This window comes from Lytechinus pictus, chromosome 7 (assembly GCF_037042905.1).
Source record: "Lytechinus pictus isolate F3 Inbred chromosome 7, Lp3.0, whole genome shotgun sequence".
In the NCBI taxonomy this organism is placed as follows: Eukaryota; Metazoa; Echinodermata; class Echinoidea; order Temnopleuroida; family Toxopneustidae; genus Lytechinus; species Lytechinus pictus.
The window spans coordinates 8,513,271-8,657,449 of NC_087251.1; the positions used below are offsets into that span (position 1 = coordinate 8,513,271).

The 144,179-nt window shown below is 35.0% G+C and overlaps 6 protein-coding genes and 1 long non-coding RNA gene across 11 annotated transcripts in view; 5 read left to right on the forward strand and 2 right to left on the reverse strand.

Moving 5' to 3' along the window:
* LOC129265029 (serine/threonine-protein phosphatase 2A regulatory subunit B'' subunit gamma-like) overlaps positions 1-5,985 on the forward strand; it is a 15,336-nt gene extending 9,351 nt beyond the window's left edge. The window contains exons 10-11 of the mRNA XM_054903010.2: positions 24-151; positions 1,912-5,985. Coding sequence (XP_054758985.1) covers positions 24-151; positions 1,912-2,029 — 246 coding nt within the window. The 3' untranslated portion in view covers positions 2,030-5,985. The remainder of the gene's footprint in view (positions 1-23; positions 152-1,911) is intronic.
* A 686-nt stretch (positions 5,986-6,671) lies between these two features.
* LOC129265028 (glutathione peroxidase 1-like) lies at positions 6,672-14,287 on the forward strand. Of its 3 annotated transcripts, XM_064101857.1 has the most exons (5): positions 6,807-7,019; positions 7,509-7,610; positions 7,953-8,181; positions 10,597-10,667; positions 12,194-14,287. In XM_064101857.1, exons 3-5 carry the CDS (start codon positions 7,954-7,956, stop codon positions 12,471-12,473), a joined length of 579 nt encoding a protein of 192 aa, XP_063957927.1. In that variant the 5' UTR covers positions 6,807-7,019; positions 7,509-7,610; position 7,953; the 3' UTR covers positions 12,474-14,287. The 3 variants fall into 3 exon arrangements, with proteins under 3 accessions (XP_054758984.2, XP_063957927.1, XP_054758983.2); XM_054903009.2 differs by lacking the exon at positions 7,509-7,610 and having other exon boundaries at positions 6,672-7,019; XM_054903008.2 differs by lacking the exons at positions 6,807-7,019; positions 7,509-7,610 and having other exon boundaries at positions 7,779-8,181.
* A 1,386-nt stretch (positions 14,288-15,673) lies between these two features.
* LOC129265027 (aarF domain-containing protein kinase 1-like) lies at positions 15,674-37,477 on the reverse strand. Its single transcript, XM_064101856.1, has 10 exons — positions 37,353-37,477; positions 28,303-28,489; positions 27,747-27,830; positions 27,118-27,321; positions 26,166-26,324; positions 25,624-25,782; positions 24,426-24,542; positions 23,331-23,477; positions 21,885-22,082; positions 15,674-20,453 (listed from the first exon to the last, which is right to left on the reverse strand). The coding sequence occupies exons 2-10, from the start codon at positions 28,462-28,464 to the stop codon at positions 20,085-20,087; spliced, it is 1,599 nt and encodes a 532-aa protein (XP_063957926.1). The 5' UTR covers positions 28,465-28,489; positions 37,353-37,477; the 3' UTR covers positions 15,674-20,084.
* Positions 37,478-49,280: 11,803 nt separating this feature from the next.
* On the reverse strand, positions 49,281-58,212 carry LOC129265026 (uncharacterized). 2 transcript variants are annotated; one of them, XM_054903006.2, is made up of 2 exons: positions 58,030-58,212; positions 49,281-54,341 (listed from the first exon to the last, which is right to left on the reverse strand). In XM_054903006.2, the coding sequence occupies exon 2, from the start codon at positions 54,335-54,337 to the stop codon at positions 52,829-52,831; it is 1,509 nt and encodes a 502-aa protein (XP_054758981.2). In that variant the 5' UTR covers positions 54,338-54,341; positions 58,030-58,212; the 3' UTR covers positions 49,281-52,828. The 2 variants fall into 2 exon arrangements, with proteins under 2 accessions (XP_054758981.2, XP_054758980.2); XM_054903005.2 differs by lacking the exon at positions 58,030-58,212 and adding an exon at positions 54,479-54,644.
* A 970-nt stretch (positions 58,213-59,182) lies between these two features.
* Positions 59,183-71,597, forward strand: LOC135154695 (uncharacterized). Its single transcript, XR_010294063.1, has 3 exons — positions 59,183-59,354; positions 68,576-68,801; positions 70,298-71,597. It is a non-coding gene; the product is annotated as an uncharacterized LOC135154695 (long non-coding RNA).
* Positions 71,598-72,131: 534 nt separating this feature from the next.
* LOC135154694 (uncharacterized) lies at positions 72,132-90,775 on the forward strand. Of its 2 annotated transcripts, none has more exons than XR_010294062.1 (2): positions 72,132-80,172; positions 80,979-90,775. XR_010294062.1 is itself a non-coding variant. In XM_064101859.1 (2 exons), exon 2 carries the CDS (start codon positions 73,687-73,689, stop codon positions 79,513-79,515), a length of 5,829 nt encoding a protein of 1,942 aa, XP_063957929.1. In that variant the 5' UTR covers positions 72,132-72,496; positions 73,303-73,686; the 3' UTR covers positions 79,516-81,985. The 2 variants fall into 2 exon arrangements, 1 of the variants encoding a protein (XP_063957929.1); XM_064101859.1 differs by having other exon boundaries at positions 72,132-72,496; positions 73,303-81,985.
* A 160-nt stretch (positions 90,776-90,935) lies between these two features.
* LOC129265025 (uncharacterized) lies at positions 90,936-118,044 on the forward strand. Its single transcript, XM_054903003.2, has 10 exons — positions 90,936-91,033; positions 94,605-94,732; positions 101,851-101,959; positions 102,674-102,856; positions 106,156-106,352; positions 106,933-107,059; positions 109,288-109,572; positions 111,832-111,954; positions 112,438-112,598; positions 113,693-118,044. The coding sequence occupies exons 1-10, from the start codon at positions 90,944-90,946 to the stop codon at positions 113,829-113,831; spliced, it is 1,542 nt and encodes a 513-aa protein (XP_054758978.2). The 5' UTR covers positions 90,936-90,943; the 3' UTR covers positions 113,832-118,044.
* Positions 118,045-144,179: the final 26,135 nt, after the last annotated feature.

Sequence of the window (144,179 nt, forward strand, 5' to 3'; positions counted from 1 at the left end):
CTTTATTTTGTCTCCTTTATTAGGCAATCCAAGAACAGATGAGATCACATGGTCAGGAGCCTGTATCGTTTGCTGATGTTAAAGATGAGATATTTGACATGGTAAAACCAGCTGATCCACTTCATATTACATTACAAGATCTCATCAACAGGTATGTCTCAAATTTATCAATTTAACATTGAGAACTGTTATGAATATTATACCAAAAACACAAAAAATTCCATCTTGGTAATGTTGCATAACAATTAATAGTATAGTAGCTTTACATCCAATGATAACTTTCATGTTCATGATCAATTATCTGTCAAAATCAAAGATTCATTGGAAATTACCATTGGATAGTAAAGTTTCTATAATAGTAATTTTTTTATGCAGTGGGATGCTGATTAGATAATTATATTATCTTCAAAATGCTTACATTTTCAAAATAATCACTTCATCCTAATATAGTGAGAGTAATGTTATAAAATACCACACAAGGTAGACTAGAAAACTATTATCCATACCTAAGTATGAAATATGTTTCTGTATTATGGTAAGGAATCTTACATGAAATGTCCATACAGTAGATTCAAATAGATCAAAGTATGTTACAGAGGTTATACCTAACAATGACCCATTTTTTGTCTCACCTGCATAGCAGAGTGAGACTATAGGCGCCGCTTTTCCGACGGCGACGGCGACGGCGGCGGCGGCGTCAACACCAAATCTTAACCTGAGGTTAAGTTTTTGAAATGACAGCATAACTTAGAAAGTATATGGACCTAGTTCATGAAACTTGGCCATAAGGTTAATCAAGTATTACTGAACATCCTGCCTGAGTTTCATGTCACATGACCAAGGTCAAAGGTCATTTAGGGTCAATGAACTTAGACCATGTTGGGGGAATCAACATCAAAATCTTAACCTAAGGTTAAGTTTTTGAAATGTCATCATAACTTAGAAAATATATGGACCTAGTTCATGAAACTTATACATAAGGTTAATCAAGTATCACTGAACATCCTGCATGAGTTTCACATCACATGACCAAGGTCAAAGGTCATTTAGGGTCAATGAACTTTGGCCGAATTGGGGGTATCTGTTGAATTACCATCATAACTTTGAAAGTTTATGGATCTGATTCATGAAACTTGGACATAATAGTAATCAAGTATTACTGAACATCCTGTGCAAGTTTCAGGTCACATGATCAAGGTCAAAGGTCATTTAGGGTCAATGAACTTTGGCCAAATTAGGGTATTTGTTGAATTACAGCCATAAATTTGAAAGTGTGTTGGTCTAGTTCATAAAACTTGGACATAATAGTAATCAAGTATCACTGAACATCCTGTGCGAGTTTCAGGTCACATGATCAAGGTCAAAGGTCATGTAAGGTCAAAGAACTTTGGCCACGTTGGAGGTATTTGTTGAATTGCCATCATATCTCTATAAGTGTATTGGTCTAGTTCATAAAACGTGGAAATAAGAGTAACCAAGTATCACTGAACATCTTGTGTGAGTTATAGTAGTTTTCAAAATCAGCACTGCTGCTATATTGAATCGCGTGATGCAGGTGAGACGGCCAGAGGCATTCCACTTGTTTAATATCAACCATTCTACTTTTCAATTTCAAAATTAGTTTATATATGCATATAAGAAGAAAAATGATTTGAATTATTTTGTGTTTTAGAAATATGATGCGGCCATCATGCAGGGCCCAAGTTTGTTGTTGTTTTTTGTTATGATGAAATATATTCCTCCTACCTTAAACATATGAATGGCTAAATGAATAGACTCATCTGATTGTACAGTAGAGCGGAAAGGGGCATTAAAAAGGTTGTTTATTGTAAGCTCTCTCTTGTCTAAATAAATAATGTGCTTATTGGACACCAGTAACATCTGTAATTTGTATTTTTATTTTGTTAACAGCAATCATGGTGAGACAGTAATCAGTATCCTGATAGATCTAAATGGATTCTGGACTTATGAAAACAGAGAGGTTCTCATGGCTGAAAATAACTCACAAGATGATGATCACGATATCTGAACAGGACATACAATGTTTTTCTTAAAGATGAATACTGATGGAATTGAATGGATTCTGAACTTATGAAAACAAAGAGGTTCTCATGGCTGAAAATAATTCACAAGATGATGATCATGATATCTAGATGGACATTTGTTTTAAAGATGGACACTGATGGAATTGAATGGATTCTTGTACAACGAGAACAGGATTAGAACTGCCCGCCATGTGATGAATTCTCTTTTACCGGCTCAATCCACGTCCATACCAAAATTCATCAGGGTTTAAGACAGAATGTGTGGTTAGTTATAGAAATATTGAGTTTACCATCATCATTGGTAGGGGAAGATTAGATTTTCAATCCAAAATGTACCTCTATACTGATTTACGTCAGTTATTACTCAGCTGTTGATATTTTTACAATGCTTCATGGTCAAAGATGTCAATGGACAAATTGAAATATTTGTCAGTTCTTGCCATTCAGGGCACTGTTAACTTTGTATCGTCTTTACTTTTAAGAATGTGATCACAATACAGTCTGTATGTATCTTGAACGAAGAAGGTAACTGTTCTTTCAGTCCCTGGATGTACCTTGTTACAACTTTTTGACTTAAACAAATGGAATTGAAGCTTTGATATATAGTACAAGTCTGTGTATGTATTAGTTTAATATCTGAGCCCTTCATAACAAAAAGTTGTGTTCTTATCCTGAGGGTGCACCTTTATATGCCAGATCTAAATCATGAATAAATATTTTTTAAAGTGAAATGAGTCATGAAAATGTCTGTTCTTGTCAACATTGGATTATACAGCACCCAGAGATTTCAAATACAGGGGCCTTACATGTGCATTGGCCAGCAGGGACAATGTTAAGTGTATCACAGGTGACATAATAGTGGACTGGATACTTCCTTGATTTTCTGATTTGAATATGTTAATCATTTATGTTATACAAGGTCAATGCTCTTTTAAGCCTTGCTCAGATATGATACGGCAAAGCTTAGCAACATTTTTCATCGTGTTCAAACATGGGAGACACAACACACCTCATCCATGCAAATGTATTAAACATTTTGTCCAACGTTGTGCTGAAAAATTCTTAATAGTAATTCTTTCATAGTGATTGCATGACTTGTGTTAAATGATGTTAAGAGTTTATCTTCACAATTCTGGACAAATTATTTTGGCATTTTGTTTTTTCACAAAGAATTTGATTGATTAATAATTTTCTGTCACCTTGCAAAAAAACAAACTTATATTGCATGTGCTTCATTTCATTTAATTGACTTCATTCATGACAGATGTTGCTGAGGTTTGCTGCTGAACTTTATGCTGAATTGAATGAGCCCTTATACTTACAGTAATTTTACATGGTATTGCCATGGTGCTGTCATGAATTGAGCATTGCTTTGATATAAACAATATAATGGGATCTTTAAGAACTATTTTGAAATGTGCAATGTGTGCATTGTACAATTCTATAAACATGTGAATAACAATGACCCATAATGTGTAAAATGACAATACATTCTTATTCCTATATATTGTTTTTAAGTGGAATTAGGTTTTTGTTGAGAAGAGGAAATGAATGAACATCAAAGTTTGAATTAATAGTTCCAATCGATGGCCAATTATATTTTATAACATATTTTTGTCTTACTATAATGAACATTAGAGTATCTATACCTATTAGAATTTTCTACCCTATACAATTATGTAAAGATACATTGAAAATACTGAATTTATGTACTTGTAAACTTCATTACATATTTCACAACTAAAAATGAGGTGCCAGAATGATTAGTTATTCTTATTTCAATGTCAAATCAAAATAAAATTGATATGTTATTCAGATATCAATGTTCTCTTTTTTGAGGTTAGTCAAACTTGCTATTATTTATCTATCATTTTTTTTTTTTTTATTATTGCTTAAATATTGATAGGATTAAACAAGATATTGGTTTTTTTTACTGAATGCTGACTGTAATACACCTAATGCAACATTTCCATCAAAGTCAATTCCTTAAAGGTCAAGTCCACCCCAGAAAGATGTTGATAAAAATCAAACTAGCAAAACGCTGAAAATTTCATTAAAATCGGATGTAAAATAAGAAAGTTATGACACTTTAAAGTTTTGCTTATTTTTCACAAAACAGCGATATGTATAATGTTATGTAGTATGTATGTAACTTCCTGTTATCCTTTCAGTCATTCACCTTCACTTGTTTACCAACTCCCCCAATGTCATCTAAGAATCCCCAAACCCCCAAGACCATTTAACTCATAAACCTTGACCATAAAAAGACCAACCCTCAGTGACGTCAGCTAACTTCATGGAAGAAGTATGACTCACACTCCAGCCCCAGTCACTTGCACAGAGCATCACCACACCCCTTATACCAGAGAAAGTTTGATAGACAGTTACCTGTAGACCAATCAGATCAAGTTTAGATCACTCCCACCTTAAATTGTTACACCCCAAAACTCATGATATAAATAAGACTTCGTGATATTTAGAGATAGAGAATACCAACGATAGAAAACTAGACCCACACTAATCCTGACTGACTGACTTCAAGACTTAGATGTCCATCTAGTATTAATTTAACTGCACTTCGAATCTCAACCTGATACTTCTAAATTATTTTATATTCATCGTCTCCTGATATACTCTGAATCTTCATGTACTTCGAACTGTAGCTGAATGTTGATGATTAAATACCTAGTGATTTGAACTGTATAACTTTCTCCAAAGTTTCCTTATTACGCTTCCCTTCAATAATCACCGATCCCATCCCAACATAACATGGTGGAGAACCCGGCTCTATAATTAAGAAAGACTAAAACCATGGAGATCTTCGAGAAAAAGGCTGAGAATAGCTCTTCTCATTACGCTTCCCTAACTTATAATTACCGATCCCAACACGACAATAACTCAAATGAGAAAGTTGATGATGTCCCTCACTCACTATTCATTTTGTTTTTTATTGTTTGAATTATACAATATTTCATTTTTTATTGATTTGACAATGAGGACCAACTTGACTGAATCATCTAGGATTAAACAATGCTCATTCCACATGTTCAGGGAGGAATTCATCGTTGTTTCACTTGACAAAGAGGAGAAAAATAGAATATTCCCTATTTCATATAATAAAATACAAAAGAAATAGTGAGTGGATGATGTCATCAGTTTCCTCATTTGCATACCCACCAGGATGTGCATATAACTATTTTGTGAAATTAAGCAAAACTTTAAAATGTCATAACTTTCTTATTTCACATCCGATTTTGATGAAATTTGCAGTGTTATGTTTGTTGGATTTTTCTCTTTATTCAAATCAACTTTATGTTGGGGTGGACTTGACCTTTAATTTTTTATACTGTGCATAACAGCAATTTTGAACCCGTATTTTCAGTTCTTCTATAGTCAACTGCATTCCGAATTGAACTCTAGATATTTTTTATTATTTAATTTCATTCAATCTCAACACCAATTTCAAACTTGGCTCGTGTTTGCATATTTGACTGAGGATGAGGATGATCTGATTAGATTGTGGGGTTTCAAGTTCAAGGGCCAAAGGACATTAGTTCTTTCATGCAATAGCCAATTAACCAAGAGAAGGGACATCTTCAAACTTGCTTGTGCATATATGGGAGTGAAGATACTCTGACTAGATTTGGAGGGTCATGAGTTCAGAGGTCATTGTTTTAACAGTTTAGAAGTACACTGTGTGATATATTTCTGATCAAGCAGTGACAGTGGCATACATTTTGGTCTGTGCAGTTGAGAATCTATCTAGTTTTCTTTGGTTTTTGCTTCAATATGAATTTTTAAAACGTCTATCAGGACTGTATAAAATGTGTATATATTATGTACATTATTAAATTATTTATTTTTCATTAAAGTGAATGAATACCTGAATGCAATTTTAGTGTTTTGGATAGAAAAGTTTAATAAAGTTTTTCTAGAATTATCTGGATTTGTTTTGTATTTTGTGGTGTGTTTTTTAAATTAATTTTGTTTTATGTTTTGCTCATTATTTTTAATGAGTCAAACTTATATTGTTGACAGTTCTGAGAGAGAGAGAGAAAATTGAACTGTGTGACTAAAAATACTGCTAGACGTTGAGAGAGGAGAGGTCATGATAGAGACTATAAATAGGTGCAGCCTAGTAACATTCCATTAAGGATGAAAGGACAATGGATTTATTAAAGTGGATATTAATAGAGACAGTATAGCACAGTAGATTTAGTGTAATAATGAAGGAACTTATTAATAATTAGACTTAGACATACAATTAATGGTATGAGTGGTATATTGTAACCAAGGTGAAACAGAAATAACTGATACAACTGGAACAAGGAAAAGAAGTATAAGAAAGTAAGAGGGAGAAGGTACATGTATGGTAACCCCAGATTTTTTTTTAGAATATCAAATAGAAAATCATAGAAAACAAAAGTGACATATCTTCATATGTACTAACAATTTACCATATGCTAGAATATATTTCTTCCCCCCCCCCAAACCACTAATCTTTTTCAAAGGGAAGTGCCAGAAAGCAATCGTCAATTTCTTCCATAACGATGTTTGTACAAGCAGCCCTTGTCAGATCACATCTAACCTCCCGTTTCATAATATCAGTGAAGCCATGTAATGCCTATAGCTGAGATAGAGTAATTCCAACCACTCCTTTTCTATCTCTTTGTCTATCTGTCTGTCCGTTTCTCGTACTTATGTTGCACTGCAATATCAAACTCGCAGAATTGCAAGAACTCATTCCAATACTGCAGCGTCCAACAAAATTTTAGCAAGATTTGAATAGGGATTTCATCAACAATCTTCGGAAGGAAGCTTAGTTATTTCCGTCTTTTCTCTCTTATCACATACAAAACGTAATCAAACGCATGTCAGACAATCAAAGCTATCAAGTATTCTTACATTGCACATCTGTTCACGCCTACATTGACATAAGAAATCACACAAAGCTAATAACCTCACAAGGAAAAGGTAAGTCACATTCGTCCATTTTACATCATTTACATATTTTTTCAAGCCCATACCGGCCTATACACAATTGTCTGATCTTGTTTTAAATAGAAATATACAAAACAACGGGGAAATTTGATCGGAGCTTGAAACTAAGTGTGGGCACCAATTAGTACTTACATTTCAGGAAATAAGAGTTTGATTTATATATATTTTCCATGAAATTTTGAGAATATTACGTTCGCATGCACATGTTATTCTAACCCCTCTCCCTCGATATTTGTTACTCTTTTTGTAAATATCATCGAATGAACATTTATACAGAAAGAGAGTGTCTGTATAGTCACGTTGAAAAGTAAGATTTCTTAATCATATGCTATACGTCCAATATGGATTTAAACATCCTAACAGACAGATTTACCAAAAATCGGATTTGAAATAAAATATAACATTTATTTCAGAGTTATATAACACATGGCGCTGATATTCACCATTGCTTCCTTCGTTTAGTCCATCCATGATCTCTTGAAGAATATAAACGGGGCAAATTCCAACTTGATCGAAACAAAGCCAATCATAGGATCATAGTCCTGTTAGGAAGCCTGTTCTTTGGTGAGTAACTCAATGGTGTCCTTTTCCGTACCTTTTAATGTTAATCAATGACAAAGTTTCATTTAGCTGGTAATTCAACCAGTCCCTTCCCCTTTATAAATGAACATTCGCCCCGGCCCCTTCCCAAACTTAGTCAAACGAGGACTGAGAAAGGTGGGCGGTGCCCTTGCTTGATTGCGCAACAACACCGCACGTGTTCGCAAACATATACATAGCGGCCATCATAGTTCTCAGTTTACAATCGTTCGCGAGTTTGCTATAAAGTGCTGGTTCGCCTGGTCGTTGTTCTTAACTAACTACCGTCATGAAATCCTTAATAACTTCTTTCAATTTAATCCGTAGGATGTCTTCATTGGGCAATCAAACCATGTATGGCTTCACTGTAACATCTCTTGATGGGAAACAGAAACAATTGTCTGATTACCAGGGAAAGGCATGCATGATCATCAATGTTGCATCTCTTTGAGGCACGACCACGCGCGACTACCATCAGCTCAATGAGCTGGCGGGAAAGTACGGGTCGCGCGGCTTTGAGGTTCTGGCGTTCCCCTGTAACCAGTTCGGGCATCAGGTAAATTTATTTTCTCAGTGTTAATTTTTGACTCTGGACTTCTCTAACTTCAGCTCACATGTTAAGAAACTAATTTTTTAATCATTTATTCCCCATTTATCAGCTCAATACAGATGGAAAGGTTTGGGCCATGGCCCCCAAAAGTTCTAAAACCAAGAACAAAAAAGAAAAGGAAACGATAGTGTAACTGTAAGATCTATTATTTTCAGAATGTGTCAAATCTATAGATTCTCATGAAAGGGGTGATAATTTGTCTTCTCGCTCGCTTTGCTTGCTCAGGACTGATATTAAGCAACATTTTGCCACATGCACTAATCTGACTATTATTTTTACAGTGGCTTACACTACAGACAAAGAAAAAAAGAGCGAATGGTACAAAATATATTATTTTCTGAATAATGTCAAAATCTAACATAAAATTGAATTTTTGTAATAAAAATGTCAAAGTTTTTGCTCGATACGCCAATCTGGCCCCCTCAAAATTTTTGCCTCATGATGCCACTGCCTGCATGTTCATACCATAATGTATGACCTGGAAATTGTTTGGCTCTTGCCCCCCTCCCCTTCCCTGGCCACTGACCCCTGTACACATACATGCGATATTACAAGCTAACCTATTTCCTTTGAAATATTTAAGCTAGCCAGTGTAATCGATCAATGGAAAAGATTCATAACTGACTGCAAATATTACAGACCATCTACAAAGGAATACATATGGGCAATTCCATAAAATATGTACATCCGACCCTTATCTGTATGTGGTACCTTTATAAAATAATCTGTCTCTGAATACTTGTTCTTTTGACAAGGGACCATGACTTGGTCAGTTTATGAAGTGAAGTAAGACTTGAGAAAATTGGGGGTCTGACGTACAAAAAGGTTGATCATTTTATGGAAATATATATATATATGTATATATACATATATATATATATATATATATATATATATATATAATATTTTGGGGGGAGGGTGTTTTAAAGTTTTGACTTTATGGGAGAAATACAGATCATAGAAGAGAAATACGGCAATATTTCCTCAAAACTAAAAATTACATATGACTGTTTATTTGTTGACATCTTGTATTATCAATTTATTCATGATGATATATACAAAATGCAGGTGCCAACAACTACTCATTTTTCGATTGAATTGAATTCATTGGAAGGGTCATGGTGTAGTGGTTCAATTAGTCACTTAACTCCTATGGTATGCAATCAAAAGATAATAAACCTCAGAAATTTTCTATGGTTTCAAATTAATTGAATGTCAGTTTAAATAGGACTGCATTTACCCACACCAATAAAAGAAAAAGGAAGATAGCAATTGAAAACTGTGTAAGGAAGAATGTTAGATGAAGAGAGGGACACAGAGAGAGAGAGGGGGGGGGTGAAGGAGGGGGAGGACCTTTAGGGATAGGGAGAGTGAGGGGCAGGATAAGGTAGGAAGAAAGAAGATGTTAATTGTACTATACAAAGTTGAAAGTTCAGGGAAGGGCTTGAGCTTACTATTTCATTGTTTTATGTTGTATTCATTCCCCTTTCGTCATCATTAACACCATTATTGTCATTATGGTTATCAGAAGCGTACGCAGGATTTTTGAAAGGGGGGTTTTCGAGTTGAATGAAAATTTGACAAGCAAAAAAAAAGCCCCCCCCCAAAAAAAAAAAAAAAATTTCATGAAATATCTGAGGGGGGGGTTGAACCCCTGTAAACCCCCCCCTGCGTACACTTATCAAGTGGCAACGCCATGTGCTGTTTGTGTTTACAATATGAATAATATATTGTAAAGCATTAAAATGTGAAAGCTAGAGAAAATGTTCAACAGTTATCAATGATCAGCATAATATTAAGCTCCTCAACTCCTAAATCAAGGGTTGAGGGTTCGAATCCCACCCTGTGCTTATGTCCTTTGGCAAGGCACTTATCCACATTTGTGACTCTCCACCCAGTTGTTAAATGGGTATCCCGGTAGGATGTGAACGTCAATGTGATTAGATTGGCACAAGTGCACCGATAAACGGTTGCCTGGCAAAGAGAGTCCCCAGGGAGTGGAGATGTTTGACTTTATGTGTGGAACAGTGATGGATCCTATGACTGGGGTAATAATAATTACAATTTAAAGTGCTTAGAAAGCAATGTATGAAGCGCTATATAAATGAAACTATTGTTATTATTATCATTATTTGGCAATTGCCAATATTCAGAAAAAAATTGCAAAATGATTCAAAATTTACAACATGTACATATATTGTAATAGTTTTAGGAAAAAATGTTAAAATGTAATTTTGATTAATTCTTTTCAGGAAATATTGCTTCTATCTCTTTTGCACGTTCCTATAAAGAAAGCCAAAATGGTATATATTTATTCTCAATAATTCTACCACTTAAATCATTTATATTGTTCTGTTCCAGGAGAATTGTAAGAATGAAGAGATTCTGAACTTGCTGAAATACGTCAGACCAGGACAGGGTTATGAACCACAGTGAGTATTGTTTTGGCAAATTCTGCTAACAAGGTTAATGGATAAATAATATGGCAGTCTTCCCTTTGACTTATTAAGTCAGTCTATCAATCTCTTCTCTACGGAGCCTTTTAAGTGCCATCGACTTGATGACTTGGCGAGATACTTAAAGGAGAATGAAACCCTTGAAACCAGCTGAATCCATATAAAAGAGAAAAATCAAAGAAACATATTGTTGAAAGTTTGAGGAAGATTGAATGAATAATAAGAAAGTTATGAGCATTTGAATATTGAGATCACTAATGCCATGTAGATCCTCCCATTGGCAATGCGACCAAGATCTGTGATGTCACACACGTACAACTCCCTCATTACTTTAGTACTTATTTCACTTATATTCTCACTTTTATAGAGTCTATCACAAGGTGAGGTGTTCTCTTTATGAGAGGACAAGTACAGAGGTTTCACAACATTATATCATTGATGAATCGTTTGTCATATGATTAGAATGAGCAAAAAGAGATGTTTTGGGGTATATTTTCAGTGTCCAAAACTGGACAACTCTCCCCTTTTGGACACTGAAAATGTACCCCAAAACATCTCTTTTTGCTCATTCTAATCATATGACAAACGATTCATCATTGATATAATGTTGTGAAACCTCTGTACTTGTCCTCTCATATAAAGAGAACACCTCACCTTGTGATAGACTCTATATAAAAGTGAGAATATAAGTGAAAAAAGTACTAAAGTAATGAGGGAGTTGTACGTGTGTGACATCACAGATCTTGGTTGCATTGCCAATGGGAGGATCTACATGGCATTAGTGATCTCAATTTTCAAATGCTCATAACTTTCTTATTATTCATTCAATCTTCGTCAAACTTTCAACAATATGTTTCTTTGATTTTTCTCTTTGATATGGATTCAGCTGGTTTCAAGGGTTTCATTCTCCTTTAATCTTGCCATGTCGACATAATAACCTTATTATGTCGACATGGCGAGATACATTATCTCGCCAAGTTGACTTATAAAAAGTTATATGTCAACTTGGCGAGATATTTGGACTCTCGCCGGGCCTTGGACACTTCATATCTTGCCATGTCGACATATAATGTTTTATGAGTCGACTTGGGTAAGATAAAATATCTAGCTATGTTGACATATAACTTTTTATAAGTCAACTTGGCGAGATAACGTATCTCGCCATGTTGACATAATAAGGTTATTATGTCGACATGGCAAGATAAAGTATCTCGCCAAGTCGTCAAGTCGATACTTACTAACACTGCGTGCATAAACTTGTATAGGCCTACTGCTTTGTTTTGGTCTGCTATTGTTTTTTTTAAACTAAATATGAAGTAAGAATATTTTACAGCAGGTATATTACACCATGCATCTTTTGTAATATGATATTGTATTAGAATAGACAACAGTTGTGTTTATAATCCTAAATGATATATTTCAAATTTGTATTCTATATTCTTTTGTTTCCTTTGTGCATGCACAGCATAATCACATTTTTTTTTTTTTTTTTGCATTAACAGATTTCCAATATTCTCCAAAGTAACGGTCAATGGTAAGGACAGCCATCCTCTCTTCACCTTCCTCAAAACCAGCCTCCCTTTCCCTAGTGACCTGGCAGCAGGGGCGGGATCAGTCCTCATGAATGACCCTAAGGGAATCATCTGGAGTCCTGTTAGACGTTATGATATCAGCTGGAACTTTGAGAAGTTCTTGATTAACAAAGATGGAGTACCAGTTGCAAGGTACAGTCCCAAACTGCCCCCTGCAGACATGGCTGGAGATATTGAGAAGCTCTTGTAGGCTGTGGCATATGCTGCAAAAAAATTATGTTCAATGTTATTTCAAAACAAATCTTTCCATGATTTGAATTATTTCAAAACAAAATCTTTCCATGATTTGAAATAATTTAATGGCTTTCTATCAAATGGAAAAAACAAATTTTAGTCATTGACTTTGAAAATAACACTCGCACATTGAATTATCTTTGAAAAAAGCTCGATATTGACAAAGAAACTAAATCTTTAAGTTGTATCACTGTGTATGACATGGGAATTATATTTCCATTTCAGATTTTCTGTTGATTTATTAATTTGAGTTTATTTACACAATTTAATACTTTGTTGATTTTTTTCTTAATAAAAATCAGGAACTCTGTTGTTGGGCATTAAATGAGTATTAATGTTTAAAATATATTGCCTTACATTGTTTACCTCTTGTTGTACATAGGCAGAAGGTAGACCTTCATTAGCATTGTTTTTTCAGTTTCAATATTCTTTATTAAACTTTCTTCTTGGACATTCATGAACATTTACCTGTTAGAAAATAAAGTCAAGACAATCATGCATTTTGTATGTAATTCAGCATGAAATAGCCCCCCCCCCACCCCCGTTGGGGAAATAATTGGTTAACCCACTCATATGATTATGTGCTATATTCAATGTATAATTGATGCCAGCTTAGCCAATCCTATAATGTGATCCCATATCTGATTATATGTAAAGCATTAATTCATCAATCAGTATTTTGTGTGTGATTTTAACCTTGACAATGTTATCAACTAGGATAACCTGTAACACTTCCATTGATTATTATTTATTCTTCACAATAGTATTTATTTGTATTTGCACTTGACAGCTTTTATTTTCTGTGTTGTCTTTTTTTCAAAGACCATTTTTCCTTTATGATAGTATTGTTTTTAAATCAAGCCTTGAAGAAATGATATTTGATGTGTTGGAAAACCGATGTACTTTAAGAAAAAAAAGGAAACACTGAAAATAATGGTTTGTTTTTATGTGCTTTGACATTCATTAGTCTTCAGGGTCAGTATGTAGATGTGACATGAGAAGTATTAGTATTGTATGTGCCTTTATTTCATGCTTTCTTTACCTCTTGCAGATGTCTCCCATTGATTTTTATTCTCATCTATGATGGCGTTGTCTTAAACTCTTAATAGAGAGAGTAATGCCGGATGCTTTACAGAATCTAATCAAACGCAATGCAAGAGATAAAGTAAACATTTGAAGATCATTTTACATAGAGAGAAAATATTAAAATAACCACCAAGAAAAGTTTTGATTGCTCAGATTTTCTTTGTCCAATGTCTCAACCACTCCAAATATGGGATCCCTATGTTAATACCTTGATTAATCAGTTTTTCGGGCCACATAATTTCACATATTTTTGTATTGTTTAGGCTTCCACCAACTGAGAGTTTAGAAGGCCAGCATTCACTAACTACTTTTTAAAGCCAAATGGTCAATCATTTTTTTTTTCTTTTTGCTGCTTGTTGTCTTGCAATTGTTGGAGAAAAAAGTGACAATGATTAGGTGTTTAGAGGGTGATACGACATATGCTTTTGTCTGTGGCATTTGCTCCTTAATATCTCAGAGGGAATAGGGTTTTGAGTTAGGATTGTAAGAGAATTTCAGTTCAGAACAATGTAAAGATTAAGATCAGGGTTTATTTAGTTTTGGAAGTTAGGTTTTGTCGGAGCAATTGTCGCCAGAGCTCATGTCATGGAACCATTTAGAGATTATATAGAATATATATATCTGTAAATGGTTCCATGACGTGCTCTGGTGTTGTATATTGTGTTGAAGGCATGTTCAGCTAAAGGAGAATAGGATGGGTTGCTCAGTAGGGGGCCTCTTGTCACTTCAATAGCTCAATGGAGGTAAAATCTTTGTGGGTTGAGGAGCTTAATATTATGCTGATCATTGATAACTGTTGAACATTTTCTCTAGCTTTCACATATTGATGCTTTACAATATATTATTCATATTGTAAACACAAACAGCACATGGCGTTGCCACTTGATAAGTGTACGCAGGGGGGGGGGGAGGTTTACAGGGGTTAACCCTATAGCACCTACAGATTCCTATGCATAATGGCAATTACTCACTGGAGGAAACAATAAAAATGGTAATAAGTAGGCATTGTTCCAAACAAATTGAAATAGTTTTTTATAAATTTACTTTTGTTCATTACAAGTTATATCATAGGACCTGTTGAATAGAATGGTACATGGCAAAGTTCAATCAGATGTACGAATATTGACCTTTGACAATCGTTTGCAGAGCGAGAAGAAAAAAAACAAAAGTTTGGGTTTAAGCCGCCCCAGTCCCACGCCTTCAAAAAAATGTAAAGTATCACTGACAGAATACAAAAGTTTTCGCCAAATCTTGGATCAAATATGTCAAAAATTAATTCCAACTCACATCTAGATGTCACTCTGTGTGATATCCAACGTTTTGATGAACATATAGCAACGCCCGAGCTTCTTCGGCGAAGTAAGTGGTTTTCCGAGACATGGACGCAGCCATCTTTGCTGAGATCGACTGCGCAACAGTCTGGAACTTGATCGTTTTTTCTCTATTATACTCAATAGGAGCATACACTTTTCTATGCAGATCTATATAGCAGCCAACCTATACGGTATGCACACGCAATATTACCACGGTAAATCATAGACAAGAGATACTATAGCGCAAAGAAAACGTACAGGCGGTTCAGTGTGTAATAGGAAGGGCGGTTCAGGTGCTATAGGGTTAAACCCCCCCTCAGATATTTTTTGATAACTTTTTTTGGGGGGGCTTTTTTTTTTGCTTGTCAAATTTTCATTCAACTCGAAAACCCCCCTTTCAAAAATCCTGCGTACGCTACTGATAACCATAATGACAATAATGGTGTTAATGATGACGAAAGGGGAATGAATACAACATAAAACAATGAAATAGTAAGCTCAAGCCCTTCCCTGAACTGTCAACTTTGTAGAGTACAATCAACATCTTCTTTCTTCCTACCTTATCCTGCCCCTCACTCTCCCTATCCCTCAAGGTCCTCCCCCTCCTTCACCCCCCCCCCCTCTATCTCTGTCCCTCTCTTCATCTAACATTCTTCCTTACACAGTTTTCAATTGCTATCTTCCTTTTTCTTTTATTGGTGTGGGTAAATGCAGTCCTATTTAAACTGACAATCAATAAATTTGAAACCATAGAAAATTTCTGAGGTTTATTATCTTTTATTGCATACCATGTTTTAACATCTATTATGTCATTTCCATTTAGAGACTATTCCAAATAGGATGCAATAAATAAATTGATTTTAAAAATGACAACAAAGCCTGCTTGATCTTAATTATACCTGCATGAATCCTTGTGCATATGCATTGCACATACAGTTGTCCTCAAAATTATTCATACCCCTTGAGGAAAAAAAATTCTTTGGTAGATTTTTTACTTGTAAAAGCTATTATGGTGTAACTTTCTTTGTATCTTATGTCTGCTTGTTGCTATGCATGATTTGACATATGAGCTGGCAAGTCTTTATTAGCATAATAATAGAAAGGGTCGAAAGTTATTTTTTGCACTTGTTCAGAATTATTCATACCCTTGCCAATACCTCAACAAAAATGTCCTTTTATGACAATGCACATTATTTTCAGTCTGGGAATGTGCTATTCTTTGTTCTATAGTTATTTCAAGATGTTCCAATGAATTAAACACCCTCTTTGTTAAACAAGTCATTAAATGATGGAAAATAACATCTTTCTAAAAGGGTATAAATAGAGGAAAGCATTCTGGTTATTCTCAGTCTCTGATAATCATGGCCAAGAAGAAGGAGCTCAGTGAGGACCTACGCCAACGTCTTGTGAATGCCCACATTGAGGGAAAAGGTTACAAGGCCATTTCAAAGCAGTATGACATCCCTGTGGCAACAGTCCAGAGCGTAATCAAGAAGCACAAGAGGTACAACACTGTGAAGAACCTTAGTGGGCGTGGCAGGAAGTGCAAGGTGTCCCCTAAACTTGCCAGGAAAATCTGCAGAGAGGTCAACAACAACCCCCGGACCACAACCAAGGCCCTACTTGAAACGCTTGACCGGTCAGGGACGAAGGTGTCCCGGTCCACCATCGAGCGAGTCTTGCACAAAGGAGGTCTCCATGGACGCAGGCCTCGGAAGACACCGTTGCTCAGGAAGAAACACCTGAAGGCTCGACTGGCCTTTGCTAGAGGTCATCTGAAGCAAAATCCAAGCTTTTGGTCAACCATCCTGTGGTCTGATGAGACGAAGTTGGAGTTATTTGGCCATATGGATGTTGAATACGTCTGGAGGAAGAAAGGGGAAGCATACAATCCAAAGAACACTGTGCCAACCGTCAAGCATGGTGGTGGGCACATAATGCTATGGGGATGTTTCTCTTCCAGTGGCACAGGGAACCTTGTTAGAGTCAAAGGAATCATGAAAAAGGAGGATTACATCCAGATCCTTGATGAGAACTTGAAGGAATCTGCCGAAAAACTCCAGCTTGGCCCCAACTGGAAGTACCAACAAGACAATGACCCAAAGCATACCGCCAAGCTGGTGAAGAAATGGTTCAAGGACCATGATGTCAACGTCCTAGAATGGCCAAGTTAGAGTCCTGACCTGAATCCGATCGAGAACTTGTGGCGAGACTTGAAAGTCAGAGTGATGGCTAGGAACCCGACCAACCTGACCCAGCTTGAGGCCTACGCCAAGGAAGAATGGGCCAACATCCCGCAGGAGACGTGCAGGAAGCTTGTGGACACTTATAGGAATCGTCTAGAAGCAGTCGTAAAGAACAAAGGCTATGCTATTGACTATTAATGAAAGACATTGGACTCAGAAAACCTAGGGTATGAATAATTTTGAACATGACATTGTTTGAATATCTATGAATAAAATACCCCTGAAAAGAGAAATTTCTTGAATTGTGCATTGTTGTTATTCTTTCACTAGTAGGTCACACATAAATCATAGAGAAACTTGATAAAATGCATTCATTTCATCACAAACATGAAATATCACAAATATCAACAAGGGTATGAATAATTTTGAGGACGACTGTACATGTAGTTGCATGTATAATAGAGCATGAGAAACTGGGTGGGTCTTTACAAAGCTTATGCTAAAAACGTAAATAAATATTTGGTCAAATGAATACCACTGATACTTTTTAACACCACTCAGCAGAATTTAGTTCACAGATAACTATATGAAGAGTGTATTACATTATGTTTTGAAGACCTGTTAGCACACAAGTTTGGGGTCTGTGCTCAATAACACATGTATCTGTCAAATCATTTTCAGTTACTGCGCTGGTAATCACAATGTCACTTGGAAAAATAGTTCAAAATATTAATTTTCTGAAATATTCAAATTAATCTAATAAATTTTCCAAAAGATTTTGATAAAATACATTTGTATTTCTTTTTTGGGTCTAGTCATAGGAGGTGTAATGTATCATTAGTCACACATAATTTCACACAAAACTGTTGACATGTTCATAGGTGCTATATCAGATTTCCTCTTTGGCTAATTGAACTCTTGACATTCACATATTATTTTTTTTAATCTGTAAATTTTTTTACCACAGTCATTATCAAAGGAAATTCACGTGTACTATGTTGTAACGGGTATTACGGCATCTCATATAGCACATGATCAGGGCAGCATTTTATGAAGCTTGTCAGTACTGACAGTTGGTATCTTCTGACAGTTACCATAGTAACAGGCATAGACCAGTGCTTCAAGAAGTGCACTAAACTTGAGAGCTGACGATTTTCATGAAACTCCCTTAGGTCATCAGTCATGCTTGCTTACAGTCGTGAAAAAAATTACAAACTGCCTTATAAAATATGGCATGTCATCACTACCCCTCCTATCCTCCTGGCCAATCTATATCCACTGCTTGAATCATGCTATAATTATACATTCATTCAACATGAACAACCTTCAGTTGTCTTCATAATAAATGCAATCTGCAGACCTGCAAACAGCTAAATTCCAATTTCAGGGTGGATCTCTCTCAATCATACACATTCTAGCGGCCTCATCCATTACCCTAAAATCTGTATCCTGCAAAAAATTATGCATACCAACACCATCCTCCATTATTTTAACACATTAGTGATGAAAATACAAAATTGATCTGTATTTCCTCTTTGTTTAGAAAATATGAATAGCAAAAGCACCTATAGCAGTACAGTGTCCTTTTAAAAAATGCTTCCATAGTATTTCTAAAATGTTGGAATCAAGGTTTCAAGAAATGCCCCAGACTCCCCCCGTTCCTTATTATTTCCGGCATCAGGACCACACAGCAGCACATGCTTTTGCTTAAACACTTTACCCCCTATGTGTAATGAGATGCTAAGTCAAATAGTAGATATAAAGTGTGCCCCCCCCCAAAAAAAATGAAACCGAGATTTATAGATGATTTATCATGCCTTAATCACAAATACAATAGACAAATGACCTATCATTGTAAAGCTTGTGGTTTCCTCTTTCATCTGAAATAACGTAGATTATTCCTCTTTCATGCACGAGTGAGCAAAAACAATTTGAAGAAAGTAAACCTATAAGTCATTTGACAGGAATTCCAATTAAAAAAAAATCACATGCCTAAAAATCTCATTATCTGCTCCTTATTTCAATACAAATATCACAGAAAATTATTAAGAAATAACAAAGTTCTGTTTCTTCAAAACAATGCTTCCAGTATTTATACAGTATTGTGGTTAACAAAAGACTTTATTCCTGGCTGATCATCAAAATGGAGTGTCAAGTAAGTCTGAAAGCTAGCCTGTAAAACCTCATCATTTTATGAAATTATTGGAATGAAGAATAATCTAAGTCATTTCAGATGATGAAGGAGACTCTTAAGCTTTACGGTGATAGGTCATTTATCTATTACATTTGTGATAAGTTGTGATAAATCTTAGTTGTTTTTTTTCTGGGCTGCACTGTATAATATATTACTGGCAAAATATAATATGTAATATTTTACCAAACAGTCTATATTGAGGATAAATATGGCAAGAAAACTTGTAACATTCACCAAATTCACTTTCAAACATTTATATTTTGAAAATTCCTGTTTTCAAGTTGGTATTTTTCTTTTGTTTCTTCATGTTGGAATGCAATATATGGCAGTTATTTTTTTAAAATAGGATTTCCTGTTAAGTTCATTATATCTGTATTATTGTAATTTCTTCCAACAATAAAAAATTTGAATCCACATCTATGTCTGCATTATTTAATATAAGAATTACTCAAGTCTATCATATTGGTTCAAATAAAATTAGGAGAAAGGCAAATGGACAGTTAAAAAAATGTATATATTTTGTTATCCTTTGGTATGTCATAAACATATCTCCAATAAGACATTTCTTTTATTTTCCTAATTTCACTGAAAACAAATTGATTTTAGGTGAATTGCACCTTTTGGCAAATGCCCTTTACATCTCAGCAGATAACCATTGCTCATACAAAAATTATAAATATGTCATATAAATATCTATAACATGCAATATCATTATCCATAATATGCCATATAAATATACATTGATTTTTGCATAAATTTATCTAGAAAACTAAGACCCGCAGCCTTCATCAACTGATAGCAATAGTAGTTAGACCTATAAATGTCCTTCTAAACCATCTCACAACAGATGAACACATCAGCCAAAGGTACATCTCATAAGCTGATATCTGAAGAAGTTTAACATCTCGTCGCACATGAACCATAAGACGACCCCATCTAGTGGTTTTCTGTAATGCTTTATGGTGAGCTACAGAGCGTACACAACATCTGGACATGTTGATGAACGAACTGGCACTCTCGCTGCTCCCCAATGCATATTCAATACTACGTAGTAAGTCATTGGTCTTGAGGAGGAGCAGCATCTGTCTTGGTACCATGTTTAGGAGTTTAGTGATTTCTGAGATGTACTGGGCTGCATGCTCGCGAACCTCACGATCCTAGAATCAAATATAAGTAGAAAATAATATGAATCTATGAGCACCTTGGGCAATTCTCTTTTTAGAAATCTGTTAAAGATTTTTCATTACCTTATTAAAGGGATAAGAAATTAAAGGCGTATTGAAGAATTATAAATAATCACAATATTGACTGCATTTTTTTTTACAGGAAACAGACAAAATAGTATTTTCTATATACTGGTACATGTAACGAGTGATATCCTGGGGCGGTATTCTGAACATTGTCTTTTCTCCATATTTTATCTTATCTCAGAGATATGACAAAATCGGTATTCTGGTGGATGTCATATCTTTTGTCACAAAAATTGTCATAAATTTCGTCTCTTCTTTTTAGCGCGCACCAAAAACACGCGGCTTTAAATGCGCGTAATCCTTTTATTCAAGCAAAAGATATGACAAAAGTTATGACAGGGGGGTAGCAGTCATAAATTTTGTCATATCTTTTAGCACCAAATATCCCGATACCCTGCCGACTGAATGTCAAGCATATAATGATATTATTTAGATTAGATTGTGGTATTAGTTTCACTCATCAACCATGACAATTTTCAAAATTATATTTTCATGCTACAATTAGTTAGGCCCTACATATTAAATTCCTCCTTTTTCCTTTGTTTTTCTTCTTTTTCTACTTCTCCTCTTAAATCCTTCACAGCTCCCTGTCTCTCTTTTTAATTAAGCGCATTAATATACGCGTAGTTGCGCGATGCCAGCAACTGCATTGGGGATACGCCCTACCTGCCACGGGGCCTTCCTATTGGCTAGAAGGGCTCCCACTGGGAACTAACGATGATTTTGATTGGTTTGCTTCCGAAAAGTTGGGCGGGAACTTTGAGGGATATGACAAGGAAAAGACAATGTTCAGAATACTGATTTGTGACAATCATAGCGGTGTCACATCTCGGAGAGAAATGACAAAATTTATGACAAAAGTTATGACAGTGTTCCAAAATACCACCCCTGGTGTAACTGTAACAAAGAATTTCTTCCAAAAGTCCTTGTTCTATCCACTTCACACTGTTTACAACATAGTGTTGTAATCCAATCTACATGGAGGAAGTTACTAATTGATGCAGAGAGTCAAGGTTCCAGCCCTGGTCATGTCTCTTAAATGGTGGCGTTTAAGGTCGGTCCATGACATAAATAATCATATCCCATTGATACACGTCATTGAAAATTCAATAACACAGACTGTCCTTAAAAGATTGCATTTACAGAATCATTTTATAGATTCGGAAGAGTGTCAGATTTTACAGGTGGGAAAAATAGACAGAAAATGGGCAAAAGTAACAAATATACAGTAATTTGGTAACAGCTTGTATGTTTGTTCCAGGACAGTAAACACATAATCTTGTCCGCAGGTTTCATAACGATGAATAACCAGTAAAAGAAAGTGAAATGTTGCTTTACCTCTTGAGCAGACCTTTGTTTCTTGTCAATACCAACAGCCAATGAATCCCATGATCTAGCAGTCAGCATACAAGCAAAGATACCATACATTTGACCAGCCCCTAATGCCATACTATAATGTTTGATACCCTCGAGATCAGCTGCTAAGATAGACTGCCATAGACGGGAGTAATCCAGACGAAAATCATCTGTCAGTGTCTGGAGGATAAGAAAATACAGACTTACTCAAAACATATGATTTATGCTATTACAAGTGTAAATCAATATGCATTTCATTGTCAGATTTGTTGAATCAATTGGTAATGCAGAAGTCAATATTAAAAAAAAAAAGATATTTAATTGTGTTTAAAGGGATGCTCTGGGCTGAAAATAATATGAATTATACAGATAAAGAAAAATCAGAAAAACAAAACACTGAAAATTTTATCAAAATCGGACAACGAATAACAAAGTTATGGCATTTTAAAGATTTGCATTACTATGGTGAAACAGTTCTAGGCATGTCTTCATGAATATTCAATGAGCAAATTGATGATGTCATATCCCCACTTGTTCTTTTGCATTTTATTACATGAAATTAGGTTTATTCAAATTTTTTCAACCAAGAACTAAAAAAATTGGATTGACAACTGATTTAGTGTATTAGATATTCATTGCTGCAACTTATTTCATTAGAGAGGAGACACATTATTCACACATGTATGAAAAAATGAAACAATGATGATTTCATGTAATAACAAGAAAAAGAAAAGTGTGTATGTGACATCATCAGCCCACCTAATGAATATTCATGATGATGTGCATATAAGTATTTTAATAAAATAATGCTGAACTTTAAAATTTGATAACTTTGTTATCCTATTTTGATGAAATTTTCAGCATTTTGCTCTGTGAATTTTACTCTATTTATTTAGATATAAATATTTTCAGCTCGGAGTACCCATTTAAGGCATGTTTTTCAGTATGTTCTCAAACTGCCATTTTCATGATTTTAATTATCTGTTTAGAAATTGAAGAGCATTATATTTCAAAGCTTAAATGGTTAATAAAAAAACTGTCTGATCTCATGTGAGTGAACCTGCAGTGACGCCTGAATCCAAAAATCATTATCGCACCAACTTTCATTTGGAAGGGTATCTATTCACATCCTAATCTTACATTTACTTTTCGGAATGACGTCTTCATATCATTGTTTCTTTCTTGACCAAAGAATAGTGAATACATTCAAAGTTCAACTTACGAGGCTATTTTGCAATTTACAATCGTTATTTTTGACATTTTGGGAACTTAATTGCCCTTTGCCCTTCAGTAATTTCAGCTGATTAAAAGTATATTCTCTGAGAAGTCTATGCACTTTGTGTACATACATTAATAGATGTAAGATATTAGCTCTGTTTATCTTTGCATCTTTCATATTGAAAAAGTTGAATTAAGTTATGTACATACCTGATAAAGACCATGATCTAGTAGAACTATCTCTACTTCTTTCTTGTCATTGTGTCGTATGAGAACGTTACCTGGATGAGGATCACAGTGAACATATCCATTCACAAATATCATCTCACTATACATCTTACCAAGATTCTTGGTGATCTAAAAAATGAGGACACATGCAGAAATCAATCAATATTTACTCTGACAAGCAATACGTCAGGGTAATCTAAAGACACTTGCTTTCATATCAACCTATCCTAAATAGTTTTTTTTTAAACTGTAGATACATTATTCTTAGGCAACACAATCTCATTCATAACCCCTGCATTTTACTGATTTAATAAAAATACCATAAAAACAAGAAAAAACAAAAAAATTATTAATTTAGCAAACTTTTCTTAATTTTAAAGATTTGAATAATTAAGTTCAGTTTACATCCACTATTTTCTATTTGTTATTAATCTATTTTCTTTATGTAATATATTTTAGACTTGTTATACTTACTATCATCTCAGAAGAATATTTCAAATATTTTTTCCCACTAAAAACTACAAAATGAATAAAGTGTGTGACAACTGTATCAATGTTTAATGCATATCAATCTTCTATGAATCTGATCAACACTGAAAAATAACAGACTTTCTCATTGTACATGTACATTGAGTTTAATGAAAGATTCAGTTTTCAGATTTTTGCCATTGAATCACAACTGGTAGTTAGGTTGGATGGCCAAAGTGGTTAGTATGCCTAGCCGCCATTAAATATTTAATAAAATTTCTTGTTTCTTACTGTAGGAGTATTGTATCAGGTCTATTTTTCGATAGGATAGCATTTTTTGTCATCACTTCATAACAAATAGAAAAAATAATTTTAAAATAATAAATCATCAGCCAAGAAGCAAGAATCAAAGCTATACCTTTACATTAGTGTAGAACGAGAATTCCTCCAACCCTCTAACACTACACCATACACAATTGACAGCAGAACTCTAGTCTTCATATCTTTCCTCTGTCCCCCCCCCCCCCCCCCAAATCCTAATAAGATTCTGGTCAATTTAAGGATTTACCAGGCAAAGCTAACATTTGACTTGGGCAATAATCTTCATACCTGATTGACATCAATGCCCATCTGATCCATATATTCCTTGTTATCTACCTTGCCTCCATTGCAGTATTCCATGGTTAACACTCGTGATGTAGACTGTTGCCAATAAATATCAGGAACCTACACCAAGGCGAAGACAAAGGTCAAGTAAAACAGATTTGCCATTAAATTGCAAATATGAAACAACAATTTTGATTGGTTACTGGCTTGATTTTAGGACAAATCATGTATGCAACAATGACCTTGAATGGAAATTCTCATGTTCTAACTAATATAAAACATTTTCTTTTATAACAAGGCCAATATATCAATGGTACTGCTCAGAATACAGAGAATAAATTAGTTCACTGACATTTTCAATAATTTTGAAGGACTGTTTTTTTTTTTTTTTTACTTCATTATCACGAGAGCAGGAACATATTAAATGAATTAGTACCATATAACTTGTCTCACTGGTAACTCAATGCTATGTCCAATAGTTTGCACAGCTTTTCAGTATTTCATGAAACATCCTAACTGTTAAGCTATTGAGATCCTTGTGAATGATTGGATGAAAGTAACTTTTTCAGTTACAAGCACTTCTTAAAATAATGCTCTGCTGGGCTTGGAGTCTCATTTACAGCATGCTAGTTTCATGACCTCACAAAAATTATGGATGACCCTAACCAACATCTCTGCTGATGCAGAAATGTATTATCTTTTTTTTAAGGCATCCAATTTTTTTCTTCAATATTTACATTTGTAACATCATCAAAATCATGATTATGTAAATGCAACATTTATATACTTTGCTTATCAAATGCTGATATTATTTTACTATGTATATGGTTATCTAGGAAATATGAAAATGGATAGATACTGACACTGGCGATGATATTGAAACTATTCCTATCCACATGAAAATGGGTATTAACAGATGGGGTGCATTTCTGCCCTCCACTGACAAAAGAAAGCAACTCTGATTTTCTTCAAAATTGACATCTTTCTTGATTTGGGATATTTTCTGTATGATCTACATGATGCTAAAGACATTTGAGTCACATTTCAGCTCCCAATTTCTGAGATATTGGCATTTTGGAAGCAACTAACTCTATATTTCAGTAAAAAGTTATGAATTTTCCTTATCTACTAACTCATTCCACAAAGTGGCTTCCTTTTGTCAATAGATGGCAGATTTGATATTAGGAGTGCATTTGATTACCTTTAGGAATTTAAAATGATTTAGCATTTGAGCCACCTTTTCTGCATTCTTTCCTTCTTGGACAAAGTCTAACTCCATTGGAAGCTTCTCTCTCATTTCTTGTGCAAGCCAGAGTAATTCAAATTCAGGGAAGATTCGAGCAACAGCATTCAGCAGAAACTGTTCAATGATTTAAAATACGCAACCAAAGGTTATTGAATTTCAAAAAAAAAAAAATATGTTTGTTGAAACCATAAAGGCAAAAATATTCAACATCACTATTTTATCATGAAAAAATGTAAATTTAAGCCAAGTATTTATTCATTTGAATTATAAAATTCATCTGTATATATATTATCCATGACAGTAGTTTAAAAATTATCTTGTAATTTGCTTATTTATCACTTAAAATTTTTCAAATAATAAATCAATATAAAATCAGAGGTCAGAGCAGGGACAAATTATCTTAAAAAATGACGGGGGAAAAGAAAAATAGTCCATGGCCTTATTCTCTAACCAACCAAGGGAAAATTTACAATATAGAATGTGGTTACTTTACAAACCTCCACTGTTCTCATGTCCACCTCAGAGTAGGATTTAACATTGGGATGCTGGACTTTGACTGCTACCTTAGTCCCATTCTTAAGCAGAGCTGTGTGGACCTGGGCCAAAGAAGCAGTACCTACTGGCTCTTCAGAAAAATCACTGAACAAATCATCCACCTGATACAAAATAAATCATGGAACCAGAATTATTCTTCAGACCACGCCTCCCAGTTATGACTTATGAAGATAAGTAGTCTTATTGGTCCAATGCATCTAATTATTATGATTGGATATTAACTATCAATGGGAAATACAAGACGAAACAGAATTAGAACTTAATATTTGGGACAATGTAATCAATAGATTATATAATGTGGAGCATGGTGGCTAAACTAGATAATCATTTAGGGGGAAACATCATGCAATTTGTCCTGAAAAGGAATGTTGTTTATTGTTTAAAGAAACAATTATTTTGAAGAACTTTTAAGCCACATGAATAACAACAGTTCTTTTACCAGTTTTTTTCCAGGACTGCTTACATTGTGTTTACACAAACTGCATTATCATTGAAAATAAAAATGCTATAAAAGATAGCTTAAGGCCATGGTATCTTCATAGAATCTTGATGTAGAGTCTTTTGATCACTTTTGGGATTGAAAGCTCATCACTGATGAATTAATGGAGTACGAAACTCAGAAATAAGCTATTAATTGTGCATCAGGTAATCTCTCCTTTAGTCAAGCCAAACAAAATGAAGATTTGGCTAGTGACTCAAAGTTGCTCAAATTGTCCTAATTCCTATTCTCACTTCAATTGATTTGTTACATAGAAAAGCCAAAGAAAGGGTGGATTAATCTCTTGTCTAGCACCTACTGAATTATGGTGAAAAGTAGGTTAATTGAACAATGAATGCTTTGCTCTTCAAGGTGTATTTTCCAATTAATGAAGCGTATTGCTAAAGGAGCATTACCGGTATCCCTAGGTCCTCTGCAACAACCTTCTTGATATCCTTGAGAGATGACTGTGGAGCATCATTGTGTAAAACCTTCATTGTACTGACATATTCCTCAGGCAAGAGATAATCAAGAGCACCGACGTGTTGACCCAACTTGATGAAAATCCCTCCATTCTTACAACACAGTCTGTGTAGTCTCTTAGCTGACCGCTTGTGAATCTGTCACATCAAAACAAATTAAAAATTTGATGACAAAGAACATTCAAGCCTTGTTCAGATACATTGCAACAAAGCTAATTACAAATAATCATATTGTTCAGTCATGTTTAATGATGTTGTAGTACACTGGCAAATTGGAATATAAAAAAAAGTTGTAATTGCTTACCAGCTATAATTTCAAGCAAATGATCAAGTTCCAGCAAACATTGGTAATCCAAACAAAAAATAATGTTCAAGAGTTGTAGGGAAGGGGAACAAATCATCATAGAGGCTTTAATGTACAAAAGAATAGCACTTCTCTAAAGCTGATTACTTTATTTGCTCTTGGTGTATCATATTATTTGATTTTCAAGATCATTTGATTGTTAAGCAGCTTGAATTTTCATATATAAATAATTGGGAGAAAAAGACTGGTAACGACTTACAGTTGACATCATCTCTTTGTACTCTGTAGAACCAGACTCCTTTCCTCTCATGTTCCATTTATAGTCCACTACAATTGCACCTGCCTGTATCAAGATACATATGCACCTTGCATTTTAAACTGATAGAAATTAACTTTATTTATACAGATCTGGTCCATGAGAGTGTACATGTACAGAACAGATCACATGGATATATTTACTTTGCAGACAATAAACTTTCTTTAGTTTCTTCATATAACTTATGAAAATTTGAATTATTTTCACCTAAATTTTCACAAGAAATATTTCTTCCTCCACTCCCTTCCTCTCCTTCTTCCCCTCTTATTCATTATCATTATAATAAAGAAGTTGGGGATACATTTATGTTAATATCTCGTATCAATGAGAGCAGGTTCATTCCCAATGACAAAATTGTGGATATATTTTCTGAAAAATATCTACACATTATTTTATTCTATCGAGGAAAAATTATCATGTGAACATTAAGATAAAAGGAGAAAACCTGATTCTACTAAAAGTTAAAAACACAATTAGACTTTAGAACAAGTAAACTCACTGAAAAGAAAGCACGACCAAATCTAACAACCCCAACAGATGACCAGTCAATGTAGCCTTGGTCTGTTGCTATGGCAACACCTGCCCCTCCAGCTCCACCAAGAATTGATAATGTCATCCATGGTCTACGAAACCCATTTCTGAGATATCGAAGGGCCATCATACCCTATGACCACTTTTACAAGTTTCTGAAAAAAAAAGTCAATCATAACATTAACAAGAATATAAATCACAACTTAAGAAACTCTACACTCATAACATAAGATTTAGATTATAGAGTTTTGACCATTCCCCTCAGTACTTGATTTTGAGCTGGGATAGTACTTTTAGTAGACACAAATCCAACCCGAAGCAATTTTAATGCCAACTGTGGTAACAAATTAAAATTGAATTCATATAGAATCCAATTGAGCGACTATTCAAGTGTCAGTTTGTATAAATAAAGAAAATATGTAGCAAAGACTTTTCGTAGGAAAATATATAATTGCTGAGAAAATGGCAAAAACAAGCATGAAATATGAGCACAATGTTGGGTACTTTTCTAATACCTTGGTCACATTTGCTCTATGGCGGCCGTACGGCGAGTCGAAAACAGCCGTTTTAACATTTTATGTACGAGCTACATATAGGTGGTTTGTATAAAAATGAATAAAACGGCTGTTTTCGACTCGCCGTACGGCCACCGTAGAGCAAATGTGACCGAGGTATAAACAATAATAAAATGCTGGCTTACCTGTATTGTTGGTAATCTTCGGTGTAATCATTTTTAACTTAGATTTCAAGATTTCACAAAGTTCATTTATGGAACTGTAACAGATCTACAATTATGTAGAGTGATGATGAACTATGTAGCTCTTAGACCATTTATATGTAGACAATTGAAACCTTTTGTTTTATAGACTTTATCATGGTCAGCACTTACATTTACTGCAACTATTTTCATTTAGAGGGAGACTATATTTCACTTTACTCGATAAATAAAGATAATTTTCTTAAAATTTGACTGATATAGCTGGAAAACATGACTTCTGTTAATTAACGAAGCACCGTTTGCTGACTATTTGAAAATCCCATGGGGTGTTCGGTGTGCGATGCCTACATTTAGCAACAGTAACAAACCCAGGCTATCCAACCTCTCTGTTGTATTCTTCCTCTGCTAAGCTCGCACTCAGAGATCATAGGCATCATTGAGCACTTTTAGAAACGTACGTCGATATGGACGACTGATACGAGATTACAATTTTTTGGCCTGCTATATGCCTCAGGTCCTTACACACATCCACTATCAGAATTGAGAACCTCGCCACATCCATTTTGCGGTTCTCCTAAATCATAGTCGACGTGCACATGAGTGACGTCATTTCAACCGCTCAAGCTCAGCATGAAGATCAACCTTTCCCTTTTAAAACACAGTTTTCAGTTACTTTTCACAAAATTAATGTAAGTTATACGATGTATTATGTTTATCATATTTGAAATTGCTTTCTGATCTCCAAAATAACTCGCGTAAAAAGGAATCAAAGCAAGTGAAAGGGCAAGTGTGCACAAGTTGCACCTTAGCATCACTTGAACGGGTCGCCAGGCGATGGTACGGCAGATCTTCCGGGTCGGGCAGCGTGTCATGACCCGCTGGTTATCGCGCTGTTTCACATGGACGTACGTACACATACAAGTCGAGTGAAATCTAAAGTATTTGCATCTGTAGTGAACAAGGGCAGACGACATCGTTGACTCAAACTATCAGACGACTGCTACGCTGTTCTCGTTCACTGCTCCTAAAAGTCTCTATCGGCACTGGGAGGACCGCAGTTCTCAAATCATGAAAAAGACTGATATAGACATAAAGTTTTCCAAACCCTTTTAATTTATTGTGCATGATGATGAGTCTTGCTCTGACCACTTGTTCACCGCAAGGTTCATCCTGCCCGTAAGAGCGGGGGATTCATATTCCGGTGACCCGGGTTCGATTCCCACTTGGTACATATTGCCCTTTGGTAAGGCATTAATCCTCATTACCAGGTCCTTCAGAGAGGACCTTAAGCTGTTGGTCCTCTGGTTGCTTGCTTACAAGCATTCATGCTTTCTTAGCAATCAGGTAAAAAATCCCCATCAATCAATTCAATTTAAAAAAACATTAAAAAACACTTTTGTGACCAAAAATACTAATTTCCATATAGTTGCAATTGATTTTTCATTAGTAACTTGGGAATTATTTTTGAATTCATCAGAGTGCTAGACTAGCACATCAATGATGTGGAGCTGATCCGGCATCTCGCAACGAAATTTAACACAATTTTAATTTCAGCCCAGTTGACACTGTAGTGAATTATATTGGTGACATAAATTGAGGATATAGAATTGAAATTGATGAAGAAATGACATAGAAGCATTTTTTTGTGATCTATGAATAAATTTCATATAAATTAAACATAAATAACTTTCTAGTCAAAATTTCTTAACTCTGTGTAGAACCTTGGTGAACCTCATGTAGCTCTCAGATGGAACAAAAATAATCAAAATCAATCAACAAATAAATAAGTAATTTTTGTGAGTTTTTAAAATATATGAATAAATTAGCATATTTAATGAATTTCAAAACTCTGTGTTGAAATTTTGTATCACCACCTCGAGCTACCAATCATATAAAGCAAACAAAATTGAAATTGATCAACAAATGAAGAAGATTTTTTTTTGTGATTTATGAATAAATTTTGCATAAATTAGCATAAATAATTTTCCAGACAAAATTTCAAAATTTTGTGTACAAGTTTGGTGAAACTCATCCAGCTCTACCAGATGGAAGAAAAAAAATCAAAATCTGTCAACAAATAAAGAAGAAGAGGCATTTTCTGTGATTTATGAATAAATTTCGCATAAATTAGCATAAATAATTTTCTACTGAAAATTTCAAAATTCTGTGTAGAAGTTTGGCGAACCTTATGAAGTTCTACCAGATGGAAGAAAAAAAATCAAAATCGGTCAACAAATAAAGAAGAAGAGGCATTTTCTGTGATTTCTGAATAAATTTTGCATAAATTAGCATAAATAATTTTCTACTGAAAATTTCAAAATTCTGTTTAGAAGTATGGTGAACCTCATGAATGTCTACCAGATGGAAGAAAAAAAAAAATCGAAATTGGTCAACAATTAATTAAAGAAGAAAAAGCATTTCATGTGAATTTTTAAAAATATGAATAAATTAATTTCGCATAAATTAGCATAAAAATTGTTCTGGTCAAAATTTCGAAATTCTGTGTAGAAGTTTGGTGAACCTCATGAAGCTCTACCAGATGGAAGAAAAAAAAATCGAAAATCAGTCAACAAATGAAGAAGAAGCATTTCATGTGAATTTTTAAAAATTTGCATAAATTAATTTCGCATAAATTAGCATAAAAATTGTTCTGGTCAAAATTTCAAAATTCTGTGTAGAAGTTTGGTGAACCTCATGAAGCTCTACCAGATGGAAGCAAAAAATTCAAAATCGGTCAACAAATAAAGAAGAAGCATTTTTTGTGAATTTTGAAAAATGCGCATAAATTAGCATATTTAATGAATTTCAAAATTCTGTGTAGAAGTTTTGAATCCCCCACCTAGTGCTATCATATAAAGCAAACAGAATAGAAATCGGACTTGAAATGGCGAAGAAGTAGCATTTTGAATTGTGGACGGACAACAGACGACAGACGCCACGCCACGGCACAAGCTCATTTGGCCCTTCAGGCCGGATGACCTAAAAACTTGAATTTTTGGCATATTTTTGTGTATGCCCTCTACTGGTGGAAAGTAATATGGCAAGAAAATTGTTTCATTTTTCAATCTCTATTTTTTATTTAAAAATAATCAAAAGAATCAAATGTTGAAATCTACTAGTTAAGAGCCAAGTTATATGATTAGTGTCATGGTCTGTAGAACAATATCATGTTACGTTTTCAGCGTATAGAAGTTTACAAGATGACTGTCATATTAGGTTGTAATATGTATTCGTATATCTGTACATGGATATAAGCTGCTTTTTCGTATACATTGCGTTGTCATGTTTTATTTTTGTTGTTGTTGATTATTATTATTGTTAAAATCACTGATATATTTTTGTTTGTTTTTTTATTATATTGATTCAATAAAACACATTAAAAAAAAAAAAGTTATATGATTAGCTATAGTCTCTAAATAAACTGAGACTCTCACTGAGCTGAGTGAGAGTCTCAGTTTCCATCAGTAGTTTGTGAGTGTCAAACAATCAAGCATTTTTTCCAAAGAAAAAAGAAAATAAGCCAAACACTGCCAACCTTACTTTGCCACACATGGAGAACTAACAGAAAACAAGGTTAGGCCTATATCATAACCTTGTTCATTGAATGAGTGGCTATAAAAACGTTAAGACATTTGTTAGGGCACAACAATAATCAATATTCATTTTTAATATTAAAGGACAAGTCCACCCCAACCGTTAGTTGATTTGAATAAAAAGAGAAAAATCCAACAAGCATAACACTGAAAATTTCATCAAAATCGGATGTAAAATAAGAAAGTTATGACATTTTAAAGTTTTGCTTAATTTCACAAAACAGTTATATGTAAATCCTGGTCGGTATGCAAATGAGGAGACTGATGACGTCATCCACTCACTATTTCTTTTGTATTTCATTATATGAAATATGAAATATTCAAATTTTCTCCTCATTGTCAAGTGAAACAAAGATTAATTCCTCCCTGAACATGTGGAATTAGCATTGTTTTAATACTATATGGTTCAGTTAAGTTGGTCCTTACTGTCAAATCTGTAAAAAATGAAATATTGTATAATTCAAACAATAAAAAACAAAAGAAATAGTGAGTGATGGACATCATCGACTGACTCATTTGCATGTCACTGAGATGTGCATATAACTGTTTGGTGAAAAATAAGCGAAATTTTAAAAGGTCATAAATTTCTTATTTTACATCCGATTTTGATGAAGTTTTTAGCGTTTTGCTCAATGGATTTGTCTCTATTTATTTAAATCATCAATTTTCTGGGGTGGACTTGACCTTTAATAATCAGTATATCGTAATAGACTCTAACGTTATATTTATTTGCTGTACTAGCCTGTAGCCCGGGGGGGGGGGGGGGGGGTACTCGACCATTTGGTAGGGGTGTGCCGCGGGCGAGACAAAAAACGAGGGCTCCGGAGCGGGCTTATTGTAAAATGGAGGGTCCTTGGAACAGGCTTCGGAACTACAAATGTTTGTGAAAACGGGGGTCCTTGGAACGGATCGCCTGCGTGTGACTGCGTATGCATCTCTATGGACAGGCATACGTGCATGTAGCTAGTCCGGCGGCACGGGCTCCAGGTGCGCTTGCGCAGAGGCGATGGTCGAACAGCGCTCTGCGGCCGCTTTTCACCAAAATGGCAGCTCATTGTATCGGATCAATGCGACCGGAACGGCGAAACGAAAAATATGCGAAGCTTTGGAGCGGATTTTTCTCGATGAGAAGAAAATGCTATATGCTTTGGAACGGCTTTCTTTGTTCTTTTTCTCAATGAGATAAAAATGTCATGCCTTGGAACAAAAATTTGAGTGTAAAAATGGGGATCCCCTAGCCTGGAGGCTTCTGGGGAGTAAAATTATTTACTACGTAGGCTTACTCCCCATGAAGCCTGGGACGGCATGCCATTTGTCCCTGTGTAGGGATAGGATTCCCACGGTGGAAGTAAACTTAAATCACACATTTTCCTTTAAGTTTAGAGCCCAAACTAACGTAAATGGGCCCAAACAATATTTACCCCCCGTTTTTAATAGAGGTCCTTATATTTATTAAATAAATAGTACTAAATTTGAAAAAAAAAACATAAAAAGAGCACGAGCGTTTACTTACCCAGTCTGTTTACGTCGCCATTTTGGAGTCTTTTGTTATCGATACCAAGATACCACACGCGTGAATCGGCAAAAAAATATTACGAATCGTAAAATACTTGTTTCGGTCGATAAATATCATAAAAATTGCTAAATGATATTTATCGACTAAAACAAGTATTTTATGATTCGTAATATTCATTGGCTGATGCAAGTATTTTTTTAAATCTTAGACTGCAGCTCTACACGCGTGTGGTATCTTATTATCGATAACAAAATTATTAATTTCCATACAGTTGCAATTTATTTTTCATTAGTAACCAGGGAATAATTTTTGTATTCACCAGAGCGCTCAAAAACTTTTCAATCTCCATTATTAATTAAGAAAAAATAATTTTAATTGTAACTGAGAACAAGGTTATATCCACTCATTCAATGAACAAGGTTATGATATAACCTTGTTCTCAGTTACATCTCCATGTGTTGCAAAATAAGGGTAGCAATGTTTGGCTTATTTTCTCTTTTTCTTTGGACAAATGCTTGATTTTTTTACACTGTCTGTTTCCAATACAGCTATTCATCATATAACTTGGCTCTTAAGTAAATTTGATTCTTTAAATTATTTTTTCTTAATTAAAAATAGAGATTGAAAAATGAACATTTTCTTACCATATTACTTTCCACCAATAGAGGGCGTACACAAAAATATGCCCAAAATTTAAGTTTTTGAGCGCTCTGGTGAATACAAAAATTATTTTCTGGTTACTAATGAAAAATAAATTGCAACTGTATGGAAATTAGTCATTTTGGTCACAAAAGTGACATTTTAATGATTTTTTAAAGTGTGTGCTGTGTACAGCATTGGCATACCATAGTCCTACCTGTAGATTCCCCACAGGCAGGATGGTTGCAGTGAACAAGTGGTTATATCATAACCTTGTTCATTGAATGAGTGGGGTGAATTTAAAATATGAAAAGAATGAAAAGGGGCAAGGACCTCAAGTGATAAAACAGAACATAATTACGTTCCAATTTTTTTTTCTTTTATTTATCCCCTTGAAAGCCATAGCACAGATTTGTTTTGCATTCATTTTATGTGATAATTTGTAAAAAAAAAATTTCATTTGATTGTAATCCTTTATGTTTGGATTTGAAATAAATAACATTAACTTGAAACTTCCCCGCCCTCCCCCTTGAAAATTTTGATCTGCCCCTAAATGGGCCTTTGTGGTAAGAGATTTTTTTATTTTATTTATTTTTTAATGAAAATAGGTTTGGCTTTTAAATCAATTTGTATCGATACGAAACAAAATTGCAAATTTGTCTTGATTGAGGCTATCAAGATTTCATTACCAGAATGCATTACGAGCAAAGTTTTTGAAACCTCTACGGTCAGTGGTCCAAACGAGTTGATGAGCCTCTATGGTTTCGTAAGATCTTTTTTCTTTTTCGATTTGTCACTGTCGAACACCAAAGACGTAATGGAGGCAGCTGGATGAGGTTCACGTAGAGAAATCAATGAGTTTTTATTCATTTTTTATTATGACTTTAAGTTTAATGTCATTTCCATCAGAATTACATTTTGAATTAACGGATCAGTTCAAGTATGAACTGATTCGCGATGCTTTGGGCAACGGATGGAGGGAAAATGAGCAATGTATATTTTTACAATTGGAAGGCATACAGACGAGAACGAGGTTATATTATTATAACCTCGTTCGTAGGATGAGTGGCTTCATGGGGAGTAAGCCTACGTAGTAAATAATTTTACTCGCCAGAAACCTCCAGGCTAGGGTCCCCTCCGCAGCACATACCGTACCCACTACGCATCACTCTAGGCGACACCCCAATACTTACCCGTGTTAATAAACTGGGACTCCACTCACGCGTATTTGGGCCGCCCTAGCTTAGAACTAAGCATTGATATCACTTTACAAAATATATCTACAAGGTATGTATAATCTATTTACTACTTTGATAATGTTTAAACGGTACTCACCAGTTCTTTTGATGTATTTTCTCCAGAATTCCCACGGATTTGTCCCAAATCTTGCGACAAACCACGTCGCGGTAGACAGCTGTACATTCTTTTTTATTTATAAATAGAGCGCCCCTTACGATAGTTGTTAACAACGCGGCCAAATCGTTAGGTTTTTTGCACTGTGTCCAAGGCGTTTTTATTTTGTTTGATCTTTTATTTTTTAATAAACATTTTGTTAAATAGCGATTTTTACGTCAAATATTAAATTTATATCATAAAATATTTTTAATTGTAGAGATATATATAATATCATGCAATAATTTATTCTAGGCCTATATATATTTTATAATAAAATTTATAATTGTTGCGGTCTTTAAAAAAGGATAGTCGATAGATCAGGTGATGACTACACGTATCACGTGATCTGAAAATCAGCTTCATACCGCTTTGATCGCACTCGACGGTGACCAGACTGACTGCCAAGAAAAGATCGAAAAAGGACTCAAATGTAAGTTTCCCTTTATTTTATTAAATTTTAAGTAAAGTTAGGAATAGGATGATATTTAATGGGCAATCTTTTAATAAATGATAAACAAACGAGGAAAAAACTCGTATTTAGCATTTTAGGGAGTAATATCATACTTGGCCCTTGGGTGCAGGAAACAGTAACAGTTCTACTTCTAACCTGTTTTTAACGCATTGTCGCCTATGACTATGAGGTCCATACATGCTAATGATTGGACCTCATTGGTACTACTACTACTAAAAAAAGTTAGGAGTGCTACGCATTGCCATTATTAATTATACCGAGTCTGAGTGCCCCCCCCCCCCCCCCGGGCCTGTACTCTGTACTGTAGGCCTAACAGTAACACTAACACTACAGCAAATAGATACTTAGATTTATATATTAGCTGTATGTAGCCTGTAGGCCTAACAGCACATAGATAGTTAGATCTAGACTAGTTCTAGTAGTGTTAGTGTTACTACACAGTCTTCCGAAAAAAAAAATTTAAATAAAAAACATCCAACGCAATACCCAGTAGGTGGGACAATGTAGATCGAGATCCAACTCAACTGTTTTAATGTGAAAGGTCCGGCCGATACTCTATCTGCTTCGTCTAGGCCTATAGTATAAAGTACCGGTATAACTAAGCCTAACTGTTAGAGATTCTCAAATACAATTAATAGGCTACTTATTTTACCAAGTAATTCCAAATTTTGGGGCAAACGCTTACCGTACGATTTGGATAGAGAAACTAAATACACGACCGGTCAGCTTCGGCGGCTCAGCACGATGACGTTGAATTGAAATTACGAAATTACGTAATATCGCCCGGTTGCACCCGATGCATATGGCAATGTAGTCCAGATTGGACCTTGTTGTTTGGAAGTGCTTTTTCCCAAAGCTAACATAGAGGGCACATGTCTCCCAATCTCTAATCAGCGCCAATCCACTCATTTTCCCTCTTGTTGGGGAGGGAAGATAAGTGGATTGGCGCTGATTAGAGATTGGGAGACATGTGCCCTCTATGTTAGCTTTGGGAAAAAGCACTTCCAAACAACAAGGTCCAATCTGGACTAATGGCAATGGGGCACTTCCATTGACGGTTGGATACCATATGCCCGACCATGGGGTCTCGAAAAGCACCCTAAACAAGTATTTTCCATATTCTGAAAATGAACCCCTTATCAAGTAAATTGGCGTATGAAACCCTACCGTTAACAAGTATTGGAAACAAAACGATACTCGATCTTCATTCTTGGCAAAACGTATTCCCTGAATTTGAACCCCTAATGCCCTATGCTATGTCACCGACGTCATGGGCGTCGATCGTTCGTCGGTTTTGGTTTTACCATCATACAGCCGATACAGCCCCACGTACCTCCTCCCGCGCCGGGCGGGCCCACACCTCGCGCAAATCGTACCGGTACTCCAAACACGTAATGTTGACTAGTGTTGGGGCAAAATTAGTACATCAAAACATTTTAGTCTCTTTTTATATACACTGTAAAAAAAATTCTGAATCAGTAGTTAACACAATAATGTATTTAAGTAGAATTTACAATTTGTATTTTTTTTTCGTTTTTTCAAGTAGTAGTTTACTTTATCAAGATTTTGAAAACATATTTGCTGTAAAAGGCCTTCACTTTGTACATCTAAATGTTAGATCTATTCTACCAAAAATTTCAGAACTTCGAATTATTTTTAAGGGAAAGAATCTTGCAGTCATTGCTTTCACAGAAACATGGCTAAATAACTCGGTGAACGATGAAGAAATCAATATAGATGGATACAAAGTAATACGCAATGATAGATTATCAGGCTCTGGGGGTGGTGTATGTTTTTATGTCCGAAATGATATTGCATTCAATATCATAGATGTTTTAAGTACAGGTGATTCTGAATCACTGTGGATTAATTTGCTTCTACCAAGATCAAAATTATTGCTGGCGTCATTTATAGGCCTCCGAAAAGCAATCAATTTATTGAGAAGATGTCAAATATTCTCGATATATTAAAGAAAGATGATGAAATTATACTTTTAGGCGATATGAATGTTTGTCTTTTTCAGAAATCTCCACTGGCTAAAAAATATACTGACTTATTGAGTCTTCATGGATTTAGCCAACTCATCAAAGATGCAACCCGTGTCACTCACACATGTTCTTCTTTATTGGACCATGTGATTTGTAATAACGAACAAAAAATAAGTCAAAGTGGTGTTATTGATCTTGGTATAAGTGACCATTCTTTTACTTTCTGTACACGAAAGAAAATTAGGCTGGCTATAGGTGTTCACAGAACCACTGATATCAGATCGTTGAAAAAATATAGCGAAGAATCTTTCAATCTTAAACTGTCTGCCGTTGATTGGTCAGATTTAACCCAATGCACTGACGTAAATAAGGCTTGGTCAGTTTTTCAAAATACTTTTATTTCAACGTTGAATATGATAGCGCCTCAAAAACGGATTAGAATTAAACAGAGATCAGAAAACTGGATGACTAAAGATATTATTTCTCTTATTCGAGAAAGAAATGTGGCGTATAAAAAAATGAAGAAAAATCTAAGCGATCACGATTATGACACGCTTTCCAAAAGATACAAGAAATTAAGAAATATGGTTCAAAGAGAGGTGAAAAAGGCCAAATTAGAATACCTACAAAATAAAATAGAAGAAAATAAAAATGATTCTAAAAGACTTTGGCAGAATCTAAAAAGTTTGGGATTAAAAAAGAAAAATGGAAAGGACCAAGAATTAGTCGTTTCAATTGACGGAGAATTATGTCATGATAAGATAACTATTTCCAATAAATTCAATTCCTATTTTACAAATGTCGCAGCTACGTTGGTAGATAAACTTCCATCTTGCAAAGACATTTTCAGTGCAGACAGTGAAAACATTCGTAAATTTTATGAAAAAAAAGGTATAAGCCAAGATAAATTTGAATTATTACCTGTTAGTGATCAATTCATTTTTAATGAGTTGCGTAAATTAAATGTATCAAAAAGCACTGGGTTAGATTTGATACCTGCTAAATTTCTAAAAGAAGGAGCAAAGAGTTTGTACAAACCATTAAATTTCTTAATAAATCTATCTATCTTTACTAGCACTTTCCCAGAGGATATGAAAATTGCAAAAGTAACTCCTATTCATAAGAAGAAAGATAAAACTGCTGTTGAAAACTATAGACCTATCAGTGTTTTAAGCATAGTATCCAAAATTCTAGAAAAGGCGGTATGTGTTCAGATCGAAAAATATTTTAAAGAAAATGATATGATTTACGAATATCAGTCAGGTTTTCGACATGACTATTCGACTGAGACATGCCTTATTCACTTGACTGATTATCTGAGAACAAATATGTCTAAGGGACAATTCGTTGGGATGGTACTCCTAGATCTTCAAAAAGCATTTGATACAGTTAATCACGGCATCTTATTGAAAAAATTACAAATAATGGGTTTTAACCAGGCTACTGTAGCATGGTTCAAATCCTACTTGTCGAATCGACATCAAGTAGTGGCTATTCGCGATATTTGTTCCAAAATTATGCCTATAACGTGTGGAGTTCCACAGGGAAGTATTTTAGGCCCAATCCTATTTTCAACTTATATCAATGACATGTCTATTTGTTTAAAAGCTGACTGTAAATTATTATTGTATGCAGATGATAGCGTACTACTTTGTTCAAATGCCAACCCAAAATTTGTTGAGGAAAAACTTAGCGAACAGCTGTCTACATGTGTCGATTGGATGACTGATAATAGATTATCGTTACACTTAGGCAAAACCGAAAGCATTCTGTTCTGTTCTAAAAGTAATCATAAAACTTCATTTGAATTTGAAGTATCATACAATAATAAGATAATTCATAGGAAAGAATCTGTAAAGTATTTAGGCATTGAGTTGACTAGCTCCCTTTCATTTTCATCTTTAGTAGAATCAATCGTAAAAAAGGCGAATGCCCGTTTGAAATTTTTGTACAGGTATCAAAGTTGTATGGATCAAAAAGCAAGGCGTATTCTCTGTTTTGCTCTTATTCAGAGTTTATTTGACTATGCCAACCCTGCTTGGTTTAGTGGCATAAGCGAACTCGATAAAAAGAAGTTGAAAATTATACAGAATAAAATGGTTAGATTCATTAGCTGTTCTGGTCCCAGAACCCATGTTGGCTACACCGAACTCTCTGGAGCAGGTTTTCTTGAAGTCAACAAAAGATCAAAACAGCTTATTTTGCACCACGTGCATAAAATCTATCACAATAGATCGAATCATTACATTGGATCAAACTTTAATCTAGTTACCGAAATACATAACTATAATACAAGAAACAGCCATTTCAATTTTTGCTTACCAGAAAGGATAGGTAGTATTGGTAACTCATTTTATTACAATGCTATAAAACATTGGAATTCCCTTCCCAATGATATAAAGGAAATAGGAAACTTTTTGCATTTTAAGAGGAAATTGAAAGAATATCTTTCACTTGAGAGTCAAAAAGAAGATGCAAATGATATGTTGTACGGTTGATTTAGCCTGAATACTGACCTAGTTCTTTTCTCTTCTCTACTAGGTATTATTATGTATTTTACAGAGTTTGATTGAAGCTTCGATATGTCCTTTCTTCTATTCTTTCTATTTCTTTTATTTCTTCCTATTCTCCTCTTCTTGTTGTTATTGTCGTCACGTTTATGCTGTTGTTCTTCTCCTTATTTATTTCCCTTCGTTATCAGTTTCTTCCGTCTCCTTCTACTCCTCGTCCCCTCTCTTCTTCTGTTCCTTCTCTTCCTTCTCCTTCTTTTCTTCTTCTTCTTCGTTATATTCTTGTATATATCTTATTTATTGTCTATATATCTTATTTATTGGTAATAGTAAATTCTGATTTTTTTTCTTCATTTTTAATATGTAAATAGTATAATTTTAACATTTTATTATCTTAATTCTGTATATTGAGGACCCCACTGGAAATAAGCTTTCGAGCTTTCGTGGGTCATCCTGTGCAAGCCTGTTGTTTTAATGCTACTGTATATATGTTATGGTGACTTGCCAAATAAAATCAATCAATCAATCAATCAATTTTAACTTGTCTTTTAATTTACTTGATTTAATTTATTTATTTGGGTTCAACATACATTTAAGAAAATTCACGTATTGCTAGCTTGCTTTGATTGAGTAAATCTAACTCAATTAGGCAAAGATGATTATTACTTATTAAAATCATCTTGAATGTACTCAATTAACGCCTCATTTAAAGAATGCATGAATATTCATTAGAACAAGTGATTTTTTTATAACTATCATATCTTTTTGTGTTTGAAATTGTTTTGGATAAGGGTGTGCTAACTATTTTATTCTTTTGTTGAATCAAAGAAAGAGCAACATTAAATAGTCATTTAGCAGAAAATTTCAGATTCTTTTTAGGTTTTCGGAAAATGCTTATCTATTCTCATTGTTTTATTTGTAAGAATGAAACGATTGCGTATAAATGTCAGTATACCTATACATGTACAGGTAAGTGACAATGCACAAAGTCTAATATTTGGATAAAAGATGTCCAAGATGAAAATGATGCCACCAAAAGTGGGACGATGGGGGATCGAGCGGACTTTGGAATCACGAAAGTCCACTCCCCCATTTGATTTTTTCAAATATTTTAGTGATTGTTTTACTTAATTGAATTAAGTTGTAACTTGAAATGGATGCAAAGAAAATAAGTAAATTTTACTTAAAACTGCCAAACTCATAAATACTTTAAAAAATCAAGGCAATTTTTTGCCACAATTATATTGAGTAATTTCAATTATTTTTTTTACAGTGTACACTCGCAAATTTGCAGAGCCTAGACACGTAGCTTTCCAAGCGCCAATAGATACCCTTTTTTCATTATTTTAGTGTTTTTGACACCCTTATTACGTTTTTTTTTTGTCGCGCATGGTATCCACTTAGTGGCGTACCATGGGTCATGGCACGGGTCACTTTAGTGGGGGCGCGAAGCGCGCTCAATTGCCAGGTATACTGACCTAATAGAGACATTTTAAAGGCCCTGTCACTTCGTTCCGTGCAAGCCTTGCTGGTGAGTTGCGGGCAGCTGAAAGTTTTTGATATTCAGACCTAATAAAGGATATCATAAGCAATTTTTTTTGTAACAATGATACGTACCTCTCTCAAAAAACAAACAATGCGAGCATGAAGCGTGAGCAATTTTTTTTTGTATATATTGACCCGAAACAGGGACATTTTAAGGACTTTTTAAGGAATTCATGAAGAGCATACATAAGTATCTCACCATAGTCATCTAATGCGAGCGTCATGAAAGCGCTTGCTGATTTTATTAGAATGACACCTAACCCATGAAACACCTTTTGTAGTCATTGTAATCATGAACAGGATACATATCTGACTAATCAAATATCAAATATTGTGAGCACGACCTGAACCTGAAGAGGGGCATTAATTCTAAGGCGTGTTTGTAAGAATTCACTAAGACCATTTCACTAACCAAATGATGCGAGCGCGAAGAGCGAGCTGAATTTTTTTTATATGAAGAGCATACATCTCACCAGTCTTCTAATACGGACAGGAAATGTTTGATATTAAGACCATAAAAGGGGGGCAATTGTGAAATAGTCATGAAAAAAGCATATGTCACTACATAAAACAATAAAAAAGCGAAGTGCGAGGAAATATACTTGGACTTGAAAACGGGATGTTTTATGTTTTGGTATATATGTATATACAGTGCGTCCCAGAAAAAACGAAACCGAGATTTATCGATGATTTGTCATAACTTAATCACATATACAATAGACAAATGACCTATCGTTGTAAAGCTGAGAGTCTCTTCTTTTATTTGATATAACTCAAATTATTTTGTCATTCATGCATGAGTGAGTAAAAACAATTTGAAGAAAGGAAACCAAAAAGTCATTTGGCGGGCGGTATCAAATCAGCCCAATAGAAACGCACCTGATGAGAAAGGGTGCTGATATTAAAGACCATCATGTTACCAACTAGTATGCCATTTTGAAATGTCTTAATGTCACACATTTTTTAAAGCCCCAGAAACTCCCAATATAATTAAGTTTTAGTCTTGAACCGGGCCTGGAAGTTTTACAACTCAGCTTCTTGTCTTCTTTTCCCAATCATTTCAACTTCTTCCGAGTTTTAACAATTTGTTATAATCTCTTCTTGTCCTAAACAAGTCGACTTGCCGAATTCTCGTCATCTCTTCTTATCTCGTCAACTAGTTGGGTCTTACTTTTTATGGAACAATTGAGTTGATTTTTTTTCTCGCTATGTGCTCTCTTGTTGTCATGCATCAGGGAAAGAAGATATTTTTTAAATCGGGCAGCATAAATTAATGGAGAAGGGAAGAAGAAGAAGAAGAAGAAAATACATCGTTTCCTTGTAATTACCAAATTTAAAAAAATGGGAGGGGGTGGTCCTTAATTTGCTCACTTTGTGTCCCAATTTAGGAATACGCTGTATAGACAATCTGTTTTTTTACTAATGCCTTAAGATTGAATCACCTGTTTTGAAAGAAATAGGACAGCGCTTTTCATTTCGCTATTCATATATTCATTACTTTAAAGAGATTCGCAAAAATCAAATCTTATGACCCTTCTTGCAATCAAAATATTTTTAATGAAATTTCTGCTATTTATATCTTAAATATTTTCAAATAATAGTGACTGCACTACGATTTTCTAGTTCAAATTTGAACTAAAAAATCAGCACTCGTATATTAGTGCAGTCACTATACAAGCACTGTAAGTGCTAAATTAGCACTTCATTTTTTACAGTGCATGAAATACTTTTTTTAAATGGCATGACAAAGGTGATGTGTGTCGTACATTTACTTCTTTTTAGCCATCTCTATAATAAAAAAAAATGAATAAATAAAACATAATTTTATCGGATTAATTTTTTCATTATTTACCGTGAAAGCAAATCATCGCTATTTGTAACAGGCCTTATCTCTTGATTAATAAAAATCAAACTAATTGATCTCGGTCGTAAATTCAAAAGAATTAGTTTACTTGGAGACTTTTTTATGATTATGCACTTGCAGCTGCATCGATATTCTGTTTCGCGATTAATGGCAAGTATTTTGGTTCCAGAATAAATCAAAAGCCTCGCAATTGTGTTGCATTTCTCCACCGAGAGCGTAAAATTTGATTTACTTACAGCTCAAATGATATACAAGTAGATTCGATTCCACTTCCTAATTAGCAATTGACATGCATTGCAATCGATTACAATTGTGTTTCTTGTAACACCCGTTCATCATCTACTCCTTGTACCCGTTTCTTTCTCTCCCCTTCACCTACCCCAGGTACGCTCTCTCTCCAGGACTCGGTAATATCAAATTTCATATGATCTTTTCCACACCTCCACAAACTATAAGCGGATGTGGATAAACTTCATTCATTTAGCACGGCTCGGGCAAACGGTGCCCCTCTTCTAACCCCCTCTCCCCCTCCTTTCTCACATTCTCTCTTTTCTTTTCTTTATTTCTACGGATTCTCTTGTTTATCTTTTCCATTCAACTCCTTGAGTCGCGGCTGTATGAGGCGCCGAATGTACCAATATTATATAGAACAATTATTTGTTATATAATCATTATTTGTTAAATAATAACTATTATTTATATATAATTTACATTTTATTTGTAAATAACTACTATTATATAAAATATCATTTCTAATTATTTATATATAATTCCAAGTAATACTTCATTATTTGTAAATAATAATAGTTCGACATTCCATTATTTATAAATAATGATTATTTGTTTTTCATTATTTATAAATAATGATTATTTGTTTTTCATTATTTATAAATAATGATTATTTGCTTTTCATTATTTATAAATAATGATTATTTGTTTTTCATTATTTATATATAATGATTATTTGTTTTTCATTATTTACAAATAATGATTATTTGTTTTTCATTATTTATAAATAATGATTATTTGTTTTTCATTATTTATAAATAATGATTATTTGTTTTTCATTATTTATAAATAATGATTATTTGTTTTTCATTATTTATAAATAATGATTATTTGTTTTTCATTATTTACAAATAATGATTATTTGTTTTTCATTATTTATAAATAATGATTATTTGTTTTTCATTATTTATAAATAATTTGTTGAGTTTTCCATTATTTATAAATAATGATTATTTGTTAAATAATGAAAACGTCTACTTCATTATTTATAAATAAGTTTTTCGAGTGCACCATTATTCTCATTATTTATAAATAATCATTATTTAATGTTCGAGTTTTCCATTATTTATAAATAAAGATTATTTGTTAAATAATGCCATTATTTATTAAATAATGCCATTATTTATTAAATAATGCCATTATTTATTAAATAATGCCATTATTTATTAAATAATGCCATTATTTATTAAATAATGGAAAACTCGCTATAACATGCAAATGTGGGACCGCCCATGATATGAATATTCATGATGCGATTTCCTTTTTCGTGATTTTTCTTCACAAATTTTTGTCCATTTCCTCTTCATAATGACATTTCTTGAAGCAATTTTCTAGGGATATGGTCTGATTGTAATATTCTTCATTTTCTATATAACTTCGTCTTCGTAGAAATATCAAAAAGTGTAATTTTATACGATTTTTCCTACAGTTCACAATCCCCATAGGCGCGCGTGTACGGTAGGGACAACCGGTGAATCGACGGAGTGCTCTTCATCGAAATACTACGTTGGTTGGTCCCCGGAAGTGGCGGGCGGAATTTAGCCCGAATCCTCGATGGAAGTCGATCAAGTGCATATGAGCTGAGAGAGTGAAATATCAGTGTACTTGTACAGGCCCTTCTACTTTTTATAAATATTTCTTGTTGCTTTTTTGGTTAAGTTAATTTTTCCTGGTGTAGAGATAAGTTTCAGTTCTAATAATGCACTTCAAATACATTTTGGAGTGTCTGTTTGAGGCGTTTGGGGCGATTTCACCCTGGCCCCAAAATGCTCGCAACAACAATACGGGGGCATGATGACCCCTAATTTTTTAAAAACTTATTTTTCTATTGAAAATTATCACAAAATTCACCAAAAGTGTGCACGAAAGCCTTTGTATTTCACTTTTAAAACTCCAAAAAGTGCCCAAATGACAAGCTTGGTCGCTTCGCTGTGTCGCTTTCAACTTGAGAACGTTTACGCGTCTGCTCCCCCCCCCGGCCCCCCTCCTCCGAAAGAAATTCTGTATATGGCCATGCTCTAAAGAGCCTGGCACATTGATTTATGTATACTTTCATTTTCATTATTTTTATCTCATTATCAACATGGCCTTACGCAGAATTTTTTCCAGGGGGGCCGGGGCCGGAGCATGACGCGCGTAAACTTTCTCAAAAAAATCTTGAAAGCGAGACAGCCACGGGAACAAGCCCAAATGACAAGCTTTGTCGCTTCGCTGTCTCGCTTTCAACTTGAGAACGTTTACACGCGTCTGCCCCCACCCCCGAAAGAAATTCTGTGAACGGCCATGCTCAAAAGAGCATATGGCACATTGATTTATATGTACTTTTCATTTTCATTATTTTTATCACATTATCATCATGGCCTTACACAGAATTTTTACCGGGGGGGGGGGGGGGGGCAGCTAGGACGGGCGTAAAGTTTCTCAAAAAAATCTTGAAAGCGAGACAGCGACGCGACCAAGCTCAAATGACAAGCTTGGTCGCTTCGCTTTCTCAAGATTTTTTTGAGAAAGTTTACGCGCGTCATGCTCCGGCCCCGGCCCCCCTGGAAAAAATTCTGCGTAAGGCCATGTTGATAATGAGATAAAAATAATGAAAATGAAAGTATACATAAATCAATGTGCCAGGCTCTTTAGAGCATGGCCATATACAGAATTTCTTTCGGAGGAGGGGGGCCGGGGGGGAGCAGACGCGTAAACGTTCTCAAGTTGAAAGCGACACAGCGAAGCAACCAAGCTTGTCATTTGGGCACTTTTTGGAGTTTTAAAAGTGAAATACGAAGGCTTTCGTGCACACTTTTGGTGAATTTTGTGATAATTTTCAATAGAAAAATAAGTTTTTAAAAAATTAGGGGTCATCATGCCCCCGTATTGTTGTTGCGAGCATTTTGGGGCCAGGGTGAAATCGCCCCAAACGCCTCAAACAGACACTCCAAAATGTATTTGAAGTGCATTATTAGAACTGAAACTTATCTCTACACCAGGAAAAATTAACTTAACCAAAAAAGCAACAAGAAATATTTATAAAAAGTAGAAGGGCCTGTACAAGTACACTGATATTTCACTCTCTCAGCTCATATGCACTTGATCGACTTCCATCGAGGATTCGGGCTAAATTCCGCCCGCCACTTCCGGGGACCAACCAACGTAGTATTTCGATGAAGAGCACTCCGTCGATTCACCGGTTGTCCCTACCGTACACGCGCGCCTATGGGGATTGTGAACTGTAGGAAAAATCGTATAAAATTACACTTTTTGATATTTCTACGAAGACGAAGTTATATAGAAAATGAAGAATATTACAATCAGACCATATCCCTAGAAAATTGCTTCAAGAAATGTCATTATGAAGAGGAAATGGACAAAAATTTGTGAAGAAAAATCACGAAAAAGGAAATCGCATCATGAATATTCATATCATGGGCGGTCCCACATTTGCATGTTATAGCGAGTTTTCCATTATTTAATAAATAATGGCATTATTTAATAAATAATGGCATTATTTAATAAATAATGGCATTATTTAATAAATAATGGCATTATTTAACAAATAATCTTTATTTATAAATAATGGAAAACTCGAACATTAAATAATGATTATTTATAAATAATGAGAATAATGGTGCACTCGAAAAAATTATTTATAAATAATGAAGTAGACGTTTTCATTATTTAACAAATAATCATTATTTATAAATAATGGAAAACTCAACAAATTATTTATAAATAATGAAAAACAAATAATCATTATTTATAAATAATGAAAAACAAATAATCATTATTTGTAAATAATGAAAAACAAATAATCATTATTTATAAATAATGAAAAACAAATAATCATTATTTATAAATAATGAAAAACAAATAATCATTATTTATAAATAATGAAAAACAAATAATCATTATTTATAAATAATGAAAAACAAATAATCATTATTTGTAAATAATGAAAAACAAATAATCATTATATATAAATAATGAAAAACAAATAATCATTATTTATAAATAATGAAAAGCAAATAATCATTATTTATAAATAATGAAAAACAAATAATCATTATTTATAAATAATGAAAAACAAATAATCATTATTTATAAATAATGGAATGTCGAACTATTATTATTTACAAATAATGAAGTATTACTTGGAATTATATATAAATAATTAGAAATGATATTTTATATAATAGTAGTTATTTACAAATAAAATGTAAATTATATATAAATAATAGTTATTATTTAACAAATAATGATTATATAACAAATAATTGTTCTATATAATATTGGTACATTCGGCGCCTCATAGTATAATACTTTATAGAAGGTCTCTTGCCCCGTTCACTGTAAGCTTACCATACAAAATGGTGTCATGGAATTACAAAGTAGAATGAAAAAAAAATCAATACACATTACAAAAGAAATTCTTGTAGCATGATTCATCACATCCATGTCAGGAGACCCATGAGTTTATTATAAATAAGATATACTCTGGCATAATTAACTTGCATTAAAAAATAATTACATGTGAAGATGTTCATAAGAAACTCATATGGGGCACTTTGATTTCATAATGGATAACTCAAAGCAAAATATGAAAGAGGTTATGGTATTATCATTGTGTATTGATATTATTATCATTATTTTTTCCCCAAAGCTGGTGCTTTAAACATTAAAGGACAAGTCCACTCCAACAAAAAGTTGATTTGAATAAAAAGAGAAAAATCCAACAAACATAACACTGAAAATTTCATCAAAATCGGGTGTAAAATAAGAAAGTTATGAAATTTTAAAGTTTCGCTTAATTTCACAAAACAGTTATATGCACATCCTGGTCTGTATGCAAATGAGGAGACTGATGACGTCATCCACTCACTATTTCTTTTGTATTTTATTACATAAAATATTCTAATTTTCTCCTCATTGCCAAGTGAAACAACGATTAATTCCTCCCTGAACATGTGGAATTAGCATTGTTTAATACCATATGGTTCAGTCAAGTTGGTCCTTCTTGTCAAATTTGTAAAAAATGAAATATTGTATAATTCAAACAATAAAAAAGTAAGTGAGGGACATCATCGATCATCTCATTTGCATGTCACTCAGTTGTGTATATCACTGTTTTGTGAAAAATAATCGGAACTTGTAAAATGTCATAACTTTCTTATTTTATATCCGATTTTGATGAAATTTTCAATGTTGTGCTAGTTTGATTTTTCTCTATTTATTCAAATCAACATTTTTCTGGGGTGGACTTGACCTTTAAACAACTTCGTAAGGAGTTTCAGCATAATATTGAATATCAACAGTTCGAGACAAACGTTTATGGGTATTATATCTATTTTTCACATATTGAATGATTTTTTTGTATTCACCTAACATCACGATTGCTGGAGTATTGTTTCCTCTTCCAAATAAGAGAGTAGGTTCCAGATCTGATTGTTTGGATATGTTGGCAAAACCTTTTGAAAGACATTATTTCTGGCAAGTTCCCACAACACCTACAGGCATTGCGGACGATTAATTCCCAATGCTATACAACCCACCTAAATTTCAAACATTGCCCAATTACATGTTCGTTTCACTGATTTTTCACAATACAAGGTAAAAACATCGACTGAAAAGATCCAAACAATCTTTGTGTACACGTCTGCCCACAAGCACACAATAAGATATGATTATGCATATTATGACCGTCTGTATTTATCTCACAAGAAACCAACATCATGTCAAAGAAACAATTAAAGGACTCTCGAGGGGGGGGGGGTTAAGCACCCCTCCTCCCCGCCCCTCCCACTTCTCACCACTACCTACTTCGTCATCATTATTATAAACTATTATAAGACCAATGGTTGGTTCACGTATTTCAATTCGACATTGGAACAATGTTAGCAAGGTTGTTTGTTTCTTTTTGTGGAATTTCTATCCGATTTAATGGTGCGTGCATCCGTAAAGAAAAGGCATTCCATGGACAGAATTTGATAAATCTCAGCAAGGATCAGACCATGTAAAGCGAGTCTATAGTGGATAAATGTCAGCAAAGAGTTAAATGTAGTTTTCTCATCCCCTGATCCATGTAGATTTTTTTTCTTCCAGAAAACAATCAATTAGACAACACTAATACCCCCATGTCGACCAACTCCAGGCTCATATTGGCCTACTGTACTATGGAACAGAACATTAAGCTGCCAATGGGTTTGGTTTGGATGGAGAGTTGCATTTAGAGACCACTTTTTAAGTTGTCCATATACTCTTGCTGCTTGAGCCTCTATTCCTCTATGCCACTTATCTGGTTTTAGTATCATGTCGAGACAGCCCCCACTCCGCCCGCCCGTAGAAAATGGAGGCAAAGTAAAGGTACATATACATATTCGTCGGCGTTCATCCGAACCGTCGTATCGGTCAATTTTGTTTAAAAAAAAAAAAAAAAAAAAAATGAGAGTACAAGTCCTATTCTATTCATAACTAAATTTATAGGCAGCAATTTAGTTTTAGTTTTTGAGATATGAGGGGATATGGGTCTTATTTCCTTTCAATTACTTTGAGATTGATAATTACAATTTCTTCACCATGTTCACGAACAATCGTCACAATTTAGGTAAGCCAAACTCCAAAAGTGTGTCCTCACGTCACAATTTATATTTAATTCGTCTATCATGATTGAAAATCGAATCATAATGTGACATCAGATATTGAAAAAAAGATTGTTTGCTTAAATGATAATCATAATATCCAACATCAATACTGCGCCAATGCAGGGAGGCAGACATGCGCACAAAAACTGAATACCCCTGTAAATAAATAAATTGTTGCCATTGACCCCCCCCCCTCAAAATTAAATCAACTAGAAAAGTCATCCGTTCAATGTAATAATAACGCATTGCCATTATTTTGCAGGTTTACAGAAAGACAGTGATACATTTTAAGTTCAATCAAGTAGGTCGAATATTAAACAACCAAATCTTGAAAACTTCATACGGGTTCAGGCTAGCATAGACCAACTATTGTCCATAATCAAATTATAATCGTATTTTCTGCATTATACATTGTGTCTTTTTTTAACGATTCAATGGCAAAATTCTTTCTATTTATCACAGAGTATAGTGATACTTCTTTGAATTTACCGAATGAAAAAAAAAGGAATTATCTTCAACAAATTCTTCTTTAGCCCTTGACATCAAAGGTAAGAGACAACTAAATCATTTTTCTATATTTCGTTGTTTGTATGTCACGCATCAGTTACATCCTAAAGTTTCTCTCCTAAACTTTGAAGAGCAAAGAATTTAATTGCTGTCATGAACTTTGATGATAAATCAAACCATCCCCAATTGAACTATCCATGAACTATAAAACCTTAAGATTCATTATAAAGTCAGCAGTTCATCAGAGCATTTCATTTGTTTGAATATCAAAATACATTTTGTACTTTGGTCAGAATATATATATATATATCTATACGATAAAACTAAGTTTTAGACATAAAAATGACACCGGCTTGTAAAAAAGATGAATCCGATTTCGTCCAAATTTATAAACCTGATTCCAATATCCTTCACATAATTTGTATTTGACTCGAATCAAATCAGTCAAGATTATGACCATTATTAATGCAAGTTTTATTATGTAAATGTCTCTCCGTGGTATGAATCACGTGCAGTTTTAGATAAAATATCTCAATCAGCGTATACCGATTATATCCTTACATTTCTAGGCATGATGAATGTATAATATCAATTGCCAAGCAAATAAAACTTGATATTTCAAGTGGCAAAAGTGGCATCTGGAATCCAATATTTACAAAATTGCTTAGTATTAAATTTACATCCGTCATTGCACACCGCGAATGGAAGCGAATCGCGTCACATGTCTTTAAAAAAATTGAGGTCCGATGTAAAACGTTCTGGAAGACGCTGATCATACTAGACACTGCACACCTTTGGCAAGATGAATTTCACGTACACAGTTATGTCATTCATGTATATAAAGATGGAATGTAAGTCATCCACTCTAACGAGCTACATACACGTAAATCACCCGACGGCGACGACGATGACCTATGATAAGAAGACAAAACAGCGTTTGATGTTTTGTATTTCGTGTTAGATTCCCATTTAATAGGTTTGGTTTGCATGACAACTACACACTCTTCTCGACACTCCAACACCTCTGCAATACTCGTCAAAAGAATACTCTCTCGACGTCGAAGTAAAGTGGCAGCATCGGGAGAAACCAGAAGACATGCTACACAATGCCTGATGTCGGGTACTGCAAAGTGAACGCGAGCATCGCCCACTGCGACATGACGTTGGATCTCTCTTGGGACATCACTCACCCATGAAACGTCGACGTCGTCTTCACCTATCGTGAAAAACGCTTTCAACGCCGTTGAGATTAAATCAGTTTGGACTTCACGTAACAGAGATGACGCCCCATCTACAATCTGCAAAGTTAGACGAAGGCTTATAGAAGCTTCGTCAAAATGCGAGGCAATCCTGATGTACTTCATGGCTGACTCAATCGTCTCACCGTAATCTTCCAAACTATTCCGGTATGTGTCGTCCTTCTTTCGAGTAAGAAACTGCCAGAGAGATCTCAATGGCCATGCCTTTGATGCAATTTTCCTATTAACATTTGCGACAAATCTGCTCTTTCTGCTGTTGTTACTACTTAGACTGGTTGAAGATGAAGTCGATTTGTTCGGTTTTCTCTTGATGGTACTGCGTCTTATTGTGTTGAGGTGCTCTGTTTCGCAGTAAGCAAACGATGAGGTAAAATCCTCATTCGACATCAACTCAAAGGAATGGTTTCCTGGAAGATGACCATTCGTGCTCAAGTGGACAGGGGCTTCCTTCATAGAATAATCAGTAAGCACTTCCTCTACCTGTTCCTCATCGCATTCACTGAACTCTCCTCCGCTGTCGTACTCCTCATCGTGACGATCCATGTCGTCCTTGAAGCCAAGGTCCCATCTAATCTTGTGTTTTTTACAACCAGCACTACATATCGGCACCTCCTCTTTGGTATAAGACAAACCATCATCACTGTAAGAGAAGAAAGTTACTTCACCTTTGTCGATGTCATCAGTGTCAATGATACAACAGTTCCCATTGGGGTTGTTAGGTATCTCGTAAAACCCAAGATTATCCAAATTCTTCCGTTTCGTATTCGAGCTCATCTTTAAGGGACTTGGTTTTAAGGTCTTAAGGAGTCTCAGAGATTTTCTTTTGACACTGCATCTGAAGCTGTGTCTGGAGGTAGGCTCTATTTTGTTCTTCGTTGGCTGCAATGTTCCATAATGTGTTGCGCTGTTGTTGTTCTTTGGAACGCTATCAGACCCAGTTGTAGAAGAGTCCCCTGACGAATGGCGTCCTGTACGAGAAGGCAGCGTGTAGAATTTGCAATCCCTTTGGATCACACCTAAGTCATCAGATCTCATCGATTCAGTCCTCCCGTCTTCCGTTGGCCATTGTATTGCTGCCATTGAGCTGTGGGCATGATAAAAAAGGAGGAGAAGGTATTATACGGGAGTGAATATAAATCAATACCTCTTACAGAGTATAGAGAGTTACAGTCGTATACCTCATGGTTGTATAATCTTTTCAAACAATCCAAGACTTTTTACCTTGTTGGGCAACCTCGGCTCCTGGTCATTTTTATATCACATTAATGATCCTACATCCTTCTCAAAGCTGCCTTGCCATGTTGCCTTATCTGCATGACCCCATCCGTCTCCTCTGATCGACTAACACAAAATGAGTTGAGCCTTTGCTCGCAACAATACAACTGACGAACAAAAGGGATCGCTTTTGGGGGTAGCCCAGATCCAATAGTATAATAGTTGAAAAGCAAGCTCCTTGATTTGTACATGCATAAATGGTTTTGCTGAATTTTGTTTTTCTTTTCGATTGGCGGTCGCATGTTCAGTGCAGGAATCTGAATAAATTACAAAGGTATGTGTCTTCACCAGGGTCTCCACAAATCAAAATATAGTTCTGATTACTATAAGAACCCAATCTAATCCGATTGACAAGACCAATGAAGTTTATCTCATGAAAGACAAATTGTCATTATTAGCAATCTTTGAGTTTTATCGTGTACACAAATTTGTTATTCGTTGTAACTGTTGTGTCGCTTACATTCTGTAACTTGCTGACATTGTTATAGATTATAAATATTATATTGGTAAGGGCGTCGCTACAGTGGGCAAAATGAGAAAAAGGAGAAGAAAGTGGAAGAAAGACGTTAATAAACAGTGGCAAGATGACACTTTTTTCAGTTGAATTAAGGGATATAGATTTGACCCATATATCCCCCTTTTTATGATCTTCTTCTTTTAGTTTTCCTTTGTTCCCCCACTACTTGAAAAATAATAGATAGCCTCGCCCCCTGCATGTATAATTATAGCTGATTAGAGAAAATAATATATCTTTCTCTCTTTGTCTTGATGAATTGCAAATAAATGACGAAGAGGTAGTCACCCCTGTATATACCTAAAGACGCACTATACCCCTATATAAAATAATCTTATACGTAAGACATGTGGTTTATTATTAATGTCTCGAAAATAAAAAAAATTAGCATTAAAGCGTTCAAAAAGAAAACAATCTAAATGGCACTATAGCAGATGGAGGGCTTAGGACCATGGACTTCCAAAAAATTTCACGACTATGAAAAAAAAAATAGGAAAGGAAGGAAAGGGAAAGGAAAAAAAAGACGAAATATCTTTTTCTGAATATTATGTCAAAATCTATAAACAAAATATATATATTTTTTGTAATAAAATCTTTAAAATTTTGGTTCTGACATCTTACCCCATATGCCATGTGTTCCTTCTCAATTTTTTTTGGCTCATTACACTGCCTATAAAAATGGCAGGGGTGCTAATTTGCACACGAACTCGACCTAAATTATCTGTCAGTTGATTATCCACCCACTATGGTGAGATACAGAATAGCAAGAGGGCTATAACATAAGAGGTTATTGTGTGTCTCACAGGGCCTCTGGCATATCGCCTATTGTCATTCAAAGATTGATGATTATAATGACGAGCATTCAATGTCGATATAATGTCCGAACTTTGAACAACCTCAATCTTTACTTGTCAACAAACAGACCGTAAACATTGTAAACAAGGATATACAATTATTCCTTGAACTACAGACAGCAGACGACACAGGCCAATTAATTAAGGCCAAGGTCAAGCATTGTTTATTTAGACCCGGAAGCAAAACGAACTGGTTAATTAAACATCAACATCATGGGAATATCAGATATAAACACAATTACGGGCACATTAAAGGGGAAGTTCACCTCACAAAAAGTTTATTGTAAAGATAGCAGAAAAAATAATAATGAAAATATTGAAGGTTTTAGGAAAGTCCATCAAAGAATGCATGAAAAAGTTATTAGAATGTTAATTATTTGAGTTTTGACGTCACATGCGAGCAGCTTTCCTACATTATCGATTAATGTAATTTTCTCAGAAAATTAGAAATGGTTTTTATTGTATCTTCCAGTAGGTATCAATACACAAATTCATTTCGAACCCGCTCCTTAAAAGAAAAGAAAACAAACAAGTCATCACGAACCATTCAAAAATAAAATCTATGCATTTTATATTATAAAACATATGGGGCAGCTGCTCGTTTATGACATCACAAATCAAAAACTTGAAATTCTAGTAGCTAAGGATTTTCCTCAAACTTTCATTATTTTCTATTACTCTTCATCAGGGTGAACTTCCCCTCTAACATTGAAGTTTGAAAAGGATGAGAAAAACTTAAGAAAATAGAGTAAACGAGAAAAAAGCTGGAAAAGAGCAAAGAAGAAGAAGAAGAAGAAGAACTTGAAGAAGAAGAAGGAGAAGAGGAAGAAGAAGAAGAAGAAGGAGAAAAGGAAGAAGAAGAAAAGGAAGAAGTAGAACTTGAAGAAGAAGAAGAAGAAGGGAAAAGAAAATAAGAATATGAGGAGGAGGAAGAAAAATAATAAACATGAAAAAAAGGAAGGAAGGAAGAAAATTATATTGATTTAAAAAAGAAGAATAACAAAAATAAAGAAATATGAAGAAGAGATAGATTTATCGAGTTGGGACTCGTGTAAAGAGTCAAGGTCATTCATGAGGCTGATGATATTATGTGAGAGAATGTCAAGACATTGTTCCCATGCATGTACTTGAGTCTACTCTGTTGCTGGTAGAAACAGGATGCACGTCGTAAAGAACGAACATAGCAACAAAGAACCCCATAAAGCCAAGGGTCACAGTTTTGTGCAATCTGATATCAGTTTCTTCTCGATCATGGTTGATTCAAGTTCACGGGTGGTAAACCACTGTGTTGAATGATCTCATGGAAACAATTAGGCCTATTCGGGCCGTTCTTGGTTTTTGGGGTAATGGATGATTGAACTAGAATTATTATAAGGAGGAGTGACCACATTGATTTTGTTTAGATGGAGATGGCTAAACTTTTAAACATCCACATTGGTGATCTACCACCACTCACAAAATATTACCCCTCGGTTATTGTGTGCTCGGTCAGGTTGTGTGTTCGGACAATCAATTTGAACAGCCATTTGGAAAAGTTAACAAGCAAAATTATACTAGGCCTATTAATTCTTAGTATACCCAGTGGTTGTGTGTCCGGACGGGTTGGGTGTCCGGACACATGACTTTTACTCTCAATTTTGAAAAGTTTACAAGCAATGTCTTTAATTCTTTTTAGCACAGAATATAAGAAAATATTATAAAGAACAAATATTGATGGTGAAAAAAAACTATTCAACCTATATTTTTGGTTTATTCCTGAGATAAAAACAAGGCTTCATTTCTGTTACTTGTCCGGACACCCAACCCCCCATCCTACAAAGTGAATGCCAATCTTATAAAGAACAAAACTGAAGACGACTGCAATATTTTTTGCGTAATCCAAACTAAAACTTTAAAAGAATGCTTCACAATATTTTATTTTTAACTTACAGTGTCTGGGCACCCCATCCCCCATCCTAGCCTATATGGTTGTAAATGACAATTTAATATATTTTTTGCCATAGTTTCTCTCACAACTCTTAGTCCCTTTTTCAGATAGGAGGAGGGGGGGGGGTATACTATAGCAAAGGAGAATAACAAAATTGTAGAGAGAATGCCAATGGCAATGGCAAATATGCGAGCCTACTTACCTCTTCTTTTCATACTCTCAACGTTACTTTGCCAGAAAAGTATTCAGTCTTATCCCGTATCTCCTCACTGTAATATTACAAAGACTTCCAACCAGAAATATTAACATGCACTAAGTAGATTTCTAGGGTAGAACCGACGGAATAGCTGGTTACTCTTGCCTATTTCTTTCAATTTATTTGTTTAAAATCTGGGGCGGTATTCTGAGGTCATTTTATCTTTAAAATATTTTATTTTATCTCTTAAAATGAAATTGGTATTCTGAGATGACATTTTATCTTTCAGATAAAATTTAAAATTTCATCTTGCTTATAAATTTTATCTTGCGTATTTATGATGATACGCAACAGAGCAGTGGCTCTGCGTAGACATACCCATCGCGTATCTGGCCATTGCAACGCGGGTGATGTGCTTGCGCCCAAGTTACTTTGAAGAAAAAATGAAATAAACTTAAAAGAGGGTAGGGGCTATTTTATCTCCGCGACGTTCATTTCGTCAATATTTCTAAGTGAATTAACTCCAAATGTTGGCATGAAAATTAAGAAAAATTATATCTTCATTGAGAACAACACCTTAAAGTTATTCCTGTACAATCAGGAAGCATTTCATAAGACTTTTCTTGACTAATATTGTCTTTGAAATGATGCTTGAAAAGATGCGATATAGACTTCGAAAAAAAGATGAGAGTGTTGCCATTTTTGTTAAAAAGAAATCTCTGTAAAGACGCACAAGCGTATAGTGCAAGCGTATTGAAGCCAATAAATTGACGCAATCTCACTCATTCGCCACACCTCCTAACGGAATGGATTTCCATTGGTTGAGTGATATGAGAGAGCTATAAAAGCGCGTTTCTAATTGGATATTGATTAAAAAATAGGTGTGTCTTACAGAGATAAAATGAAGATAAAATTGTTCTCAGAATACCAATTCGGAGAGATTTTAAGGGTATTTTATCTCACTGATTTTAACGGAGATAAAATATTTTATTTTATCTGAGATAAAATGGATCTCAGAATACCACCCCTGATTTAAATAAAACACAGCAAGAATGAGAAGCGCGATAAAGCTCCAAACTAGATGCGCGCTTATTATAATGTTACAAACGCTAGATGGCGCTAAAGTTGCTAAGTGGGATTGTCTCGCTGAACTGGAAATACGTACCGGTATTTCCAGTTCAGTGGGTTGTCTGCTGCTGCTTTCAATGAGCAATTCCGGACTGACTAAAAATGCGTAAATTAACTCAGTTATTCATATTATGGAAAATTTTATATCTTTTTTTGCTAGGATGTTGTTTTAAAGCTGAGGGTAATTCAAATGATAAGCAGAGGTAACGTATTTTGATGAATATTCTATTATTTGGATACATGTATAAGGAAAGATACTTGTGAGAATAGCTGAAACTAAGTAAAGTGCAAGATTGTTGTGTATCAGAATTGTTATAAAACCGATTGGCTTTTTCGGTCACGGTGTTCGGACGACGCGATGCCGATGGCGTGTGCATTGGTCAATGGTAGGTCCATGGTTTGTGTGGGAGAGAGAGAGCAAGAGAGTGGTTTTTAGGTAGGCCTTCGTTTAATCAAGGAGTCTCTATCTCCTTGCTTGGTTTAATCGCATGAATAAAATGCAAATAAATGGGTGACACAACCTCAACGTCTTTCAAAAAGCCTTCACCCTGACAAAAAGTTAATTGTAAAAATAGTAGAAAAAATAATAAAAAAATACTGCTGAAGGTTTGAGAAAAATTCATCAAAGAATTAAAAAGTTATTAGAATTTCAATTACTTGATTTGTGACGTCATATGCGAGCCGCATTCCTACATAGCGAATGGTAAAAAATCAATGAAATGTCATTTTCTCAGACAATTGAAAATGGTTTTCACTGTATGATAGTGGGCCCCAAGTCTGCGCACCTAACAAATTTGAGTTAAGATTTTTAAACTTATGATGAATTTCTTCTTATTTCACAAAATCTTTCAATTAATAATGTTCCTTACATTATTAAGAGTACCGTATGGGCACTAGTATTCAACCTGGCATAATTTGGACAAATTCCCCCAAATATTTAGAAATAGGGAATTTATCTTAATTTCATACCTTTGTTATTTCCAGTGTAATCTGTTGTCGGTATTTTCTTTATCAATCTGTCAACTGTATGCGCGAAGGATCGAATTATGCGGCGATGACCTTTTGCACTGAAATGCACTAGTATTCAACCTAGTGATGATAGATGGCTAATTTCAAAATGGTTTAGATTGCTAAATTAGATCTAGATTTATGTAAGTCTCTGGCTTTGATTAATTCCCTGTTTGGTCTCATCTCAATTGGTCTAGTCCATAGTCGGATGGGACAAGGGCAGATTGAAAGACAGGGCCATCTTTCATCATCGCTGGGTTGAATACTAGTGCCGACGGATTGAATACTAGTGCCAAAAACCATCGCCGTATAATTCGATAGCCCGCGCACACAGTCGACAGGTTGAAGAAAAAGATAACGGAAAAAGAATAAGACGGGTCTGAAATTCAGGTAAATTCTATATTTCTATATATTTGAGGAAACTCTCCAAACGGGTTGAATACTAGTGCCCTTACGGTAAGTGTACCAAATTTCTCATTAAAAAATGAAAGAAAATATAGGATTTTCTTGAAAAAACCTCGGGCAGTCATTTTCAGATCGAAAAAAAAATGAAACCCCATGTCTGCGCACGCATTCACTTTGCACACGATTCGGGGATTTTGATGAGAAAGGCTGCATTTTGAGGCTGCACATGAAATGCCCTGAATTCATTATTTTTCCACCATTTTGAGTCGGATTTTTTTATGAATACCTGTCTATGTATTGCATGTTTAAAGTTCGTGCTCGTTGTGTATCTTCTTTTATTAGAATCGAGCAGATACGCGTGTGCGCAGACAAGGGGGACTGCGCAGACTTGGGGGAACTTGCCATACCTTTTGTATATCAATAGACAAATCATTTCACACCTAATCATGAATAGAAAACAAAATTAAGTCATCAGGAATCATATAAAATTTGAAATTCATGCATTCTATATTACATAACATATGGGGCAGCTGCTCGTTTATGACGTCACAAATACAAAACTTTGAACTCTAATAACTTTCTTAATCTTTAACGGATTTTCCTCAAACCTTCACCAATATTTTTTATTATTTTTTTCTGCTATTTTTACAACAAAATTTTCTACAGGGTGAACTTCCCCTTTAAGCTCAAGTGATGTTCGTGCAGCATGCAGGCTCCACTCCACTTACCGCTACACTACCCTCCACCTACCCCCGGGGGGTCACTCTCCACATGGACTGCTACCCACCCGTGTCCGACAACCTCAGAAATGCACCCTAAACGGCGTAACTACATTAACTAAATTTGCAACCCTAAATGGCGTAACCCATAAGAAAAGCCACCCTAAGTGGCTTAAACGGGGAAAAGCCCCTAATTCGATACCCTAAGTGGCGTAAACATATCGAAATCGTTTAATTTGATACCATACTGATTACTGATGTTAAATTAATGTTACATACAACAGGTATAAATTCCCGGCATTTTTTTAGTAAGTTATTGCAAGTAAGGCCAGCATTATTTACTCTCAATGACACCTATCTTAGCCACTTTGAATAGCCATCTTTTACTTTAGCCTAAATTAATGAATGCAAGTGAAAAATGTTGCTTGCCTTGACTGACTGATGCATCACTTAGGTTTTACCAATTTCATCAAAACTTAAAATGGAATCCATACCAGTTAATATGTTGAAAAATACATACATTAATTAAACCTGTATCTTCTTTTTTTGTTATAATTGATAATAAAAAAACAAATCAATATAGGAATCCCCAGTATGAATAAAAAAAAAATGGTATAGACTATAGGCCTAAACCCTAGACGTAAGACTGTAGGGTTAGACTAGAGACTATACTCTCATAAGTGATGCGCTGGCCAGCGTGTGCGAGGATTATTTTGTATCCCTTATAATCACGCCCTTTATGGTGTTTATGGCTTAGGTCTGCTCCCGAATCTTCTCAAATTTTTGCCAAAGACGTCGACGACGCCCCAGTGCCTGAAACGGGACCCTTTTCGACGCTCTTTCTGGAAGCGGGTGCGTACCAGGCCATGTGGAGAGTGACCCCCCCCCCCCCCCCCCGGGCACCTACCCAAACATTGAGCCCCAAAACTCGCTCTGATACTCTTGAGTGACAAAGGTGGGAAAAAATCCCGGGGGGCCCACTTCCATTCACGAGTGGATACCATGCGCGACCATGAGATCTAAAAAAGCACCCTAAACACGTATTTTCCATATTCTGAAATTGCACCCCTTAACAAGTATTGGCATGTGAAACCCTACCCTTAACAAGTATTGGAAACAAAACAATACTATTGGCAAGTATTCCCTGAATTGAACCCCTAAACAAGTACAGCGGTATGTCACGGACGTCGGTCGTCGGTTTTACCTTTACCTACATCATTGGGTTTAGAACAGCCCAACTCGCGCAAATCATACTCTAAACACGTAGTGTTGACTCCTGGAGCAAAAAGTACATCCTTTATAAAAACATTTTAGTCTTGATTTTTATACCCTCGCAATTTGACCCTAAACACGTAGCTTTCCTAGCGAAATAGATACCCTTTTTTCATTATTTTAGTGTTTTTGACACCCTTATTACGTTACGTACGTAACGTGCCCTATCTTGAAAAAGACATCCTTTTTACGTGTTTTTTTGGTCGTGCATGGTATCCACTCGTCAATGTAAGTGGCCCCCCCCCCCCCCCCCCCGGGGAAAAAATGCATATTTTTGTATGAATCCTACACAGAAACTAGCTTAAAAAGAATAAGAAGCAAAATTTTTTACTTTTCATCCTAATTTCACTCCATATCCATCCTCCGGTTAGCATGGTTAGCCTCAAAATTTGTGATTTAGAGCCAACATCGAGTTCCTCACACAACATCGAGTTCCTCACACAATTAATCGCTGCCGATTTCAAAACATCGCATGCGCGAGGGTCTGAAATGGGAATTTCTATGGCTTTCTGTATTGGTGATGCTCTGGAATGGAAATTTAGGCTGGAAATGGGGGTCTCAGCCGTGCCCCCCCCCTCTGGGACTGAATGATATCGGGTACTGGGTGATGATATATGATGTGGTCTCAGACTCTAGACTAGGTGAGGATTGGGGGGGGGGGGGTGGAAGGTGTGGGCGCACACTGGCGTATACTTTTGCAGCATGTAGATCTAGAATTCATTAATTGGGCACCCCTTGAAATTAATGATGACCTTTCTTTTGGTTAGTTTTTGGTGATGAAATGTCTTTTACTGATGACCCTTTTTTTTCTTGACTATGAATGAATGAATGTCCGACTCTGGCCCTGTGCCTGAACACCAACCAACACTGTACTTGCAATGGTGGTGTTGGGATTGACCTCAGAAATTTCTGGTAGTGCTGGTGTTGAATGTCGTCTGCTGATAGCTGAACCAAGCACTTCAGCTGGTATTGATGATTTATGTGTAATTTCCCATTCACAGACAATTGTGACATCAAACCTACTGGCCCTTGGGGTATAATATAATTTTAAGTTCCGTATTGCTGTTGGTGATCTGAAGCTCACAGACGGCCATTGTGGACAGAATCTGCGAGAATCGTCCTGAAAAAAGCAACCTACTTCTTTTTCTCTAAGAATACAGACAACCAGTCGGTGGACTGTACTTCATCATCATCATCAGAAGAAGAAGAACCTTCTAGGGCCAGTTTCATGAAGAGTTACAACTGTTCTAACTTTGCCATTATGGCAATTACCATGGAAACCTTGATTTTGATTGGCTGCTAGCCCAGTTGCCATGGTAGTTGCCATTAGGGCAAGGTTACAACAGTTGAAACTCTTTATGAAATGGGCCCTTGGTCTATTATTGTACTATTGAGGTTTGCCGTGGAATGGCATGTGCAATAAACTGGGTGAAAACCCTACTCTTTGGTGAATCGTATTTTTGGTTTTAAAGGGATGGTCCGGGCTGAAAATATTTATATATCAATAAATAGAGTAAAATTCGCAGAGCAAATTGCTGAAAATTTGATCAAAATTGGGTAACAAATAAGAAAGTTATTGAATTTTGAAGATTTGCATTATTCCGGTGAAACAGTTCTAGGCATGTCCTTATGAATATTCATTAGGTGGGCTGATGATGTCATATCCCCACTTGTTCTATTGTATTTTATTATACGAAATTAGGTTTATTCAACAATTTTCTACCAAGAACTAAAACAATTGGATTGACAACTGATTAAGTGCATTAGTTATTTATTGCCGCAACTTATTTAATTATAATGGAGACACATCACTTACACATGTACGATAAAATGAAACATTTATGATTTCATGTAATAACATAAGAAAAAAGAAAGTGGGGATGTGACATCATCAGCCCACCTAATGATTATTCATGACAATGTGCATATAACTGTTTTCACAAAATATTGATAAGCTTTAGAATTCAATAACTTTGGTATTTGTTATCAGATTTTGATGAAATTTTCAGCATTTTGCTTTGTGAATTTTACTCTGTTTATTTAGATATAAATATTTCTCGTCTGGACCATCTTTTTAATGTACACACTACACATGTTGTAACTCTCCTATACCAGGGACCAACATTTGCATCCTTTCTGATGGATGCAGTGGTTTTAAATTGTATTTTCCACAATTACAAAGGATGCTAACACAAATATATGAGCATCAGTTGTTGCTTTTTAGATGGGTTTCGGCATGAGCGGGACTCTAACCCCGCACAGTGGGATCTACGATGTTATCCATAACAGGCATTCTAAGTTTCTAAGTGACTGAGCTACGTCACCTGGTACATGTACATCTTCAATGAGGATTCAAGGGCAGGCCACAGCCACTAGGACACTCTAGTCTAGACACTGGCTTGTGCAGATATCCCAGATTTGTTCATTCTATTAAAACAGGGATTTTATAAATTTTTGGCGTTTTTAGCTCATCCGGCCTGAAGGGCCAGATGAGCTTATGCCGTGGCGTGGCGTTCGTCGGCTGTCGTCTGTCCACAATTTCAAAATGCTTCTTCTTCGCCATTTCAAGTCCGATTTTAATTCTGTTTGCTTTATATGATAGCACTAGGTGGGGGATTCAAAACTTCTACACAGTATTTGGAAACTCATTAAATATGCTAATTCATGCACATTTTTCAAAATTCACAAAAATGCTTCTTTATTTGTTGACTGATTTTAAATTTTTTGCTTCCTTCTGGTAGAGCTTCATAAGGTTCACCAAACTTCTACACAGAATTTCGAAATTTTGACTAGAAAATTATTTATGCTAATTTATGCGAAATTCATAAATCACAGAACATGCCTCTTCTTTATTTGTTGACTGAATTTCAAAATGCTTCTTCTTCGTCATTTCAAGTCTGATTTCAATTCTGTTTGCTTTATATGATAGCATTAGGTGGGGGGTTCAATTCTACACAGAATTTTGAAACTCATTAAATATGCTGATTTATGCGTATTTTTAAAAACTCACAAAAAATGCTTCTTCTTCTTTAATTGTTGATCAATTTTGATTTTTTTCTTCCATCTGGTAGAACTTCATGAGGTTCATAAAAGTTGAACACAAAATTTTGAAATTTTGTCTAGAAAATTATTTATGCTAATTTATGCAAAAATTTATTCATAAATCACAAAAAATGTTTTTTCTTCTTCATCTGTAGATTGATTTCAATTTTGTTTGCTTTATATGGTAGCTCGAGGTGGTGATACAAAATTTCAACACAGAATTTTGAAAAACTCATTAAATATGCTAATTTATTCATATATTTTCAAAACTAACAAAAAATACTTATTTATTTGTTGATTGATTTTGATGAATTTTGTTCCATCTGAGAGCTACATGAGGTTTACCAAGGTTCTACACAGAGTTTAGAAATTTTGACTAGAAAATTATTTATGCTTAATTTATATGAAATTTATTCATAGATCACAGAAAATACTTCTATGTCACTTCTTCATCAATTTCAGTTCTATATCCTCAATTTATGTCACCAATATAATTTACTACAGTGTCAACTGGGCTGAAATTAAAATTGTGTTAAATTTCGTTGCGAGATGCCGGATGAGCTCCACATCATTGATGTGCTAGTTTAAATTCTATTCCTGTTCTGCACCTACCTATGAAAAACACAGTCCATGTAGAATGCAAGCACTCAGCTAAAGTGAAGTGTATAATTGGATAAAAAGTTTTTCTGTGTCCATGGGTCTCACTCTCATTCAATGACTGGTCTTGGGATGGGCAAACAATGGATTTTGAAGTTAAAGGGATGCTCCGGGCTGAAAATGATATTTAAACAGATAATGAAAAATCATACAAACAAAATACTGAAAATTTGATCAAAATCGGACAACGAATAACAAAGTTATGGCATTTTAAAGATTTGCATTATTCCAGTGAAACAGTTCTAGGTATGTCTTTATGAATATTCAATGAGCAAATTGATGATGTCATATCAATATCCCCACTTGTCCTTTTGTATTTTATTATATAAAATTGGGTTTATTCAAATTTTGTCTACCAAGCACTGAAAAAATTGGATTGTCAACTGATTACATGTAGTGCATTTGATATTAATTGCTGCAACTAATTTCATTATTGAGGAGACACATTATTCACACATGTATGAAAAAATGAAACAATTATGATTTCATGTAAAAACCTAAGAAAAAGGAAAGTGGGGATGTGACATCATCAGCCCACCTAATGAATATTTATGATGATGTGCATATAACTATTGTCACAAAATAATGCTAAACTTTAAAATTCAATAACTTCATTATTTGTTATCCGATTTTGATGAAATCGTCACCACTTTGCTCTGAATTTTACTCTATTCATTAAGATATTCTTTTAGCCGGAGTATCCCTTTAATGGTTAATGGTTTTTGTCTCGCCTGCATAGCAGAGCGAGACTATAGGCGCCGCTTTTCCGACGGCGACGGCGGCGTCAACATCAAATCTTAACCTAAGGTTAAGTTTTTGAAATGACATCATAACTTAGAAAGTATATGGACCTAGTTCATGAAACTTGGGCATAAGGTTAATCAAGTATTAGTAAACATCCTGCCTGAGTTTCAGGTCACATGACCAAGGTCATTTAGGGTCAATGAACTTAGACCATGTTGGGAAAATTATTTTCAAAATCTTAACCGAAGGTTAAGTTTTTGAAATGACATCATAACTTAGAAAGTATATGGACCTAGTTCATGAAACTTGGGCATAAGGTTAATCAAGTATTAGTAAACATCCTGCTCGAGTTTCAGGTCACGTGACCAAGGTCAAAGGTCATTTAGGGTCAATGAACTTTGGTCAAGTTGGGGGTATTTGTTGAATTACTATCATAACTTTGAAAATGGATCTAGTCCATGAAACTTGGACATAAGGTTAATCAAGTATTAGTGAACATCCTGCTTGAGTTTCAGGTCACATGACCAAGGTCAAAGGTCATTTAGGGTCAATGAACTTTGGCCAAGTTGGGGGTATTTGTTGAATTACCATCATAACTTTGAAAATTTATGGATCTAGTTTATGAAACTTGGACATTAGGTTAATCAAGTACCACTGAATATCCTGTGCGAGTTTCAGGTCACATGACCATGGTCAATGGTCATTGAAGGTCAATGAACTTTGGCCGTGTTGGGGGTATTTGTTAAATTACCATCCTAACTCTGAAAGTTTATGGATCTAGTTCATAAAACTTGGACATAAGAGTAATCAAGTATCACTGAACATCCTGTACGAGTTTCAGGTCACATGACCATGGTCAAAGGTCATTAAAGGTCAATGAACTTTGGCCGTGTTGGGGGTATTTGTTGAATTACCATCCTAACTCTGAAAGTTTATGGATCTAGTTCATAAAACTTGGGATATAAGAGTAATAAAGCATCACTGAACATCCCCTGTGAGTTTCAGGTCACAAAACCAAGTCAAAGGTCAGTTAAGGTCAATAAACTTAGGCCATGTTGGGGTAATTGTTGAAGTGCCATCATAACTTTGAAAGTTTATGGATAGAGTGAATGAAATGTGGACATGGGTGTAGTTGACAGTCTTAAGTCTCCGTTCAAATGTCATTTATGGTCAATGAACGTGGTATTATGTCATTATATGAATGATGTTTTTGTGAATGATTATTTTATAGTAGTTTTCAAAGTTAGCACTGCTGCTATATTAAATTGCGTAATGCAGGCGAGACTGCCAGAGGCGTTCCACTTGTTGATGAATGTTTTTACTGTGGTAGTACCTTTGCTTCTTAAATAAATACAGAATTTGAAATTAAACTTACATGTATCAAACCTTATATTGTGTTCAAACCAAACATCAAATTAGAAATATATTTACCAAACAACAAAGGAATACTTATCTTGATCCGTAGGGCTGAAATTATGAATACAGAAAATAGATATTGTATGTACCAAATTTTGTTTTGTAAACAGCAATTTTCAAGTACATTTTTATGAACTGACTCTGTATATTCTTTGTTCTAGCTGTCACTTTGATATCGACATACTACAAAGTCATCATGTTGGCAATAGTCCCATCATTAGTTCACCGTTGGTAGCAGACATTAATGCTGATGGCACTCTTGATATCATTTCAACAACATTTGATGGGACTATTGATGTTGTTGACGGGGAGAACATGAAACCACATTCCAGATCACAGTGGCCTTATCAATTCCCAAACAGCACAGTACACTCAAGCCCCATGTTGGTATGTATTGGTATTTGTTTAGTATTGAATTCAGGGTTGACTAGACAATGTTATGTTACTGTAAAGGTGTTAATTTTTCATAATTGTAACAGGAGATATTTATCTGATTTTGTTAGTTTCCATTGTGAATGTGTTCAGAGTTCAGATATCTGCTGCACATGACAAAGTGCAACAAATACTTTTATGTGAGAACACATGAGTGATAAATTAGACTATTCAAGGCTTTTGGCACATGCACCCAACAGATTGTTGCCACTGTGTGTGTTGCCACTGTGTGCCATACCAGTTTGATGTTTCAATATGAAAAGGGAATGACTTGTCATATATGAGAGATGAATTTCATGACAAAAGCTCTACCCTTCTAGCGTATATGTTTCATCTACCAAATAATCTTGAATGAAATACGTATGCATTTGTAGATATTTTAGATTTGGTTTAAGTTCCATTTTAGTCACATGTACATTCTACTTTATATAGACTATCCAAAAAGAATAAAAGCCTGGGGCCGTATTCTGAAAATTGTCTTAAGAGAAATATTCTTGTATCTTAAGAGTTACAATAAAATCCGTATTCCGAAAATTGTCTTAACTTTTCTTGTAACTTTCACTGAGCGCGTATGATGTCAGAGATATAATGATGCGTAAATATATAATCGGCGCACATTATGTCTGTGCGCAAGATAAAATCTCGAGTTACAAGGTATTCTGAAAATTCTCTTATCTTTGCGTTCTCTTAACTTCCTTGGAAAATACAATGAAATTTACAAGAGGTGGGGGGCTATTGTAACTTATTGTTGCATGCGATATTTGACCGTCCGCAAAAATTATTTCTTGCTGCATCCCGCAAGAACATCATATTTTACAAAAGGAGACATTCCAAAGACATTATAACGACGGATTGGTAGACTTTTCAGAAATTAAAAATTGGTGTTCGAGACGATGAATCTTTCGAGAGAAAATAATCTTTGAAAAGAGCCACGTGTATTTTTAGCACAGAAGCGCACAAGCATAAGCGTCGGAGGCGCAAGGAAATTACGCCTCATAACAACAATGCGCTTCATTATTTTTCAGAAGAGACGCTTCTATTGGTTGACCTAAGCATATAACAAGCTTAATAATTGGTTGATGACAGAATATTGGGCGTGTCAGAGATAAAATAGGGGACGCCCTTACAGAGATAAGACAATTTTCAGAATACTAATTTAAGAGAATTTTAGCGCGCTGTTATCTTGCTGACTTACAAGAAAAGTTAAGAGAAAAGTTAAGACAATTTTCAGAATACCACCCCAGGTGTCATGCCAGTCATGGACTATGTACAATCAGATTGGATGTGTGCGTCAATCCATGTAACCCAACTCAATTTTTGCTCCAGCACCTTGATGTTCTTCACATGTATTTCCTTTTAATGTCTAAACTTTCATGGTTTTCAAGATATATACAGTATATATTCATATATAAGTAAATTATTGAATTAATGTCCTTCTCTGTTTTATTTAGTATGATGTCGATAGTGATGGCCTGCCAGAAGTTGTAGTGTTTACTACTGATGGAGAGATTAACTACTTCAAGATAGATGGGACATTTCTTCCAGACAAAACAGTGCAGGTACAACCTTAATTATACTTTAAGTTTGAAAAAAAAAAAGGAAAAAAAAAAGAGTTCAATTTTTATGAAACCCCCAAATAGAAATTGGAACTGATTTTCAAGTTTCAAACATTCAGCCAAACAGAAGTATGCAGTTGGGACCAGTGTTTAATTGTAGTTGTTTGTGCAATAGGCCCCTGGGCCCGTATTCCATAAACGAGATAAGCTTTTTGCTTAAGTCTTAGCAATTTGTCTTAGCATTTTGCTTGTCTAAGAAATCTTACCTAACGATATTCTATAAACCTTAAGACATTTGTCTCAAGTCAGACGATATGGCTAAGCCAAAGTCTCAAATTCTAGTATTAGGTACTGCTGCAGGGGTGACTGCAACAAACTTGCAAAAATGTCACTGAAGTTGTTTTTTCTTAAAAATTAGGATTTTATTGAAACTAATTACAACAATTGTAGTAAAAGAAGAGCATTCATCACCCATATATGGTAAGAATTTTTTATTCAGATTATCTATATTTTTGTTAATAACCAAAACATTTCAATCCCAAACCGAGTGACTTGAACAGTTTTTTGTGTATCAGTCCCATTTATTACTTTTCATGTATTGTTTGTCAAAATCTAAATTGAATAGATTCCTCTCGACATCTTTATTTAACTTTAGTTTAAGTAGACCTAAGGGAAAACTTTTGTAACTTTTGAGACTAGTCTTGGGTCTCACATTAGGCCTAGATCTAGACTAGGCCCAAGATCTAAAGCTAATATCCGTCTGTTTGGAGGAGAATTGAACATCGTTTTGACTTTTTTACTTTAAGGCTGAAGCAAAACTTAACTTTGTTAGTCTAGTGGCGTGCCATTAATTTTGGTTTTTTAATATGTTGTTACCATGGCAACGTGATATTTTATATAGGCATAAAATATGTTTTGCATATCTTCACATCAAGACTAATGTTTGTGCCACATTTCATGAGAATTGGTTTAAAACTGAGGAAGTAGTTAAAACAGCAATATTTATACATAATTTTGCCATAATATACCGTTACCATGGCAACACAATTTCCGACACATGCAAAAATGTATCTTGCACATCTTTTCCTCAAATCCAATGTGTGAGCCAACTTTAATGAGAATTGGTAGAAAAATGATGAAGTATTTTAAACGGCAAAATTTTGGCCATAATATACTGTTACCATGGCAACACAATATCTGAAAAAGCAAAAAAAAAATGTTTACACCTCCTTACCTTAAGACCAATGTGTGTTCCAAATTTCATGAAAATCGGTTAAAGCTAAATTACAGTAGTTGCAGTAAAACACTAATTTCGTGAGAAAGTCTGTAAAACCAAGGTTAAGTATGACTATATCATCGTGGATCTAGATCTGGTACAGTTACATAAACTGAACTTTGTGAAATCATAAAATCTAAGCTGAAATACGATCACACTGAAGATCGCCAACACAGATAGGCACACGTGGGACAGTGTATTATTATTGCTGGAATAAAGACCCGACGGAAGTGACCGAATCCGCGCTTATTTTGCTTATATCTCAGCAATTACACAATTTCTTCCAGAATCCTTTGGCGCATATTTTTTATTCATACAAACAGACACTTGGGTGGTCATTATATTAGATTCTGTAAAAAATCATTTTGAGATCGTTACCAGAACTGGAATTTACCTTTAAAAACTGAGGAAGTAGATCGAAATGCAATATAGGTATTGTTGCGGCATGAAATATAATAGGGTCTGAAACCCAAGCCTATTAATGAACAAAGTTACCTGTATGCAAAGTTATTTTGTGTCTATTGGTTAGGATCTCACTTTCCTCTCCTGGTGACAAAATATTTCTAAATGTACTAATTCTGGTTGGTCAAGTATACCATGCCCAGTGTATAATCAGGTAGCAACAGTAATCCAATTGGTCAACACATTGGCCAAGCATGTAAATTAAACATGACTCAGAGATACCAAGAAATAGGAGATACCACAAAGTTATCCCACTTGGCATCAGAAGACAAAGGAAAGTTCCACAGTCAAGACGTGTTCACCATTTTGTTATAAAACTTGAAGAAAATTGCATAGATTTGGAGGTCAAACAATTGGTGAGTTGAAATTATATTATTTGTATAGTTATACATATTTGTACTGATAATCTCGTACTAGTTAAGGGACTTTCTTCTGTATTTAAATCATAAATATTGTTGTTTGTCATGAAGTTGTGATGACTGCATCTCAGTCGAGTATATATACTACTCCGCCTAATGTTATATAATACTTCTTTAAGTTAAGAAGGGAGAAATTCTGGTTCTGATTGTAATAATGTATATGAATTAATGCATCTCTCTTATGTGTAATTAAGTTAATAGACATTACATTACTCTGATTATTAGTATTCGATATACATGTATTAGTAATTCTAAATGAGGTTTCCTAAGAGGATTGCTAGAGTGAGAGAGACGGAGAGAGAGAGAGAGAGAGAGAGAGAGAGAAAGAGAAAGTTTGACCATATACGTGCACACACACAAGTGCACCTACTATTAAGTCTTTGTTCTGGAGTGTACAGATTTGTCAATGGGCAAAAGTTGTGGCTAGGCTGTCAACTTGACGGTTGCCATGGGTACGAAGTTCTGACCATGACTGGGGTTTGTTTACACAACCGCTTGTGTTTAGTAGTATTAGGATTAAAGTTAGTATCGATTTATCTTTGGTATATGATGAGTTTAAGTTCATATTTTAGTTATTATGTTGTATCATCATTGTATATATACCTGAGCGATATGTATTAGCTTGTTATAGTCTTGTTTATATTTTACTAGTTGTCAAGAAGATATTCTGTTGTCGTTAGTTGTTTGACAATGATTGTTAATCATGTATTTATCATGTGTTTATCTTCTTTCTTATATTTCAGCAAACCACTCACTCACTCAATACACTCGCTTACTACACTCAGTTCATTTACTAGCTTCGTTCACTACACTGTTCACTATTCTGTACAATTGTTCGTCGTTTAATTATTCATCTGTATACTTCATTTACGCTCAACTCCGTCAAGTTATTAAACTGTTTACATCTTTCGCTTATGATTTGTAAACTGCTTCGATACTTGGAGAATTGTTGATTGCTGTGATTAAATGAAGCATAACTGTATGGAATTGTGTTCCTGAACTGTTTATTTCGAGTGCGTTCGGAATATCGACCATCAAATTTATAACTACCATCCTACTTTAAACTCCTGTGGCTTAATTTGTTTACAGAAGTCACATAAGTTTGCAATTGCCAGACAATAATAAGGATGGCAGATTCAGATTTTTCAAATGATGATAACGTCACTTCGCTGAAGCATTCATGTAGGGGATACATAGGGACATTATCCCGACTCTACAAGGAACTAGAGGTTTTAATGGCAGACTTCGAAAAGAAGGACGCAGTCGTGCAAAGGCATCTCCAACTCGAAAGGGTATTCACCTCGTACAAGGAAAAAAGCGATGAATACATAAGCGAGTTGAGTGGAGCAGAAGCGGAGGCTGCGTCAGAGAAATTCGAGAGAAATGTCGAGAACAATCGAGAGTTCCGAGTCAGACTACAAGATTGGATGGAAGCAGCGGAGAAAAGAGTTGACGTGGGAGGTCGGTCAGCCGACGTTGACGGCGACGTCGATGACGACAGGCGGTCAGTGCGGTCTTCTCGATCGTCGAGTAGCAAGGCATCGCGGTTCACCGTAGCGAGCTCGACATCGTCAGCACGACTGCGAGAAGCAAGAGCCAAGGCGGCTGTTGCACGCCTCAATAGACAGCACATGGTAAAGGCCCATGAACTTAAGCAAGAACAATTGAAGCTTGAACAGAAGCTTGCGGCGATGGAAGCCGACAAGGACATCGCAGCTGCTGAAGTTGAGCTTCAGTGTCTTGAGGAAGAATCGGACGATGAATGTCAAGTAAGAGTAGATAAGTCAATTAAGGTACATGTTAATGACTCTACCTTTAATGATGTCAAAACAAGGGATAATAGATATTCTCTTGATGAAGCTGCACATGTCCCCATGGTAACAAATTTGAATCCAAATGCCCCAGAATACACTGGGAAAGGGGTAAAAGTAGAAAGTGTCAAGGGGGATGGTGCAGCCATTTCTAACATGACTCAAATGTTTAACGCTATGGACTTAGTGATGAACATGCCAAAGCCGGAAATGAAAGTATTCGATGGTAACCCATTAGATTATTGTGCCTTTATTTCCAGCTTTGACGCCACTGTAGCTTCTAAGATAAGTGATGATAGGGCTAAGCTAACGTATTTAATACAATACTGTAGTAGTAAGGCTAAGGATAGCATTGAAAATTGTGTCTTCCTAGGGTCCCAGACCGGATACCAAAAGGCAAGGGATATTCTAGAAAATCAATTTGGGCAGCCATACATGGTTGCCACTGCTCACATGAAAAAGGTGCTAAGTCGTCAGCCCATCAGACCAAATGACGGTGAAGCACTATGGGACCTTGCTCGCGGCATGAGGAAATGTCAGATGGTTTTGTCGCAAGGAAATTATCGAGCCGACATGGATAGCACAGAAAACCTTCTGCGCATCCAACAGCTCTTGCCGGTCCACTTGCAGTCCGAGTGGGCAAGGAGGGCGCACTCAATGATGACCAGGTTCATGGCTCCAACGTTTGAAGCCATGACTATGTTCATTGAGGAGTCTGCCCAGTTATCAAGTAATTTGTTTGGCCAAAACATTGGCAAATCGAAAAACAAACCATCTGACAAATCCTCAAAGCCAAAAGGAGGGTTCAAGGTAACAACAATGTCGACTCAGAGCAACCCCACAGCTGGTAAAGGTAAGTCTAAAGCAAAGAGCGATAGAAGTTGTCTTTGCTGCTCTGGGCGGCATAACCTAGAGGACTGTAGGAACTTTGTCAAGAAATCCTTCGAAGAGAGGAGGAACATTACCAGGAAGCACAAGTTGTGTGATAACTGCTTCCGACCTTCACATATGTCGTCCGGATGCATGATGAAATCTAGATGTACTGAGAAGGGATGCCAACGGAAGCATCACACCCTTCTTCATGCTCCTGCATCCTTCTTCAAGGAAAGAAAACTTGACAAAGCTAACCCCAAGAAGTCTAGCAATTCCCAAGAATCCAACTCAGACACCGGGGCCGGTAGTTCAGATGAAGAAGCCTCTAGCAGAGAAGCGGGCGACTGTTACAGCAGTGTAACTTCACAAAGAAAGGTAAGTCTAAGGGTCTTGCCGGTGAAGGTCCAAGGTAATGGACGTGAAGTACAGACATGGGCCTTACTGGATGAAGGGAGCGATATATCAATCTGCTCCAAGGATTTGGTAAGAGACCTTGGGATGACAGGGTCACCACGGCGAATTCAACTCACAACTGTCAATGGGGTTGATTCCCAGCAAGGTGAAGAGGTCAGCCTCAAGGTCAGGGATATCCATGACAAGGAAGAGTTGGATATTCCACGTGTCTGGACAGTGAAGTCCTTACCGCTTTCCGATTCTCTGATTCCAGACAACAAGGACCTTCTTAAGTGGAGACACTTAAGAGGTATTGAGTTCCCATCGATCGACGCAAGGGAGGTCAAGCTTCTCATAGGAGCCGACACCCCTGAAGCGTTTTGGGTCCTGGAACAGAGGAGAGGGAAAAGGAAGGAACCTTATGCGATACGCTGCCCTCTAGGTTGGACGCTAATGGGGCCAACCACAAAGTCTAAGGAAACTACAGCCTTCCATGTGAACTTTGCCCGGCTAGAAGATGAAAGACTTCAAGACCAGGTCAAGAAGTTCTGGGAGTTGGACCATGTGGTTGAGGATAATCCAGGGAGGATGGGAGAGTCCATCCAAGACATGCGAGCGAGAGAACTCATGCGGGAAAGTATCAAGCTCGTCGATGGCCACTACGAGGTAGGGCTACCCTGGAAGTATCCAGACCCCGGACTTGAGAACAATCGCCATATGGCTGAAGTCCGTCTCAAGTACTTGGAAAGGAGGCTTAAGAAGGATTCTAATCTAGCCGTCAAGTACACGGAGACTGTCCAAGGTTATATAGAGAAGGGATATGCGGAGAAGGTACCAAGACAGAAGAAGGAAGCAAATCTTCAGACTTCCTGTATATGGTATCTCCCTCATCATCCGGTCGTTCATCCTCACAAACCTGACAAGGTAAGAGTTGTGTTCGACTGTGCAGCAAAGTATCGTGGAACTTCACTAAATGACACATTGCTGCAAGGACCCGACCACACCAATAGCTTAGTTGGTGTACTCCTGCGATTCAGGCAGGAACCTGTGGCAGTTGTTGGTGACGTAGAGGCAATGTTTCATCAGGTAAAGGTGCCGAAGAAAGATTGCGATGCTCTCCGCTTCCTATGGTGGGAAAATGGTAACCTGGCCACAGAACCGGTAGAGTATCGAATGAAGGTGCATCTTTTTGGTGCAACGTCATCACCAAGCTGCGCAGGATTTGCTCTTAGAAGAACTGCAGAAGATAACCGACATGAATATGACGAAGACGTCGTCAACACAGTGCTGGACAACTTCTATGTCGATGACTGCCTCAAATCAGTACCCTCTGACAAAGATGGGGTGAGGCTAGTCCAGCAACTGAGAGGTCTTCTGCAGAAAGGAGGATTCCGCTTAACAAAATGGGTAAGTAATAGTAGAGAAGTGCTTAACTCAATACCTGACACAGAAAAGGCTCCATCTGTAATTGATATGGATCTGGATACTCTCCCAATCGAGAGAACGCTAGGAGTGTTGTGGGATGTCGATTCCGACAGGTTCGGCTTTAAGGTGAGTCTGAAGGACAGACCTGCAACCAGGCGAGGGATACTGTCTAAGGTAAGCTCTTTATACGACCCCCTTGGGTTCCTAGCACCTTTCATCTTGGTAGCCAAGGTTCTTCTGCAAGGCATCTGCCAGAAAGGTCTAGCATGGGATGAACCAGTGGATGAAAAGGATCTCCAGACCTGGCAAGAATGGCTTGATGATCTTCCCAGACTGACAGAGATAAAGATACCAAGATGTCTCAAACCAGAAATACTTGAAGATCAAGTACTTTACCAGCTCCACTATTTCTGCGATGCATCAGAGCTTGGGTATGCAGCTGTGGCTTACCTACGCTTAGAGGATTCTGCTGGTCGCATACATTGCTCATTTGTTTGTGGTAAGTCTAGACTCAGTCCCTTGAAGGTCACCTCAATACCAAGGCTTGAATTGGCAGCAGCTGTACTAGCTGTTGACATGAATCACATGATTCAAGAGGAATTAAGGTTACCGATTGCTACCACAACGTACTGGACAGATTCAACTTCTGTTCTCATGTACATCCAAAATGAGAGCCGAAGGTTCCATACCTTTGTAGCAAATAGAGTTGCTAAGATTCGTGAGGTAACAGAACTGAGCCAGTGGCGACATGTGAACACTAAACTCAATCCAGCTGATGATGGATCGCGAGGTTTGAAGGCTCAGGATCTTATCACGAATCCAAGATGGCTCTCAGGACCCGACTTCCTCAAACAAGAGGAAGAAAACTGGCCATCTTCTCCAGCCATCTTGGGAGAACTGAAGAAGGATGACCTGGAAGTAAAGAAAGACAGAGTTCATGTGAACACTGTCGTAACAAATGACAGTGTGCAAGAACTGTTGACCAGGTATTCATCCTGGAATAGACTCAAAAGAGCCTTCGCTTGGGTACTTCGGTATAAGATGTTCTTGAGAAATCGAGATGCAGCAGCAAGGCTACCTCGAGGACTCACTGCAGAGGAATTGAAAGAGGCTGAACTTGAAATTACTAAACAAGTTCAGCTGAGATCATTTCCTTCAGAAGTGATGACTGGATCAGGGGAACCAACAAGGCGGCAAAAGGCCTCAGGTCCTCTGGACAAACTGAATCCCATCATCACTGGTGGAGTACTGAAAGTTGGTGGTAGACTTTCAAGATCTACTCTTGCAGAAGATGCAAAACACCCTGCTATACTCCCAAGAGATAATCATGTGACTGACTTGATTATCCAACACTATCATGAAGAGGTTGGGCACTCAGGAGCGGTCATAACCTTATCAGCCATAAGAGAAAGGTTCTGGATAGTCAGAGGAGGAGCCACTGTTCGCAAGGTACTTCAAAGGTGTATGAAGTGCAAAAGGAGAAGTTCCCGTCGAGGCGAACAGTTCATGGCAGATCTTCCAGCTGAGAGAGTGACACCAGATAAACCACCGTTCACCTCTACAGGGGTGGACTTCTTTGGGCCTTTCATGGTTAAGAGGGGACGCAGTGAGGTGAAGAGATATGCATGTCTATTGACTTGTCTTGCGTCAAGAGCCGTTCACATAGAGATTGCCTGTTCTCTTGACACAGATTCATTCATTTGCGCCCTGAGAAGATTCATCAATCGCAGAGGAAAACCGGATCAGGTATTCAGCGACAATGGAACAAACTTTAAGGGCGGACATAAAGAATTGAAGGAAAGTCTGGCTGCACTCAATGACTCTAAGGTTGGGAATTTCTTAACCCAAAAGGGCATTGAGTGGCGCTTCAATCCTCCTCTAGCCAGCCATATGGGAGGAGTGTGGGAACGTGTAATACGCTCAGTGCGCAAAATACTAGGAGGCCTACTTCATCAACAAGTTATGTCGGATGAGGCATTAGTTACGCTGATGACGGAAGTAGAGGCTATCCTAAACGCACGCCCACTCACCCCATTGAGCATGGATCCAAAGGATGAGGAGCCTTTGACCCCAAACCATCTCCTGCTATTGAGGAATAATCCATCCTTGCCACCCGGCATCTTCACAAAGGATGAAAGCTATGGCAGAAGGAGATGGCGCCATGTCCAATTCATCGCGGATCAGTTTTGGAAGCGATGGGTTAAGGAATATCTTCCACTCCTTCAACCGAGACAGAAATGGACCAGGGAAAAAAGAAACTTCGAACAAGACGACCTCGTCTTGGTGGCGGACGATAATGCACCTCGTGGGCAGTGGCCTTTGGGGAAAATTGTGGCCACTTATCCAGACAAGCAAGGTAGGGTAAGGCAGGTCGAGGTTAGGATAGGTTCAAAATATTTCCGGCGTCCAATTTCAAAACTTTGCCTTTTGGAGGAAGGGAAGGGTGCTCCCTAAATAATGGCAAATTATTTAATGTTGTAGTAAATAATAGTGAATGCTATTTATTCTGAGTTTTGTTTTCTGGGTCCCAATATTTAATTGTGATTTAGATATGTATGTAGAAAGATATAGCTACAGGTCATTGATTGTTTGAAGTCATTTGGATATGTATTCTAGTTGATTATTGTTATAATGTTATGTTTGTTTTGTTCATACTTGTATTGTTTATATATGCCGCGTTCTAATGGTAGGAATGAGCTTATGGGTGAGTCAGCTCATTGGGGCCGGTATGTTGCGGCATGAAATATAATAGGGTCTGAAACCCAAGCCTATTAATGAACAAAGTTACCTGTATGCAAAGTTATTTTGTGTCTATTGGTTAGGATCTCACTTTCCTCTCCTGGTGACAAAATATTTCTAAATGTACTAATTCTGGTTGGTCAAGTATACCATGCCCAGTGTATAATCAGGTAGCAACAGTAATCCAATTGGTCAACACATTGGCCAAGCATGTAAATTAAACATGACTCAGAGATACCAAGAAATAGGAGATACCACAAAGTTATCCCACTTGGCATCAGAAGACAAAGGAAAGTTCCACAGTCAAGACGTGTTCACCATTTTGTTATAAAACTTGAAGAAAATTGCATAGATTTGGAGGTCAAACAATTGGTGAGTTGAAATTATATTATTTGTATAGTTATACATATTTGTACTGATAATCTCGTACTAGTTAAGGGACTTTCTTCTGTATTTAAATCATAAATATTGTTGTTTGTCATGAAGTTGTGATGACTGCATCTCAGTCGAGTATATATACTACTCCGCCTAATGTTATATAATACTTCTTTAAGTTAAGAAGGGAGAAATTCTGGTTCTGATTGTAATAATGTATATGAATTAATGCATCTCTCTTATGTGTAATTAAGTTAATAGACATTACATTACTCTGATTATTAGTATTCGATATACATGTATTAGTAATTCTAAATGAGGTTTCCTAAGAGGATTGCTAGAGTGAGAGAGACGGAGAGAGAGAGAGAGAGAGAGAGAGAGAGAAAGAGAAAGTTTGACCATATACGTGCACACACACAAGTGCACCTACTATTAAGTCTTTGTTCTGGAGTGTACAGATTTGTCAATGGGCAAAAGTTGTGGCTAGGCTGTCAACTTGACGGTTGCCATGGGTACGAAGTTCTGACCATGACTGGGGTTTGTTTACACAACCGCTTGTGTTTAGTAGTATTAGGATTAAAGTTAGTATCGATTTATCTTTGGTATATGATGAGTTTAAGTTCATATTTTAGTTATTATGTTGTATCATCATTGTATATATACCTGAGCGATATGTATTAGCTTGTTATAGTCTTGTTTATATTTTACTAGTTGTCAAGAAGATATTCTGTTGTCGTTAGTTGTTTGACAATGATTGTTAATCATGTATTTATCATGTGTTTATCTTCTTTCTTATATTTCAGCAAACCACTCACTCACTCAATACACTCGCTTACTACACTCAGTTCATTTACTAGCTTCGTTCACTACACTGTTCACTATTCTGTACAATTGTTCGTCGTTTAATTATTCATCTGTATACTTCATTTACGCTCAACTCCGTCAAGTTATTAAACTGTTTACATCTTTCGCTTATGATTTGTAAACTGCTTCGATACTTGGAGAATTGTTGATTGCTGTGATTAAATGAAGCATAACTGTATGGAATTGTGTTCCTGAACTGTTTATTTCGAGTGCGTTCGGAATATCGACCATCAAATTTATAACTACCATCCTACTTTAAACTCCTGTGGCTTAATTTGTTTACAGAAGTCACAGGTATAAATTCTAAAAATTTGTTGGCCATGATTTGTTGGATATAAACCAGGCTGAAACTACCCCCTGCACGAGTTTAACTTTTTGAGAATTTATTGCCACTCTTAGACACGGGCCTATGTGTTTTATGTGTTCAAGCAAAAATCGCATCAAAACGAATATCAAGATGGAGGCTGAGAAAAAAAGGAAAACCAATTTCACTGGAGGAGAGAAAATCGCTTTGATAGCCGAAATAAGAGAGAGGGAAGAAATCTTGAGACCCAAGCTTAATTCAAGTATCACGTTAAAGGATAAAGAAAAGGCGTGGGCTGAAATTGCCTTGAAACTAAAACAATTAAGACAACTCACAACTGTCTTAAAGTTAGGGCTAAATTCTTAGCCATGTTGTATTTATGAAATACAGACTCTGCAGTTTTAAGATAAGTTACTTAGCCATTCTTCCTATATCTGTCTTAGTCGCCAATTCTTTATGGAATACGCGTTTTGGCTAAGAATTTTGTCTTAGACAGAAAATAAGACAAAATGCTTAGATTTTTTACTTAAGCATGCTTATCTAGTTTATGGAATACGGGCCCTGATCATACATTTTATAAGCAATGGATGATTTGCCCCCTCCCTATTACAAAACAGTCCTTACAAGTATGCATATGTTGCAAAAGCCCTCGTAAAATTCTATTAGCTTCATCACAAAATATAATTTTTGATGTCATAAAAGTTTTTAAAAAGTGCTTTGTGCAGAATATTTTCATTTCTCCTCTTGATTTGCTCTAGGTATGCTGTAAGTACAGTTTAAGTTGGCATCTGATTGCAAACTTATTTCAAAGTGCCCTTTTTCAACTAATGGAGTTATCAGTTTTGATAGTCAATAAGTCTCATAATTTAATAACATAATGAGTCTTTTTTCTTCTGACCGAAATTTTAGATGATTTTTATCATAGAGAAGAAAAATAGACACTGGAATTAGCTATTACTTCATGAAATCACAGCCATTTCTCTGAGGGAAATATGATTTTAAACAAATTATGGTTATATTATACTTATGTGAATTGCAATTTTCATTTCATTTTCGATTGCCTGTACCCCCATATAAAACCTCAACCTATTTTACCTACTGCCCTCTTGCTGTGTTTCCTCTGTAGTGTTTTCACTCTAGTGATATCTGAAAGAAATACATCAAATAGGAGCTCAATCCTTTTCCTTCCTTCTGTGAATTTAACCAAATTGATTTATAAATGGCATGGTTTCAAAAGTTCATTAAAGTGATATTACAACTGTGGGAAAGGTGAAAAGAGTAATTTTTTAACTTTCAAATTATTTTTATGACATTTAGTGGGAATATCATAGAACATCATTCACTTCAAAGGATGACTCTGTTTACATTGTCTCACATTCAACATTTGGGCTATTATTTATTTGTGTGTAGTACCATGCATTTATTGTAAATGTGTTGTGTGTATGTGACTTGCAGGCTTGTGGTGAAATTAAAAAGTTGCAGGAAACATCGGTATTAAAGGTGTTTAAGAATTCAAGAAACAGCCTTCCCCATTAACTTAGAAACAGATTATTTTCAAATTCAAATAACTAGAACTTAATGTTATATTGAAAACACCATTGTTCGATATTTGAAGGACAAAGGAAGGTAGATAGTTGAGATAACAATTAATAGAAAATAAGATGGGCAAAATTAGGGATTTATTATGAAATATTGAGCGTTATCCTATTACAAGATCAGTACAAGGTGTGTTTGGTACTTTTCTATCTTGTAGATTCAGTAAGATATAAATCTTATGAAATTAATGTAATGAAACAAAGGGATTAATCCCCAGGGATCAAAGGGGGGGGGGGTCACTTAGTATAAATGTATGATACATATGTGCCATGGTTGAGACCCCCCTTTTCAGCCTAAATTTCTGTTCCAGTCTTCCAGAGCATCACCAATACAGAAAGCCATAGATATTCCTATTTTTTCCATTCCGGAGACCCTAAAATTTGTGATTTCCCATTCCAGTGCGTGCCCATCATGAACTACTCAGCTGGACGGAGCGGCGAGCTCGATCGGGGCAGAGCCTTGTATGCCGGGCCGCGGAAGCTTAGTCTGCAGGCAAAGACCCAGATTGAAACTTTGATCAACAAGTGTGTCTCCACGCAAAGACGAGCACATACAAAACTTGGTGTTTCAATTCAGGAGGCCTTCAGTACACAAGGCATGAGTAGGCTGCACATTCAGACCCTTAACTCGAGTGAAGGGTTTGCACAGCAGACCAGCCGAAGCTCTCCTTGATTACATCCAAAAGAATTAAATAACTGAGTAAACACTATTTACTTCCGTTTGATTCCTAGTACATGTCCTTCCTGAAAACATACATGTATGTGTTACAACCAAATGAATGTTAAAGCTGTGGTACATGTACCTAACAACTGTTATAACTGATTGCAGGGATCCACAGTAACCCTTTTTTCTTCTCCTGGTCCAACCTGTTCATGTCAAGCAAGTAGATACCAAGTTTTTTTGTTTCATTTTTACTGGTCCGAACCTAAAATTACTGGTTCCCCGAAAATAAAGAAAAGTATTTTTAAAAAGACTTCAAGTTTATTTTGCTGTCTTTTATTGCTTCCTAAATAAGCCATACAAACAAACAGTAGGCCGTCTCATACACACACAACATAAATCATGAGAGCCATTTCTCAATTTTAGAGATCTAATTTTTAAGACACCTGCATGCAGAGCCGTTTTTATAATTTGCAAAGAGGAGAAAATATCAATTGTATCAGTTTGATATATTTTTTTACTAGTCTGACAAGACCAGTAAATCTGGCTATTTCTGAAAAGTTACTGGCCCGACAGTAATTTTACTGGTCTGGGGCCGGTCTTCGGTCGGCCAGTGTCGTGCTCTACTGATTGTGATGTATTACTAAGTATTTAAAGGAGCAGCTAGGATATCTAGTAATACATGTTTACGTCAATTCCATTATAAATGTAATTGATACTGAGATAACTATCAAGTTTCATTAACTGCTGTAGATAATATATCACTAACAAACCCTCTATTACAGGCGCATGAATGTGGGCCAAAACTAATTTCCCCAGACATACTAAATGGCCCTTGTAATACAATAAATTGAGATTTCTGTAAATTGGGTTCAACACATAATGCAATTTGAAATGAACAGAAATATAAAGATATTAGTTGTACAGAAGTTGTTTCTAACAGTTTCCCCTGTCAACCGTCAAGTTTGCCACATTTCTTGAATGCTAAAATACAAATTACAAGTACACTGTACATAAAAGGAAGATGGAATTGGCTCTTTAAAATAAGTTCAATGTGATGTTAAGTTGCCTTAGCAATCTAATCTTACTCAACGTGAGTGAACGTAACACCTGAGCTAGCCAGCTTGGCCTTGATGAAGGAGGTTGGATACATCTCTTGGGAACTGTAAGAAGTTTGTAGCTACGCCTCCTTCCAATGATTCACATGCAATGATTGAAATGAGAACTGAATTGCCACTCCCACTGATAGAAATACACTGTTGTACTCGTAACATATACATGGCTTTACACCATGAAGGCAATGGCCTCCTGCCAGAATTACACTTAAAATGATATTAGGGGGATTAAAAAGGTATACATTTTTTATTTCTTCTCTGTCCAACAGTTGTTAGAACTGTACATTTTGTAAATGGGCAAGACACTAATTTCCTTAGACCATCTATAAGTGACATCACTAGAGCATAACTGGCGTAAAGGGTATCTTGCTCAAGTAAACAGGAATCCTGACAAAAATTATGATAATGTTCATAATTTTAAAACATGAACCTCATCAAACACATTACATTATCTGGCATTTCCACAATATGCTATTAAAAAGTGTTTAAAGAAATGTTTTGATTGTCAGTACAATCTATTCTTGTTTCACTGTAAAATCACTGTAAATTTGTTTAAGCACGTTGTTTAAGCCCATCACTCTGTACTGTTTAAACTTATCAAACATGTTTAAAAAGTTTAAACAATCACAAAAAGTTTAAGCAACTTGTTAGGTTGACAGGATTAAGTTCCCATGCTATTTTTTTTTACTGTGTTGTTGGCTGAGACATATTTTAAAAAAGAACACTACTTTTGAATGGATTTGTTGAAATTATCATACAAAATTTACATGGTGCTTAAAGAAATACTCTATTCATTTTATGAATTTGATGGTTAACTCAAGGACATCGCTGGGACCGAATGAAGAAAGAATTGCAATCAACACGACTCCATAAACCAATGCAACTTAGTTTAAATCTATAATAAGGAGTGTATTAAACTTGTGTTTGAGTTTTGTGTGGTTCCCATAAAAGCTAGGTCTCTTATGTTGTATTAGAGACTGTTGTTAAAGCCATTTTGTTAGATGCTATCATTGCGCAAGCAAATGTGATTATTTAATTAGTATCCCTTCTATGAATATTCATGAGTATTCTAAGTAAATGAATGGTCAGTTGTTGCTCAGTGATAAGAATAATTTTACACTATATTTTCCGGGGTAGCTTTATCATTCAAATACCAGTCCAACCTTGGTCAAATGATTACCGTACCTCTACGTGTATTTTCTCAAAGCCTGGTATATATTATCGGAACTCCCAGTACGTTTAAGGGATTTTTTTTTGTTTAAAGATGGGCACTACTTTGATATTGTGTGAAACATTTTGGCTTAATAATCACTTGTTACAGAACATAGTTTACATTTCAATAGTGCAGTAGCTTTTTAATTATACAGGTTTAACCTTGTTTGGCTTAATTAAGTATTATCCTATCATCGAGTCTGGCACCTTTCCCATGGGAAAGCATTGTTCACACTAGCAATGGGGACAAATCTCAGCAACGTTTTATGTACAAAATCAATAAGAGGATATAAATGCACTTTAGACCAATAAAGTGCTTTAAAATTAACAAAAAAAGTGTGATATCTCAACTGACTTTGACGAATTCTATTTGAAAGTTGATGCATAAAATGATGTGGATTCATTTGGAACTTGCAAGTGGAGCAGTTGTCACTTTCTATGTCTGAGCAAAAATTTATCTGAGCATTGCCGCGCTTGTCTAAACACACCTTAATGAGTAGTTGATGGAGGAGTGAGAAATATTAAGAAATTCCCAACCATGGTCCATTTTCAAAGAATTGAATTCATAATGTATGAGTACTCTTGAAATATGAATACTTTAATATGAATGAAGATTATAATTAGGAACATTGAGGCTGGAATTAAGAAGATAAGAATTGATGTAAAGCAGTTTTTGTATTACTTTTTTCCATTATACACTATAGTTTATATAAAGTGGAAAGAAACTCCTCCTAGCCCACGCAATGCCATCTTGTAGATCCTTATAGAATATTGCATAGATGACCCAATTAAAGATTGTATCTTGGATTGAGATGCTCATGCAAACACCACAAGCCCTCTTTTATATTACATGATAGACTTCTTTATGAAGTGTTTGAATGCCTACTGGATACCATTATAGCATGGACCTATTACGAATGGACATTCAACGAGAGCATTTTATGACCACCACCTGTTTCCAGCTGTCAAAATTGCTGTCTAACCCTTAACTTTCTCTTTACGCGGTTTTTACAACGACCGCCCGGGGTGATTGTTTACACAAGCTCCTTTCGCCCGATGATCGTCACCGATCGATCACTGGCCCTCTTTCGACCAAAGACGGTCATGTTGTAGCCCCGATTGCCAATAGGGAAAGTCCTTACATTACCTAGAATGCAATGCGCAATTCATATCCGGTTTTTCAGTACATTATTTTAGGCTCTCTATAATGTGCGATTGTCGTCTGTCCATCAAAAAAAATCCCGTTAAATTTCATCAATCCTGTGGAATTTTATGCCCAAATGAAAATCAACTTCTGACCGAAGGTAAGCGCTACTATCGACATCGATACTGTCCGAAAAAGCTGAGATTTTAACGTTTTTCCGCAGATTTTTTCGTCGAATTTCAACTGCTTTTTTGCCGTAGATATACGGATCTGCAAGGTGATGTCAATGCATTTCATTTCCGGTTGTTAGCGATGTACGTAAAAAATACGTTTATGCACGCCTGTTTTCTTGTTTCTGCTATCATTTTCATAGCGCTAACGTTCGATGCTGTGCGTTGCTTTTGATAAAGTGAACGAACAACATCGCAATGGGTAGGAGCAGCGTACAATTGATTTCCGCTGTCAATCAGTGAGAGCATGTTTTACGACCGGCTTGATGGGTGTCAGCTGCCAGCGCTCTGTTTATAAAAGGATTAGCGGCGACGGTCTCTGTGTCAAAGGAGGGGATTCGTTGAATGTCCATTCGTAATAGGTCCATGATTATAGTGATCATTGATGGTAAGCTGGTAAGATATTTTATTATCAAATTGTTACACCCAATGCAAGCAACATCAGGTACTATTACCATGTATTGTGCTCCTATTTACTGTGGGTGAAACTGATCAACAAGTACGTAACTTCCAGAGCTTTTTAAGATTGAAAAATTAAGGTTATGCATATAAGTTCTTCTCACTTCACTGGAAATGTATTTGGCCTGATATGGAAACTTTTCCTAGTCATTTGTTACTTAGAATTAAAGCCACAATATATCCTGCAGCTTCTCTCTTTCTTTCTCTTTCTCTCTCTCTCTGTATACATGTAGGCTTACTAATACAACTGCCTTGTTGATTAATAACTTGAGAGCAATATTTATAGGCTTTTGTGGTGCAATGTTTTTTTTCTTTCTGAATTGCCAATTATTCCTGGCATACAGGATGTAAATTTTCCTAAATATCTCTGCGCAAGACCCAAAGTTTTTCTATCTTTGTTGCAATTATGATCAAACTGTAATTCATTTATGGAAGTATTTATAAATGATCTATAAATCCAGTCTTTTGATTTCATTAAAAATAGGAAGTGTTCATAAGGATAAGCTGTTAGGAAATATATTCACAAGTTTAATGCGATTCATGTCAAGTATAATATGTCAGTTATGCACAGTTAATGATAATATCTGAAAACTGTTCAAGAAATGATCACCACTAGTGAATAAATCAATAAATAATCCTACGCTGTACGTCACTGCTTTTATTTTCTCACATTTCAGTAATTGTAATGGGAAAGAGTAATTTTACATCATGTTCACAATAAAGACATTTATAAAACTTTGAATCACCCTCATGCCAAATTTAGTATTCAGAATCCATTGAAATTTGATAACCACCATTATCTTGAAATGACACACTGTACTTTCTCATTATTCAATAGGAAGTTTTTCTTTGTAAACATAACATATATTTCAAATGAATTTGTAATGTCTCTAACAATGTGATATGATGATAATTAGATTGTATTCAAAATTCATGTTCATGGCCACTTGTCTATTTACAATAATTCACATTAGATTTTAGACTTACTATAATAAACAGGATTGCTCACTGTGTCTTCTTAATTTTCATGACTTTTACAAATAGCTGTTGAGACAATTTAACAACTTCCAAATATTTTGGCATGCTTTGAAAGTAATGCATAATACCCTAACAGCTTGAAATAAAGTCCCCAACTTTTAATTTCTGTTTAAAATCATATGATCATGAGTCATATGATGAGAGGGCTTTCAGGTGGGAAATTAATTGTGCTTAACAAACATTAGAACCCATTATTTGAAGAAGAAATCACAGATTTTATTTTATTAACATATAATTGCTTAAATCAAATTATGACATGCTAATTATGATGCAGGTTTTTTATGACTAAAGCTGCGAACAAGTGACATTTAAATAACCCTTTTTTCAAACTTGTCGCCAGATTTTACTTATACATCAGCTTGAGGAACTGAAATGAACGCATGTGGCACTATACAAGTACAACGAGCAATTCTCCTTGTGCATTGTGATGAAGACAGTGTCGAGTGTGTGCAGCAATCTCGAAATCAACAAGTCACAAAAATTATGAACACAAAAATACCACCATATAAAGAACACAAACATACCACCATATAAAGTACTTTAATTTTGGTTGAAGATCATCATCTGAGGACTTCAACTCTCAGGAGGTCATCAAAGTATCACACCTTCTTTAATATAATATATTCATTCAGGTTCTACATGTATATGATTCATCTAATTTCATCATTGGAAAGGAAGGTCATGCTTGCTCCTCCCTTGGACTCGTATTTCACTTGTCACCTTTTGAAAAGGCTTCAACCTATTACAATAATCAGCTTACATTCCCTACAATCCCTGATTTGTATAAGATAATTAGATAACTTATGTATATTGCATTATGCTACACCTTCTTTATGTTCAATTTCAATTCGTCATTTCTCTTTGTATATAGAGGTATATCTTTATAATAATTGGAAATATATGTATTGATGTATTACTGATTTATACGACATACAGTTATGAATGTTTTTGTTTATGTTATCATTGTATATATTTTAAAACAAAATATTCATGCCATATGAATGAAGTTTGTTAATAAATTCAAATTCAAATTCAATCCCAAATAAAGAAAAACCTTAGGAAAATATATTAAAACATTATATAAATCTATACTGACTTGATTTGAATAAAATGATATTGACCAGAGAAATACATGACACCATCCCTCTCTGTCAGATTAAAAAATAATAATGCAAGCAGTAAACGACTTCCCTTTTTCTGACTAGTACTATTTTTTCACAATTTTTCTTCTTTTATTAGATTAGAAAAATAAAACCAACTTGAAATTAGGGTTAAAAACTTTAATTTAAAAAGGAGTCATATTGCTTTAATGTTTTCATATCCTGAAATGAATAAAAAAATCAGTTGCAGCACTAAAATTCCTGAAAAAATAGATATTGCATATGTATGTCTTTTCTTAAAAATAATTATGCAATCACATTGTTAACAAGTAATCAAAGTAGATTACAACAAAAATAAAATAAAGCACTAAAATGACTTGCTTGTTTTCTTTGCAAGACTACAAGTTTATTTATTAAATCATTTTGGAGTATGTGAGTTTATAATAAGATGGAAACTAAAACTCTTCTAAATTGCTCTTGCCTACTGCCATAATTATTACATGTATGCACTGGTTTACGAGGAAAGTTTGATAAGCAAAATCCACTCCAATAATTAGGTAGCTAAATTAAGGACAACTCCATGCAGAAATTTTATCACAAATTGTCTCTTGCATAAGAACAGGCCTACTTGATTTGCTTATGGTTAGAGAATATATTCCTAATTTCATAAACCTGTGGTAGATTCCCAAGTACTGTTCTGATGTAATCTGACTGTAGATTGTACTATTGAAACCAAAGGAAAGACTAAATGATTATAGGTCAATGGTTCTTCAATGCCAATATACTGCTTTCAGGTACTTGTTTTATAATTACTTTATGTTTTTTTAGATGGAATTGAGAAGGTTGATTTATTGAAAAGCAAACTCATTTTGTCCTTTGTACACACACTTCACACACTTTCTAGAAAGAAGAAAGTGATTAATTTGATAACTGGAAGAATGATTAAATGTATTCTTTTAGATATGATATTATGAAGTATTCATTTGTCAAGATATTACAATTTAATGTGTATTGTGTAATTTCTATGTTCAAAGATCCCTCCCCTCATGGTACCCAAGCAATGGTTCAAGGAACAATCCAGGATTGATGCTACTATATCTGGCTTTGTGAGAACATTGAGCGAGGGTGGTTATCAAGTAAGTATATTATTTCACTAATATAGTTTTCCACTTGCTTTCCAAGATATGGAGATCATATTATAGTTCCTGGTAATATATTCCTTTGATACTCTGAATATAGATACTACTCGTTATCACATATCCATTTACACGTGGCAGTAAAGCATGTTTGAAAATTCTCTTAATTAGAAAGGTACTTTTGTTTTCACTTTCAAAGCCTTGTACCGGTAAAATACCTTTGAGAATTGATTCTATGAATGACATAATTATATTTGTTGCCCTGAAGTTATCTATACTTCTGCATTCCCTCGGTTTACATGTGCAAAATATGCTGATGAAACCATTCCTCATCTATATGAATTTATGTAGTTTTTGTTTTGCAGTCATGCACCTTTTCTGTGCACATTAAATTTAGCTTGGCTAAGATCAAATGAGTGACCATTGGGTGATTTTAAGTCCAGTGTTTAAATGCTACAGTACATTACAGAGGACATGCCTAGACCAACTTCAGATTATCCATTGTGAAGGCAGATGCAATGATGTGGGATATAATTCAGGGACTCTATTTGTCAAGATGTATTTGTAATTAAAATCATATGATATTGGCCACTCATTTGTTTTAACTGGTAATGGTAATCATTGAAAGAATTTAACCCTAATTTATTTTATTTTCAACACTGTCGCAGATATATATATATATATATATATGTGCGTGTTTGGTGTAACGCGCTTCGCGCGATCGCGACATGCATTGTTCAATGGTATTGAAAAGTTTTATCAGTTGCCTGAAGATCGCACCTCACGTAGGTTGCGTGAAACTCAGAGTTGCAATTAAATTTGATGAACCTCCAGTCAACCTTGTGAACTTGTGTTTATTATTCAAAGCTCTTCCTGTGAAGGACATCGAGCACTCTATACAAGGATAGTATTCCCGAAGTATATATATATATATATATATATATATATATACATATATATATTACGTAGGATGTATGTATATATATATTCTTTATTGTGTCCTAAAGTCTAACATTATAGTCTGAGATGCATGCTTTCTGATGATGATTATTTTTTTAAAGGTGATAGTTTGTGTGTTTCCAAGTCCATGGTAGGAAATCCAATTTGAGAAATGACAACCTCATGAATGATGTTTCCAGCTTTTCTGCATGGATAACATGTATCGTTGCAAGAGCATCAGTGGAGTCTGATTTCAATTAAAACTCTAATCCTTTGGCATAATTGTTGTTCCACATGTTGAAAAAGGATGTATGCTCCCATTACTGAAACAATAATCCTTACCATGTTTGAGCATGTTTGAATGAAAAAATGCAATTTATTATTTAACAATCATTCAAAGAAAAATGTTTAAATGAAATTTTTGCTTTTTCTTGTAGCATTGCTCAATTCAGATTGCATTTATTTGGGCTTGCACTAAAGAATAAAACCTTTATTCAAATTCAAATGTAAAAGACTTAGTCCAACCGTAAAACCAGTTTGTCACAGTTTTTCTTCTTTGTAGCTTGTGTGCAGCAAAACAAAGGCACAACTTGATACTGTGAAGTTATTTGAAATAACTGATTCAAACAAACATAAGGTAAAAATAGGCTGGACCCCCGTTTGTTATCCTGGCCAACATGGCTAAAGATGAATATCCTGGCATGCATGCTCATGTAAAACCGATGAGAGAACTCATGTATGAATTGCCACAGGTCAAAACTGAGTAACTGACCATTTCATGAACACATCAACATACTGCAAAAAAATCATGACTAGAATAAGAGATTATCTCCCATATCTTTGGTAAAATAATAATAATAATGATAATGATAATAATAATAATAATAATAATAGTAATAATAATAGTAATAATATTATATTAATAATAATAATAATAATAGGTATTTATATAGCGCCATCTATCTAGAAATAATCTATTCTGAGGCGCATTGTTTATTATTATTATTTAGTCTTAGCTCGAGCTGCCTTTTAGCGCTCAGTGCATTCAAGGAATCAATCCTGACGGTTACCAATTCACGTCACCTGGGTTGAGTGCAGCACAATGTGGATAAATTTCTTGCTGAAGGAAATTATGCAATGGCTTGGATTCGAACCCACGGCCCTCTTGTTTCAAAGTCAGAAGACTAATCCACTGGGCCACAACGCTCCACGCTATTAATAGTAATACATATGAATTATAATGCGCCAATTTTACTCTGTAGAGTGCTCAAGGCCCATAAAGGTTTTAAGAACATTTTTGAAAGACTCAACAGAGATACAATTTTGATGTCTTCAGGAAGTCGTGTTACATAGTATGGGGCACGCATGAGTAAAGGATCTTACCCCCCAAGTTTTTGAAACTTTTGGAACCACAAGCAAATAAGATGATGAAGAATGTAGAGAACTAGTGGGTATGTAATAATTGATAAAAAGAAAGATTGTATTGTGAAACTGATCCATGAATGCAATGAAAAGTGAGCAACAAAATCTTGAAAGTTATCCGATCCTTGATATATTCAAGACAGATTAAAAAATATATTTTGTAAGTTTCAGATCAATCAATATACTACTACATATGAGCATTACATTGTATATGAGATTTTTAGTTGTGGAGAGGGGGAAGGGCCTCAAGATTTCATTCAGGGAATTGAAGAAGACCTTGCTGTGATAAATGTTGTCTGCGTCTATATAGCCCACTTGTTTCCTTTCAATTCTATTAATATACAGATTGATATTCACTCAGTTATGAATAGAATAAACAGATGAATAATCCATTTTCCTTGGCATCATTGATATAATAACCATAATGAAAATCAGCAGTATATAAGAAAATAATACTCCTTTAAATAGCATTAAATTCATGAAAATAATCTTATGTATAAACACAGTATCTGCACAAATATATTATGACATACATTTATATGGTTTTGACCCTTACTTTAATTATACATATATTGTGCAATTTAATCATCAATGTAGAAAGGATAATTATTATATAAAAGTAGATATGAATTAAATATTATTTTGAGTTAATTCTATTTTGATGCTAGCATCTGTTAGTAATCTAAATTTCCAAACTGTGTAGCCTACCAACAACTACAAATCACTTATGATCTTCCATGAAATTTTGTGTAGTCGTACGTTTCTGATTGATATCTGTCTTTCATTCACTTCAGCTTTGAAAGTGAGAAGCGTAATGAAACCATGGTTATTCAAATTTTCCACTGTTGAATAAAAAAAAAAAAAAAAGTCTAAGCTTGATAGAAGAGTGTTACGTGTACCTTGCGATGACTGACTATTCCTTTGTAGCTGTTAGAAAATGAATGTTACTCAAGAACATTACTAGAGTTACGGAAGAGAAAGTAGTACTTACCCAAGCTTGTTCCTCTTGGAAGTATTCCGAGTGAGAATATATTCCTGTTTACTTTGGATGAACATGATCACATGTAAGCCTGTTGGCTTGGTATCAACAAGTTACTGTGGGATGTGAAACCGTGAGTGCTTGTGTTTTGTTGGGATTTTATTTACCTCCTACTCTCTCTCTCTATCACCATGTATTTCCTCCTCTCTCGCTCTCTATCTCTATGCGCAGACCAACAACTTTATTGCCTGTGACGCTCACATCCTGGCCACACCAAGGCTTGCAGACCTCGATGGAGATGGCAGAAAGGAGGAACTTGCACTTCCTGTGTCGTATTATGAAGAGCTTGAGTCACCAAGGTAACTGAAAAGTTTTAATGTCTTCTGGGTCCTACAACACAAAATATACTATTGTGTAATTGATAGTGTATGGCAAACCATGTACAGGAATTACAATTGATTAAAAATATGAATCATAACCTTCTATGTTTCAGTTTCTAGGAGCAGGAGTCCTGGAGCCTGTTGCAAAAATAGTTACAATCAATTGCAACCCTGAGAATCATTCGAAACTTCATTCCAAAAGCGTATTCGGGACTTAGGCTTGATGTTTTGAGATTTGTTTATTAATGATAAAATAATAATATGCAACATTTATATAGCGCTTAAAATGTTTCTCAGCGCTGCAAAATATTACCTTGGCTGTAGTAAGGCTATTCTTATCAGGCGCTTGAGCATTCAAGGAATTTATTCCTGCCGGGCTATCATTTACTTCACCTGATTGGAGAGTGGCAAATGTAGATAAATGCCTTGCCAAAGGATATGAGTGCTGCGATGGGATTAGAACCCTGATCCTTGTGGTTCAAATTCTGGAGACTTATCCACTAAAGCCACAACACCTCTTCAAAGCACAACTCTTTCTGCAACAGACTCCTGATCATGTTTCCTTTGTTTATTTTCGTTGGGTATGTGTGTATAGCTCTCTCTTTATCCTATCATTTCTAAGTTTGACTCTGAACTTGAAAGAAGCTGTTGGAATGACCGATTCTTAACCCTTTATTCTGGAGCCATATTTATTCAGACAATACCCTGCTAATGTTTTCATTAGGAACTCTATCTCGTACACCTGTAGTCTGTGTAAGTCAGGATATTGCTATTGCCTTACACCAACAGTGTCTGATGTACTTTCCTTCACCCTCAAACTCTACCTGTAATCTCTTCATTTATACCTGTTCTGATCAAGTGTAGAAGGGGCCCTCTGAAGCATAGAGAACGTATATCGAGAAGGAATCACCCTTATGGCTTGCTCACACATGTTTCAACAGTGCTCAGCAAAAAATTTTGTGTGCAAAGTCGATGCAATATGAGTCTTTGAAAAAATGTTGCTGAAGAAAAAGACTTTGTCACCTTGGCAGAAAAAATATGCGGACCAACCAATTTTTTTAAAGGTTTTTGAAAATATCTTTTATCTAGATTTTCATGATTATGATTTCATGAGTTAATTCAGGCAACTTTGGACAAATCTTTGAGACTTAAAGCTTGCCCGTTATTATTTAGGAGGTGATTTGTCTCACCATGTTTACTCATAACTGATTCTTATTGAGTGTTGAATTTTTACAGTGTTAAATTTTACCTCTCACTTTCAGGTGAATGAATCATAAGGTATAATGAAAAATATCCCATCAAGGGTAGCACTCACTCATTGAGATCCATTACTGACTCAAGGGCAATGACCATCCTATATATCCCCTAATTTCCTCACATTGTTCAAGGCATTTTAGCCTTCAATCCTCTCTAAATTTCTCTCAATTTCCTCAATCATCTTGTCTCCTAAATATAAGATAAATGGTTCGGAAAAGAAGGATGAGAGCCAAATCACTGACCTAATGTATTGAATTCCTCTTGTCAGCAGAATTTGCTTGATTTATATTTTGGTTCTATTTCACTATTGATTTATATGCATTTTGTTTTGTTTTGATTTTATCATTTTTTATTTGAAATTTCCTACTTATATTATCCTTCAACTTTTTAAATCACATTTTGTAACTAAGGCAAGCAGTGAACAAGAAAGCATATATATTCAGTTTTTTTCTCAGTACCTTCTAGGGTCAGAAGTTTTTGAAGGATAGGATAAGCTAAGATGTTTTTAGGCTTATTTACTATCTTTATTTATCTGTAGGCTTGGTAATGAGCATGGTTACATATTAAATAAATGTGACAGTTTTAAAGCTACAGTGTAGGCTCAATAGGCCAGTCTGGTATTACCTCATGGGCAATTTTGGTTAAATGACCTTTCATTTTTTACATTATGATAGGCAGATTTCAAAGCAAGATATGTAAGCATGCCTTACATAGCAGGATGTAGAAATTGTATAGACCAGGTGACTAGAATAGCACACCAATGAACACTATGAAAGTATTTGTTGCCTTTTTACTTTGAATGCATTAACAAGTTGCTATAACAATGTACTTGGCCAATTGTGAAATACCAGTTGCTAGTAGATGCATTGTTTTTTTTGTGTGGATCTAATGAAAAACAAAATTCAAAAGAATATATGAATAATCAAGACATCAAAGTTGGTGTTTATCTCATTAGATATAAACCACCATGTCACTTTTAGTCCGAATGACCTTCTTATGATCATGTGCAAAATGGAACTCCAAACTGGCTTATTGAACATTATTGCATTTATTTCTGACATTGAAGAGAAGGTTGAATGCTTTCTTCAAACATTTAAAATAAGGATTATAAAGTCACAATAGGCTCAATAAGAACTGATCAATAGACTTTGGGACATAAGTTCTTTTGGCATGTTTCTACAGAGAATCGTAAAATCGGTTTTTCTTATCTGAAATAAAAAAACCGTATCGCCCTGTCACCAACCTGTTTCTACAGTGCGAATAAGCCGATTAACTCACGTCCGAAACGGATTAACACGGCAATAACCACCTCCCAGAGGTGATTATGAGAAACCGTATTTTGTGCGATGCGGTTTCGCGTCTGTTTCTACAGGGAAGTTTTCCGGAATTCTGGATACTTATGCGGGTAATACCGTTTAACGATTCTCTGTAGAAACACACTGTTTGATTTATAAAGATTGGTAAGTTACTATGCTCAATAGTGAAAATGACATGGCTTTATATTATCAATTTGATACAGAACAGCATACAGGACGTTTCAAGCAAACTTTTAGATTGCATATAGTTGAAATACAAAAAATAAATGGGAAAATTCCATATTTTTTATTATTAGAAGCCAGCGTATTATCAATACCCTGGAAACGTTGAATAAGTTTATCTCTGTATTATGTCAGACAAACAGACATTCAGATGATTCATGCTCATAGCTAATGTTACTAGATTAGTTTCTAATGATGCTACTGACAGGTTTTTGATTAACAGGAGTTTGTGTTCAGGAAATCAACTAACGGCCAAACCAATTTTCTTGGTGATGTATGTGGCACAGTTTATGGAGAACTTGACTGTGTGAATTCAGACAAAGAACTTTATGCCTAAAATGGGAATTTGATGGGTTAAGCCTAGGTATATCATTTTAAAGGGGGAAAGTTTGTTGAGATTTCAGAAAATGTTTCTATTGAATAAAATCAAACAAATGACCACCAGTTGTAATTTTGTATTCCTAATCATTCTGGTATAAGCTATTAAAAGTAGTAGATGCTCTGTATTTAGCACAAAGACCAGTCTTTACTTTTGAATTTTTTCTACTGCTTAATGAATGCTTGTGCCTAACTGTTGGCAATTTTCAGCTTAATATTTTTTCTATGATGGTTTGTTATTTCATGTTTGGATTCCTTAAACCATATAACAACGTTTATTGATGAAAAAGGAATTTGCCTTGATTTAAAGACTCACAAGTATTGCTCACTGCGACTGTTCAGTTTGACTTTTTATAAAATGGTGAAATTCAATAGATTGTTGTGATAAATGGGTATTTCAGATATGTTTAGTCTTCTTTCCGGTTTTCAAACGTGACAAATACATGTATTTTAAAGCCTCTAGACTAAAGTGAAATTCAAATATTAAACATGAAGCAAATGCTTTAACTTCAACAACATTGATCTCAGAGCAAGGACACATAAAGCAATAACATTTAGAAAGTAAAGACACATTCTATTCAATGATCTTAACTTGCTTTATCAACTACAGGTACTTGTGATATTTGAGATCTTTGATTTTATAGGAAAATCTTCAAAATTTAATTTAGGAAATATATTTTGAAATTAAAATGTGTTATTTTTCATTTGCAGAAATATATGATTGACTTTAAAATATCACTTGTACATGTTGCTTCAATGTCAATGAATTTCATTGTATAAAATAGTACATTGCCTTTGTGTCCTTAAAAAGTTAAGTGTGTAGCACTTTTTAAGGGAAGTAGATGTGAGCAAAATTACCTGCAAAATTTGATAAGCCTGTCAATCTTTTTTTTTCCTTGTGTGAGAAAACTTTATTGTAGTATATAGACAATACAATAATAACCAAATTCTACATCATCTGAATCCTTTTCAACTTTGAACCTGCAGTGATACAGCAGTAATTAGATCACCTGATTGTGTGTAAATCACATGATACATTACCCTGATGATAGCCCAGAGATCAGATCAAGTTTGAACTTGTTAGTTGTCCAAAATATTTAAATGATCAATAACAAAAGCATAAATAGTACATGTTCAAACAAATCACCTGTAACCACATGATATTTTTTCCTCTATTTTTATGTCCCCCACTCCTGATACAAATACTCTGAAAAGCCATTTTGAAAGTGACTTCTACAATGAGCATGCTTGCAAAGAATGCTACCCAAGTCCTAATAACTGCTTAGATTTCAGTTAATAAAAAGGCTGAGTAATAGATTCATATTAAAATCATACCCAATTTACCCCTCCATAGTTTTTCCTGAATTCAAGAAAGAGAGTTGATGCTATCCCATCTTTTGTACTCTTAAAATTTCAAGTGATTTTAATGGAAAGTGTGATAATGGGAGAACATTAAACATGTATGTTTGCAAACACGGTTGTTCTAATAGATGGATACCTGATATGAGTGACTGATTTCTTAGTATCCAACCTTTTTCCAGGATGTGTGAAGAGTGCAAAGGAAACTGCTAACTTCCTGCATGCACAGTTCATTTATAATTCAATATTTCAATAATTTTATTGCACGTCTTCTGAATGAAAGCTTACATTGATCGTATTTCCGTCTGTACAGTGTAAACTTTTATTGGTTGTCAACTGGTATATTGTTTTATTATCTTATTGATGTCTTTGATTCAGTATTTATGTTAAGATTTATAGAGTGCTGTATACAATATTTTCCAAGCACACAGGAGGGCTGACTAAATATTAACACTATTTGAAGGAAGAAAACAAAAATGCATTTTTAGTGTTTACTCAAATATCTCCCCTCTATTTCTTTGAATTTGTTTGCTCACAGATGCTCACTCATCAGCTAATTCATTTTGATTTTCAAAAAGGTTTAGTGTAATAATGTATTAAGAAAATCATGATTTTAATTGATAATAAAGATAATGAATGTACAGAAAAGTTGTGTATGAGGTGTTCCTATCTCATTTAAATTGTTAAATTACATTAAAATTTAAATTAACAAATTTATCTGTAAATGGAAAATGCTCTTTTTGCATATAAAGCAAGTCAATTTCAGAATCAAAATTTTTACTTTTCTGTGCTATATGCTGACTTGATAAGAACTTACAATGGTCTGCTTTTTTCTATTTATTGAAGGGAAAAATCATTATGATATGATTAGCAAATCATGCACCTTTGCTGTAGACATACATGTCTGTATTCTTTCCTGGGGAGCATTTCATAAAAGGACTTACAGTCAGACGTTTTATCCGACAAATCCTGTTTTATCCAACAGTCACTATAGTAACAGTGCTTTTCATCCAATCAAAATCAAGGAAAGTTATCAGATCTGACAACTTATCAGACAAAAAGTTTATGAAACTCTTCCCTGGTTTGTGTTTTCAGGTTAATCGTAATCTTGTCTACATCAAAGAGTTCACTATAAATCTTGATTCAATTGAAGTTTGAACTTTTACCTTGGTTATAGTATTGCAGTTATTTTCATTCTTATTAGATATTTTTCTAAAATTGATCACACTGTCCATCTAAAGAGTAAACAGGAACCATTGGGGTCTTCTGGTAATGTACTCATATCCTGAATGCCAGTATGGTAGTGATAAAAGTTGGAAAAACATGTTATTGATCAGTGAAATATCAGTCAGGGTACACGTAACCCAGGAGAAACTAAACTGGGATGAGGTTTTGAGTTTTAAGCAACATTGGTATGGTCAATGTAAGAGGAAATGCATAGATGCAAGTCATTGGGGAAAAAAATGATTATACCCTTGATGTTAATATATGAAAAAACTATTTTTTCTGATGTTTAGGGAGATTCTAAGAAGATGATATATAAGATTCTAAAGTTAGGTTTGATACTTCACAGATTTTATTTTTACTCCAGCTTTAGCTCATTTATATTGGTCAAGTTCATGTACGTTTGATGAAATAAGTGTCTAAATTTACAGTGTGTAATTTCTCTTTTGAGGGTTATAAGATAAAACTATATATCCTATTATTGCTTACAATTTTTTTTTGCTGTTAAAAGTGTTATTCATTTCACATTGTTTAGATTTATACATGTATCTTTATCCTATGCATGATTTATAGTTTTAGAATTTATAATGTACAATTACAGGGAGATACTTTTATTCAAATATTAACAAGACATAGTGTGTTAATTCAAAGGGGTATTCCAGATTGAAAATAATATGATTTGAACAGATAAAGCAAAATCTGACAATTTTATCAATATCAGAAAATGAATGAAAAAGTTACGACATTTTAAAGTTTTACATTATTTCAGTGAAGTGGTTCTATGCATGTCTTCATTAATATTAATTGAACAAGCTGATGATTCTTTTCTATTTTATTATATACTGTATGAAATTATTTTATCCTCTCAAGAATGAAATAAATTAGATTGACTACTGATTTAATGTGTAAGATAATCATTCCTGCAACATATTTTATTACATGGGAGATGTGCTTTACAAACACATGTATGAAATTATGATAGAATTATAATTTCATTCAATAACATTAAGAAAAGGGAAAGTCAGGACATGACGTCATCAACCCACCTATTGCATATTCATGATGAAAATATTGCTAAAACCTTAGAATTCAATAACTTTGTTATCAGATTTTGATGAAATATTCAGTGTTTTTCTTGGTGAATTATACTCTATTTCTGTAGGTATAATTATTACTTTCAGCCCAGAGTACCCCTTTAAGCCCTTATATGTACATTTCCATTGTTATGAAACATGCAATAATAATTGTAAATTACTAGTATTGATTCTTTATGCGTGTGTTTTTTTCATATGAAGAAATTTAATGAAACCTTGTTTTTTTTTATTTTATTTTTTTATCCAGGAATGTAGAGTCAGGTGAAAGTGTCCTGGACCTAGTGGTCAGTGGATTGGTCATTCTCAACATGACCAGTGGTCATCTTATCAAAGAAATACCATTACACTTATCAAAGGTCAGTGAGAATCACTTAGTAATACTTTTATATCTGTATCTGTATTTTTCACTTGTGTTGATTATCAAACAATAGATTCATTATCAAATGTTGAAGGTTATCATCTGTTCAATGTTAGTTAAAGTGAATATTATGATTAAACAATTTTGATGGTGTGTCCCTCCCTTCCCCCACCATTTGCAAGTCTAAAGATGTTGACTACTATACTATTGTGTCTGCACATAAAGACCTAAATTATGGAAATAATTACCCATGATAAGGTTAATGATTGAAAATGAATGTGAAAATATCAGCACATATATATTTTGGTTGTAGACTGAGACAGAAATATTAAGTTTTATTCTTAATGAGTGTAATCATTAATAAAAGACAGGCTTGAATTTAGAATAAAAGTTTATTTCTTACAATAGTTTATCAAACAATAGTTTAAACTGGTGAAAGTGGACTAAGATATTAAGAATAAGATACAATTCATGTTGATGTCAAAAGAAAACATATGAACAGTCAGGAATATGTGTACTTGTACATTTAAAAACCCAGGAAAGTGGCTAACATGATCCATTGTTTTGAATAAACCTGTGTGAATACATGCCATTGTTAAACCTATACTGCACTATGGGTATGAAAAAAAAACATTCATATTGAGAGACCTCCATATGGAAAGTACATAGCTAAGGATACTGAACCTTTTTGATTGCTTTCTATCCTTGCCAGCAATCAGATCCATTCCCAGCCTATCTGTTATATCCTCCCACCATCGTTGACCTGGACAATCGTCATGGACCAACAGAGGTCATCATAGCAACCACATCAGGTCTACTGCACGTTGTCGATATCAAGGGACAGGCAAGATCAGGTTTCCCTCTACGGCTAGAGGGAGGGGCCATCATGGGACAGGTCAGTTTTTTGTCTCGCCTGCATGGCAGAGCGAGACTATAGGCGCCGCTTTTCCAACGGCGGCGTCAACATCAAATCTTAACCTAAGGTTAAGTTTTTGAAATGACATCATAACTTCTTTATTCCTTAGTTTCAGATCACATGACCAAGCTCAAACTTCATTTAGGGTCAATGAACTTAGACCATGTTGGGAGAATTATTTTCAAAATCTTAACTGTTCGGTTAAGTTTTCGAAATGACATCATAACTTAGAAAGTATATGGACCTAGTTCATGAAACTTGGGCATAAGCCATAAGGTTAATCAAGTATTAGTGAACATTCTGCTTGAGTTTCAGGTCACATGACCAAGGTCAAATGTCATTTAGGGTCAATGAACTTTGGTCAATTTGAGGGTATTTGTTGAATTACTATCGTAACTTTGAAATTTATGGATCTAGTTCATGAAACTTGGACATAAGGTTAATCAAGTATTAGTGAACATCCTGCCTGAGTTTCAGGTTACATGACCAAGGTCAAAGGTCATTTAGGGTCAATGAACTTTGGCCAAGTTGGGGGTATTTGTTGAATTACCATCATAACTTTGAAAATTTATGGATCTAGTTCATGAAACTTGGACATTAGGTTAATCAAATACCACTGCATATCCTGTGCGAGTTTCAGGTCACATGACCATGGTCAATGGTCATTTAAGGTCAATGAACTTTGTCCGTGTTGGGGGTACTTGTTGAATTAACATCCTAACTCTGATAGTTAATGGATCTAGTTCATAAAACTGGGATATAAGAGTAATCAAGTATCACTGAACATCTCCTGTGAGTTTCAGGTCACAAAACCAAGGTCAAAGGTCAGTTAAGGTCAATGAAATTAGGCCATGTTGGGGTAATTGTTGAATTGCCATCATAACTTTGAAAGTTTATGGATAGAGTGAATGAAATGTAGACATGGGTGTAGTTGACAAGTCTTAAGTCACCATTCAAATGTCATTTATGGTCAATGAACGTGGTATTATGTCATTATATGAATGGTGTTTTTGTGAATGATTATTTTATAGTAGTTTTCAAAGTTAGCACTGCTGCTATATTAAATCGCGTAATGCAGGCGAGATTGCCAGAGGCATTCCACTTGTTTATGATTCATTTAATGAATTTTAAAGTATAAAAAATTGTACTGTACGAAGTAAGATTTCGTAGAGCTAGAGAGAAAATGTTAAATAGTTTATTTATATGGGCTTTCAAGGTTTGTATGTGGAGAAACTAGATGATTTTTGTATTAGTCATGATAAGGACCAGGTTTTTTTATTCTTTTGATAAGTTTTTGAAAAAGAAATGTTTTTCTCAAGCATCATCCAACTTTTTGTTTAACATTATGTTAAATGCGACTTATATCACACCTCTTTTGGGCATTATATTTTCAGTATGACTCAATGACCTGCAAATTTTTACAGAGCTAAATATTATTCCCAAGTCATAAAATTGTCAAAGAAAACAATTTAACTATGACTTTTAATATTGAAGTCTTGCTTCTATCACTCAAGGGTCATTCCATGTCAAATCACCCAATGGGTTTAACCCGACCATTTTTTATTTTGATAAAAATTGGTATACTTGTTAAGTGTGATCCCACAGTACCAAATTTCAAATTTTAGGTCAATCGGGCCAGGGGTTAACGAGATACGGCCCGTTGAATTTCGAGATTTTCTGCAAAAATGGGTGTGGACACCTACATGTACCTTTGAACCCTCATATCTCAAAAACCACTGGGCCAATCTTCACAAACTGGGTATAGATGGAAAGGGAATTAATTAAGGATTCCAAATCTGCCATCACTTATAAGATTGAAACATCCTGAGGTGTTTTGACAGTTTGACCTTGACATTATTTTTCATGAAATGTAAGCCTCGACATGTTCTTTACAATATATAAAAGTTTCAGAGACGCAATATTTTTTGTTCAGGAGCAAATAAAATTGAAACTATGCATACCACCAGAAAATTCATAGCGAACAGTATATAATGCATACCAAATACATGCAATATGCACTGCATCAACTTCCATCATGCTCTTCCGCATTTTTTTTTTTTTTTTTTTTTTTTTTTTTTTTTTTAAAGAATAGGGCCTACATTACATCCATTCATTCTATAATAGCAGTACTTGGAAAGATACATGTAAAGGCATGAGTGATCTTTTTTTTTAAATCAGGGGATGCGGAAACGGTGGGGGAGGGGAGGCTGCCGGGGGCTTAAGCTTTCGCACTTTTTTTCAAAAACCGTGTACAAGAACAATAAAAATAACCATATGATTATGATTTTTTCATGGTTGGCCCCCCCCCCCCCCCCACTTTCGGCTAAGCCCCTCACTTTCAAAACAATTCCGCGGCTTGTAATTTATGCTTGCCTATTTTAACGTTCCGTCAAAATCTATTAATATTCGGGCCATTACTGTGAGCACATGTATGTTTATGTAGATACATGTATTCATTAAAAACAAAAAGTAATTGATAGTTGATACTGAATTTTCTTGAAAATAGTAGTATTCACTCAGCATTGATTGGTTGAACACAAGATGTCAGAGGTTGATTTATCAAGTATTATCCACCACAGTCTATGCTTTTCTGAATTGAGCCAAGGTCTTGATTACAGGAACTGGTCAGTGTGATATGTGTGTGTTAATAAGAAAAATAAAATAATGTCAAGGTCAATTTCAAGGTCAAAACTTAGGTCAAAGTGTCAAAACACCTCAAGATGTTCTAATCTTAAAAATGATAGCAGATTTAAAATCCTTATTCTATCCCTTTTCCAACAATACCCATTTTGTGAAGATTGGCCCAGTGGTTTTTGAGATATGAGGGTTCAAATGTAGGCGGTCATTACAATTTTTGGCGAAAATCTTGAAATTCAACGGGCCGTATCTCGCGAACCCCTGACCCGATTGACCTAAAATTTTAAATTTGGTACGGCGGGATCACATTAAATAAGTATACCAATTTTTTTCAAAATTAAAAATGGTCGGGTTAAATTTTTTTATTATTTTTGGGTGATTTGACATAGAATGACCCTCAATCGTCCAAGTATTGGCTTTGCCATTCATTACAAGTGTTTGCCACAGGTTTATTGACTCAAATAAACAAAAATGAAATCTAGAACAACTTCATCTTGAGCTATCATTTATCATTCTTGTAATATTATTCCAATATTTGAATCATACTAGTGATTCTTCATAAAAGGGTGCATAGGACGGTAATAAGGTAATATCACCAGTTCTGACACATTTTCATGAATTTATACAAACTTTGAAAACAGATCACTGTTGATGATTTGGACAGTGATGGCATCCTGGAGATGATTGTCCTCCAGACATCTGGTGATGTCACATGTCTCAGTCGCCATGGTGACAAAGTGTGGTCTTCCAAGATATCAGGTGGTTCCATGCCTGGATCCAGATTGGCTGATCTTGATGGTGATGGTGTGATGGATGTTATCATACCTACAAGTGATGGGTAGGAATGCAAACACCTTTTTTTCTGTGCAGTAGAAATGATTCTTGCTAACAATACAAAGATTCACCTAGCATTTCTTGAGATAGTTTCATGCTTAAAAAATGTGGGATTTTTTTTTTTTACTTTTAGACATTTAGTTGTAAATTTTACCTTAACTACATTTGTATTTTGTTTTCATGTAATGGTTGCTTATTTTACTTAAACATTGAAAGTACATTTTGAATAAGCTGTGGGGTTCAGGGAAACTGAAAGGTTGCTTTGAATTGAATTAAAATATTTTCTTAATTGTAACTTTTGTATTTTGTAATATTTGTTAAACTTTATCCCTTTTTGCTGTTCACTTTCAGAAAGTATAAAATGAAATAAGATGAAATTTCCTTTAATTGAAAATGAGTTGATTTTTCATTATCCATTCAAGTTAACTGTGTTAGGTGTTCTTTAACTTTGTTGATTATGGTAAGATATCACAAATAATATAGTGTAAACCAATCTTCTGTTCTTAGACCCATGTCACTTTAATGCAAGCAGCATTGTTGCTAATGTTCTCTAAATTCATGTTTAATTCTAATAACCCTTACAGGAATGTTTGGGCATTATCAGGCAAGACTGGTACCCATTTACATCATTGGCCTGTGTACGTTGGAAGCAGACTTGTATCAAATATTGTAATCACCAGTCTCATAAAGTCATCTCGACATCCAGTTGTGGTAAGTGTTTGGATTAATTCCTATTCTCTACCTCACTGCTTTATGAAATTCAGTACTTTGTCTGAAAATTGTCAATGAGATTGTATATTTACAAACTTAAACAGAGAAATGAGCAGACTTGTATAAATCTACACAAGTTTTATGCTCCCCCCAAGACAAAAAATAGATTGGGCTTTAATTGTTGCACCTGTACACCTGTCTCCATATGGAAGAGTATCGGACAGATTTCATTGCTTATGGTTTATCACAGTGAAATATGTGTCTAGTTTTGATAATGGATTAGATTGGATTGGATAATTCACAATTCTGGTAGAAAGGTACTTTGTACCAGTAGCATGCGTTCATTAACAGGAATTAAAAGGTTATTGTAACAGAAATAATAGTTTATGAACAAATACAATGAGTCTTAACTCACAGATTGTCACATGATCGTCTTGTGGTGGTTTTTGTTGTCTGTCTCGTAGATAATTATATTGACCTTTCTCTGTCTGTATATCCTTGTTTTCAGTTGTAATTAATTAAAACATTAGTTTCCAACACTGCCAATTCAATTTTTTTCAACTTAACAGACACTTGTTTTAGAAAATAGTCATCAATGAATCTTCACAATAGAAACTACTATGAAGTATGGAATGTTGTGAGATTTTGATCTGAAAATACAAGGAATGACTTTAAAACTTTTGCAATTTGTTTTCTTTAGAAACGTTTTAAGATATTGATCATGCCTACACGGAAGCAATGTTAGCACCCTTGAGTAAAAGATATTTAGAAGGAAATAAAGAGAGTTGTGGTTCTAGTGAATTACTGTATAAAAAAAAAATTGTGGTTTAAGCCATATTCTTGTTATTTCTCATGTCTGGTTTCAATTATTGTTCTTGAAGTCTAGATATATAAGTGTGGGAAATGAGTGTTTTTTAATGAGAATGAAAGAATTTTAGTCAAGTTTCTGTGACTCGTGATGTATGTGTGCTATAAGAGTAATTCTGTATTTGCATGTTTTAAGGGATGCTATTGTAAATTATTAATAAGGTGATAATTTAAATAATTCCAAGAAGTTAACTGTGTTTTATCTTGATAATAATTTGCCACATTACATAATGATTTATTTTAAGCACATTACATAAAACTCAAAATGGGGAAAAAATTGCTTCCTTGCTTAGAATTGATTTTTGTCTCACCTGCATAGCAGAGTGAGACTATAGGCGCCGCTTTTCCGACGGCGGCGACGGCGGCGTCAACACCAAATCTTAACCTGAGGTTAAGTTTTTGAAATGACAGCATAACTTAGAAAGTATATGGACCTAGTTCATGAAACTTGGCCATAAGGTTAATCAAGTATTACTGAACATCTTGCCTGAGTTTCATGTCACATGACCAAGGTCAAAGGTCATTTAGGGTCAATGAACTTAGACCATGTTGGGGGAATCAACATCAAAATCTTAACCTAAGGTTAAGTTTTTGAAATGTCATCATAACTTAGAAAATATATGGACCTAGTTCATGAAACTTATACATAAGGTTAATCAAGTATCACTGAACATCCTGCATGAGTTTCACGTCACATGACCAAGGTCAAAGGTCATTTAGGGTCAATGAACTTTGGCCGAATTGGGGGTATCTGTTGAATTACCATCATAACTTTGAAAGTTTATGGATCTGATTCATGAAACTTGGACATAATAGTAATCAAGTATTACTGAACATCCTGTGCAAGTTTCAGGTCACATGATCAAGGTCAAAGGTCATTTAGGGTCAATGAACTTTGGCCAAATTGGGGTATTTGTTGAATTACAGCCATAAATTTGAAAGTGTGTTGGTCTAGTTCATAAAACTTGGACATAATAGTAATCAAGTATCACTGAACATCCTGTGCGAGTTTCAGGTCACATGATCAAGGTCAAAGGTCATGTAAGGTCAAAGAACTTTGGCCACGTTGGGGGTATTTGTTGAATTGCCATCATATCTCTATAAGTGTATTGGTCTAGTTCATAAAACGTGGAAATAAGAGTAACCAAGTATCACTGAACATCTTGTGCGAGTTATAGTAGTTTTCAAAATCAGCACTGCTGCTATATTGAATCGCGTGGTGCAGGTGAGACGGCCAGAGGCATTCCACTTGTTAAGTATAATTTTCACTTTTTTATTTATTGATCAACATTACATATATTTTTTTAATGGAACACAGTGATTTTATTGATTAAGAATTTTTTTTCTTCTAATCTATACAGATAACCGTAGGATATGATGGCAACTTGTACATTATATCATCATCACATAATGGTGAAGAAGGTCCATGTATTGAGACTATTGCACTTGGTGAAAGTTCACTGACCTCTGTATATATGGCAGACATGATTCCATATATGCCTGGTGTAGAGATGATAGCTGCCACCACCCATGGTAGTATCATGCTCCTGTCTACCCAAAATCAAGAGATAGATAGCGAGGGTCTGGAAGACCTCACATGGATGGATACAACAAATGATGACAAATTTGCGTACAAAGAGGCAAAGGTAACGCATGGTTCTTGGCTTGGATATTGTTTTTCATGTAACTTGAATATCTATTATCATTCATATATCTCACTATTCTTAAAAACCAAGAAACTTCATATTTAATCTTGAAGATGTCGTTCATATGGTATCCAATCAAAACTTATTCCAATTTGAGTTATATCATGGACCTATTACAAATGGACATTCAACGAGAGCATTTTATGGCTACCACCTGTTTCCAGCTGTCAAAATTGCTGTCTCACAGTTAACTTTCTCTTTGCGCTTTTATTACGACGAGCGCCCGGGGCGGTTGTTTACTCAATCCCTTCTCGGACATTGACAGTCACCGCCCGATCTCTGGCCCTCTTTCGACCAGATGCGGTCATGTAAGCTCGATTGCTGCGATCAGGGAAAGTCCTTGCATTACCTATAATGCAATGCGCAATTTATTTCCTGTTTTCAATACATTATTTCACGCTGTCAATACTGTGCAATTGTCGTCTGATCTTCACAAAAAATCCTAGTAAATTTCACCAATCCTCTGGAATTTTACGCCCAAATGAAAATCAACTTCTGACCGAAGGTAAGCGTTACTATCGACATCAATACTGTCCAAAAAAGATGCTTTTTAACGTTTTTCCGCACATTTCTCCGTCGAATTTCAACTGCTTTTTTGCTGTAGATATATTGATCTGCAAGGTGACGTCAATGCATTTCATGTGAGGTTGTTTGCAATGTACGTAAAAAATATGTTTATGCACGCCTGGGGGGCATTTCATGAAAGGACTTGTCGGACGTTTTATCCGACAAGTCCCATTTTATATGACAAGTCCCATTTTATCCGACAGTTACCATAGGAACAGTGCCCCTCAGCCAATCAAAATCATGGAAAGATGTCAGATCTGACAACTTGTCGGATGAAAATATTGATGAAACGCTCCCCTGTTTTCTTGTTTCTGCAATCATTTTCATAGCGTTAACGTTCGCTGCTGTGCGTTGCTTTTGATAAAGTGAACGAACAACATCGCAATGGGTAGGAGCAGCGTACAATTGATTTCCGCTGTCCGTCAGTGATAGCGTGTTTTACGACCGGCTTGATGGGCGTCAGCTGCCAGCGCTCTGTTTATAAAAGGATTAGCGGTGACGGTCTTTGGCCGAATGGTGGGGATTCGTTGAATGTCCATTTGTGATAGGTCCATGGTTATATTAAACAAAAAAAGTGTCAATACAGTTGCTCTCGCATAACATACAGTTGTACAAAAGCAGAAGAGTTTTATCAAATCTTAATCTTTTCTGAAAGTGATTGAAGAGGGAGATGGGTAATTATACAACTTGATTATTATACAGGAAATGCCATACTGAAATTAACCCAAGCAGGTATGTAATGTACAAGTGTGGTGTAATGTACATGGCTATAATGAAGATATGTACTTGAAATCAATGAATGAATTTCTTAACCACAATTGGTAAACAAGGAGGAATGTTGTGAATTTCTCTTGGTTTGAAAACACCAGTTCTAAAATGCAGGACTTGTGACACAAAATGAGCTGTACACATTTTTAGGTGTTATGAATAAATAATCAAATGAAAAGAGAAAGAAAGAAGTATATTCATTCATTATTTACATTAAGTTATTAAAGGACAAGTCCACCCAAACAAAATGTCGATTTGAATAAAAAGAGAAAAATCCAACGAGCATAACACTGAAAATTTCATCAAAATCGGATGTAAAATAAAAAGTTATGACATTTATAACTTTCGCTTAATTTCACATAATAGTTATATGCACATCTCGGTCGGTATGCAAATGAGGGAGCTGATGACATCACTCACTTTTTCTTTTGTATTTTATCATATGAAATATGATATATTCTAATTTTCTCCTCATTGTCCCTGAACATGTGGAATTACCATTGTTTGACATTATATGGTTCAGTCAAGTTGGTCCTTATTGTCATATCTGTAAAAATTGAAATATTGTATAATTCAAACAATAAAAAACAAAAGAAATAGTGAGTGAGGGACATCATCGATTCTCTCATTTGCATGTGACTAAATTATGCATATAACTATTTTGAGAAAAATAAGCGAAACTTTAAAATGTCATAACTTTCTTATTTTACATCTGATATTGATGAAATTTTCAGCAATATGCTTTTCTGATTTTTCTCTGTAGATTCAAATCAACACTTTTATGAGGTGGACTTGACCTTCAAATTAAGGAAGACATAATTGATTAATTGATAATGAATCTTTAAACCCATTTCTTTATTTTAGTATGGTGCATTTGTGAGGAGAGAGACTAAGCAGAAATCTTACATCAGTGGTACAAGTTTCATCATAGATTTTCACATCGAAGATGACAACAAATCAAGTGGAGATAATTCATATACAATTCAGGTAATTTAATATTTTAGCATTAAATACGGTAGATCATTGATTTGTTAGGGTAAATGTAATGTTTCTAAGGGGAGACAATGAGATAATTGATAAAATCTATTCTTACTTTGTTGACACATTCACTTCATATTGATATTTTGAGATACCAATTCTCAAATCTTTTAATCAAATATGAAAATACTTTGAGGATATTTCTCCCTCTTGTACATTTTGAAAATACTCTTGCAAATTGAATATGAAAGTGTTAAGTGTCTTTATGGTTTCTCTGCTGATATCTTGTATTTATCAATCCTTTAGATTTGCGGATAATGAATCCTTGTCCCCCCCAAAAAAAAAAAAAAAAAAAAAAAAAAAAACAGTGAATGGCACTTAAGTTTCATTGTACAAAAAAAAGAAAGAGATGTGGACATTTTAAAATATTATGTTAGACATGAAAATGAATTTGTGATAATGTTGTAACCATGATTTATCTTTATTTTGTAGGTTTTTGCTGGTTCAATTTGCCTTCATCCTGGTACAACCTATTCTAAGCCTGGTTTATATTCCCTCGATGTAGCAACACCTAATCATCCTACTACAGTACTAGTTGAAATTCATTTGATCAACCAACATGGTCACATCTTTGTTGACTCATTCCCTGTGAGGTAGGATTGTCATTTTCAGATTATGTCTGTAAAATGGGAGAGTCATATACTAGAAAGTGTGTTTTGGTAGTCCCAATATGTAACCTATTCATGCTGATTTAATCAATTTAAATTGGAATATCCAGAGTGATTTAATTTTGTCAAGCCTTAAAGTATAGTCCTTGTTTCAGTCTTAAACAGGCTGTTATTTTTCTCTTAAGCCCAGCGCACACTGTGCAGTGTGATTGCATTAAGATCTGATTGCAACAGAATCACAGTGTGTGTACCAACCTGCAACACACTGCAATTGTTGCAGAAGAATAAGAGACCTAAATCTCAGACATTAGACATGTCAAATCTTCTTGTGATTCTTCTGCGACTATGATAATTTGAGCAAATCAGATTTGCCGTAGACGACGTCACAACCAATTTGCTGGGCTGCGCTACTGCAGCGCAGACAATGTACGCGTAAAAGAGGAGGTGCCATGTCAATAGAATACATCTCAATGGTGCCATGGAGATGCAGCATGTTGCAGAGCTGTTGCAATGTGTGTGCTGGCCTGTGATGCAATTGCAGTGAAAGGGATTTGCAACGTGTAGCAATCTGATCATAGTGCATGCGCATCGCATAATGTGTGCTGGGCTTAAGATTCCACAATTTTCTGAGGTTAGAAATCTATTGCGTGCACAATGTCTGTTATAGCACTTCACCAAGGACCTCTTATTAAGTCTCTTTTACATATTTGTGCAAAATAGAACACTGGCAAATTTGGTTTTCTTTTTGCTTGAGGTACTCAAATAAAAAAGAAACTAAATTTGACTTTGAACACATGGATTAATATATGAAGTTGGCATTAATTCTTATACCAAGCAACCATGAAAGAATTCTTCATTCAGCAAGTGCAGTCAAACTAGTTTATGTGAAAAAGGGTGAAAGGAGACAAAGTATGTTGTTTTCAAGTTTGTTATGACATCATAAGACTAAAAGCTCACTTACAAAAATAAGCAAGAAATCTTTTCCTATCATGATTTTTATAACTGTCATTCCACTCTTCTTGTTTATGTTCATCAATATTGATTTTGTTTTTCTTCCACTTTGCAACTCTTCAATTTAGTTTTAATACCAAGGTTACTGATGACATCCAATGGTTACTGGTGATTCCAACCATTGCCATGGCAATTCTTCTTCTCATCCTCTATGGATATCCAGAAGTAGATCTTCTTCCAACATCTCATACATCTAAGGAGAGGTAACAGTCAAGTCTACCTAGTATAAGCTGATGTCATTGTATGATTATCTAGTACATTGTGGGTTTATTGAGAAGGGTTCTGAAATATACTGTACCAGATGAAATCTTTTTATGAAGATGAAATGAAGAATTTTCAGATAAAGATATATGTTAAGTTTACATATGTTTTTGTCCAGTATGGCTAATAGTGTGATTTGGATAAATTAATAATATTGAAGTAAGTAAAATATATAGTACATTATACAAAAAATTATCCTTGAATTCCTTGAATAAATGACACAAGTAAATAATGCGGGAAAATGAAGCCTTGCAACACAAAAACGCAACTATTGATTTTTACAATTTATTTTGTGATTGATTGTCCATAATGATTATTGCAATCAATTTTAGATATCAATCCTCCATTCAGGTGCCAAGCTTGTGCGTTTGTTGGTCTTGGTTTCCTCCAAATGAATACATAACAAGAAACTAGCATTATCAGCAGTGCTCTCAACATAGTTTGTGATATCTTAACAAACACTTGCTGTTTATTGCAAGAAGTAATTATCAGGCACCGATAGTAAATAGCTTGAACTGGTTGAATGGGTTATTCATTTATAACAATATTCTGGGAATGTTTAATGTAGTTTGAAATCAGAATTCCCATACTAGGGATTTATTGGAAATGATGAATAGTAAGATTATCTCAAATTAGGTTGATAAGTTTGATACCACAAGAATCCTTGACCTTGGAAATGATGATAAGTAAGATTATCTCAAATTAGGTTGATAAGTTTGATACCACTAGAATCCTTGACCTTGGAAATGATGATAAGTAAGATTATCTCAAATTAGGTTGATAAGTTTGATACCACAAGAATCCTTGACCTTGGAAATGATGATAAGTAAGATTATCTCAAATTAGGTTGATAAGTTTGATACCACTAGAATCCTTGACCTTGGAAATGATGATAAGTAAGATTATCTCAAATTAGGTTGATAAGTTTGATACCACAAGAATCCTTGACCTTGGAAATGATGATAAGTAAGATTATCTCAAATTAGGTTGATAAGTTTGATACCACTAGAATCCTTGACCTTGGAAATGATGATAAGTAAGATTATCTCAAATTAGGTTGATAAGTTTGATACCACTAGAATCCTTGACCTTGGAAATGATGATAAGTAAGATTATCTCAAATTAGGTTGATAAGTTTGATACCACTAGAATCCTTGACCTTGGAAATGATGATAAGTAAGATTATCTCAAATTAGGTTGATAAGTTTGATACCACTAGAATCCTTGACCTTGGAAATGATGAATAGTAAGATTATCTCAAATTAGGTTGATAAGTTTGATACCACTAGAATCCTTGACCTTGGAAATGATGATAAGTAAGATTATCTCAAATTAGGTTGATAAGTTTGATACCACAAGAATCCTTGACCTTGGAAATGATGATAAGTAAGATTATCTCAAATTAGGTTGATAAGTTTGATACCACTAGAATCCTTGACCTTGGAAATGATGATAAGTAAGATTATCTCAAATTAGGTTGATAAGTTTGATACCACTAGAATCCTTGACCTTGGAAATGATGAATAGTAAGATTATCTCAAATTAGGTTGATAAGTTTGATACCACTAGAATCCTTGACCTTGGAAATGATGATAAGTAAGATTATCTCAAATTAGGTTGATAAGTTTGATACCACTAGAATCCTTGACCTTGGAAATGATGAGAAGTAAGATTATCTCAAATTAGGTTGATAAGTTTGATACCACTAGAATCCTTGACCTTGGAAATGATGATAAGTAAGATTATCTCAAATTAGGTTGATAAGTTTGATACCACTAGAATCCTTGACCTTGGAAATGATGATAAGTAAGATTATCTCAAATTAGGTTGATAAGTTTGATACCACTAGAATCCTTGACCTTGGAAATGATGATAAGTAAGATTATCTCAAAGTAGGTTGATAAGTTTGATACCACTAGAATCCTTGACCTTGGAAATGATGATAAGTAAGATTATCTCAAATTAGGTTGATAAGTTTGATACCACAAGAATCCTTGACCTTGGAAATGATGATAAGTAAGATTATCTCAAATTAGGTTGATAAGTTTGATACCACTAGAATCCTTGACCTTGGAAATGATGATAAGTAAGATTATCTCAAATTAGGTTGATAAGTTTGATACCACAAGAATCCTTGACCTTGGAAATGATGATAAGTAAGATTATCTCAAATTAGGTTGATAAGTTTGATACCACAAGAATCCTTGACCTTGGAAATGATGATAAGTAAGATTATCTCAAATTAGGTTGATAAGTTTGATACCACTAGAATCCTTGACCTTGGAAATGATGATAAGTAAGATTATCTCAAATTAGGTTGATAAGTTTGATACCACAAGAATCCTTGACCTTGGAAATGATGATAAGTAAGATTATCTCAAATTAGGTTGATAAGTTTGATACCACTAGAATCCTTGACCTTGGAAATGATGATAAGTAAGATTATCTCAAATTAGGTTGATAAGTTTGATACCACTAGAATCCTTGACCTTGGAAATGATGATAAGTAAGATTATCTCAAATTAGGTTGATAAGTTTGATACCACAAGAATCCTTGACCTTGGAAATGATGATAAGTAAGATTATCTCAAATTAGGTTGATAAGTTTGATACCACTAGAATCCTTGACCTTGGAAATGATGATAAGTAAGATTATCTCAAATTAGGTTGATAAGTTTGAGACCACAAGAATCCTTGACCTTGGAAATGATGATAAGTAAGATTATCTCAAATTAGGTTGATAAGTTTGATACCACTAGAATCCTTGACCTTGGAAATGATAATAGTAAGATTATCTCAAATTAGGTTGATAAGTTTGATACCACTAGAATCCTTGACCTTGGAAATGATGATAAGTAAGATTATCTCAAATTAGGTTGATAAGTTTGATACCACAAGAATCCTTGACCTTGGAAATGATGATAAGTAAGATTATCTCAAATTAGGTTGATAAGTTTGATACCACTAGAATCCTTGACCTTGGAAATGATGATAAGTAAGATTATCTCAAATTAGGTTGATAAGTTTGATACCACTAGAATCCTTGACCTTGGAAATGATGATAAGTAAGATTATCTCAAATTAGGTTGATAAGTTTGATACCACTAGAATCCTTGACCTTGGAAATGATGAATAGTAAGATTATCTCAAATTAGGTTGATAAGTTTGATACCACTAGAATCCTTGACCTTGGAAATGATGATAAGTAAGATTATCTCAAATTAGGTTGATAAGTTTGATACCACTAGAATCCTTGACCTTGGAAATGATGATAAGTAAGATTATCTCAAATTAGGTTGATAAGTTTGATACCACTAGAATCCTTGACCTTGGAAATGATGATAAGTAAGATTATCTCAAATTAGGTTGATAAGTTTGATACCACTAGAATCCTTGACCTTGGAAATGATGAATAGTAAGATTATCTCAAATTAGGTTGATAAGTTTGATACCACTAGAATCCTTGACCTTGGAAATGATGATAAGTAAGATTATCTCAAATTAGGTTGATAAGTTTGATACCACTAGAATCCTTGACCTTGGAAATGATGATAAGTAAGATTATCTCAAATTAGGTTGATAAGTTTGATACCACTAGAATCCTTGACCTTGGAAATGATGATAAGTAAGATTATCTCAAATTAGGTTGATAAGTTTGATACCACTAGAATCCTTGACCTTGGAAATGGTGATAAGTAAGATTATCTCAAATTAGGTTGATAAGTTTGATACCACTAGAATCCTTGACCTTGGAAATGGTGATTTAGCTGCAAAATTATGATTCTAGGTTATTTAAGAGCTGAGATATTATTGAAAACCCTATTTTTGGTGACTATTTTGTAAAACCCAAGATGTCGGCCATGTAGGGATGCAAATGTAAACATTGTTGTTCTGATTCCTATTTACAATAAGGTGTCCAAAAATGTAGTTTTCAATTTATATATAAACAAATCCAGCAGATAACGTAGTGAAACCTACTATATCCTGGTGTAGACTCTGAGTAAAGTAAATGAGAACAGTATTATATTTATTGTACTGCATTAATACCCATGAAGTATGGATTTTGCAATTTTTAATATAATTGAATATTTTATACATTTTTTGTTTGATGTTGAGTGCAATGTATTTTGAAATAAAAATTGCAATTTTGTAAAAAGGACTTTGTTTGTTTTATTTGAAAGCCTGATTTGTGTGATAACACATTTATTCAAGTTAACAACTCCCCCCCCCCAAAAAAAAAAAACCCCTCAGTTATAGAAAGAAATCAAATACAAATGTATGACATAATTTCTTAATATAGTTTGTGTGTGTTGTTTTGGGATTGTATGGTATAAAAAAAGAAAGAGAATATGAATAGTTTGGAATAATTATACCAGCCCTTCATTCTCACTTGTGGATTCCTCTAATTGCAGGTATAATACAGAAGATTGGCCTCTACAATAAGTCACTTTTATTTGTAGTGTTTGTTCTCTGTTTATATTGAATTGCTTCATTGCAATGCAACCGTCATGTTTTCCCTTCTGAATTAATTAAGATGGTTAATATATCATTTTGAAATATTCTAATTCTGCTTCCCTCATTGCTGTATTGGTGGTATTCTAACCTTTTTTTATCGCACTGGTTTTATTTTGATAAGTTTGTATGGATATGGTATGAGTCTGTGGATGTATTTGCGTGAAGTTGCATGTGTGTTATATTTGTTGATGGGGGATGTCAGATTGTGTGATGTTGGAGAAAATTGATTAAGGGTTGTGATATTACTTGACTTTACTGTTTTGCAGTGCAGTCTTGGAGAAAAGTTTATCACTAGTGAACAATCAATTTCAGTAAAATCCTGAGCATAGGTGTGAAGAAAGAATGTAATTTTTCTGCTTCAAGATATCAATTTATGAACCCATAACCCGTGCTGTGCGGCAAGTCAAATGTTATTCCATTGTTCTCAATCATGGCTTATCCAATCCCACTTCAAATCATACTTGCGCCATCTGTAGTCGAAAGCATGTGAACTACCGATACGAACCTCGTAATACCACCGTTTCCTGTGCACACGATAAGCGAACAAAGCTTATTGATATTTTCAGAGTTCTTACACAATTATTAATTAATTTGTTACACACAGTATTCCCTCCAATCAATAATAATACCCGTATAATACTAAATAGAGTTGATATATCAAAACCTTATAGTTAGATTATTAATTTTCAGCACAAAGTTCCCGGGGTTTACCTTAATAAAATGGTGAATATGGGTGAGGACAACTTTACTCCAATCATACCAGTATATTAAATTATGTGGTATTCCGTGAATGATAATTGGAGATACCATCCATGTACTTTTATATTTTCAATCATTCTATCTCGAGTAAAACCCGGGGAAAATCTTTACAATCAGTCGTCGACAAGTTCAAACGCCAATTAAATGATATAACCGCGGGATATCTTATCGGCCGTGCCCCGAATCATTAATGCCGCCATCTCTTGATCAAAATATCCACAATTCCCCAACCAGAAATCTTACTAACTCATGAAAGTTTTGGGAATTAAAAACTTTCCTACTGCAGTTCATTTGTTTCTGGAATACCCACTTTCGTTATTACAGACTTGTTAGTCATTGTATATTTTCTTCTGATCCGTTGTCAATGCGTAGTAAGGAGTAGTATCATTCTTTTTTGGAATTTTTTTCAACATTTCTTTAAATTTACTTGAGAGCCATTAAAGATCGTGGTAATATTTTCAGTTGATAGTACCTAGTTCCCACACCCACGATTTGCGCCACGATCCAAATAGTGGTTTTACTCGTGGAGCAATCGTAGTGATCTTATCAGATCATATTAGATCAGTCGTGCAGAGCTGCCAAGTAGTACGAATTTTCCGTGTTTATTTTTTTTACAAAATCGAAATTTATTGAGAAAAATCATCTCTATGTGTCTCTATTTCATAAAACGTACACAAATATGGTTATTAGATCAATGTAATTTCAGGTAACTTGTTTTTTTTCAATCATTTTGTAAAAACCAGGGTGAGATATACACAAGTTTCAATGTTTTTTTTTTTTTTCATCTGCAAGAGCAGTGCACATTTTAGCTTGCATGCAGCTTTAGCGCCGTGATGGGCGAGTGCGCCAAGCATTTTATTATGTCATACACTTTTTTGGGGAAAAATACAAAATATTTATCTCACACGGTAAAAATACTGATTTTTTTGTCAAAATACTGATTTTGGGGGATAAGAATACTGAAAATGCAAAATATACAACTTGGCAGCTCTGGTCGTGGCAATCGTATTGATCGTAGAAGAATTTTGAATGGTTAAAAAACTTTCGCGATCAGTTACGAAAGGAAAATCATTGCTTTCTCAAAAGATCGCAAGACAGTGTGAACGAGGTATTAACCAAGTTGGTTGTACTTTTCATTAAACCACTCATGTATCTGTATATCCAATTCCTCTTGGCTTATATATTAATTTGCCTTATCAAATCGTGTTGCCTTAATCCTTTGTCCGATTTTACTATGAATCAAAAGAGGGCTTTAAAATTGAAACCTTATGAGAAATATTATAATCATACCAAGATTAAAAAAAAAAAAAAAAATCTAGCTCATTACAATCCGCTTTTCAAGGCTTTGGGTTGGACTACTGAAAATCTATGCTGTCAAACTTTTTCAAAAATATAAGCAGATGCATTCTTCAAAGGTAAATGGTTGTGGTGAATACGCGATGCCATATTGGTGCAATTGCGGTGAATGTTTGAATAACGAAAAACCAAAGAATCTTTTGTTAACGAGCAAATATTTCATGAAAAGAAACATAGCGCAGAGGATAATCATTGAAAAGGGACGATATTTAAAAAAAGACTTATTCCTTTTTCTTTCTCTTTGGGTATGAGTTGACTTACCTTTTATGTTCCTGTCATCTTGATGGATTTTCAAAATGGGCTGAAAACGATGGAAGAAGATTTGCGATGTAACAACCTGTTAGTAATCTGCTTGGATTACAAGATGATAATCTATATCACAAAGAACTTAGGGGTCTCGATGTGTAAAGAAAGCTACATCTTGCCATTTTAACCACTTTCACCTAAACCGTTAAGACCTGAACAATCTCTTATAACCATGAATACTACTACTATGATCTTTAAATCTTCTCTACTGGTGTCACGAGGGTTTCTTCTTTGTTGTAGAGTGCCATCTTGGAAAAGACGAAGAGACAAAAGATGCAGCTAGTAAGCCCCCTCCTCTCCTGCCCACGCGCTTGCTGTTATGCTTTCACAAAAACAAAATCATAAATTGAATTAGAAATAAAAATGAGGTAAAGTGATACGATAGAGTTGCAAAATGTGCCTTATCATCATATTTCATTTTGTTTCCGAGTGTATTCTCCAAGCACCATTCGCTTCACAGTGGCGCACTGGTAAGGGTTTCAATAGGCTGCTCCTCCCGTTACAAAAGTAGTAAATTATGGATAAATCATTTTTGTATTTTTACTTTTCTTTTAAACATAATATATTTCATCGACATTTATATTGACATCTAAATGCTTTGACTTTGTCACACGCCAGATTTCTTTTGCTCGCGCGCTTTGCTCACATGCAAATTTTCCGGAACAACGCACCGTATCAACAACTCAGTCTTCCTTACCGCCCCCCTCATACGCCACTCCCCCCCCCCATCTTGCTTGCTCTGTTCCAGACGTTGACTATCAACATTCACCATCTACACCTGGCTGTGATTGAATGGCAACGTGCTGTCATTCTCGTTACTATGGACGAGCCAAATTGTCTTTTTTTTCCAGTGATGATCATTTCATATATCTTCTATAAGATGTAATCAAAGATGGAGCGATATCACTTCCGTATGATTACAACCATCACCGTTTCAAGAACAATTACAACGACAAACAAATACTACATTCCTATTCCTCCTGAGTCATGATACATCTTTATTGTCATAGCTCATTCCCTTCATGATTTGAATTATTTATCATTTCTTACTTGTAACATCATTGCAGTATTTTTAGTATTATTAATTCACTGTTTTATAGATTTTCACTGTTTCAGTTATTTTCATTTTCATGTGAGGTGAATGGGTACATGGCAGGATTAATTTCTTGAATGCACACTGAGCACTGGAAGGCAGCTCGAGGTTGAAATTAGTCTCGGAATATATTATTTCTATATAGATAGATGACCCTATATAAATGCCTATTATTATTGTTGTTTTGGTTGTTTCTTGATTTTTTCGTTAAAAAATTAACACGTGTAGCTGGAGACTTCAGAACTAAGAGAAAGTGATTGTAACGCTTACATTTAAAATAATACATTGGATATCAAAAGCGCCTATATAACACTTGCGCGTGCATATCCTATTTTTTGTTTCCATATAACCGTGACCATTTTGAGTTTTCTTTTAGGAGAATATCTAAATGAACATTTTTATCTGGTGTTTTCTGTCATCTAAACTCAAAACTTTCCTTTCATAAAATGCCTTCCAATTGAGCCTTCACTAATGAGAATGGGTCGCTGGCCTGCAAATAGGCAACCAATCAGGCCTTGAAAGAAAGAAGATGCAAAGCCGGAAATCTTACCATTTGTTTTCTCCTGAAAAAACAACAACAAGGAATTAAACGCATTTTCAACTGAGCCCAAAGGCGTCGATCCTGGGGGGGGGGGGGGCAGGGGGGGCGATCGCCCCACCAATGAAAATATTTGGGGGCAAACATATCGTTTTGCCCCCCCCCCCAATAATTCTGCATACATGTGCAAAAAGAAAATAAGATTGTAATGTTACACAGAAATCAGCAAGCGAGATCGAGATAAAAAACCTGTTCTTTATTTAAAATCGTGCTCAAAATGTCCGCTTTTCAGATTGGAATATAAAAAATTTCAGCTCGCGCTTCGCGCTTGCATCATTTTGTAATAAAACCCCATACTTTTCATGATTAAATAGGTGAATAGAATGTCCCGTTTTCAGTTCTTAACCTCAAAAGAACTCCCGCTTCGATTTGCAATAATCTTTTGTTGGATATATATCTTGTTCTTTATTAAAAACGATTAAACTCAATTTTTTCAGGTCGAAATATCAAAATTTTCAGCTCGCGCTTCGTGCTCGCATCTATTGTTGTTTTAGATATACCCATCTTAATCTTTAGTACCAAAAATACTTAGAATATCAAGCTTTCAGGTCAGAATATAAAGAAATTTCAGCTCGCTCTAGGGACTCGCATTATCTGTTTATGTATCCTCATGAGTTACTACAAACAGTCCTAAACAGGTACCTTTTCAGGTTTTCAGGTCAATATACTAAAAAAATTCAGCTCGCGCTTCGCGCTCGCATTAATTTGATGATTATTTTGTTGGTGAGATATGTGTCTCTTTCATATATTATGTGAGACATATATGTTTACGTATATATATATATAGGCATAAGTGTGTGTGTGTTTGTTTTGTGTGATCGAGCGCCTTTTGGACGTTGATTCATGATTTTGCCCCCCCCCCCCCAATCTGAAAAATGGATCGACGCCCCTGGCTGAGCCTATGGTTAACATATCAACTTTGCGTCCTTAACGATGCAGATTCACTAAAGTATCTTATCAGCTGGTACTTCGCTACTATCACAAGAGCTTGTAATTTCTATGCATTTAAGAAGATTAACACCAAATGAACTTCACTGGTTGCTAACTAAATCTGAACCAGCATAACTTCCATGATATAAGAAGATTTGGGTCTCTTGATTTCAATCGTGGCAAGCAAATCTGAACAACCTCCAAAATTAAGAAGATTTTAGTGTTATGAATTTAACTTGCCACCAATCCCATACAAGTACTTCCATAAAAGAAGATTTTAAGTATTATAATCTTACTGGTCCCCAATACCATGCAAGCTAACTCCTTTAAACAGTGCGAAGAAGAGAGCTATAATTTAACCACCTTTTATCCATTTTTGTTCATATAATATCTGAGCAGCTGGTAGGCAGGTGTGGAGTGGTTTTCACGCCGCTCGTAGTGGCCGAGGATGATGGCGTCGTGGGGGTCGACTCGTAGACAGAGTGCTATCAGCCACACTGCCAAAGATCACTGTTAGTTGAAGAAGAATGGTTTAGATGAATGCGAAATTAATATCAATGAGAGTAATGACATTGATATGATTGTGATTATGATGATGATGACAATGGTTAGAATGATGACGATGATTGTGCTTATGATGGTGATTATAATAATAATAAAAATAATAAGATTCTTGCCACTCATATATGAATTTAATGGTTATTTAATATGTACAATTTAAAAAAGTAGATCTCTAATGCCATGTATCACTAAAGCCATGTATACATGGTATACATATTTGTAATTTGTATGTTTTATTTCGATGCGGCACTTCATTCCAGTTATGTATACATATTTTAAACGATCTGCCTTACAATGGTTCTAAGTTTGAGTGTTCACATTTTCACTTACTCACACACACACCCACGCCCACACACACCCACGCCCACACACCCCCACCCGCCCTCACACACACACTATCTCTCTCTCTCTTCTCTCTATCTTTCTCTATCGTCACTATAGCTCTTCCTCCTGTTCTCTTTCTTCTTTTATTCTCTTTCTCAATCTCAGTTCTCTTTCTCACTTCCTACCGAGCTTCTCCCTGGTTGGTCAGTATTCTCTGTTATTTGGCAGCATTTATTTTAAATATTATTCAATTATTTGTTTGTCGTGATGAAGATGCATGTCATGATTTTAGACATGCGTCTCCACCATGATAAACAACATTTCTATTTGTTGTTTTTATCGTTTCTTAAGAAGTAAATTTCTTGTGATTTTTTTAATTTTTATTGCATATTGAAGTGTTTTATGTGATACCTAGTATCGAGTGTCACAATTCGTGCAACGATTGAAACTGTGATCTAAAATTGTTGAATAATCATATTGATCGTGGCAGATCTTACCAGATCTTGAAGTCGGTCATGGCAATCGTTGTGATTGCAGAGAAAAAATTTAGACGGCTCAAATGTTTTCCGATCAGCTACGAAATATCAATCGTAACGGATGCACAACAGTGGGAAAGAGGCATAATGGGTTAAATTCGGCTTGTTGGCCTTCAATAATGATACAATAAACCGACTTATGAGTGCATAAATAAATAAATAATAAATAAATAAATGGATGAATGACTGAATGAATAAATTAATTAATTAATAAACGAATGAATGAATGAATAAATAATAATGAAGAAGAAGAAGATGATGATGATGATGATGCTGCTGATGATGATATTAATAATATTGACAATGATAATGATAATGATATAATATTGACTGGCCTGAGGGGAACATCAAATATATTGCCCGCAATAGAACCATATTGCCCTCGTCTAAAGACTCGGGTCAATATCAGTGATTCTATTGCGGGCAATATATTCAATGTTCCCCCCAAGGCCAGTCAATATATAATTATAATTACATCGATATATTGTTATAACATGATGATAACAATAATGGTAAGTATAGTTGTATAATTTTAATACGACAAAGATGTTAATGATAACTTATGATATTGAGAATAGTGTACAGAAATAAGTGTACAGAATGGTTATATTTTATCTAACACCGTCTTACAAAATCGTTCGATTGTGAAAGTTTTCACTTTCAAATCTTAGGAATGATAAAAGAATAAATAATAGACAACAAAGAAAAGAAATGTAAAAGGGAGAAGAATTAAGGGGAGCGAAAATTAAAAGTAAGAACATTTCAAACACGAAGTGGAAAAAAGTTGGCCTAAACCATGTAGACAGGAAAGAAGAAACTAATAAATCTTATTAAGTTTGTATCGGACAGCTTCAAGTAGATGGAGGCGTTCAGTCAGCATGTGATGTTTGCTACTACTCAAGTTAGTATGAGATCCAGCCCTACTTTTGTTTATTTTCTCTTCACCATCTTCGTATTTTCATCACTTCTCAGCGATCTAAGTGCTTGCAGCCAATTGTAAGTTAGCGAGCTTGCACACAACCACTGGCATTCTTTAATATATTCATTGATGTCCGAAGCGAGAGTACAATCATCAAAGAAAGAAGATCGAAAAAGGGATATTTCAAAATGACTCTGCTTCTCATCACATCATTGTACTTTGATGTTGCCATGGGAACGACATGATAGACAAGTGTCACACCCTCTATCTTGTGGAGATGTGAAGTTTCTAAGGAGATAGCTAACATGTAACCAGTTTCTTGCCCTCGAGGAATATAGCAAACGATATTTCTATGATTTGTAGGCTTTAAAAAAACGAAAAAGAAATATGAAAGTAAGAGAAAGGCAGAGAGAGGGGCGGGGGTGCAAAAGAAAGGGGTTATGATGACTTAGATTTTAAATTTGAATCAAATCATTCTTTGTGCTTTCGGCTATAATTTATTATCGAACAAAGCATTCACGCCCAATTAGAATTAAACACATTATTATATGACTTCACATAATACTTAACATCTCAAGTAATCTCGTTTATTGAAAAAAAAAACATCAATATCAAACAACAATAATTTTGTTTAAATTCTAATCTCATCAATACAATTATATAAAGAAACTGTCATGAATGCACTATTGGTAGATAATGAGAAAAATAAAGTGAGAGTGACCTATGTGACCCTCGTATCATGCAACATGTAGTGTGAGTCACTAAATAAATTTGAAGTAAAAGGTCTGACACCCCTTCATCTCGGCCTCCGCAGGGGGTATAAGTAGCTCGTTAAGTGGATGCTAAGTGCGAGCAATACACTTGAACATCAACTGTCACATGTAATTATCTCTTTTGTTCTTTTCGATCCAAGCAAGTAACATCTCTATGTGGGATCGTGCCCATAACAATCCATGCATTCTACTCAGTCTGATTCTCTTCCCCCTTCCCCCGTTCTGTATACCGGGGTAAGTAGCACTGGAATAAAGTCGGTTATCATCTCAAATTTTAAAAATCTAAACGAACTTAAAAAACACATATTGGCCTTATTCTCCTAATTTGTGTGATGTTTTTACTTCAATCCATATACATGTCCATGTCGGGTTTCATTTGAGCATTATAATCGCTGTTATAAAAGTTCCATCAATGATTAGGGGAATATTGCAGCATTCATTTCATTTGATAGATTAGTTTTATTGGTAAATAAATACACATTCATGGAAAATACGACGAACGCGTCTGAAAATAAATCGTTTATATTTATCTCTAGAAAAATTATGCTAAATGAAAAGAAAGATGCCGCATACCGGATCTGACACGTGCGAGGAGTTTTGTGACTCATACGTAGGTATGGTAAGAATAAAAATGAAAACGATTGATGTAACTCGCAAACATTTCTCAAGAAAGAAAGAAATTCGCAAGGGATACATAGGGGTTCGGGATTCATGGGATTATTAAGAAAAGGTCAAATTGTCCAATCGGCTGAATTATTCCAAGAAATTTGATGCAAAGGACTACATTGAAAACAATTTAAGAACTAGACCTACCCCTTAGAGATAGAGACATGAGAGAGGGGGTGGTGTATGAGACGGGGTTCGGTGGAGGGCTTCAGTTACCCCATGGGCACCGCCAGAGTACTTTGTTCTGTGCAAGATTACATAAAGGTGGGGGGGGGGTTTAATGATAAATAAGTACCCGCATACTGAATAATACCCCTTTCATATTGCGCCTTTCACCGGCGAAGTTCGCCAGCGAAGGGGAAAGTGTCCAGTATGAAAGGTACACAGGAGAACTTCACCGGTGAAGTTCGCCGGTGAACTTCTCCACCTCTAGAGGTGGAGAACTTCGCCGGCGAAACTGTTTCACCGGCGAAGTTCGCCGGTGAAAAGGCCAGTATGAAAGCAAACCGGAGAACTTTTCCTCTTTAATGACGTCAGATGTCAATTTTTTTCTCTCCCGAAGTCCCCTGCACCGAGATTCCGCGCGCGATCGTTGCAAGCTCAGCTGAATGCTATGGCCAAGTAGATACCCTCGAACATTTTTTTTTTTTACTAACAATATTTATTAAAAAGCACTTTTTACATGTATAAAATGCGCTAAGATATAAAAACAAGGTGATATTGTTTGTTTTTATTGTAATACTTCCAAAATATGTTGTAATTATTTTTTTTGATACCTTTTTGTAATAGGTAAGAAGTAATGTTTACAATTTTCTTTCGTTTGTTCTGCAATCGCCCGTTGACTTTCGCCGGGGAAGAAAATAATGTCAGTGCGAAAGGGTACATTTTTTTCTTCGCCGGGGAAGTGAGGAATGCGAGGCGGAGAAGTTCGCCGGCGAAGTTCGCCGGTGAAAAATGAAGAGGGCAGTATGAAAGGGGTATAAGATAGCGACCAAGTCAGTTCTATTCCTACATTTTGTTCTATCCTATTTCTGTCTATTGTTCTCCGTTTCTTTATTTTCTTTTCTTTTTTTCACTCCGTGTGCCCGCCCTCAAAAGACCACGGGAAACACCAATCCTCGTTGAATAAATAACGTGATAGTAAAAAATTATATATTAAGTGACTCAAACAACAGTGTACAATTTACATAGTTTGTCCCAACTTTTCTGACATAGCAAGAAATAATACTCATTAATAGTATCTTGGACGCAGTTTGCAATATACAAATAAATCCATGTATACTTTGATTGTGACCAGGGCACAAACATCGAACCAACCGCATCAATCCGTAACTCCCCACTTTATAATAATCATATTTCTTAGACATTCTAAGATCTTGCTTAAGGTACACTTAACCAACAAGTTAAATGGTCGAAATAGTATAATTTTAAAAAGATATCTAGGGGAGACGAGTCAGCTCCGAGTGAGAAATTTAGCTTTGATGGCGTCACCTTGAGGAGATAAGTGGTGAAAAGGCGCGAGTTGGTAATGATCGCATGCTAACCACACTCAATGTTTAAGTACTTCCGACGGTATTTTGTAGGCCAGCAGGGCAAGAAAGAGGCCAAACAATCGTATATCTTACTTGTTTGTTAAACTTCGCTTTGGATAGCCGCTCGTGTCACTTATCCCCTGTTGTCGGTTAATTATGAGCCATTTCTCTGTGTATCGATCTTTAATACCACGCCTTTCTCGCTGTTTCCCCTCGCTCAGACAATAGATAAGGACTATTTACCAATAATAGAGACAATCACAATAGTGCCAAAGACAGGAAACAACAAACAGGTGTCATCTTATTATATCCCCTGAATAAAAAACTAAAAAGTATAGCTTTTGGAAACGTGAATGAAAGTAAAATACGCACAGGTGTGCTGATAATTGAAAAATCTAGTCCAATGGTTTTATCGACGATGAAACCATTTTTTAACAATTTTATTGACTGGATCTCCTCCAACGACATCACTGTGCCTCCACAAAACAGTAATTTAACATCAGATTGCTGTTACATACGTAAGACAATAATTTATAAATCATGAATAATTATATATTATGATATTTCTTCTTGGTACATAGTACGACCAATGTGCTGAAGCTCATTGGTCCGACCATTTTGAGATTCCAGCCCAAATTCAGTAAGACCAATATACTCATTAATAAAATGTGTAAAGATACTCGAATCCAGTACAAGTGCATTAGAAGGCGGTAAGAAAGACAAATCATCAGAGAGCTCACAACGATTGTAAAGGGGTTCCCTCTTCCCCTCAATCCCGACAAGTAAATAAAAAAAAAATAGAAGGGAGAATTAGTCATCGGGCAACTTCTATTAGGATTTTCCCCCTGTATACCTCGTGTTTACTTTGTGACTGTACTTTCTTTCTCTTTACAATAAACCATAAATTGAAATGGGGAGCTACTGTTTGGAAAACAGACCAGTTTTAAGCTTTATCTGTGGTTCTTTTTAAATACTACTTCGCACTTTCTCTTCTTCATAGAGGGGTTAAGGCCCTACCTGCCACCATTGACTGGTAGGATTTAACATTTGAGTGACCTGGTGTCATTGACTTAATGTGGGAGATGATACATTGGAAATTTGACCTGGATGAACTTTCTTTCGAATGTAATTTGATGGGGCATAATTATGACAAGTTGCTTCTCACAATTATCTCACTGCTTTTTTGTGACATTTATCGGTGTATTTTTTTTATACTTCGTAGCAGTTCCTTTATTTCCAATAACATATCATTCTACTCTGATCATCTTCGACTTTCGCTATAATAGTTTCCCATAAATATTTGTTGTGCATGTGCCTTTCAAATAGGACGGTCACCTTTTAGATGTCACAACAAATTCCAAAACAGTACCCATCCAAAAATAACTGATATCGCCTAGTTACAAAAAGTCCGATAGCAAATCTATATTGCCCATTACCTGGTGTCGTCCTTGAGGCATTGTTCATACCCATTTTGATCTCCTTTTGCCCTTTCTTGAGCCGTGACTACATTAAGTCTTAATCGGTGCATGGCTAATCCGAACCTCTTGCAAAATACTAAATTATTAATGATGTGTTTATCAGAGCAGTGTGATGTACCCCCAGGTAGACCTGAGGCCCAATCACACTCTCAGGAAGTCAGACTCTTACAAAAGACCGCCCGCGGTCCCATAATAGTACCCCTGTGTTCAACGACAAGAGTTCGTGTTGTCCGGTGAGCTATTTTGTCATGTTACTGGTTCTGGGATCAGATAGAATGAAAGAGTTGGATCGATCGGGTGTTGGATGGGGTAACAGCCCAGAAAAGGGGAAACAATCGGCCAAGTTGTAAACAAGATTCAAGCTTTTGTGTTTGATTGTCTTTGGAATGTCAGCCGAGTTCGATCCGTTTGATTTGGGAGCGCGACTGATCAACTTTCCTCGACGAAAACAACTTCTCAAGAAATGCCCTAGTCACGTGACGTATCGACACAACCCTGTCAGGTAGCATTGGACCAATCAGCGAAGAAGAATCAAAGTGATCCACCAATAGAGTACATCTATAGATACAATGTACGGCAAATAAAATTATAAGAGTTAATTAAAAGTTTTTGTTTTAACTCCACCTGGAATTTCCCAGTACCCCTTTCCTTGGTCTATGACCTTCATTCCACCCCCATCTCAATATAATTATCTTTATCGTAATGTGCATTTGTTAAGATATCGATGTATTGATTAGGATTTCTTTATTGAGTTATATCCATGAGACTTGTTTATGCGATGTTGAATGAAGACCATGAAAGCTGCTTGTTTGTGCATACTGAGCATAAAAGACCCTGAACAAAAGTTGTTTATGCGTTAAGTAAATTTTCGACAATTTTTCTTTTCACTTCTTTTATTCTTTTGTTTTCTTCATGTACTCTTCTTTATTTAGAATATGAAAAATATAAATCTTGCATACTTCCATGTCAGTTTTTTACAAAACAAAAATTAAAATGTAATCAATCCAGACTTGCAATCATTGTAAAAACAAACAAACATAAATGTACGTTATTTGTAGATTTTTTTGGAGATTATTAAAGCGATAATGGAAGCTACATTTTATAAACAATGAACAGATGCTACATTTTATAAACAATGAACAGATATGCATGTATTTTAATGGTATAAAAAATCAATAAAATGAGTGTCTTCTATTTCATTCTGTGAATGTTTATGAACTGAAGAGCAGACAAATCGACAAGGAAATCAGAATAGTAACCCTTCGGACGAAAGGATTAATACCTTTGGGGTTTTGAATTCTTCATCGCATTTGCCCAATTTGTTTCCTTGTTGTAATAGAATTAAAACATTAACATTCCACAATAATATTGATTGATCTTGGCAAAACAAGTACTTTTCAAAAGCTTGCTGTATAAACGAACCATTCTTTATTTTCACGTCACATCAAAATCTAAACAAGTTCTCTAATAACAATCAAATGTTTCCGCATTCTCATGGTTTTTGGGAAACAGGGCCTAGGGTAAGCGTTTGCAGAAATAAAGAATTGTTATATGAATCACGGGATTTGATAGCACTCTGACTGAAACACACATGTATATGGTACAGGAAGCTGCTTCACAACTGAGATGAAACACTGACACAATATACGAGGGGAAAGGAAGGTGGGCCGATTTTTTTTTTGGTCATTACATGTGCGCCCAATGCGAGAGGACAGTGGAAATTAGATATATTAGGGTTAATTTTGTCACGCTACGCCTCATGAATATTCATGGCACGAAACGTTATGATATATCGTGATTTCCGACCCTCCGATCAACTCGATTGGTGTGACTCAATCAGTAACACAATGGTGCATTCGATTTCTTGGATGCAGGTTCGAGACTCGCCTAGAACGAGTTGTCAAATACATATTTTTGAGTTAAAAATTGAGGCAAGACTCTGAGAAAATAAAAGCCCAAGATTTTGTAATCTGATTCAAAGCCTCTTAAACACATATTCTATTCCCACTGCCCTCTCGCGTCGGATGCACAAGTACTGATGAAAAAAAAAACTCGTGGGCGGAGGAGGGATTGGCGGTGACCTCCTGAAACGACTTCTCAGTTATAATCTCAGTCACATTTGCTCTACGGCGGCCGTACGGAGAGTCGAAAATATCCGTTTTCAGCATAATAGGTGGTTTGAATAAAAATGAATAAATCGGCTGTATTCGACTCGCCGTACGGCCGCCGTAGAGCAAATATGACTGAGGTATTAACTCATAATGCAGTGCCTTGTAATTCAACAGAACAAAATATGATAATTTCAACAAGAATCTGGCCACCTGATAGAAATTCGATTAATTGCTCTTCAGACAAAGAAAGAATTCTTACCGAATTTGAGTAGATTATGGGTTGAACTATACGAACCGTTTATTCGTTTACTATGGAGCGGGGTGCTAATACCCCCTCCCGCTCCCAATGGCCAAATATGTTTATAATATTATAGGCAACCGTATAGGACAGCGAGGGAGCGAAGCAACGAGCTGCAGTGTTTGTAGGTACCATAGAAAATATATTTCTTATGAATTTTCACAAAACCACAATGACACCGTTATTATTGACAAAAATATTAGAACCTCTTAAAAAAAATACCTGATGGGATCATGATTGTAATCCAGATATTCTCAAATGAAAAAGTGATGCAAAGGAGCTACCCGTTAGAGCAGTAAAAAAAAATCGTGCATTTACTCTGCATGTGAATGAGAACGCGAAAATAACATTTTTCCTATTTCTTTTCATCTATTTAGCGTGTTTACATCGCGGACATCCGGAACATCATTCTGTCCTCTATGTCCCATGAATAACTGTCCGTATTCTTTGTATTTTGCCATACATTTTTATTTTGTTTTGTTTCATTAACAATAATGCATTGCAAATGTTATGAAGAACACTACATCACAGTAATAATATGCAAACAGTATAGTTATGCAGACACATCATTTTCTTTGATCCCTCCTTTTGAAATACAAATTTTTCAGAGATTTGCGGAAGAATCTTCTTTCACACCCCTGTTAGATCTGTCTGAGGTACACTCAAGTGCGTATGTTGTAATTATCTTGTTCATTAACATTGGCAGTCAGGCGAAACTAGAGAGTTTTCAATGAAATGGGTGATTCCCACGGAGAGCCAACACTTGTGACAATATTCTTTTCAACAAGTTCAACAAAAGATGCTCGCTCGTCACAAGAAAGAGGAAAGAATACATGACCGAACAGCCACCAGTGAACCCTATCATAAGATCTGTAATGACAATATTGAAGTTTGAAGTAGAAACACAGCAAAGCCGATTCTGAGGTTTGAGGTCTTAACAAGGATTACTGCTGGTAACGATGTTATATTGTTTTCTACGACCTACTGAGATTTCCGCTTTGATTTTTATCCTCTCTTAAAAACAAAATCTTCTTGGAGTATCCGCATCCTTTAGTAGCATTGCACGAGTGTGTCAGTAAATACGGAAAGATACTTACATCCCTGTACAACAAGCTCAAATTCTTGTAAGAGTAAGTTGGTCAAGAGATGAAGTGTGTTTTTAAAGTGTTGAACAATGCGTGGACTGCAGATATGATGGAGAACGTGCAGCATTCATGATATATCGAGAAAAGGATGATGCGGACTGAAAACAATGAATAGTGAAATTAATGCTCAAAAGAGATGTATGTGGGTATATAGGCCATGGTTGAGGAAATGGAATGAAAGATAGAGGGGGAGAGATCAGTTGTTGAAGAGGGAGAGAGAAAGAGTGAGATAGAGAGAATGAAAGGGAGGGATGGGGGAGGGGGGAGAGGGGAGGGGTGAAAAGAGAAAGAGAATAGAGAAACGATAGAAAGGGAAATTGAGAAAATTTAAAAAGTAAATTGACCCGTCTCCACACTATTTGGAAACTCCTCAATATTGAAAGCGGAATGAGTAGGTTCATCCAACCCCCCCCCCCGAAAGTCTGGATCTTTGTTTATATATTAAAAAATCCTTCTGGACTATACATTCTATCATTCCTTTACTTAGTTTGATGACGCATCGTTATGTGCTAAAATAGATGGTTTCAGACCGCCTCGAAGTTCGCCAGTTCCAGGTATTCTCTGATCGGGAAATTTACCCCGATCAGAAAATACCAGGTATTTTGGCGGTCTGAAAGCAAACTACGCGTAATATCCCCGAAAGAAAATACCCGATAAATAGTAGGTACTTGGCGAAATTACGAGAACTTTCGCGGGGATTTTTCCAAGGTCGTGGGTATTTTGGCGGTCTGAAAGCAAATTACGGGAACTTTTAGCCCAGCGTGTCGTTGGGTGCGGCGCCGTGCATGGGTTGCTGCTGGGCTAGTGATTTTGAATTTCGCGCCTTGCTGCTTATCAGACCATACTGCGCATGCTCGTAACTTCAGGAACTTATCCCGAAGGGTATATGTTTCAGGGCGGTGTGAATGCAGGAATAATTAATGGGTATTTTTCAGCCTAAAAAAGTTCTCGTAATTTAACGGGGATTCTTGTGATCGAGGCGGTTTGAAACCACCTATTGGGACATGCTGATGCATTGTAAATTACATCATATACATTCAAATTTGAATTATATTTTTGATTAATATTAACACTCACCACCCCCCCCCCCCTTTGGGGTAAATTTTTTTATTAAAGAACATAATATACAGTATTTTTATTTAAGTATTTTTTGGAAAGCCTTTACGTTTTAATTCAGTTTTTCATCGTCGTGGTAACTTAATGAAATGACTAGGTTTTAAGAAGGCGTTAGCTCCTGCGAAGGAGCTTTCCCACGATTTAAATTGTGTTTTTACATGGCTTCACTCCTTTCGAGGTTTTTTTTACGGATAAATTTTTGCTGGTGAGTCATAACCTGAGCTTTTAGACAGTTAGATATTGGATTCGGATAATACTCTTACATGCTCTAGTTAAAGTATGAACATTAATCTTATTCTCAAACACAGCGATATGACAGATTTTGCGAGAATGTACTTAATCACATACTTGCATACATCTGTTATATATCAAGGGATGAGCATCTAAATGAAATTCCATTTTAAGGTTTCATTCAAACTCATTTCAGTTTGCTTTATCAGTAACGGTGCCAGTCTCGAGAACGTTTTTTTTTCTTCATACATGCATCACCTTTTAGTGTTATCCATGCACGCCCAGATTTGAGATTTGCCTATTTTCATGACTTTAAAGATACCATAAACTACTGTGCGCATCTTTTCTTTTTCAATCCGTGTATAGAAACAAAACTACCATACTTAACCCAAACAATGCTTTTATTCCTTTTAGTCATGGGATAGAATGAAGATGCATTTTCCCTATTTCTTTTCTTTGTAACTGTAGTCTCGCCCCAGGCTGTGTTCACTGCTAAAATCACTTGAGTAGAGCTTGCTTTAGAAAACGTATTGATAGAAGACAAGAAGAAACAGAATTATACATGTGAGGGGTCTTGCGTATAGATTCACTTCAAAAGGAAGTCATATGAATGACATATACACAGAATCCTAGAATTAGGATTACATCTTTACAAATGTAGAGTCTTAATTCAGCAAAATTATTCATTCGAAATCCACTCAGCTTTTTACCAGAAAGGATGAGGAATTAGAAACGCGGATAATGAATACAACCAGACATCATGAGTGTGTGATTTGTAGAAATTATCCTCCATCAAAACTTAGCATTTCATGTTGAAAAACGCAGTGAGTATAAAGAGAAGAGATTATTAGGGCCTACTCTACAAGAATTTTAATGACACTTGTTTGCAACCACTACAAAGATATAACTGAAACATAATTAAATTATCCACTTTTACAAGATCTTTCCCAGTTGAAATGACCTTCATCTGTCCACCCTTTCATTAAAACAATTCGACAAGATTCTCTTATAAAAGATATTTAAATCATCGTCAAATACTGTAGCCAAATATCAAGAGTTTTGCTCCTCACCTCTGAATCCAATTTCTCATCAGTTATTAATTAAAAGGAAAGGGATGAGGGATGAAACAAAATTAACTAAAAATTAGGTTTATCTAGATTTTTTTTTCACTGACATTATTTCAGATTATTTTTCATCTTCATGTATTCCGTTCGTCTATTTCTGTTTGTCATATTCTATATGACAAATGAAAATATATTCTTATCTATTCTATTTTTATTTTGTCATGTTTTTGTATTCTTTGATTTGTTAGCAACAAGCAGATTGTATCGAGTAAAATTTGGTATCTTTGCATCACTATACCGTGGATCGTGAGCCAATCATTTCTGTTATTCATTCTTCGAAAGAAAGGAAATGCCAGATAACTTACCTGATAACAGATCCACATCTCCTTCCATTAAAATCAAATCTTATAAATGCTAAGTTATAGCACAACCAGTCTCAAACTAACCCAATTCGTTTAGATTTGATTGTTCCCGGTTATCTAATAATTGGCCCCGGTCTTCAGTTGCAGCAATATAATCCTTTAGAAAAAAAAACTTGCCGCCCTTTTTCTTTTGTGACAGCTATGTAATTTCCACGATTCTGCTGTAATTTCTACCCAATCCCCCTCGCTTTTTCTCCATTTATCTCACTCTCTCCCTTCGCTCTCTTTCCCTCCCTCTCTATCTTCCCCAAACCTTCCTGTCTCCGTATATAGTATTTTCCTTTTTTTTCGATTTTCTTTCTCACTCACTTTTTGTTTTAATCTCCTTCCATATTTGCTTCTCCATCCATCTATCCATCCATCCATTTCTCTCTTTCATCCACGTCAATATTTTTCTCTCAGGGGCTTATGATTTTTTTCTAATATGTAATGGTATACATCTTCCATGCATTCTATTTAAGAATCTATGGGCTTGGGGCCTTCTCACTCTTGAGTATTATTTATCCACAGGTGGGAAATAAACCCGAATGAAACTCATTTCATATCTATAGACGCTATTAAGATTTGGCATTGATTCACAAGAATATCCACTCAATCTCCAGTCAGTATATAAATACAGTAACCATGGTAACGTATTAAACTTTGTCCAAAAGAAGAAATATGTTACAAGGACATTATAGTGTTTGCGAGGAAGGAGGCAAACTCATCAACATAAGGGCACACTTGAAAATATAAGAGCATCATTATTGTATTTGAGATGCAAAAATAGACATATAAACACTTTAATTATTGATGAAGATTTGTATATATATATATATATATGTGCATATGAGAAAGTATAATTCAATTGTCATGTTCATTTCTTTGTAAAGTAGTTACACTGACATATCTTTATTTCTTCCTTTCTCACTGTAAGTTCGCTAAGAGCGAATTTCGGAAATATCCATTTATTTCAAATGAAGTATTAATGTTACGATGGAGATTTCAATTAACTAAAATATGAATTCAGATGGTGTGTTTGAATGAAGAAAAAATATATACATCGCAGGAGAAAGTGAATGAAACAAAGACATGAAAGTAGAAAAGATGTGAATGAGTGATACATTGTCAAACGATTAGTCTTTTACTTTCATGCCATCAAGTTAATCCTATATTATGAATTGAATCAACAGTTTCAGTAGTTGTCCCCACTCAAAATATAACACCTTTTTAATGTATGCAGTCACATGAGCCTAGGGACACAAATTTAACGGTCGTTTGGCTTTTAATGGCGCCTCTCTCTAAAGAAGTAGTCAGACATTAGATGATTGAACTGCGTTATACACCACCACTTCTCCACCAAAGAATCCCTTTCAGTTACTCTGATTCCAATCTTAAATGATTCTTTTATAGATTTTGGAATCACTACCAGTTCCTTAGGACACAGGAGATTACTATTTACCTCCATCAAACTTTCCATCTTGGCCTTATATACGGATCTCCTTCGTATATCTCCAATGTGAATGGTATATTGTTAGCATACTTTAGGGGTTTAGAATTTAGACGAGTAAGAAGAAACCCATGGGTTTAGGGTCGTTTCTTCCCAATGCAGTAATCCAGTTCAAATAACCCAAGGAAATTTCAACAAAACTGGAATTATGTTTGCAAACTTTATTTCGATGTTACGTAATATATAACAATGTCTGTAGAAGGTTAGGATGGGCAATTAAGAAAAGGAACGAGTACTGCAACTTTGACCATAGTAGGGTCCATGCTTTGACAGTGAATACATCTAAATTAGGAGACTCTCTGGAAAATATTCATGATTTTGAAGAAGGGAGAATAAATACGTTTTGTTTGCCGCGTAAGATGAAATATCAAGAATTGAAAGGAATAAATAACTAGCCTCTTGAAAGAATTGTATGAAGTTTGATTGAACCTACCGAAAATGAATTGTTTGTCATATACTTTGAATCTCCTTTGAATGTACAGTCCAACTTTAAAACAATTCTCATCAACTGACGCATAGCGTGCGGCGTTGGTTTGTTTTAGGTAAAAGGTATTCATGTATTTTCCAGAAATTGCAGTAAACATAGCAAAGAAAATATGTAAACAAAATAACGATGTCTTTCCATCTTCATACTTTTCTTTGCATTTGTTGTTATAATCATCTTTCTTATTCCTATGATGATGATGATGATCATCATCACCACCACCACCACCACCACTATATAATATTAATTGTTGTTATTATCATATAATTTGATATGATGATGATAAAATAAAATTGATTGCAATAATATGAAAATGATTATTAATTTAACTCATTTCACTATTGTTCATCATCATTGTCATGATCATTTCCATACCACTTAGATGGCATCTTAAAAACTTTGGACTGATTCTTTTGGGTATACTTTCTTTAAACATGACTTCTTTGGACAACGTACTAGTATGTAATATTCCAAGTGCGATGTTTCAATTTCTAATTGATTAAAGATGTTAAGGTATGTTCATTTCATAAATTACGATGATGTAAAAGTTGACGAACAATTTGAAAGGATGACGTCATGGTAACAGCGTCTCTGATGACATTCTTGTTTTTCGAGACGACTAATTATATTGATTAGATTCGTCAGAGCTTTGACATTTGATTTCTTTAAGTTGCCTCAAAAAGAACATACTGAATCACAAAGCAGAAAATTTGTGCATTCTTTAGAACAATGGACGAGCATGATGGAGCGAGAAGAAACATAGGAAGGACGACATTCTTTTACACAATGAAAAAACAGATAACATATATTTAACCTCCCCACAAAACAATGATTACAAGACAACACACAACTGACTCTGATGCACTAAAAATGAAAATGGACTGCTTCGAAAAATCTTATTTTGGAACCTTTCTTATATAAAGCGAGATCCAACTCAAATAGAAGGTTTATTTGATGAGAAACAAAAAAAAAAGTTGGCAAAAGATTGAACAAAATCAGACGAACAATAAGAGGCTTACAAATCTTGAAAAGTTGGAGAGAAAAGTTTAAAAAGTTGTAATGGTTCTCTTGACATGCTTGAGGTTCAGTGATCTTAGTTTAATCCATTTCAATTCAAGAAGCATGTATAAGAATTTTGATACAATTCATGATTTCATATGCGAACTAAATTGTCAATTTTCTGTGTACGGATTTAGCGAGACTTGGATACATGAGCGAACACCCTTATCGTTATTTCATATTAATAATTATACTCTTTTTCATAGTGATAGATTGAAAAGCAAAGGTGGCGGTGTTGCGATGTTTATACATAATACTTTCAATGTTATTGAGAGACAAGATCTTCATTTATCTCTCAACCTTTGTGAATCTCTCTTTATTGAGATAAGTATACCTAAACATAAAAATATCATAGTTGCTGTCATATATAGAGACCCGCATACAAACATTTATGATTTCAATATAGCTCTGAACGAATGTTTACGTACAATAACAAATGAAAGTAAAGAAACCTATAATGGGAGACTTTAACATTAATTTAATGAATTCTTTAACTGTAAATTATATGAATGACTTTGTAAATATTGTTTACGATAACTCTTTTCGCCCCCTAATCAATAGACCCACTCGAATCAATAACTCATCGATGACTCTCATTGATAATATTTTTACAAATGTGTGTGATAAGAATGTTAAAGCTGGTATCCTATATAATGACATCACTGACCATTTACCCGTTTTTTTCTATGACTGAAAATAAACGCATTGAGAATGCTTTTAGATCACATCAGTCAAATTATTCTATGAAATGTATAACTTCTACAACTATCAATGCTTTGAAAAAAGAGCTCTCTGAGATTAGTTGGACTGATGTATTATTATTTGACGATGTTGACTTTGCTTATGAACGATTCTTGTATAAATTCAATGAAGCTGTAGATAAAAAGTGTCAAAAGAAATGTCGTAAAAAGAAATATGTTCCAAGGAAACCTTGGGTATCTCCTTCTATTCTAAGATGTATTAATAAGAAAAATAGACTCTATATATGCTTTTCACACTGCACTTTTTTTCCTTAACCCCAGGAAATTGGTGGGGCTAAGGGGGGGGTCTTAGCCCCACCAATTTCCCGGGGTTAAGCTTAGCCCACTTCGTTTTCACACTACGTTTTAGCAAAGTGGGCTAGCACGGTAAATAGTACGGTACTATCTGGCCCTGCAAAAAAGCAGGGTTAGCCGGCTTTATTGCTAGCACCACAATTGCGGTGCTAAGAGATGCAGTGTGAAACGAAACAGGGCTTAGCAAAAGTGGGGCTAAGCATTAGCCAATCACAGAAGTCGAAATTGCACGTTAATCGCGCTCTGTATGGTAAAATCATCACTATGTATGACCTGTGTGATTGCCCAGGGTTAAGGCGTTAACCCCGACTAAGCAAATAGTACGGGGTTAAGAAAGACAGTGTGAATATAAAAAAAGATAGTATAGGGTTAAGGATAGTCCGGGGTTAAGGACAGTATGGGGTTAAGGAAATGCAGTGTGAAAAGCATATATAAGATATTTTGTATTAAACGTGATGTTCAATCGCATACTAAATTCAAAAGATATCGTAATATCTTAAATAATACACTAAAGCTTGCCCGTAAGCAATATTATTGCGAATTATTACAAGCAAATAAAAATAATCTTTCTAAGGTATGGAAAATTTTAAACAACTTAATTGGCAAGGGCAAAAAGTCTGATTTCCCCTCATTCTTCATAAAAGATGGGAATAAAATAGATAGAGATGAAGACATTGTTGAAGAGTTTAATACATATTTTTCTAATATTGCTTTATTAGCTCGTTCAAAGTTGGACAAATCAGTCATTTCTAAATTTACTTCATATTTAAAAAATCCTTGTAGTAAATCGTTATTTTTAAATCCAACAAATGCTAATGAAATAATAGATATTGTAACTAAGCTCAAAAGTAATAATAGTACAGGTTTTGATGATGTTTGTACTAATTTAATCAAAAAGGTAATCCAACTTATAGCTGATCCACTAGTTCATATCATAAACTTGTCTTTTTGTTCCGGTAAAGTCCCTAACAAAATGAAGATAGGTAAAATAATCCCTGTACACAAAAAAGGTGATAAACATCTCTTTTCGAATTACAGACCAATAATTTTACTACCTTGTTTTTCGAAAATATTGGAAAAGATTGTATACAATAGAACACTTTGTTATTTAAACAAAAACGAATTACTAAATAATGCCCAATATGGTTTCAGACCAGGACACTCATGTGAACATGCTCTTATTGATTTACATAATGTACTTATTATCTCCTTTGAAAATAATCTACACTCTTTTGGCATTTTCCTTCTTTCCAAAGCATTTCCAAAGCATTCGACGCTATTGATCATAAAATTCTTCTGTATAAATTAAAACATTTTGGTATTCGGGGCATAGCATGGGATTGGTTTTTTAGTTACTTAAACGATATATATCAATTCACCTTTTTTAATAACTGTCAATCTTCTTATTCTAAAGTTCAATGCGGAGTACCGCAAGGTTCAATATTGGGGCTACTTTTATTCATTTTGTATGTCAATGATTTATGTTATGTATCTTCTTTTTTTCGCTTTATACTTTTCGCAGATGACACTAATATAATTTCTTCACATAGTAATTTTAATGAACTTTTAAATGAAACTAAGAAAGAGTTATGCAAAGTGACAGACTGGTTTGGAGCCAATAAATTAATAATAAATTATGATAAAACCAATGTTATGTATTTTTGTAAGCCAAACATTTCGTGTAATATATCTGCTGTTAAATTAAAACTAGGTTCGACAATCCTGAATGTAACTAAAACAGTCAAATTTCTAGGTATAATTTTAGATGATAAATTAACTTTTACTAATCATTGTTTACATATTTGTAACAAAATATCCAAAAGTGTAGGAATACTGTGTAAATTGAAATCCATATTACCTGAAAAGAATTTAATTATGCTATACAACTCTTTGATTCTACCTTATATTCAATATTGCAACATAACATGGGCCAGTGTTGGAATAACTAAATTGGATTGTATCCACAAACTCCAGAAAAAAGCACTACGCATTTGCACCAATTCTCCATATCTGACACCATCAGGGCCATTATTTTTTAGATTAAAAACAATGACAGTCTACGATATTCATAAATTTAAGATTGCTACACTTATGCACGCAGTTAGATATAGATATGCTCCTATTAATATCATCGATCTTTTTCAATATAACTACGACTTTCACCGATACAATACTCGCTCTGCTAATAGCTTTCATTACCCTATAACAGCTTCAACCTTAATTCTGAACTCTTTTAAGTTTACCGGACCACGAATCTGGAATCATCTCAATGTATGCCTTTTTTCATGTTCAAATGTTTCTTCGTTTAAATGCAAACTAAAAAAGATCATTATTAGTACCTATTCCTAATTTGAATTCAAACTCACCTCATTTATATATGTAATATTGTTGTTAATGAATGAACCATGATGATGGATGTTCGGGTGTGCTTTTGTGAGTGATGATGACGATGTTTCTCGGTGGATGTGTCTGTGTGTGAATGAGCATGTTTCGCTTCCCCCCCCCCTTCATCTGATGTGTACATATATTAATTACTGTATTCTTTGGAGGCTTCTTATTTTCAAGTGTAAACTTTTTGTTGCCCTCCTTTTCTTGTAATTATATTTCTATATACGAATGTACAATTTGATGATGTTTTATTATTATCAAGAATAAATTGAATTTGAATTGAATTGAATTGAATTGAATTCTTAAGATCAAGGTCGCAAAATGGTTATTGTATTGATAACTTTTGTTGTAAATTACGAGCTTTGAAAGGACTATAATGCTTTAATGTCATCTAAGAGTATGGATTAATTTGTGATCAAGCATATGTGATGCTGTTCAAAACATGAAAAGAATGTCACGGTTTGTTACATTACATCAATGTGTTTTTCGAAAAGATGTTTACCACTTTCACTTTCCCGTGAATGAAATAAAAGAACCTTCTCATTTAATGTATTGGAATGGAAGGTCATTGAAGTTCGATTTTAAAGTTCTATTTCAAGAAGCCCCCCTTCCCTCTTTTACTTTACAAATGCCTCATCACAATGTTCTTTTATCTTTGCTATGTTTGCAATACCACAAAAGAATGCATCACAACATTGCCAATCTATAAAACACGATAACTATGGAATGTCGCCCTCAATCTATCTTTCTCTTATTTCAGGCCATGATCTAAAATTGTTCCAGAAAGTAGTAACCACAATTCCATCACTTAATTAAATAGTGACTATTGTATGATGTTTTATTTTATGCGTAATTGTTTCAAGACTCTTTATTGATGTGTGTTTCTGAATAAATAAATTCATTTTGATGCGTATTATCCCGCCCATAACCGCCACAACCCATACAGATCAAACTCGCCACATGATGATGCATTCGTTTGTCATTCTTATTCCGATGATGTAAATCATTCATCTTAATGTTATCTTGATTCAAGGGTAGATTAAAATTACTACTCCTTAATGCTTGATAATTGATTGTAATTTCAAA

Coding starts and splice junctions, on each gene's coding strand:
- LOC129265027 (XM_064101856.1), bottom strand. CDS start 28,464: ATGATGGCCCTTCGATATCTCAGAAATGGGTTTCGTAGACCATGGATG. Junction 27,831..28,302: donor TTGGTCGTGCTTTCTTTTCA/GTGAGTTTACTT, acceptor ATCTTGATACAG/GCAGGTGCAATTGTAGTGGA. Junction 22,083..23,330: donor TAGATCATGGTCTTTATCAG/GTATGTACATAA, acceptor CTTATCCTCCAG/ACACTGACAGATGATTTTCG.
- LOC129265026 (XM_054903005.2), bottom strand. CDS start 54,507: ATGACCAGGAGCCGAGGTTGCCCAACAAG. Junction 54,342..54,478: donor AGCCGAGGTTGCCCAACAAG/GTAAAAAGTCTT, acceptor TCATGCCCACAG/CTCAATGGCAGCAATACAAT.
- LOC135154694 (XM_064101859.1), top strand. CDS start 73,687: ATGGCAGATTCAGATTTTTCAAATGATGATAACGTCACTTCGCTGAAG.
- LOC129265025 (XM_054903003.2), top strand. CDS start 90,944: ATGGTACCCAAGCAATGGTTCAAGGAACAATCCAGGATTGATGCTACT. Junction 102,857..106,155: donor GAGGGGCCATCATGGGACAG/GTCAGTTTTTTG, acceptor CTTTGAAAACAG/ATCACTGTTGATGATTTGGA. Junction 112,599..113,692: donor GTTGACTCATTCCCTGTGAG/GTAGGATTGTCA, acceptor TCTTCAATTTAG/TTTTAATACCAAGGTTACTG.